This window comes from Cupressus sempervirens, chromosome 2 (genome assembly GCF_028749045.1).
Source record: "Cupressus sempervirens isolate cs-2001-9-10 chromosome 2, ASM2874904v1, whole genome shotgun sequence".
Lineage (NCBI taxonomy): Eukaryota > Viridiplantae > Streptophyta > Pinopsida > Cupressales > Cupressaceae > Cupressus > Cupressus sempervirens.
This window is the reverse complement of record NC_143119.1, coordinates 153,587,748-153,731,926: the sequence shown is the minus strand read 5'-3', so window position 1 is coordinate 153,731,926 and position 144,179 is coordinate 153,587,748. Positions and strand designations below refer to the sequence as shown.

The window sequence follows — 144,179 nt, the reverse complement described above, 5'->3', positions numbered from 1 at the left end:
AAAGAGAAATTGCTATAATCAAAAGTGAATGAAAATCATTACAAAGAGATCAATCCTTATAAAAGGAGATCAAAACCCTAAAAGGTAACTTGATAATAATTAATAAAATAATTAATTATTATATGCCCAAATTTTAGCTTAAGTAAACTAGAGATAATAAGTGACTTAATAATTAAATCAATATGATTTAATTAATAAGAAAATACTTTATTACTCTAACACTCCCACTTAAGATAAACTTAGGGAGTAGCTAAAAACTTAGAAACTACTACTAAAAGTAAATTTGGATCCCAACAACAAGGCCTAACGAGGTACGCAAGCACAACCAAATCTTTGAAAAGAGGAGAAATAGAGAAAATCACATGGAAAAAGCCCTACTCCAAAAAGAGATGGAAATAATGCTGAAAGAACTAGTGAAGGACTGAAGAAGCCTCCAAACTGTGGAATGTGCCAAAAGATAGGAACAAAAGATGATCATGAAGAATGCCATTGAAGCAAGAAGCTACAAACACTATCAAATTGTTGATCTAGAGAATCTCCTCCGTATAGAACATGACCAAGTAGAGAAGACTAAGTTTGAAGAGCTTATCAATCGAAGATGGAAGGTATCGTCATGGCCTCCAAAAAGAGGAATGAAAGAATTTCTATATGGTAAATGATCCATCTCACTGAAATGCATAGGTATCCAGCCACTACAATCATCTAATACATAAGATCAAATACTAAATACATAGCTCACTCTATGAAAACAACAAAGAAATAGGACCAACATAACCCCCTTAAAATGTTCAGAGGCAAGACATGAACACTGAAACTAAATGCAATATCTCCTACAAAAAGAAGACCTAGGAACATCAAGAGTACAAAAGAAGTACAAACACCTATAATGGCACATGTCATTGACACATCAGTAGGCTAATGTCATGGAAGAAATACTCACTTGAAAAATGAAGATGACAAATATGACCAACATGAAATCCCAAAATACAATTTATAATGTAGTGCAAGTACAAAAAAATAAAAAGATGTGTAGGATCTTGAAATGCAATTAAGTGACACTTTATCTCAGTGCATTTGCAAAAAAACTACAAAAGGATGTCAACAAAGATCAAAATAGACATAAGACTAATACAATAGATAGAACAAACCATGATGAATCATCTAAAGCAACAAAATTGATCCTCAAACCTGAAACAACCAAGATATCCACCATAATACCAAAAAAATAGAATGTCTCAAGATATGTCTCACAGAGTACAAAATAGAACCTTTGACTTTGACTACATAAAATGACAACTAAACATCATTAGAAGTCCAAATAAACTGCACCATCATGATGGGCTTAGAATAAGCTTTTTGACGATATCTTATTTGTGAAAAAATAGAGTCTAGATGAGCAAGTTATAACCAAACAATCACAGGTGGGTCAAAAAAGAGTCAAAAGGGAAAAAAAAAAAAAATTTGCCTCAGGACCCATGCAAAATACCTCAGGAAGCATTCCCATCCATACCAAAAATTACATCGAGAAGCATGACAGTTCATACTAGTAAGTGTATCGAGAAGCATATAGGTTTCATACCAAAATCAGTTCAAAAAGTTTAACAATTCTATATCAAAATTGCCTCAAGAAGCGTGTTAGTTATGTACCAAAAACTATCTCAATTTTTGTGCCAAAAAATCTTGTTTTTTGTATCTGAAAACCTTGATTTCCATGCCAAAAAATCTTGATTTTCTATGGAAAAAATCTCAATTTTCATGCTAGAAAAGCTCAATTTTTGTGTGAAAAACCTTAATTTTTGTATTAGAAGACCTTGATTTTCATGTCAAAAAAATCTTGGTTTTGAGCTAGAATGCACAGATTGGCACCTCAAGAAATGTGCCCAATTTGGGAGCAACTGTTTCCAAATTGGATAAATTTTCAATGAAAAAAGGGGTTTTTGGGTGCTTTGAGCTCAATGATGAGGTCCGTTTGGGCTCAAAATGCACTGAAAAAAGGTGACCCCCAGATCCAATAAAAAAAAAATCTAAAAAATGAAACCCTCTGAAAGAAAGAAAAAAAAACATTGATTTGAAAGCCAAGCTAAATCTCTTATAAATAGAATAGGGGCATGAAGATTTGAACCTCTGATACCATGTTCGAGTTGATGAAAGATCAACCCCCACAACTTCCAAGAATCACTTGCATACAAGCACCTACCATAGAAAGAGAGAAGCAAAAACTATGGAGGCTAGAATTCCTAGATCCATAGATGAGACATTCTTGATGAGCAAAAAAAGAAATTGCTATAATCAAAAGTGAATGAATATTATCACAAAGAGATCAACCCTTATAAAAGGAGATTAAAACCCTAATAGGTAACTAACCTAGGTTGCATGATAAAGATTAATAAAAGAATTAATTATTATATGCCCAAAGTTAGGTTAAGTAAACTAGAGATAATAAGTGACTTAATAATTAAATCAATATGATTTAATTAATAAAAAAATACTTTATTACTCTAACAATTATGTTGGTTCTATTGCTTTCTTGGTTTGATGGAGTGAGCTATGTATTCAGTATTTGATCCTATGTACTAGGTGATTGTAGTGGCTGGATATTTATGCATTTCGGTGAGATGGATCATTTACCATATAGACATTCTTTCATTCCTATTTTTGGAGGCCATGACTATACCTTTAATCTTCAATTGATTAGCTCTTCAGATTTAGTCTTCTCTAACTAGTCATGTTCATAGTGTTTGATAGTGTTTGCAACTTCATGCTTTAGTGGTGTTCTTCATGATCTTCTTTTGTTCCTATCTTTTGGTACATTCCCTAGTTTGGAGGCTTCTTCAGTCCTTCACTAGTTCTTTGAGCATTATTTTCATCTCTTTTTGGAGTAGGGTTTTTTCCATGTGGTTTTCTCTATTTATCCCCTTTTTAGAGATTTGGTTGTGCTTGGATACCTCATCAAGCCTTGTTGTTGGGACCCAAGTTTACTTTCACTATTAGTTTCTAGGTTTTTAGCTACTCCCTAAGTTTATCTTAAGGGGGGTGTTAGAGTAATAAAGTATTTTCTTATTAATGAAATCCTTATTATCTCTAGTTTACTTAAGCTAAACTTTGGGCATATAATAATTAATTATTTTACTCATTAAGAATGTCTCATCTGTGGATCTGGGAATTCCACCTCCATAACTTTTTGGTTCTCTCTTCCTGTGACATGTGTTTGCATGCAGGTGATTCTTGAGAGCTGTGAGGTTGATCTTTCATCAACTTCAACAGAAATTATGTCAAATATATATAATTAAAGTTTAAAAGATTGAAAAATAACTTTACATAGAAATTAAAATCAAAAATTCTATTTTTGGTTCAACTTTAATATAACTATAAACTATATATTCAACCTACTCTAACCCAAAACTAAGTTTAAACATAAGTCTAATTTACATATAATCTTTTTTGGAAATATTCAACACTATGCTAGGTTACTGAGAGGCGAGGGGTGAATCAATAACCCCTAAAACTTTATCAAATTCAGCACTTTATGGTAATATACCAATTATCATGTATTGATCTAATTGCATGCATGAGAAACTGAAAACATAAAAGCATCCACAACACTTGAACACAATAATTTGGTGACCTAGAAACCTTCCAAATAGCCAAAGTAAAATTGGGGTGGGGATGATACCCACAAAACTTCAATACTACAACATAAAGTTGGCTTGTTAAGGCTTACAATGATCACTTCTTATGATCTTTCCTATTAGGAGCAATTAGGACTGCTAGGTCCGCCTTGTTAGAGGTTTTTACAAACACACAATAAAGTATGCACTCTGTTAAGAGATTTAAGAAAGACTATTAAGTCTACCTTGTGAAAGGATTTAGACCGATTCACCTGTTAGAATGAAATAATAGATCTCTAACTTAGAACTGAATTACTGATAGAGATTCCTTGAAGCATTGATCACCTCTTGTGATCAATATGTCACTGCTACTCTTTTTCTAATATGGCCTTCAATATATATACTTTATTTGCTACTTGATCACATTTGCATTCTTACACACTTATGTTCAGGAACTACATATTCACACACATTGGTATGATACAATACATTACATATATACCAATCCAATTTACATAATAAGAAAGTTGACCATTATACAAGTTAACACCAATATTACAAAGTTGGCCCATATGAAGACACTTAGGTTTTGAAGACTGACTTGGTGAAGTTCTAATACTTAGTGCCCACTATCATTACTCGACATCGTCATGCACTAGGTAGAAGTAGAAGCTCGGTCCATACTAATCACCTCAAAGTAGTCTCAAACTTGGTCTGCACTAGTGACTCGGTAGATATTGTGTAACCTGACATAAAATGAATCACTAGTGTACCATGACTTCACTTGATAAACATTATCTTCGCATATGGCTCAGTTAACACTAGCTTTGCATCACATGAACTGCTAGCTCGATAGAAACTACAAAGCTCGATAACCACTAGAGTGCTCGAGTAGAACTACTAGACTTCACACTGCTCGATTTTTCTTGTCTTGAACTGTTGCACTTCACACTAACTGAATTCCCTTGGTAACCACTAGAATGCTCGGTGGCCACTGGAATTAGTCTAGAAGACTCAGTAGCAACTATAGAGTTCGATGGCTATTGACTTATATGGCAAACACTGTAGATTGTTCAATAAGCTTGATAGCCATACAAAATCTAAATAAGTGTTGTCACTAATAACAAACTTGACTGATATGTCAACAATCTCCCCCTTTGGCATTAGTGACAAAAACACTTATTAGCCAAAACTTATATACATCACTATGTGATACTGGCTCGGTAGCGTATACTGTTTTGAGATTTTTTTAAATTTTTCTTTGTAAGTATATACAATATACTGTACAACATATCTACAAAATTCTCCTCTGCTATATACATATTTCTTTTTTTTGCATGATTCTCCCCCATACAATATACATAATGTCTCACTATACATAGTCTCTCCCCCTTTTTGACAAGAATGCCAAAGATTTACTCAAAACTTATTTACATGGAGACACCAAAATGAGATAGAAACTTATAATGTACCTTAAGAATAAGTGCTAGAGTTTTATCCCAATTCTTTTGTAAAATATTGCATGGATGTAGAGCAATTTGCACTTTTGCAAAGAGTTTTATCATGTGATTTGCAATAGAGAAGTTATTGTCATGGATCAAGGTTTTTGAGTAAACAATGTGTTTCTGCATTGTATCCAAGATAGGAAGAATCATATTCTAAATATCTATCAATGTAGACCAGATCCTTACTTCTTCTCTTAACAACTCTGCCTGTATGTTTGATAGAAATCTGATCTTCATATGATGTGTAGAGCTTGAACTAGAGTCAAGTTGCAATTTTTGTGTGCTGGCTTTCAGATCCTCATCAATCTTTGTCAATTTTCTCTTTATCTCTTTTTTGAACTCAGTAACATCACATAACTTCACAAAAAGTGATGTCACATTGGTGCAAGAGGTTTCAAGATTGGTCAAAATTGAGGAGAGCTCAACTTGATGGATAGCAATTTGCTGAGCAATGTACTCAAGCACTTTATTGTCAAATTTATTTTCTACTTTTGGACTGCCTCTGCTAATTGTAACAAAATAGGTTGAGAAGAATCTATCTCAATACCTATTGCCTTAGAGAAAATGTTCTTGGCATCATCTATAATTTTATATTCCTTGTCTCTTTCCTCTCTTAATTTCTTCTACTTTGCCTTCTTTTGGAGGAGTTCACCAACTATATGCATTTGATCCATAGTAAGATTATAAAAGTCCCATTTCAGAATTTATATTTCCTCATCTAGTTCTATATCCTCTTCTATCTCCTTGCCTCTAGTCAAAAATGTTTTACTCGATTGAGCCTTAGGTTCAACTATCCTTGTGCTTAATGCCTTTGTATTTGGGATGGAGACAATTGTAGATATACTAGGACTTGTTGTGAAAATTGATATGGTACTAACTGATGGAATACTAATAGGAATGCTTACTGAATCCAAAACTAAAGAAGTCATAAATGAAGTATCCATTACTGAAGTAGAAAAAATTGTAGTATTCAAAACTGAAGTACTTACTGTTGAAGAGCTCAAAATTGTAGAAGCCACTATATTCATAACTAATTACTACAACTCGAGAGTTGAACAAGAGGGAGGCTGCAGCTCGATAAATGAAGTGGTAGTCACTTCTATCAATGATATGCTAAGTTGTGTGGGGGTGAGGAGTGATTGGACGTTTGAAGTACCTATAGTTGTCACAATCAAACTTGTTGAAGTTGTCTGTAAGCTTGATATGGTTGCCAGTTTGCTTGGAGAGTGAGGAAGTGAGGCAATGACTGTGGCTGCTATCTTCATAGGGTCAATCTCTGCATCATCTTTTTTATCTTTCTCGATAGCTTCCTCCTCTTTATCTTCTTCAACTTCCTCATTGTCAAAATGTGTGGGCTTAGTGTAAGTTTCTTCTTCCTCATCATCACTGTCATCATCCTTAACATCTACTGGGAAGTCACTTTGTTTATGAAAATGATAAACATTCTTCCACATGTGTGTGGTATTCTTAACCACATGCTCTATATCCTTGATCAAAATTAAACAAGTATTAAATCTAAGAGTCATCTTGTCTTCATTTTTCTTCAAAGACTCTTTTACCTTAGCATCTGTCATGCTAGGTAGCAACTACCTTAGGGTTTGTGCATAAATGTCTTGTGTTGTTGCATTGTAAAGTCCCATCTTGGCTTAATTCTCTCTAATAATTCATTAGAGATTTGGGAGGCTATTTGATTTGGTGAATACTTCCATTTTCCCATTTTGGGTAACACAAGTTCTTCAACCTATTTCCGCTCTGCCTCTAACCTAGTTTCATACTTCAAGGATTTGAAGTTGGTTATACCTACACCTTCTTCCATTTGTTTCAATTTTTCTTGGAAGGTGGGAGAAGGTTTGCTAAAGACAATATCACTGCCTTTCTTCCTATACCTCCTTGTGAAGACTGTAGTGGATGGTTTAGGTCTTGGTGATGATCACTTTGCCTTTCTTCTTCACAAGTTCTTCTTCTTTTTCTAATTCCTCTTCATCCTCTACCTCTTCATCTATATTTTCTCCTTTGCCCTCGGTTAACATTAGAGGCGTGCTTGATTTTAGTTTTGCTATCCTCCTCTTACCTTTGTTAACCACTTGTGGGAGCTTTATCTTTAGTTATATCCTTGCCTTTGCCTCATCATATGTTACAAAGTGTGGTGACTTTGGATCAATAGGTTCATTAATCAGAGGTTCAATAATGTCTTTTACCTCATCAATATTTACCTCATAGGGAAGATTTTTTACCCATACAATTATGGGCTTTACTACCTGAATGTAGACTCTGTCATTGTCTACCATGAAATAAACATCGTCTCTGTAATCTTCTACCAGCTTCTTAGGTATTCTAAATCTATTATTCATTTTCTATTTGAATACTTCAAAGTAGTTGCCCATAATGCTAATAAAAATTTCTCCCATTTTTGCAATGTATTCATTAATCTGGTATAGTATAGGCACATCTTTTCTCCATATTGTCGTGCCTTTAGATGGGAAGAACTTCTAAACATAAAAGAACAAACAAATCAAAAGAGAGTGAAATTTGTAGGGGTTGTACTTGGAAGTCCAAATACTTTCCATGTTCTTGTTGAATTGTTTCAACAATAGATTTGCCAAGTCATAAGACAAATTGGTCTTCACAACTTTGTAAGCTAAGTCCACAATTTCACATGATACACTATTGAGGCTGTTTGAACTATATATCTTGTGAGCTATCACATGTATCCTAAATTTCAGTTCTGCATCAGTTACATTGTTGATTTTCATGCCTTACTATCCCACTTGGCTAGGGTTTTATTTTCTAACTCGACCTAACCTAGGGTTATGGTGGTTTTGGCTTTAGTGAGCATGGGGAGGCCAGTAATGCGATGAATCATTTTTCTTTTTTATTACAACTGGTTGCTCAAGCCATATCCAATTGTTATGCACCTAGCTTAGAATGTATCTAATCCACTTGATTTGAAAACCTTGGGGCATGTGAGGAATGTGTGTCAAACCTTTGTCTTCCAAATGTTTATGCTCAGGTTTGAGAACTCCATTAACACACAATTCACCTAGGGCATCATCCATTTCTAGGGTTCTAATTTATTAAATAGAACACTTGAAAAGATTTCAAATATCGTTAATAAGGAGTACCTTTGGTGGCATTTGCGATTGAGCTCCACTTGGTTCGAGGATTTTTGCAATCATGGGCACAAGTTTGAAGTTTTGCACTTTCTACTCAACTCCTCGAACCAACATCTTAGACCCTTTCTTCACTTTGTTGCTATTGCTTGATGTCATGATAAATTGGTAAATTATCAAAACCTTGAAAACCTTGCTACAAACTTGCTTGAAGTCACTTGATCGCATTGGAATTCTCTTTCTTCATAATAGCACTTAGATTTCATGGTGAAAAATGAATTTGATTTCATGTTTTTTTGTCAAAACTTTGTCATTAATGCTCGGTACAAAGGTAGATGGGTTGACATTATGCTTGACATTATGCTTGACAGGCTATCATCCACTATTCAATTGATTACTCGGTAAAGGTTTTGTGACTTGGTAAACATGTGTGACTTGTTACTCCCTACCTTACTCGGTAAAGTCTATGACCCAACTTTAGTTGGTAGAGAAGGTAACTCAATGATAAATGATAATGTTCTTCCTTAGTGATCCCTTTATATCTTGAATACTAATTTGGATCTTTCTCACCTTTCAATTGGAATTGTTTGAATGTGATCTTGATAGCACAGTTCCAATTCTCCTTTGAAAACCTAGTTGAAAATGGTGGACTCACCCACTTCTTGAGTGACATGATCATCATTACTTGAACTAGCATCCTCGGTAGATTTAGGAATCCATTATTGCTTCATCTTCTTTCAAATATTATCTACTTTTGTTTTGTTTTCATCTTCAACTCTACCTGAATTCATGCAATTCTTGGCTAGATGACCAAGTTTGGTACAAGTAAAACATCTTATGGTGGTATCTCTTTTCCTTGTGTGATGTTTAACACAATTCATACCAATGTTTCCAAATTCAACAGTAATGACATCTACACCAAGTGTTGTAGTCCCAACCGAATATTGCTTTCACAATTTGCTCTACTGGATTGAATAATTTAGTTCTACATTATAATGCCTTGTGACTTTGTTTCTTGCATTTGTGACACTTGCCCTCAAATTTTGGTTTCTCTTTGCATTCATTAATCTTGTGACCATGTTGACTACAATTGTAGCATTTTCCATTAAATTTTTCTTTACCATTACTCCAACATTTGTTTGATGTACGACCTATCTTACCATAGTGATTGCAAGTAGGTCTTTGATTCCTTTGAGCACCTTGTTTGAAGGATTCACCTTCTTATTTGTATCCAATTCCTACTTTACCCTTTTGTCTATAGATATTCTGCTCATTTAGTTGATTTAATTGATTCATGTCTACTTGGGATTTCATCATTCTCTCATTGATTTGTTTTTTAGTGTTTAGGTCATTTTTCAATCTTTCACTGATTTGCTTTTCAGATCTCAACTCATTTCTCATTCTTTCATTGATTTGTCTTTCCAAATTTAGATTATTTCATAAGCTTTCATTGATCTATCTTTGGCTCGTGATTTCCTCATTTACATTGGATATTTGGTCCATAAGATCTACATGCGAATGGATTGGTTTTGGATCTCATTTTTTCTTCCATCCATTTCTTCTTTCATCTTGTTCCTTTGTTCCAGGATTTCACATAGCCTCACTGACTGAATTTCTTGTTCTCTTTTCAACTTTCTTACTTCTTCTTGCAAGGAACCATTCTTCTCTAGGATTTCTTTGATTGCATCATTTGCTTCATCTGAACTGCTTGAAGGGAAAAAGTCTTCAATTCTTTCTTCAATGTACTGATGATCATTCATTTGATTTGCAAGCTCCTTCCTTCTTTTCAAGGATTGGGAAAGTTTCTCCTTAGCTTTCTTGAGTTGTGCAATAGCCATTTCTAGATCCAACATTGCATTGTCAATTGCCTTATCAAGTCTGAATATCTCCATATCCTTGATCTTTGCTCAAGCTGTTAAACTTTCTCCTAAGAAACACAAAGCTCTGATACCAATTGTTGGAAATATTCAAGACTATGCTAGGTTACTGAGAGGGGAGGGGTGAATCAGTAACCTCTAAAACTTTATCAAATTCAATACTTTATGGCAATATACTGATTATCATTTATTGATCTAATAGCATGCATGGGAAATTGAAAACATAAAAGCATCCACAACACTTGAACACAATAATTTGGTGACCCAACAACCTTCCAAATAGAAAGTAAAAATGTGGTGGGGATGATACCCACAAAACTTCAATACTGCAACATAAAGTTTGCCTCTTAAGGTTTACAATGATCACTTCTGATGATCTACCTTGTTAGGAGCAATTAGAACTGCTAGCTCCACCTTGTGAGAGGCTTTTAGAAACACACAATAAAGTATGCACTCTGTTAAGAGATTTAAGAAAGATTGTTAAGTTTACCTTATGAAAGGATTTAGACTGGTTCACCTATTAAAATGAAACAGTAGATCTTTGACTTACAACTAAATTGTTGATAGAGATTCCTTGAAGCACTGATCACCTTTTGTGATGGATACGTCTCTACTACTCTTTTTCTAATATGGCCTTCAATATATATATTTTATCTGTTGCTTGATCACATTCACATTCTTACACACTTATGTTCATGAACTACATATTCACACACGTTGGATATGATACAATACATTACATCCAAATTACATAATAACAAAGTCATCCATTATACAAGTTAACACCAATATTACAAAGTTAGCCCATATGAAGAAACTCAGGTTCTGAAGATTGACTTGGTGAAGTTCTGATACTCGGCACCCACTGTCATTATTTGGCATCATCATGCATTGGGTAGAAGTAGAAGCTCGATCCATACTAATCACCTTAAAGTAGTCTTGAACTTGGTTTGCACTGGTGACTTGGTAGATACTGTGCAACCTGACATAAACTGAATCACTAATTTACCATGACTTCACTTGATAAACACTATCTTCACATATGGCTCGGTTAACACTAGCTTTGTGTCACATGAACTGCTAGCTCGGTAGAAACTACAAAACTCAGTAACTATTGGAGTGCTCGAGTAGAACTGGTAGACTTCACACTACTTGATTTTGCTTGGTTTGAACTGTTGCACTTCACACTAACTGAATTCCTTTGGTAACCACTGGAATGCTTGGTGGCCACTGGAATTAGTCCAGGAGACTTAGTAGCAATTGGAGAATTCAGTCACTACTAACTTACATGGCAAACATTGTAGATTGTCAATGAGCTCAATAGCCATACAAAATTTGAATAAGTGTTGTCACTAATAACAAACTTGACTGATATCTCAACAAATCTTATGGTAATTGAGTTTTACAAATAATTATAACAATATGCTAAATAAAATTTAAAAATTATTTACTCTAAATTAAAAAAATTATATATTATTTCAATTTTAAAAAAAACTAATTGCCTAAGGCAAGTATTTGGCCACTATGTGACACTTGTTTATATTTTGTTATAATTTTTGTACTTTCTATAATATAAATATGTTCATTTTTTAGTTTTTTTTTTTTTAAAATTATTATTGTTTGTTAGATTAATTTGAACTTCATGGGGAATTCTCAAAGCATACACCATTTTATTACTTCTCCATAAGATCTAATTACTCCAAAACTAATAATTATTAGTTCCTTCCAAAGTCATTCTATTATCTATATCTATATCTAATTTTGCATGATTACATAAATCTCATTTTTGTTTGATAATATTGGATAATCCTAATTTTTCTAAGGGATCAAAATTAATTTTCAACCCAAAGAAATAGATTTTTGAGAAGTTAATGAAAACATTATGATATTGATAAAACCAACAATTCAAAATGCCTTACCAAAACTAATATTATACAATATAATTAATATTAATATTATATAATTATATAATATAATTTTATGTATATATATTTTTATTTTATAATATAAATTTAATATATAAATATATAAAACTAATAATATAGTTAATAATATATGAATATATTTGTTTATTATATAATTTTATAGATAAATTTAAATACGAAGTTTTTTTTTTTTGATTTTTTTGTTTTAATTAATTATTATTATTATTTGATCAGTAAATGGTCGAAGTCTTGTATTTATATTATATGAAATAAGAAATTATAGATTTCTCCATTCAAACAGGTACTGGTAGGAAGAAAATCTCCAATCTAGCGCGGGACCATAGTCCTATAATATACATATTTAAAAGGGGCATTCCCTAGTGAATATAAAAACTTAAATCATCAAATTATACAAAGTGTTGAATTTTTTTTATAACAGAGAAAGATCCCCTAAGAACTTGCAAGGGCAGGTTCCACCCATATTTACTTAAAGCCCAGTCAAGGAAAATTACTCTTTTGAGAATCTGCATCAAAAGAAATCGCTAACTTCTAACAAGGGGTTAGTAATTAGGATCATGTGAAAGGGAAAAGATGGAAGGGTTTATACCGACCATTATCCATAAAACTGTTAATAACATGCCTTATAGTAAATGATTATTATTCAGACCTAGTTTAATTTAATAACTCTTATGTAGGTGGGATTCTTACAATCCTTTAATTCCATACTCATTATTAAGCATTAGTGTGTTGAACATTAATAAGAATATTTCCTAATTACGACTAAGAATTAGCAAGGGGGTAAAAGAGAAGAGGGGAAAGAAGGGTGGAAAGCCTACTCAGGAGCATCCTCCACTTGATCAATCTAGTCTACTAGTATACTTACTATTATAGATTAATATATTTTCACTATAAGCTCCCTTATTTACTAACTGGTTTGCTATTCTGTTACCTTCCCAAAAAAATATGTTGAATTTGAATTTCTTCGAAGAGGTCTAGAAGTTTTAGAACTTCTTCCAATTTAGAATTTAAAACCTAGTTTGGGGTCTCCCTTTTTCTAATGGCATTTAGGACAATCTGTGAATCTCCTTCAATAATAAGTTTTGTAATTCTTAGGTTTAGACAAATTTGGAGACCTTCTTGGAGGGCTTCTAATTTTGCTCAGTTGTTTGTGGTGGAGCCTATAGATTTGGCCATTTTAGAGATCCAATTGCTAGAATCATTATTAATGATGCATCCAATTCTTGCAATCCTAGGGTTGCCTTTTGAAGCTCTATCAAAATTTAATTTTATCCAACCACTTTGGGGGGAGGGGGAGGGGGGGTGGGGTGCGGTATCCATCTACACTTGTCCCTGGCATCTTGATTCTTTTTTATTTACAAAAGCAGGGGATTAATTAGAAATTTCCAAAACTTTTTCATTAGACCATCCCAATCTGAGAAGGATCCTTCTTCTTTTGGGGTTTTCCTAAGGTGAGAATTTAGGGTTTTAACAATACAAGCCTCAATTTTGTTAGTAAGCTCAAATACAGACAAGTCCCAATCATGAAAAATTCTTCTATTTTTTTCTTTCCATACTTCCCATACAAGGATAGATGGACATATATTCTAGAGTTTACCATAGATACAACTGCTACTATCAGATGATCGACCCTTAAGAAGATCATCTAGATATTTTGGCAAAGGAGTGGTCCTACCCAGCATTTGTCAGAGCCATTCCCAACAATATTTTGTATATGAACAATTATATAAAAGATGATCAATATCTTCACTATCATGCTTACATAACACACATCTTGATGGGCCCTCAATGCCTATCTTTTTTAGGCTGTCAGTTGTTAGAATCCTTTTTTGGGAGGCAGTGCACAGAAAGAAGCCCGCTTTTGGTAGGAAAGAAGAGTCCCAAAAAAGTTTAAGGGGAAGAATAACTTCTTCCAACCTTTGTGATTGACTAATTATTCTATATCCATTTTTAACATTATATCTACCATCTTTTGATGCTACCCATATAAGTTTGTCTTTTCTAACTAATTGCTTTATTTTTCTTTATGAATGATATTTTCATAAACCTCTTTTACTATTGGTTCAAGGTCAATATTATCCAAAGTTTTCCATTCCCAACTTATGTTGCCATTAATATCTTTCTTAATTTAATAATTGTTAACCTTAAGCCCCCAAAGTTTGACTGATTAATCTTTAAGGATTATTGGGATACCTAAGCTATCTACTAGGGGGTGGCCATCCTAGGAGAGAGGTTCATCACCTTTACCAATGTCCCAAGTGAGATATTTACTAATCAGGGATCTTCTTTTTGCTATAAAATTTTAGCTTTTAGATCCTTTAGGTAAGTTCCTCATTCTAAACAAGGAGTAAGGATCGGTTGTATTTAGTTATTTGTTATATAAAAATTTTGACCATTTTTTTATCTCTTTCTAGGATTAGTCGCCAAGTCAGTTTGGCCCCTAAGGCTTCATTTTGCTAGCTTAAGTTTTTGATACCTAGACCCCCTAATTCCGTTGGTTTACATATGTTTTCCCATTTTATAAGTGCCAATTTTTTTTGTTCATCTATGTCATTCCATAAGAAACTTCTAAGTTTTGCTTCTAGCTTCTTATTAATAGTTTTAGTTAGAGGTAAGAAAGAGAGAGGATAGGTTGGGAGGGCAAATAAGACTGCTTTGATCTTTGTGACTTTACCAGCTTTTGTGAGCCATTTATCTTTCCAACCTCCTATCTTTTTATCCATTCTTTCAAGGATGTTATGCCATCCCTTGTTTGTTTTACTACCTTTTTCTAGCTCTATTCCTAAGTATTTACATGGGAATGTGCCTCTTTTATATCCCATAATATTACATATCTATTTTTCTATTTTAGGTTTGGTATTAATGATTTTATTTTATTTTTTGATTTTTGATTTTTAAGCATTCATTCTTTGTCTTGGTGCTTCCATGTACTGTTGAATAATAGACTTGAGGGTTAGGGCCTCTTTTATTGTACTTTCTCTTGGTAGAATGGTATCATCTGCATATCGTTGGTGAGTAATATTAGAGACATTTTTAGTTATAGTAATTCCTTTGATTCTGCCTTTAGTCTGAGCTTTGGTTATAGCTCTACCAAAGGCTTCTGCCATGATAATGTATAGGAAAGGTGATAGAGGGTCTCCTTGTCTTATACCTCTTGATGTGTCAAAGAAGTCTTCAGGAGTACCATTAATAATAATTGATATTTTAGTTGTTGAGATGCATTGATAGATAAGATTAATCCATTGGTGCGAGAATCTGAAGGCTTCTAAGGTTTTGCATAGAAACCTCCAATCAACCATGTCATATGCTTTTTGAATATCCAGTTTCATGAACATGCTTGTCATTTTATTCTTATTGACTGAATGCAACATTCCTTGAACAATAATAATCCTGCCTATAATCAATCTTCCTGGTACAAGACCCGTTTGTTCTTCTGAGATGAGCTAAGGGAGAATTAGTTTCAGTCAATTAGCTAAAATTTTGGATATGATTTTATAAATGGTGTTGCAAAGAGCTATAGGTCTGAAATCCCCCAGATTTTCAGGGCCATCTTTTTTGGGTATTAAGGTAAGAAAGTTATTATTGATTTATGATAGTAATGATCCACCATTTCTTGATGCTTCAATGGCTTTCTAAAGATCAATTTTGATAATATCCCAACATTTTTAGTAGAAGAAATCCTAAAATCCATCTAGACTTGGAGATTTGTCTGGGTTCATATTGAATATCATAATTCTAACTTCTTCCAGAGATATTGGTGTATTTAATACTTTATTATCTTCTGTAGTATCTTCTTTAGTGATAGCTTCTAACATTTTTTATTGAGCTATCATATTCAAACTACCAAAATTATTTAATAAATTATTGAAATGACCTACAAAAATCTTTGTTATGCTGTCTGGATTTTCAGTGTCAGTACTTATTGAGTCTTTGATTTTTATAATTTTTCTTTTAACTCTGTTATACAAAGTGTTATAATTTTTTTTTGTATTTCTACCTCCTTTTTCTAGCCATTTTTCTCTTGATTTTTGTCTTTAGAAGACTTCTTCCTTTGCTAGAATGGTTTCCTATGATCTGATGGACGGATCTAGACTAATTGCAGTATTGAATGCTTAAATAAAAACACAATTCAGCAGAAGTCTTAATTCATTTATACATAACTGAAATTATGCATTAAAACTAAAGAACTTAAGGTGAGAATCAGAACATAAGAGAGGAGAGAAAAAAAATGCAAACAAGTTTGATTTTGGAGTTCGCCACAAAACATGACTATGTCTCCGGGTCGGCTCCAATAGAGTACGACCGATCTGATTAATCTCCAAAAATCAGTTACAAAAATGCACCAACCATTCCTTTGAGCACTTCGGTAGCATAACAAAACTCCGATGTACAAGAATGGCTCAAAAAAAAAAAAACTCCTTACAAGACCTCTTTTCTTATCACCTAAAGGAAAAAAAAAACCTAAATTTTTACATCAAAAGTCTCTTCCAAATTATGAGTCCAACACTCCTTGCATACCCCCCTTTTATACAATAAAAGAAGCCAAAATTAGGCTTAACCAATTATTAAATGTATAACAAATAAGCCTTAATTAAACAAGGCTTGGCGGCTTTTGCTAGGTCATTTAAAATATACACCTAATATATTCCAAGTGTTGTTCATAGCGCACTGGCCGTTTTATATTTTGGGTACCACGTGGTCAGTGGTTCAAACCCCGCTGGCACCTCTTTCATAACCGAATTGGTGGCTAGCTCAAATTTAAATAAAAGTTTTGACATTTGCATAATAGATATTATGCGTGGCCCAATGGCCAAACCTTATTTTAGCAAAGGGTTGGTTAGGGGTTCGAATCTCATTCAAAACCTTTGTTTTTTTTTCTCTTTTGGTTTTAAATTGCCGCCATGTCATCATGATGATGTCATCAGGATTCAAAATGACATTTTTTTTACCTCCAAAATTCAAACAAACATAACTTTTACATATGAAGTCTGTTTTTGATGAAACAAACGCCATTGGAAAACTTGTGACGAGATCTTCATTTTAAAACCCATTGTTGACCACTTTCAAGATGGTCTAATTTTGCCTCTTATCGAGCCCTCTGGTCTGCCTATTGACCAAAACTTTGATCGAGTGTAACTTCTACATCCGAACTCCATTTTTGTCCGTTCAAGTCGCATTGGAATCAGGACATGGAGATCTTTTTGATGGTGCAAATTTTGGAGAGAAATAAGACACTTCAATTTTCACTGAAAATATCCACCGGATCATCCTATTTGGCTAGTAGTTCTTTTTCCAGAGAAAATTTCACATTATTCATTCCTTCTTTAATTACTTCTATGTTTAATTTTTTAAGCTTTCTTCATTGCCTATTTTTTCTTTAAATATATTGTTGGATTGTTATTTATTCCACTTAAATATATTTTCTTTAATCATTTTCATCTTGGAGACAAATATGTACATTTTGGAACCTTTAAAATTGCCTTGAGTCCACCATACTTTAATAAGCTGCATAAAAAAATATTATAAGAACTACATTTTTTCACATTTAACAGGATTTCTAAAAGGTTTTGTAGGTTCAATAAATTCAACTCTAACAGGGTATTGGTTTGATCCTACTATAAGTAGAATTGAGGATTGTATATCTTAAGCTAATTCTCTTTAGTTCTCCTTTAAGAAAGAATCTGTCCAGTTTCTTAGTGATAAATGAAAAATCTTTCCTTCTATTGTTTCATGTGCACTTACCATTATTAATAGGAATATCAAATAGGTTGTTAAGGTCTATCCATTTTTTAAAGTCCATAGATGCTTGGGAGATTTGTTGGATGCCTCTAAATTTTTCATCTATGTTCATGATAGTATTAAAATCTCCACCTATTAGAATGTGTTCATTGCTATGATTTTTAATAAATAGACTTATCTCTTCCCATAAATTTTTTTATCTATGTTATGGGTAGGTCCATAAATGTTTATTAAAATTAACTATAAGTTAGTCTTTGTACTTTTAATTTTGTCGCTCATCCACGAATTATTTGATTTTAATACATTTAGAGTTACTTTCCTAGGATTCCAAACCATACCTAATCCTCCTAGAGCTCCTCTAGATTCTTATAGGTTAATGTTCCAACTACCTAATTTCTTTTCTAGCTTAATTCCTTCTTCCTTACTTAGTTTTGTTTCTTGTAACATAATAATTTCATATTTGGATTGTTTTAAATTTTGCTTTAGTAAGCGTTTCTTGCTAGGAGCATTTAAACCCCTAGCATTTCAAGTAATAATCTTCATGTTGCCTTGGGAAGGTTCTTCCCCTTCCTTGGTTTGAGTAACTAACTGATCTTTTGTTGTTATTTCGCCTTCCCGTCTACTTCTCTAAGTTCTATAAGAGACTTCCTTACTTTTTAATCTTTCAGTCTGTCATATTTAGGGTATTTATCCCTTCTTGATTCATCAAAAAACCCAATTGCTCTATGTTCTCCTATGCATTTATCGCACTATTAGATAGTTTTCCTTCTTTCTCAACTTTTTCTTCTTTTTCTAATTCTTTCATTATCCATTCTGCAAGGATTGTCTAAGCTTCTATTTGTATATTATTTGCTAAATATGATATTCTCCATACTTTGTCCATATCTATACAATCTTTTTATCTTGTTATTGTTCTTGATTTGATTGTCTATAGAGCTTTACTTATCTTATCTTCTTCCTCAATGATTAAGATATCTCTTCTTAAATCATCAAAGGTGTAGTTATCTTCGCTTAGCTTCAGAACTTGTTGCATTAATTCATCTTTTTGTAAGTCATTGCTTTTATCGATACTGGCAAAGTTAAATACTTGGATTAATTCATCAATTAATAGTTCCAAGTTCTCTTTCTCTACCTCATCTAAATTGAACATTTCCAAATCATCATTCTTTGTTGGGTTGTTATTCAGAAAATCATGAAAACTTTGTGTTAAATTTCCTTTCATCTTACTTTGATCCTTCTCACTTGCATTATACTCACTAAGATTATTAATAGGAGAGTTGTATTATGGTTGGTGTTTTCCAAAATTTGGTGAACATATTTATTGCATCTCTTTTAGATTCTGTGGTCTCCTTCATAGACTCTTCTTTCTTTTGCAGCGAAGTTTCCATTATTTCCTTTAAACAGTTAGCATTTCTTCACTTTGGAGATTTCATCAAAGAAAAGAAGTTTGTTTTCTATTTCTTCAAGAGTACTATTGTTATTTACCAAGAGCTTTTTGTCATGAGACATAAATTCCTTCTCTGACAATTTTTCTTTCCCACTTAGTTCTTTTATTTTCTTTTCTTTCTATGCTTTCTTTTGTTTCTTGTTTAGCTCTGCATCCTTATGCTAGGAATATTATGTTTTGTTTTCTCTTCTTCTCTTCTAGCGATTTCTTTGGAACTTTGATCTTCACCAGTAAGAACAATTTTCATTTGTGAACTAGTGCCTTTACATTCTTTCATTTCTAACAACTGAGTAATTTCTTTACTGTTATCTAATATTGGAAACTTTTCCTTTTCTTTGCTTGGGGTTTCTTTTTTCCTTGCAGCTTGTAGTATCTCTATTTCTTTCTTCTGATCTTTCTTAGAGATTGGTGTGGTAATGTTTTTAATCTCTATAGTTGAAGTTATAAATGTTGTTTTTTCTTTTCCTATTTCACCATCCTCCAATTCTGAATCCATTTTTCCTATTGTATCCTGAATAGGCTCCAAAAGGTCTTTCTCATTTAAGAACTTCTCTTGATATTCCTTTTTGTTTCTTATATTCATCATAGGGAAGGTATCTTTAATATCCGATGTTGGTTGATGAGTTTTAAATGTAATCTTTCTCTCATTATTTAATATGATTATTCAAAGATTTTACCTTCAAATCTGTAGTAGTTTAAGTTATATATTGATATGTTTTTAATTAACTTAATAGGTTTGAATTCTGAATTTTTTATTTCGAAGTTGATCAATAATTTAATATCATTGCAGTATTTATAAGAACCATCCATTCCTATCAAATTTCTAATTGAAAAACCTATTTTCTTGAGAATCTCTACATACATCAGTTCAGGACATAGAGATTGAATGGAAATCCAGGTTGGTATGGGGAAGCTTAATTGTTCTTCCTTACAATCTGGAGTCCATTCAAAGAATTTAATAGCATAACTTTTAAAATAACAATTAGAGACAAAGAGGAGTTTTTTTTTAACATATTCATCACTGCAATGTATATATGCTTATCTATCAGAATGGTGAGATATACTCACTTGTTTTTTACAAACTTCCTTTAGCCAATTAATGAGATTGATCATCTCTTATTTTGGCCCATTCCAATATGTGAAAATATCAACATTCTAATAGTCCTGCCAGTGATCTTCGTTGTCCTAGATGATTAGGATTTGTTCCTTAGTTTTTTAAAGTTTAATATTGGAGTGAGTAGCTATGGGGGGTTGAAGGGAGGAATGTATAGGAAGTTTGGGGATAATATTCCTACGGTGAGGGGGGATATATGTGTTAGGAAGGTTATGAGGTGGTTTGAGGTTTGAATTCTCCTTCTTCGCAAGATGTGCTTAACGGGTATCAAGGGAAATCACAAGGGGTTCATATAGGAATCCTATCTACTGAGAGTACAAGGGTAATCTATGTTGAGATAATGGGTGTTGCACACATTGCATAATATTGTTATTTTATTATATTTTATTTTGTTATGTAATGTTGTACCTAGATGGACGTGCAACATGTAAAGATTCCCATGGAATATTCTTGATGAGTTGTATTGTAACATTGTGATATTATTTTATGTAATTATTTAATATTGGAGAAAAGAATTAAATGCCCAATATTAAATGTGGGGTCAGTGGGTTAGGTAGCACATGGTTTTAGCACATGGTTTATGTAATACCACTTGGTAGTCTTGTGGGACTTGCTACTATATAAGCAGCCACAAGGGTAGTTGTTGTAGTGAGAGTGACAAGGAGAAGACAAAAGGTAAGAGTCGAGCGGGACAAGGCTTGACAGGTTAGCCAAGGGAGCATTTGTGAAGGTTGAAAGCATGGCATGGGATGTGTGGATTCATGCTTGTTCACATAGTTTGCTCGGTTGTGGCTATGGCCATGAAGGCTTCCATGGTTGTATGGCAATGGTATTTTTGCTGAATAATACATAGTGATGGATGCTTTTAGAGGCTGGGTTTTTCCCTCAATGAGGGTTTCCCAGGGTATATCTTGTGTCACATTTTATGGGTATGTTGTCTATTCTCTTGCATGTGGATTTTAATTCCGTATTTATTTTAGATCTATTATGGGTTATGTGGAAATGGTTATATTCTTTATTGCCAAGTTTCCTTACAATCTATCTCGGTCTACATATTTAGTATGGTTAAAAAAGAGATTTTTTTTGTCTAAACTTGAAGCGGACTAGATAATATTAGGTCAAAAGCCTTTCCAAGCATAAGTGTAGACTAATTTGGGGAAATTGTCTATTTTAATGGTTTGAGGAATTGACAGAAGCTTACTTGCCTTTTTATGAGCCGAGGAGACCTGGAGCGAAGTGACCTAATTCGTTTCCAATTTAGCTCTGGCTATGTTATTCGCATTGTATTTTACCTATAACTGAAACCCTAACCTGTCTTTTGATTTCTCTGACATCTACTGAATGGTAGCACCTAGTTTTTTATTAATGATTTGATGTTTGTAATTCGCCTACGATATATTAGGATGCTCTAGTTCATTATGCTCAATTAGGGCCCAAAAGGGGTTTGTTGTCTTCACTGCATACTGTAAATTTGTAGAATGTATGAGTTTGAGGGATGAAGGCTCGATGCATTGTCTCCCATACTTGTTTGCTTCCCTACTAGGGCTTTGTGATTTTAAGTCTGCTCCAATTACCATTTTCACAAACCTTTCCATCCGCTTTTCCATTGCAATCAGAGTGCAGATCTGATTTGCGCTCGAGCTATGCTTTTCTCTGCCAATGACCAACCCCGTCATCAGATCTTCAGACTTGACATACAAAATCATGGACTTCTTGTCTATGTCTCTTAAATGTTACTTTTGTAGCTGCAGATGATCAGTTTGAAATTCGTCAAGCTCATGGGTATAAAGAAAGAAAATCTTTGGAATTGTTCGCTTGGATTTCTCAAAACTTATGATTCAACTAAAGTAGAGGAATTTCGATCCAAGTATGCCGACATAGAAATTTATGAATTGAAGAAATATTCTTCTTACATTGGGTCGATTTGCATAATTTGAAAAAAATGAATTGATCGAAGAGGAAGTGTTATGTGAGGCACAATCTAACCTTAAATGATGATTTTTGTAGCTGCCGTTTTGATTAATTATTATTGTTTATCAATATGTATATAATACTTTTGTAAAATGAAAAATCATAATTTTAACTTTTTAACTTTTTTATATTTATATAAAATATTTAATAAATCAATTTAATTTTTTTAAAAAATATTTTATTTATTAAATATAATTATTTTTATATTTATCTTAATCATTACATAATTATCAAGCTATATTTTGTTAAGAGTTTAAAAAATAACTTTTACAAATCCTCTTTATAAATATTATAGTGGCTTGCCACTTTTGCCTTAAAATTTTTTTTATAAATCCTTAATTTAAATAAAAATACATAATGGCTGGATAATCATAACCTAATTTATTATTTTTTAAAATTTATAGTTTAAAAGTGAATTTATAAAGAATCAATTATTATAAAATATATAATTATGATTTTTTTAAATCCGAAGCACCATAGATTATAGAAATAAATTAGAACAAATTACAAATATATATAATTATAACTATAATTATAAATTCAATTTAATAATTTAGATGTGATATGTACAAATTCATTAGAATAAAAAAGTTATATTCTAATTTAGCCAATAGGCTATATGTGTAAAATTACTTTTTTGGCTGAAAATTTGTCAGCCTTTGACCGAAAAACTATTAACACTTGTCGTTAATTATTTTTTAACTAGTTTTTATCTCACTCCAACTTTAACTCTTCTTTTTTTCCCTATTTATTTAATTTAATTAGCTATTATCTACACTGTTAACTCTTATTTTTCTTATTAGTTCCTGTCATAGGCAGGAATACTATTGCATTCATGCAGGTGCTTTTAATTTTTCCAATCAAACCAATCAAATCATAATATTTTACAAGTTCTATAGTCTACTCAAATGTTTGTTTTTTTAAAACTATTTTTGAAATGGAGAAAATGTTGTTTATTTCATGTCTTATTGGCTATGCTGAATTTAGGCAAGAGATTAATTATTTTTCTCAAAAGATAAATAGGATGAAAATAAATAGCAAATTGATATTTATGAATGAAAGTTATTGATATTTATGAACGAGAGATAACTATTACCTGAATATCTATGACATGTAGATTGTTGGATACCTGGATCACGTAACATTTTCCACCTATATTGCGTCGGTGCAGGTGATTAGAATGTTATCAATGCATGTTTGAAAGGATAGCCAATCAGTCAATCCTTTTAGTCGGTGCCATTTGCATACTTTCCATTGCACCTTCCCATTCTTCACATTTTTATTTTGTATATTTCGACTTATGTATTTTCTATAGTATACTTGCATAACTTTCATTATGGCTTCCATTCTTTACAGTTAACTTTCATTATGGCTTCCATTCTTTACAGTTTCGCTCTGTATATTTCGATATATGTAATTTTACAAGTATATTTGCATCCGCAGCTTCTCATTCTTTACAGCTTTATCCTGTATATTTATATTTCCATTTCCATTGTAGCTTTCCAGTCTTTACATTTTTTTGGTTTTGTATACTTCGATTTAGGTAACTGACACAATATTTGTGTACCTTTCATTACAGCTTCCCAGTCTTCACCAGAGATAGGAAGGCTTTCTTGGAGACGATTTGAATAGCCAAAAACCCCTCTTTACTGTAAGAAGGGCATCAATTTTACCAATGAATGAAAGCATCCAAGTATTCATGAGCTGCAGCTGCTTTTGGAAACCCTGCGTGGATTATGAAATCGAAGGCTCCTCACAGCGCTGCTGCACTATTTTCGCAAACGCACTCCGTATGACTGCTGCAGAGGTCAGTTAATTTCTCCTCTTTTTTTCCTTCGTCTGTACTGTATTTGTGACAATGAATTTTATTAAAAAATTTTGCTGATGAGGTGAAACACAAGTGCGGCAGCGAGGGGATTTTGCTTGGCAGAGAAGTTTTCACTCTAAGTATTGAGCGAGGCTTCGATCAAGCTTTCATTATGGGGCTGACTATCGTCTTTGAGCAGGTAAGCTGAACTTTAAGAAAATTTGAAGACTTGTTGTAGCTTTTATTTTGCCGTTAATGTTCATTATTCCATTTGGGCTTTCTGGCAAGCTTGCTATGGATGTGAGTTTAGATCCTTTAGAATAAAACTCTCTCTGTTTCTAAGTGAATATGCTGTACATTTCTTGCTTCTCCTAGGTGAATATGCTGTACATTTCTTGCTTCTCTAGGTTGACTGATTATTACTTAATGCCAGCTCTTCCTTCCCTACTCTACAACTACCACACATATGGCAGGAACTATGACGCTTCACGTTGCTTGTTTATTTCCATTTTAAACTCTTGTATTTAATTTATAAAATAATTTATCTATACTTTCAACTCTCTTTTTTCCCTATTTATTTAGAAAATTAATTAGTTGTTATCTCAACTTTTACTTCATGTTTTTTTAAAAAAAAATTTAAAATTTGATTTATAAAATTGATTGATGTGTTTAGTTTTTAAATAATAATCATATTCGCTAAACTCATTGACTCATGTTTAATGAGTAGTGATTTACAAGAATCTTATGATAATAAATATAACACTTACTAGTCATTGGTTCTAGGTGATGCTCACAGAGGTGAAGCACCGAGACTTCCCCTTTTTTATGATAATATTTTTTAGATTATAGCTTATTAGTATATAATAAATTAAATAAGTAAATATTATTTATTTGATTTATTACAAAATTAAATTTTATTTTACTTAAAATAAACACCTATTGGCTCATCATTTCAAGCACAAAAGCTTGCGATTGCTAGTTACATTTATTTTTAACTTGACAAAAAGGGTTTAAATATAATAGATAGTGTTATTGTACTTGTCGTAGGCAATACAATTGCTCCATTTTTTCAATTAATTTGCACCAATCATGAATGCTAATTTTTATATAATTGACATGTTTCTAATTTTTTTTTAATTTATTGATGAATTTTATATATTCTAAAAACTAATTTTTACCACTGTGATTGGTTGTTTTGATTTGTCTTATAGGACCCATTTGTTCGAAGATAGCTCCATAACTCATTTTCATCGGCACGATTTTATACATGAATTAATAAACTATATTCTGTTGACTAAAAATAATTAAAGATGTTAAGTATTTATTTAAAAAAAAAAATTATTCATGTAGTTTTTACAAATGCAATCATAATCTTTTAAATTTATTTTCATTGTAAGACATATTTGATTTTTTTATTTAACATTTATCCACCTTGAGTTTTAGAAACTGAATTTTATATTGAAACCAACTGAATCATAATTAATAAAAGAAAAATTATAGAATCATATATATTAATAAAAAATATTTTAACTCAAATTATTTTATTAAATTTATATACTATAGTTTTACTTAAACTATTTTAATTATATTTACCATAAATATACTATTATATTCAGTTTACTCAATGAATTAGTTTCCACCAATCACAAGTTATTATTAGTTTCTAATTCACTTATTCTATAATTTTTAAATTTATTTGTGCAATTTATATTTTATAAAAATATTTATTGCAAAAATTATTGGTTGAATTGCTTTAGTGTTATAGGACTCCTTTTTGCAGAGTTTATTTCCAAAATTTTTTAAGCCAAAATTTTCAGAATGCATTAAAATAAATACTTTTTAACTTTTAAAACAAATATTAGTTAATTTTTTGAAAAAGGTTTCAAGGTTAGCAATATTGATAGAGATTAGAGAGTTGGACCTCCACTTCGAATCAAATGTGAAATAGTCATATATTTAATTTGTACATACTATTTTTTATTTAAAATATTTCAATTTTTAATTATCATTTTAAACTTTTGAATGTTTAAATTTCAAAATTAATTTTTACTTGTATGTGATAGATTTTAAGCATATTAATTACATTTAAAAATATTTCATTTTTACAGTCTCATTTCTCCTAATCTTAATTGGTTGATGATATATTTAATTTATAAATGATTATTAAAAATGTTAAAACTAACTAATTTATATTATAAATGATAATAATTTCATTAGTGGACAAATAGAAAGTATGAAATGAACATTGATATAGTTTTGATATGTATAGTCACTTTTTAACAATATCATTAAATAAAATATGATTTGTTTATCTCAATATTCACTAATTTGTTAAAATTGTTCACTATATTTTAACCTCTATCTAATAAGAATATTTGCAAGACATTAATATATCTATACTATTTCTAAAGGAATATATTTTAGTTAATTTGTTAATTATCAATAGTCATCCTCACATTTTATAATTCAATTGACACATCATTATTTTAAATCAATTCAAATATATAGAATAAGATTTAAAATTTAATTTAATTTAATTATTATTATTAACAACTATATGAATTAAATTAATTGTAACTAGTCTAATTTTTTAATAATAATAATTTTAACAATACTTTAATCATTTTTAATATCTTAAATTTTATTGGATCAAACAAAACTAAAATTATATTATAAATTATTTAGTCAATAGGCCATTTATGGAAACTTTGTTCCCAAAAATTGAAATTTTGATAGAAAAATTGTTAGTTGGTCGAAAAAGTTGTAAAATTTGTCAATTTGACTGGAAAATTGTAAATCATTCTCATTAATTATTTACCAGCCAGTTTTGATCTCACTCCACTTTTAACTCTTGTTTTGATATTTATTAGTTGTTATACTTTTAATTATTGTTTTTTTTTTTCTATTTATTTGAAAAATTAATTACTTGTTATCTCCAATTAGCCCATGTTGTGAACTCTATTTATTTTACTTTTGATTTTTAAAATTGATTTAGATTTTAGTTTTTAAATTGTTTTAATTTATTATTTATATTAGTTTAGTTCTTTAAATTTTAATTTTTAGTTTCTATAATTTATTTAGTCAATAGAATATTTGTTAGAGACGTTGCTATTTTTTAATATTTCTCTAATTAAATTTTCATAATAGATTTTTTGATGGGGTTTTTAAAATAATTTTCTTTTTTCATATTTGATAAATTGGATTTAAATAAATAATATTTATTAATCTATTTAAAATATTCTAGTAAATATTATTTAATTTAAATTAAAAATTATTAATAATCTAATTCACATAAGATTATATCTTTAAATTTTTTTATATTATCAGCACCTATCGGCTTATTGTTAAAATAGACATAAGTAAATAAAAATCTATAACATTTTATTTCACTGTCATTTCTAACATCTCCAACTAAATGTTAAAAAGAGGGCGATTAATAATTTTTATTGCATGTATCTACTCTTCAATCTGCTTAATCCAATATTAATTCACTACAATTATCTACTAACAATATTAATTCACTACAGTTATCCTACTAGTAAATATTTACTATTATATCTATATTTTAGTCTACTATATTACAAAATTAACAATCTATTAATTCAAATAATCTTATTACTATTCACGACGTGACACTTGTTTATTATAAAACTTAACTTCTTGATAGTTGCCATTTCTTTTTTAAATTTTTTTTCAAAACTCAAAAGTTTTAACAAGCCACAAATTTTTATACTTTGGTATATAATAAAAAACTTACCTATTAATATTTTAAATTATTGAATATAATTTATAAATATTAATTACAATTATATATTGAATCTATATAATTATAGTAGCCAATAGGTTATTTATGGGAACTTTGTTCTTAGAAATTGAATTTTTGACAGAAAAATTGTACCTGAAAATTGTAAATCCTTCCCGTTAGTTATTAACTTGTCAGTTTTTTTAAAAAATCTCACTCCACTTTTAACTATTGGTTTTTAATTTAACTTAAAAAAATAATTATTTGTGATCTCCACATTAGTTTACATGATCTCTATTTATTTAACTTTTCATTTTTAAAATTGATTTAGATTTTAATTTTTAAATTATTTTAATTTAATTTTTATATCAGTTTAATTTTTCTTTAAATATTAATTTTTAGTTTCTATAATTTATTTAGTCAATAGGGCAAGAGTCTACAACACACTGGTAAATTGCAAGCCTCTCATCAGAGAGGTCTTGGGTTTGAATCTACCCATGCTTCATAATAATAATTAATATTAATATTAATTATAAATAACTTAGGCTTCGGTCGTTTACTTATAAAAAAAAAAAATTATTTAGTCAATAAAATATTTGTTAGAGATGTTGCTATTTTTCATATTGATTTCTTTTATTTCTCTTATTAATTTTTTATAATAGATTTTTCGATGAGATTTTTTTAAATGATTATTTTCTTAATATATGATCAATTGATTTTAAATAAATAATATTTATTAATCTATTTAAAAGGTTTTAGTAAATCTTATGTTATTTAAATTGAAAATTATTAATAATCTAATTTGTTTACTAAGATTATATTTTAAATCTTCACTTTTAACTATTATTTTTCTTTTTCTATTTAAAAGAGTTTAGTAGATATTATGTTATTTTAAATTAAAAATATTAGCAATCTAATTTGTTCACACAGGATTATATTTTAAAAATAATTTTATTATCGAGCACCTATTCATTGTAAGCACAAAAGCATGCATCTTACTTAATATTATATTGTATATTATAAATATTAAGTATTTAAAATTAAAATGATACTTATTATTATTTATTGATAAATAGTTTTAAATATAATTTTGTTATCATATATTTTATAATATAAATATCTACTATTATTTAAATTAATATAAGACAAATTATTTATTTTATTTAAAAAATATAATTCAATATTATTTTTAAAATGGGCATTAAACAAAACCTAAGAATTATTTTGTAACATTATGTAGACATTCTTCATTTAAACATTAAAATATATTTATCATACTTTGTTTTCTTAAACATTAAAGTTAATTCTCGGCTTCATCCCCTCATTAGTTATTTCAATTTTCTTAGGGTGTGGTCCCACGAGAGGGGCTGGAGGATCTATTTTTGTGGAGTGGGTGGTCCTATGAAATCAAAAACAAGTTTGCTATGGGATTAGTTCGAATCTTTTCCTCAAATGTAGCAACCCCTACTTTTTAGGATGCAAATTTAAGTGGGTGCAAAAGATGAGGACTAGAAATTGCCCCATTAGCTTAGGATTTTCTTGTGCCACTTGTCAATCATATGTCAATTTTCAATTTTTATCAATAAATTTTTTGAACATATTTATTTATTTAGTAAGTAAATTGAATATGTTAAAATAAAATGAAAATCACGAGACCACCTGCTACCATAAATTATGGGGCTTAAATTTTTTAAGAATAATTCCAATACAAAATTCATAAGACCTCCCTCTTTAAATTAATCATAAAAAATCTCTAGAACCCCGTTGAATTTTTTTAGGAAGCCCCCTCCATAGGACTGCAACTTTATATGTATATGAATCTACGTTTTCTCCTTTAACTAACTATTGCCCTTGATTTTAATATGTAAACATTATATTTATATTTAGGATGTTATAAAAAATTGTGCTCAGTATTATTAGAAGTACCGCGGATCCAGGTTTAATTACTATCGCACCAGTGCAGATTTTAGCGGTAGATATTTTTGTTATGATGACGCTAAAGGGAAATCTAAATTTTCTGAAGATATAGAGAAACTTAGTGCTTGCTGTTTTATGTTACTTAAAAAGAAACCCTTCGCCTTCGTTAAATCATATCCGTCCGCTACCGAATAGCTTCTTGCATAAATCAATCTTCGCAAAGCCAGAGGCAGTCTTTGAAAAGCCCGCCAGAAGTTGAAATTCTTTATATATGTCGGTAGAATTGGTATAAACAGTAAAAACCCAATCAATTTTTGCCTCAATCAAAAAAATATCTGCATCTCCGTCAGTCTCTGGAGCACAAATGGTGTGTTTGGTTTTTTCTCAAAAGCTCTTTTGGGCAATGATAGTTTTTGATGAAATTTTAGAGGAGAGCACTGATATTTCCCAAATTTTAAGTTTTGTCGCACTAGGCATACTAAGCGTTTTTTCCTTGGAAGATTTGACTGTAGAGAAATTTAAATCTTTGTAAAACGTTCTGATTAACATGGAGCTGAAACATTGCAGGACGATGACGAGGATGGATATGAGCCCCTTTTTGACTATAAGCAGATTCAACAGACCATAAGTACAGATGATGGTAGGTATTAGATTATTTGTCATTAATAAGTTACGGGCCTCTTTCATTTTGTATAGGAAAGTTGATTTTTTTCTGTTTCAGATCACGATTCCTCGGAAAATTAGTATTACTTTTACATATGGGTATACATGCCTAGATATACATGATATATGATAAATATTGAGAAATTGGGTTAAAGTTTACCCTACAATACTTAGTGGTGAAATCGGATTTAATATGATGTAATAAATCAATAATCAGCAAAAAATAATTATCATATACACAAAATGAGGTCGACCACTAATTAATTTATTTGGCAATTTTTTTAATGTAAAATAATCCATCACCATAAGCAGTAATCTCAAATGCAACAATACATAATATACCCAACTTCCCTTTCTATAGATATATCCTCATCCCTCCAACATAACTTTGTTTTGAACTGTAACGTACGATAATATGATTACCGTCCATCCATTTGTGTTTATTTATAGGCACATCACTATAGGAAACCACGAAGTAGTTTTACAAAAATGGCATAAACCCATGTGCTGACTAATTTTGTTGAAGAAGGATCTGCAAAATTATGCACTAGTGTGCTGTCCACGAGGGACGTAAACTATGCCAAAGTGCAACACATTCATAAGACATGTCAAATGTCCCTTATAATCAATATTGTCAAGTGTTGGAAGGATATTCTGTTTAATATGTATCATTAGGCCTATTCCTTGATCTTTGAAGATACATATATGAAATATTATTTACAAACATCTAATCCTAGCTAACATTCCGAATAGAACAATGTTTACACATACATTCAACATAATTGGTACTCATAGCCTTTCTTTTTTGATCTGTATAAGTGATTACATATTGACTCTCAAAAATATATAGCTTTTGAAAAGGTGGCTTAAACCACTGATGTGCACATCATGAACCTTTCACTTTTAACTCCACTTGTACAAAGAAGACCTAACTATGACAAATATCACAAGCATCCTATTTACAACAAAATATAAAGTTTGTGCAATTTGAAGTTTAAACGAAAGAGCCACACTAGACTTAATTTGACTATAATTTTTTCATATGCTACTCTTCCCAGCAATTGCCCTTAGTAAACTGCCATTTCTTTTTCCTGTATCTGCTCATTGGTGGCCCTGGCTCTCCTTTTCTTCTCCCATTCCTGTTGGTAGTCTTTGATGAATTGCCAATCCAACTGGGCTTGTGACCTGTCTTTTTTATTCAAAGATGCTTTCCACAACAAGAATGGATATAGTGGCAGGATGAACTCAGTGACATGAAGCCAGTCACTACCTCTCTGGTTTTAAAGCTCTCCCTTGGAATAGAAATTGCGATGAATGCCCCTAAACTGCACAACATTCTTCTCTTACACATTAAACGCCAGAAATACCTTGGGAAGACCCTTCGAGAATGAAGGGAAAAACTCAGCCACACAACAAAAGATTATTTTATTGATAATAAACTTCAAGTGTACAATGCCTATCGCTTTATATGATATATATAACTTAAAGAGAGACTCTTCATATTCTAATCAAAGGTTCCTTCAATTTCCTAAACATAACTCTTTATTACAAATACAACTCTTTGTATTCCCATGCCTTAACGCATGTTGAAAGACACTTGTCTTTATTTGTTAGTACAATTAAATCATAAGAGTCCTTTTCGGTTGAAGGTGACCATAACTTTAATAACGTCCATATTTCTAGAGATAAAGATCTCTATCGCAGCTACAAACTCCAACACTCCCTCTTAGCCAGAGAGAGATCTTTGCTGAATTGTCACACAAAGCTGCAACCAAAATGTCAATGATAAAATCTAATAACATAGATCCTATAAAATTTCATGGAATCACTCAACATGAAAGTCTGTAACAATTACTCATAATCATGGAATCATCTAACATGAAGGATTTGTAATAATCCTTGTGAAGCCTTTTATCGCAGATTCTCTCCACTTGTACTGTCATGGAATCACTCAACATGACATTTGACTCCCATCACAGATTCTCTCCACGTGATGTTATCATGGATTCTCTCCACATAATATACACTCCCATAGTGAAAGAGTTATCATAGTTGATTATCAGAACCTTATTTATTCATGCAAGAATAGAAATAGGCATCACAAAAACAAGAGTTAGTTCCATTTAAGTCTCAAATTCTGCAAATACCACAAATATTATAAGCATATATGAGAATGTAGGTGTAATATTCCCACCCTTAATCTAGTTGAAGAAATTGAATTTATACTCGTGGAATGTTAACAAATAGTTGGTGTATGAACTGAACACTGAACGTGTTAATACTACAACAATATTCTTTCTAAGATTATTATTCTAACATTTTAAAACAAAGGTTATTCAACACATCAACTTACTATCTCTAGAAATTGCATTGTTATAAGTAATTCAAGCTCAACAATAACATACAGTATTAATCCAATGTGCAGTAGAAACAATGGAGTTAACCTTTCACTCACAACATAATTTATCGCCAACACTAGACAATACAGTATACTGACCCAGTTTCGCCACAATAGAATGCCGTTGTAGATGTTCAGTTACACGGGCTATCGTTACATGAGGTCTAATCCGTCACCTTGGAGTGGACTGTCACTGTCCAATGTTGTAATGCTAGTTCCAACCGAACTGCCACTGCTCTGGTTACTATCCCACAGTGGTCCCTGTGATATGATACGAAAGCACCACTATATGATGAGCAAGCGTCAGGGGAGTATGGAGACTCTGTCGTAAGCTCTGGGCCTGGGAATGTCCTCCGCTTGCTAACTCCTTCTCATGCCTTGTTAGATAAAATCGTGTATCCTTATTGGTGGTCATACGGGTGTATGTCAGTCCATCCTTGTTGCCAACTCCTACTTCCAACGAACACTTCTGCACTACCCAACTTCACCCGCAACTTCAACCACCACACTCAATGCCGAGCTCCTTCCTAACTACGTAGAGTAGATGATAGCCGACCAAACTGAAGCTTTCCATGCTATCATTCTACAACTGATATTATGTAGTCTAGTTGATAGTTCCTACTGTTGTAGTACTTGTCTATCGTTTGTAGGTTTGCTCTCCTTCCTTGATTACTCCAACGGCTTCCCACTTTGCAAACGAAGAGGTATCCAATGTCTAGGTAGACCTGATCCAAAATAACATATCGCTCTTCCAATATCTTTGCCAACCTGTAAGTAATCTCTAAGAGTAGCTGGGGTTGCATCCAACTTCTCTTACTATTTTAAGGGGTTTCGTCCTTAAAAACTACCAGTCACATTTAAGTAACCTTTTTTGTCATTTGAACAACATCAGAATTCATGATGTAAATCCCAATGCAGATACTTGCTTTTGTAACCTTGATGTGACGGAAGATGCGAACAACTAGGCAATGTGGGACAAAAGCCTATTTTGTCTTTTAGTCACTTAAGTCATTTTTGTCATAAAATGACTTTAGATGATAAAGCACTTTATAAATCAACTTAATAAAATAAAGTGACTTAAACTTAGGAGTTCCCACTTAACTATCTCTCCCAATGAAACCAAAAAGACTCCTGTGACTGGCTGTCCTCCTCAAAATAAATGCCGTTAGCCTATCCGGATGGAAAGATAGACCAACAAGGTGCCATTAGGTATAGTGCGGAGAAGGGGACATTATAGCAGGGGATTGCATAAGCACTCCCTCTTAATTATGAAGCCTTCCCTAAAGCTAAAATCTCCCTCTAAAGCTCAACATCTCCCTCTGGAGTTATAATCCTTGTCTTGTTGCATTTGCAACAAAGAGAGATTATTGATAATCAATTACTGATATAGCAACAACCAATAAAAATGAAAAATCTATTTGATGTTTATCTTTTCGGATTAAAAGTTTTACTTTACGTGTAAGAGGTTTGTAACCAAGAAACTCTGGGTCCCATTTCAAGTACAAGAGATAAGATTTCCATCGCTTGATTGGATGCCAACTCCATCTACATGTCTTGTTCCTCTCCTGAAGTTATAATCATATTGACAACATTCCACTTGTAAGCATTCACGAAGGTCATGTGACATAGACAACATAGCATGTTTTGCACGGACATCTATATTTTCAAATCACCACTTTTGGCAAGAACCTCCTGACAAGCAAGGATAACAACATTCTCGAACTCTGCAAGCGATCATCCTCAACCTTCTTTTAAAGATTATCCATGATCATTTAGATTCATATTTAGAGTGCGATGAGTGGAATGAGCCAAGATGAGCGTAACTAAATCAATGTGATGCTTGACAACGACACTTCTAGAATAGACAATGAAATCAATAAAATTGACAACACATCCATTTTCTCATGATGTGTAACACACATGGATTCCAAGAAGTAGCGAAATTGAAGATAAACTGTAAACATTTACTACTCGTGCAAATCCTAGATTTCCAATATTTGCTTCTTTGACATTCAATCATTATGAACATTGATCTCCAGCTCGATGATGCTTTCAAAAATTTCACCGTTCCTATGCCAAGATCACTCTAGATATTTCCTTTTTCGTTAAATTCCTCTCTAACACCCATTCTGCACATGCCCAATGCTCTCTCTTTTCTTCGTTGCCTTGTTCAACATCCTACTTATTTAACCTCCCAGACAATACATGATATGAGCGAATAATCATACAAGACATTGATGATGCCTCTTTCCTCGATGTTTGAAACAACGGGAGCTTCTATGGGTTTGAATGAGATCATAGTCAAGATTTTCAGCATGCTGACTCAACATCATGTACTGCATGAAGAGTTAAGAGCTCCTATGTGTAATTGATATTGCCAACATAACAACTCCTGATAGGTCAACAACATAAAGAGAGGGAGCCTCTTGAGTCGACGAAAGAAAAGAACTTCTCCACTATTGTTCATTGAATCCAGCAAAATGAAAGATATCAAGCATGCAATAGGTGAAATGAATTTGAGGGAGCCTCTTGAGGAGTTTCTTAAAAATCTTGACGCCTCTTAAATATGTGCACAAGCGACCTGGTGATAATTTGCACACTCTGCATATTTTTGGTTCTTGTAAGGATACGACAATATTTGAAAGCATATAAAAAATTTGGATCAGTCTCCAACAAAACTGTTTTTGTACTGATTATCTCCTCCCGATAATGTGAACATTCCAGTAGAAAGCAAAAATTGTCTTCCGAAACATAAGCCATGACCAAAATAAAACAAATGTACATACCTCCAATATCGAAGTGAATCATAGACAACAGCGATTGCAAACATAACAACAAATAACTACGAATTGACACAAAGAGGAAATGACACGGTATCAAATAACCCTGATGCTAAATAATGATGACGTTAAGGAGTACGATACCAAAAAGACGTGAAACCTCTGCTTAAGTTGGTGAATATCTCCAAGCCATTACAAGTTGCACAAGTGTGGTTGTCGGACAACACATCATACAATCGAACTCAAGAACCCATATGAACAGAGCGATTCATGTCTCTCGTCTAAACCTCCATATCCAAAATGCTCAGATACTCGATATTGTAACAAGAAAACATCCTTATAAATTGTTATGAAATGAGGCTCTGACACCATGTTGGAATTTGAGCCTAGAAAAATAAGATGATAAACAACAATAAGAAAGAGCCAAAACCGCAACAGTAAACACCAGAAATACCCTAGGAAAACCCTTCGAGAATGAAGGGAAAAACCTAGCCAGACAACAAAAGATTATTTTATTAATAAACTTCAAGTGTACAATGCCTATTGTTTGATGCGATATATATAACTTAAAGAGACACTATTCATATTCTAATCTAAGGTTCCTTGAATTTCCTAAACATAACTCTTTATTACAAATACAACTCTTCATATTCCCATGCCTTAAACGCATGTCGAAAGACACATGTCTTTATTTGTTATTACAATTAAATCATAAGTGTCCTTTTCAGCTGAAGGTGACCATAATGATAATGATGTCCATATTTCTAGAGATAAAGATCTCTATCGCAGCTATGAACTCCAACATGCCCAATTGCAGAGACCAAGCTAAAAACAAGGAGACAATGTCATCATTGGTTCTATATTGGCCACCATATACTCTATCTTGCCAACATCATCTTCACTAATTGGAGAACATGGAGTCATCAACAGTGAAGATTTTCTTTAGCTTTTTGTCTAAAATCTTGCCCCAAAAAGCAAGATTTTGCTTCTTCATTCTCAGGCTGAAGTTGGTCTCCATAATCCTTCTGCTTCTCATTGGACCAGCACAACTAGAACCACAATGCAATCACCTTTCTGCTGTTCTTCACACACCACCACATCCAAGTCAAAATGAATTAATGAAAGATTCACAATGTAATCACCTTTTTGCTGTTCTTTGAACACTTGCGGCAAGGACAAAGTGAAGTAGTGAAATCTTTTGACACCATTGTTCCATTGAATGATCCATGCACATTTTGGGAGTCTCAAGAAGCTCATTACCCACAAATCATCCCACTTGATGTCTTGGAAGTCCTCCAAAATACACAACCATTATTACTCAAGTTTAATGTCACAACCCATTTGGAGAGTGTATCCACCATTATATCGCCAGCTCTATAGGTGTGAGAGATTTTGAAATATGTAAAGGAGGTTAATTTTGCTCTTATCAATATAATAAATTTATTAATTTTGTAGACTCGTGCTTCTCCATTTATCAATGCATTGACAATTATTTGAGAATTGCTCTCCAAGTGGAGCTTAGTGATTGCCAATTTACTCACCAAGCTTATGGCAAGTAAAGCTGTCTTAGCCTCTACATAATAGTTTGTCCCATCCTCAAGCTTTTGAGCTCCCAAAGCTTGAATATACCTAATCCAATCATGAGCTACGAAACTTGATCATGAAGGGCCTAGATTACCTTTGGATGCTCCATCAAAATTGTTTTTGAGCCAACCTTTCTCTGGTTTAATCTAATTCACATTCTTCTCTTTGGTATAGAATGGATGAACTGGGTGATTGGTACACAGTCTTGACAATGTATGCACATGCATTTGTCTGTATACAACAATGTATTATTGAATTATATGTATGTGCATATCTACACATCTATATGCATATATAGAAAGGTAAATGTAGAGGTAATTTTCAGATCACCACCAAACAAGTGTTTAACGTTTATACGATTCTTTATGGAAGCATTTCATAAAGGGATCAGTTAACAAGTATCTACTTTGAAATCTGATGCGACTATCTTCAAAAGCTTGTTTTTATGGATGAGCTAGAACAAACACATGGATATGGACATACACACACATAGGTTAGTGAGGGTTCTATTGGGCCTCTCACCAATACATATCCATAGCAAAAATATACAAGTTTAAAAAGGAGCAATAACTTGTGCCCTTGAAACAAGAGAGATTTTATGTAGAAAGTAGAAAGCAATAAAGTCTCATTCAACACTACCCATCCAATTAGCCTACAAACCTTAAAGCGTAAAATTGAAAATATCCAAATTCTAATTGGTTGTGAAATATAGACTTGACAAAAGTTCAGTCAAGGAACACTATTGTCTTCCCCACTTTATGTCTAGAAGAGCTTTGAGAAGTATCAACCAAGTTGTCACCTCCAGTCCCCTAGATGTATCCATAGTAACATGACATACCAATAGAAACTTTGTTCTTGTAAGGATGATGCTGTGTGTTTTAAATTTACATTAAGTGATTTAAGTCACTTCAAATTACATTAAAAATATAATGTGTGACCAAATGATTAAAGATGACTTAGAGTCACTTTAAAATTGAGAGTTTGTTTTGGGTGCCATGACCTCAATGCAAAAAATTAATTTGATTTACCTCTTCAGGTTTGACAGTGGTCTTTTTTCTTTGAAGGTGTTGGCTTTCTTCTTGAAGACTTCTATTTGTCAAAAGATTTTGCTCATCTAGGTATATGTTTCAATCGCTCAAAATTTCTGAAAGGAAGACCTTGTTGAATGATGGGACGAATTTACACAATTAGGGTGGCAAAGAGTTCACAAAATCTTTCAAGAACATGGCAGTGATGCTCAAGAGTGAAGAAACTGTTAGTAACCGAAGTCCACACCTCACAATTGAGAGAGGGGGGGGGGTGTGTGAATCAGTTGTGGGTAATATCTATGAAATTCAAACTTCTAAACTGATCACCAATGGACAACAACAAGAAAGCTAACATCATAGCATAAGGAAAACCCTATTAAGGGAAAAATGCTGGTGGGGATGATACCCACAATAACATGCACTAATATGAAGATATCTCTTTTATAGGATTTGACCCTGTTAGGAGTTGATAGAATGCATTTTAGGACATTTGTCCTGTTAAAGGACTGAAACCCTGTTAAAAGTTTCACAACCCTGTTTGGAGTTGATGATAACAAAAGGCTTACTGCATGAGCACATTGCCCAATGAGAGAAGGTTAAACCCACCTTCAAGAGATCCACTGTCTGATAGAGTAAAGATCAAATCCACTTTTTGTTGAACTGACTGATCGACAATTCAATTATCTTTACAGTTCCATTAAAGTACACTAGGAATGCTTACAGGTTCCACTCATACCTCTTCGCAAAGCATCTGACAATCCTTGAACTCTACTTTGATAACCAACATCAAGGCTCACATGTACAATCTCATTCCCATACTTTACAAATGAGGAAATTACCTTTCTTTAAACAAGTTGCAACCAAGTAATTAGGTCGACCTGTTAGGATTTCCCCAATGCACAAACAAATGAATAAAACCATGCTAAGGCACACATGCCTTTTTAAGAAAAATACATTACAATTACAATTCATAATATACATGCCAAGATCCATAAATAACGCTTGCCACATTAATTAACAGTAACAGGCTACATCCTCCTGTCAGCTACCAGAGTAATATTCCAGATCCCGCACCCTAGCAATCAATCTAGCACAAACTAAATGATCAACAAACCTGAAGACATGTGCACATCCAAGTCTTGTACCATCCTAAGCTTACAAAACTTAAGTCTTGCTTGCAATAATGTTATACCCTAAATACTGCAATTGCCTCTGGCATAGTTCTCTCTGACTGGCCTGCAACCAGTCTTCACCAAATCAACTGTAACTCACTCAAATGAACACATAAAGAGTTGTGACTGTGGACATAAGGTCTACACTCATCTGGTAACACAAATCCATGCTCACATACTCAGGACTGCCATACACTGCCCATACTGTACTGATCAATAGCCTACAACACACAACATTTGAGTCTAACCACTACAGAAAATATGTTGACATCAATGACAAAACCTGTGATCATACCATCATGTCAACAACAATTCTAGCTGGACAATCTCCCATATTGCTAACAATCTTCCCTTATCTTAATAGAAACATTCCAATGTTACCTAAAGATTGACATATATTTGGTCTCATTGAAAGATGCAATTGGAGGAATCCATTATCTCTATGATCCTAGGATTTAAAGGAACCTTGATGCAAGAGACCATCTTTTGTTAGTTTTCATACAAAGTCTTAAGTTTGTATTTAAAAAGGATAGAAGTAATCCTTGATTAAGTTGAAGATTTCCATAGATATGCCTTTTGAATGTTGTTTCATATGCAGTCTACTTACTCATGTGTTCAATGGAGGCATTTCCACAACAATAGGAGCCTAAATAGTAAATACTCACCCCTGATGCGCATGCTTTGTTGTATTTGGCAGAGCTCCATTTTTTGGCTTTGAGATGAGCTACTTCTTCAAGCAACTTTTTGATGTGTGTATTGGCAAATTCCAGTGCCTTTTGAACCTTGCTTGAAATTTTGCACTGATCAACTTGTAGAAGAGCATAACATTCAACTTCAGCATCTTCAATTTATGGAAGCTTACTTTGCCCCTATGCACAGTTTTATGTTTTATCATTTGATCCATGGGGGTGTTGAATCTGGTTTATGCTTTGAGATTTACCTCAACTTCAGGTTGACTTTTGGGATTTGCCTTCTTTGCAGTGTTGGCTGTGGTGAATCTTGACATAGTTCTTCTGAACTTTGCTATTGACCAATAATTGTCTTTTATTTTGGCGTAAAAGACACACTTCAATAATTGCTATTGGAATCAACATTGCAATCCAAATAACTTGAGATTTGAAATTTAATGCTTGTGGAAGGTTTTGGTTGTGTTCATTGTGGGATTATAGTGCTTGTTGCACCCTAGCCCCTAATTAGGAGTCATGATTGTGCTTGGTAACTCAACAAAGACATCCCAAACACTTGGGAACTATGGCATCCAGATTGAGCAGTTCTTCTGATAAAGCTCTTGCATCAATGTGCCCAAAATTTGTATCACGAGCTCCTCAACATTAAGAATATGGGAAATTGTTGTCTACATCTTATACTTCTTAGTTGCTATCAGTTATGCTATGAGGTAGAAAGGATGATGCTATTTACAGAAACATTGTTTTAATTGTGTCTATGTAGTTGTGGTGATTAACTCCTAATGATTGGTTAGATGTCTGGTTATTAACTATTAATTCTTACCAGTAAGCACTAGCCTCTGCCAATCAAGCACTCACAACATCCTGACAACTAACTGACATCTAATCTATAACTCCTTATGGTTAGTAGCCTTGAGACATGTTTTTAGTGCGACCTTTACTTTTAAATCCTTTTATTTTTGTGGTTTGTGGGATTGAAACTCGTTTTGTACTACTGCCTTTTCATATTGAATCCTTCTTTTGTCTGTGCCCTATTAGAGTAATATTAGCATATTTCTTATTTAATGGTCACATAATGGACTTGAGTAAGTTTAGCTAGTTTCTATGTTCAGTTCTAGTTAGCAATTGTTTCGTTTTGGATATTTGTAATTGCTTTAAATGAAGCTTTACATCTTTATTGAATATCTATTAATTACCATTTCATGGTATCTGAGCCTAGCTAATTGTTTTTGTGGTGTTTTTTCAACACAAAAATTCAAGTTTTCTCAAAAGCTTTTTTTAATCGATTCTTTTAATAACAAAATTTGTTTCTCTGCAAATTGAAGAAATCTCAGGTTTTATCTAAATCATGTTTTTTTGTACAATTGCAAAATCGTGGGTTTTAATCGGAGTTTTTAACTCATCCCTTTTCTGCCAATTGAAGGGATTGAAATTGTGGATTTTAATAATCCTGAATTCTGCATATTCCCATTTTCTGCAGGTCAAGGGTTTGCAGCTGAGGATGCCTGTTCTTCAATCCTGGAGACCTGCTTCTGAGCATTTTTTCTTCCTGCACATTTTTGGATGTGTTTTTTTCTCTCACAGCAAGGGTTTGTCTGATCAGGCTGACCATTGTTTTTATCTGCTTGCAAAAGTGTTTTTATCTGCAACTTGTGATAGTGACGAAAGGGTTTTGAGCTGCATTTTCAAGCTCATACCTTCATTTTTTTGACTGCAACGTCTGCATTTTCTTTGTGCTGATGGGAGGCTTTGGTCACATTTTTCTCAGGCATGGGTCTGCTCGAGCTGAAACTTTTTGGTATTTCTGAAAAAATAAATGGCCTTTTTCCGGCAGTTAGGTTTTCTTCCCATTTTTTTTGCCAAAATTGCCTCTCTCTATTCAGCCAGGGTTTTCTGCACCCGTCCTGTCATTAGCTTTTTTTTACTGATTTTTTTCTTTAATAAAATCAGAGTTTTTTAGTTGCTGCCCTGCGCCTTGGAATCTGTGTTGGGGCAAATTTTCTCAATTTTTTGACTACCTCAGATTTGGTCAAAGTTCAGTATTTACGGTACATTTTCCCTTGTTTTTCATGCATTGAAAATGGGAGGGATGGTGTTATTGATTAACATCATGTTAGAAAGTAGTCAAGGTTTCAATGACAGTAGCAACACATGGAAATAGCTTGTGCTCAGGATGTTTGAGTATAGGTGTATGGATCAAATTGTACTTGGTAAAGCTTCCTGTCTCACAATGGTAGGCAAAGATTAGGACAATTACGACGAGCGCAATCACAAAGTGGTCATGCTCATCAGTTTGTCAGTCATGAATGACATGCTTCTAGAAGTGTCTAGCAAGACAACTATGGAGATTTGGTCTTACTTGAAGAATCTCCACAAACAGTCAGATAAGGGAATAGCGTTCATTATGAAGAACATGTTGTATGGGATGATAAGGTGTCTTTGCAGGAGCATCTAATGAAGATATAAAATATTTTTGATTAACTAGAGGCTATAGGTTGCATGATGGAAGGAGATGATTTGGCGGTTATCACGTTGAAAAGCCTACCACAATCCCAAGAGCATTTCATCATTATTTTGAGCATTTCATTGACTAATGTTTATATGGAGTTCGATGAATTGTACAACAAGCTTCTGCAGTAGGATAGGTGGAAACAACAATTTGGGAGCAAGCAAACACTTGCTATGGAACACACATTTACTACCAAAGCCATTGATAAAGGCAAAGGGAAGTCCGTTTAACAAAAAGGACAAAGCAAATTTGAAGAGTGTTTGAATAAGGTAATCAAATGTTTTTTTAGTGGTAAATTTGGTCATATGAAAAAATCGATACATGAAATGTTTGGCTGAAGACAAGACCAACCAAGGAAAGTCTCAGTAGAAGGCACATGTTACAAAGCATATTGTGTTGGATGTGTCAAAACATTTGCTTGGTACTTTGAATCAAAAGCTTCTCGATACTTTACACACATAAGGGATTGGTTCACGAAGTACACACCATGCTCTAATTTTGTGATCTTCGGCAAAGGTGAAAAGTATATAGTTGTTGACAAGGGAAACATTTATATTACCTCTTGTGAGAGAAATCTCATATCCCTTAAGGTATACCATGTTTTGATGATGAGGTTAAATTTGTTCTTAGCGAGTTAGATTACACATAATTGTTCAAAGTCAGATGTTGTTTCCAGTACAAGAAGTGTCATTATTGACAAAGAGTTCGAGAATACAATTATTGTTGGCCTCAAAGATTATGGATTAATTTGCCTTATTGATATTGGAGAGTCTCAAGAAGTTGTAATTGTTTACCATACAGGGTAAACGAATGTTTATTGCATTAAGATATTAGAATGTAACACAAAACAAAGACTTTATTCATATAAGTAGTATGCAATTCCAATTACAATGATTATAATCATAATGATGCTCCAATAGTCCATTTAGAAGATGTACATATACTTTCCCAAAGGGGTGACTCAACCATCACGTGCCCTTTCGGATACCAATTCTACCCGTCGGCTATAATATTTTTTACTGACAACATCATCCCCCAAAAAAGTAAAGTCATCTTCGGACGACAAAATAAAAAACTCAAAACATAACTCAACCACTAATTACATCAAGATTTAGACAACTAGGAAGAGGGATGCGTCCTTGGTGTGGTAGACGTCTGTGCTACAAACTCATTTAGCTCCGCTTGTAGCTCACACACTTGCCCAATCCGTACCTTCAAATCTGCTTGAGCCTCCATCTGAATCTCCCAGGCTGCTCTCTTTGATTCTTGGGCTGCCTTCTCTGCAGCTAGTTTCGCCTTCATTATTGCTACCCTGATAGCTGACTCCTCCCAAGCCCTCTTTGTCGCTACTTGGTTCTGCTTGCGTCCTCCTAAGGGCATAATAAGTATCTTGATATATTCAGACTATCTCTTGAGTTAGAGCCTCTATGCAGCTCTCCCCAACTGGCTCTCTCATATTGTCCCAATCCAGGCGCATCTCTGAAGTCTCAACCCTGGGCCACCCGCACTCCTCAAAGCAGACAGAAAAGGCAGCTGGGCACCCTACTCTCATGAGGGATATGACGTGCTCCAACTCCTTTACCACTGAATCCAAGGCCTATGTTTGTGCAGAGGGCACTGCTCAGCGAGACCGAGTCGTCATATCAGCGATAAATGCCTCCATACCCTCTCCCATCAATGCATCAGGCCCCCTTTGTAGGCTGCTCAGTACCCATGTCCGCCTTCATTGCTTCTACCATCTTCTCAGTAGTGCTCTAGATGGAGAAGTGTGCTATCCCATCTATCTGTGTCGAGTGATTCTCCTCTACCTGTGTTTGTGTGCTTAAACAATGCAGGTGTGAGAATGCTTGTCGCTTGTGGTGCTGGTGTGTAGTAAAACCTCGTACTCAAGTACATGCTCAACTTCTGAGATTTACTTTCTCTGTTTGGCTCCTCTACTGACGTTGCTAACAATGCTGCATCCACAACTATCGTGTTCGAACTTACTACATCCAAGTGAACACCATGTGTCCTCAAACCCTCACCCGTTTCCATCTCCATCACTCCCTCTTGAGTGTTTATCTCATCATCGGGTATAAGTATCTCAACCCCTACCTCTATTGTAGCTGGTAAAGTCTCTTGAACAACTCCTTCAGGTAACTCCATCACTACCTCCGGTACGGCTGTATCTGGTACTGATGTATTGATTGAAGGCTCGACACCCCTTGAAGGTGCCAATGTTGCTGGTCGGCCTGATGGTTGGGGTGCTGGCTGTGCTACTACAATGACCGGTCCGACTGCTCCGGTGATCAGAGTCATGACTACAAGCTGCCTAAATTGCCCAAAATTAGGAATGTGCATGCTTGCGGGACTAAGTGCGAGTGGGAGGTCGTTGTGACGGACCTCAGAAATAGTAGCGGCGGTGATGTGATAACTTTGACTTCCTCATCATCCTCCTCGTCCTCCACTTCCTCTTCTGAGTCATCAGTATCCTCAAAGGATGTGTCCTGTCTCCCATTGTCTGTGTTCCCGTGCTCAGAGATCTCCACTTCTTGTCGCATCCTCTTCTGCTCGATGGCCTTTGCCCTCCAAGAGTATCAAGATGTATCCATTGCATGATCAGAGGCTCCCCTAGTTTTGTTGGACTTGGCTTGATTTCCAACCTATCAATGGGTATCATCCGTGTAGTAGCGTCGAGGAATAGGCCGATAGCATAGTGCGGCGTATAAAACGTCTTATGCTACAACGTCATGAACTCCTGCATGCGCTCAGCCAGTAAGTGTTGATGCGAGTTTTGTGTCACTACATAACATATTAGTAATTGGATGCTTGATACAGAATATCAAATACACAATTCCTCTCTTGAAAAGTTATCTCTCATGGGACATGAGTATAACTCCAATGTTCCTTACACCGTTGGATACTCGCTCAGTTTTATCAATGTGATTTGCTGGTAATCACGTAGGCGGCCTTACGTTTTCTTGTTTGAGAAAAATTTGGATCTTGGTGAGAAAATGGAGATGGTGGTTCGGTGTGAATGCTAGATGATGTTGATGGCGCGATGATGGCAATGTAGGGTGAATGGCGATGGAAGGTGAGAATGCCGATGTTTTGGTTTACTTCTCTAACTAACCTCTTCTAAGCATGAAATTTGGCTGCTCAACTACTCCTACTCCTAAGAATGGAAGGTTAGCAGATGGACGGGGATCGAATCTAATGAAGGCTAACCAGTGGCCCTACCTCCATAGATGCAACGCTTCAAAGGAAAGTAAACTAGATCACCACACAAAGCCTCCCAACCAGCCGCTAGGATGCTAGTGGCCTAGTGTTGACCCCTATCAAACATCTACCAAAGCTACCATGCAACTATCCATTTTATTTTACTCTTACTCTAACAACTTGAAATGAAATTGCTTCAACTTGAAAAGAAAATTTAACTATGTGGAAGTAGAAAACATGCAATAACACCCAATCTTCTTAGTCAACATGCAATGAAAAAGAGAGCACTTTGGTATTATTTTCGCAACAATTTCTCCAACCCCCCCTCTTTACAAATGAGAGCCAATGGCCTTATATAGAGGTCCAAAATACAATGGACGGTAGAGATCAAAACAAGATCGACGATCCAGATTGGATCCAAAAACCCTAATTAGGGTTGCCACCCCATCGGCCAATGAGAAGATGCCACCTCATCAATGGACCAATGAAAAAAGTGCAAAAGTGGCAACCAATGAGAAGGCACCAAAATGGTGGCCAATCAGAAACAAACACTTGTCCTATTCTAGAAGAAAGAGAAAGTTGCCACTTGGGCTTACATAAGATGATCTTCTAATATAATTCTTCCTTTTTCTTTTGTTCTTTTAGCTAAGGCAATGAACTTAGCTAGCCTTTCGTTAACTTCTTCCATAGGAGGACAAGGTGTGTGCTTCGCTCGGAGTTTTGCTGACTTTGCCACGCTGTTTGCTGCTTGTAGTATCCTTTCGTGATCCTTCTCATATTCCTTTGCAAACCCAATAAAAGCATTGAGTGAGGAAAGGGTGTTCAGATGTTTCCTTTTGACGGCAGCCTTTCCTAACTCATCCAATCTCGATCCAAATCCTGTCTCATTGACATCCTCCAATCTAATACCCTCGAAATCAAGCGCCACCCTAACGTTGCTCATCATGGTCGAAATGGAAGTGTCGACGCTTGGGCCGTGTTGTGCAATCTCATCATGAATTTCTTCAAGTGTTCTGAATTTGGTAGTCAATGCGACATACCAAGATTCAACTATGCTCAATCCTCTCTCATCAACCAACCGGGCTCTTTCCAAAAATGCCTCCGATAGCCTAATGAACGCCTGCAGCCTAGGAATAACCAAATCCTTGATGGGAAGAAAATTCTTCCATTCCTCTTCAAATAATCTGAATTTGTTTCTAACAGTCACCAATGACTGGAATGTTGAGATGAAGGAGGGCAAGAAATTTCGCCCATCTTGGATTGTATCATAGATCCAACCCCTTACTTCATGTAACTGAGTTGATACCTCTTCTGAATTGCTCCCGCTGTCTTGAGGAAGGGCTGCCTGATGCAGCTGTTGGATTGGCTGGCAATCTCTCCAATATTTGTTTTCGGCCTCCAACTTTACTATCCTTTCGTTTGCCTTCCTCAATCTTTCTCTGATTGATGCTATGCCTTCCTGAACCTCCTCACATTCCATATCATCTGTATTTCTTCCCAAATTATGTTCTACTATTTCGTACTCCTGGGCTGCAATCTCATCCGCTGCCTTATTGACTGTTGGTATCGCAATCTGAACCCTTCGGTGACCATCACTGTCGCTTCTGATTACCCTTGCCACCGTATTTGCCATCTGTTTTTGGTTTTCGCTATCATCCTTTTCTATTAGTCCTTGGATATCATCAACTGCGTGAGCCATTACCACCTCGCCTCTCGGCATAAGCATTTGCCTTAACCATAGTGGTGCAGTGCATCTCCCCAAATCCGGATTCGGTTCGACCAACAAAGCATCACCAACGGCCTTAGATGCCTGACTTATCTCTTCAATAACAATCGGCCCATCTTCTTCTCTACTAGTTTCTGCCATATTTCCTTGCTGGTTCTTCGAGAGAGGGGAGTACTCCATACTTTCACTGTAGCCACTTGATTCCGAATCAGAGCTCACCTCCACTGCGGCCCCTTTATCACTCGAATTGAGCTCTTGGCTTCTAGCCTTAGTTATACTCTCCCTTGACGGCGCTGCCCGCTGTCTCTTGGTTGGAGGTTCCGAACGTTCTTGGCTTTTCTCTACCTCCAAAGCCCTCTTCTTGCTATTTCTAACTGTCTCCGATTGCCGGTCACTTCCTTCACCCTTCTGTCTGATTGATTCTACTAGACCTTCCTTCGGTTTCATCATCTCATAAGTAAGGAGAACCTTTTGTCTTTGTAGCTTTCTCAACTTGGCATTATACCACGACTCGATATGCAAATCTACTGTCCTTGTGATTGCCTCCAAGGAAGGATCCTGATGATCGTCCCAATCCACTGGATTCAACTCTGTTCCAACTACTGTCTCATAGTCTTCTCTCAACACACTACGATCATCCTCCAATTGATCGGGAATATCAAGGCCTCTCCATCTGATATCTCTCATCATGTTCACCGACAATCTCGAGAAAGCTAGCTTTCTCACGTGAAAATCATCTTTTGCATTGGCCCAAAAGTCCTCTATAGTGGGAACATGCTTAAATTTGCTTCCATGAGATGCCTTGATAAGACCAACAGGGTCGAATCCTTGCCTTGCTCTGTACCATCCTAGATGATACCACTCCAATTCCTTTTCCGCAGCCTCAAAGGCGGCCCGATTTGGGCAACTATCATTGCCAATTATAATTGAGAAGGAAACACCTGTTTTCCCCTCATTCCTCATTACTCTATCATAGTGCTCAAGCTGCCTAGCCAATTCCATCAAAACTACCTTGTCGGGCGGGTATCTTGGAAGCCTCTTGGGACAAATTGTACTTCCTGCCACTCTAATGTATGTGAATTGCGGGAATTGGATGAACCAACTCCCAAACTTCTTAATCCTTGCTTCTGCTTCCGATGAAAGTCTCTTAGCAGGCGCCCCTTGTAATACCCTTACTGTCTTCATGGCGAATGCATCGCAAAACATCTTGTAATCCTTGTTATTGTGCAAATGAAGCTGCGGATAGCATTCATGCACCAAATATTGCCCCGGCCCATTACCAATCTCTCCTAAGGCCCTAAGTCCCGGACTCTCATACAATCTAGCAATTAAGTAAAACAGATAGGATCCCATGTAGAATTGCCTTTGGTTTTGAACTGTTCTAAGTTGCAACTCTAAATTTTCACTTATGATCCTAGCCCAATCAAATTTTCCTTTTCCCTTTTCAATTTCATCAATGAAGAAGTACATCCAGTTTTCGAATTGCATAGCTTGAGCTAGGCCCATGATCCGGCTGAGAAGAACAATGAGATCGCCATATTCCGGCTTGAAATCTACCACTGTAAGCCTTGTTGATTTGTTAACTCCTTTCCTTCCTTAGTGTATCCAATTCCGCTTTAGATGTGAGAAGTAGGCCTCTTGGTTACCTTGAAATGATTTGGCCGCCTGATCCACCATTACAACTGTCATGCCCTTGCTCTGGGGAATATTAAATGTCTCTTCAATTGCTTGTTTGCCAATGTTGGCCAACACTCTCTTTCCTTCGCCAAAAATGATGGATTTACTGTCTAGATCAAATCTGGATGCACACTCCATGATCAATTCCGGACAAGGCAAAGTAGGAGGAAAAGCTGCTGCATGTACAATTCCGCTCTTGTATATCCTCTTTGCCAAGGGGGATTGTCCTTCCTTTAGTCTGTCCCTCATCCGTATCATGTCCACTGTAGCGATATTAGTATCGGTTATTTTCTTCATTTTCGAGAAGAAGGAAGTTTTGGGCGTCATATCCTCTTTGTCTTTCTTAGCGTTTGCCCGCTTGGGATTCTTACTTGCACTATCATCCTCCATGCTCGTCGCCCTATTACGGGATGGTAGAGTGGTGGACCAAAAGGCAAGAAGAACCAAGTAGTGCAATTCTTAGAAAAGAGCGAAAGAATGGATGTCAGCTTAAGCACTCCTTGCAACTCTAGATGATGACTTTCACCTTAACTAATAATCTTACAGCAACTTTTCGGAACTCGGGATATGACATCAAAGAATTACAAATCCCTTTGCAAATTAGAAAACAAAGCCTCTAAGCTTATCCAACACTTGCCTTCTATGCAAAAATCAAACTTTCATATGTATCTCTTCTCCCAACAAAATTGCCCAAATCTGATATAAAAATTGCAGCCCCTCTAGAAAATCAGAATTTTGTTTTCCACAAATTTCGGCCCCCACAAAATTCGGCTAAGCATGAAAAAAAAAAATCTGCCCTTCCACAAAATTCACCCAAGCAAAGAAGGAGCAAAATCTGTAAAATCTGCCACCTAGGGCACAAATCGCAGCCCACAAAGTGGAGCAAAAATTGCCCAAAAATCGCCAAAAAACTGCCTTCCACCAATTTCGCCCAAGTCTGGAAATCTGCCCTTGCTTCAAATTCGCCCAAGCATGAGGAGCAAATGAATCGATGAAAATGAAATGGGAGGGGACTCCCTTTATAGCAGCTTTCACCTTCCTCCCAGGCTGGCCGACTTGGTCCTATAGAGGAAAAAAAACCAAAATTAAAGCTAAGTTAGTGGCCTACTTTAAATACTTTGCCAAAATTTTAATTTTCTAAAATGAAAACTGCACTTTTAATTTACTAATTAACCACAAATTGCAAAACGAAATTGAATGGTGCCTTGGGGATGCTAAAAATTTCTATTTAATGAGGGTTTGCTAATTAATACATCCTTGAAATTGAATTTTGGCTAACCAAAAGCCATTTCTTAATATTAATTTACCAATTTCATTAAATACCAAAAGCTTTCAAGGCAAATTTAATCTATTAAAGCCAATTTTTGCAATTTTTCTCTAAATCGATTTTGCTAAATAATTAAAATTTTATGACAAAAAAATAAAATTGCCTCTAGAGTAAAAATCGATTTTGCAATTTAACCTCATCTTACAAAATTAAATTCTATTTCACCAAAAAAAAATAAGATTTTTCAAGAACCTAAGTCTAACGAAAAATTCCTTATTTGAAAATCATTCAAATTTACAAATGAAATCCAAATTTTCAAAAGAAATCGTCTAAGTACAAAATTCACAATCTTATCCTGCCAAGTTGAAATCAATTTTGAACTTATTCGGCCTAAGGATAGAACTGATAGCTCTGGAAAATCAAGTTGAAACCGGGTGAAAAATACATCTAACCTTCTCCACTGGCCCTAAAGGCGATTAAAAAGGGGGTCCCCAAGATTTTGGGGCGATGTGTGAAAACCTCACAACATCTGGCGACTCCACGGGTGAAATGTTCCTGAACATTTCGAGAAACAAGTAACTTAGAACAAAATCTCAGGATGGCCTATCCGCAAATCACTTAAGGACGAGCATTCAACAAGGGAAAGGACTCTCAAGTTGAACCTAAGCACTCTGACCATAAGTTACTCACGTGTGTGCAAATGATTTATTCCCCGCTCGACAAGAAGTTGATAGTCTCTCAGATCCATTAAACTTAGCTATTATAAATATCCTTACTTCAAAAGCATCCCGGATAGAGCTCCGCTGCCAGTCAGGCGTCTATAGCCCCGACAGAGTTATCGCTGTGGCACCACAATCACGGTTTTGCCTTTAGTGATTATCTTTATAGCACCGGTAGAGATGATTGCACACCCTTTAACCAAATTTTATCTTTATTTTCACTTTAATATTGCCTTTTCTCTTTTCTCCTGATATTTTCTCTTTTTCTTCTCTGTTTTCAATCTTTTGTTTGGTTTGCAGGCAATGAAGCTTGCGGAGGGTTTGGAAGACCACAGTGGCGCTGAAGCAGGTGTATGATTTTTACTAAGTCCAACTTCACTTTAAAACACCAAGAACTCAGAGCAATTAAGTGTGAGTAGAATGTTGTAACCATGTCCAAAGATAACTTAAGAACCTCTATAGAGTCTAACCCAAATTTAGTACAAGTCCTACCATAGACCAACGACTAAACACATCCTCTAATCTCTGAACCTTGTTAAATGCATTCGAGAAATGAACAAGACAGACTCCGTTTTGTCCCAATATAATATAAAATCTACACACCTCGCCCATGAGTGATAACATGGAACCCTCCTTTGCACTTGCAAAGGTCCAAAACCAAAACTACTCTCCGACTGAGGGAAACAAAAAGATCTCAAGTCAAATGACTTGATGCAAATCAAATTCAAGCTCCCTCAAAACACCTAAACTAAGCAACTAAAAGAAAACTACTCTAAACAATTGAAAGGGAAACTACTCTAACCCTTGGGCCAAATGGTCCAAGATAAACTCTATTCTAAAGAACTGAAAGCAAACCTAAACTAACAACTGAAAGCAAACCTAAACTAACTATGTACAAAGGGCTCCGGACAGAGTCCTAGGCTTGGAAATAATGCTTGAGGAATTGCCCATTGACGGGCAATGGGACATCTCCTCCAGTGAGTGTCTTGAGTCTAAATGCATTATCTCCGATGATCTCAGCAATCTGGAAAGGACCTTTCCAAAGTTTGTCGAATTTATTATGTTGTCCTTTCTTTTCATGGGCTTTGTCCCAATATAAGACCAAGTCAGAAATCCTGAAGGCCTTGTTTTGTGCTTTTCTGTCAAACCAACGTTTTACTACCCCTTGATGTTTTGCAAATTTTTCCAGGGCTTCGTCTCTTTTCTCATCTAACTGCATCAGTTGAGTCAACCTGACTTGGACTCTGTCTTCGTTCTCATCATAGTATTCCTGTATGAACCTTAAAGTTGGAATTTTCAATTGAATTGGGAATATAGGGTCTTGTCCATAAACCATATGAAAAGGAGTGATCCCGATGGACTCTTTAACTCTTGTTCTATCTGCCCACAAAGCGTATCTCAGTTGTGTGTGCCAATCTTTTGGGTTCCTGTCTAAAAGTTTTCCAATCACAGTCAAAAGGTTCTTGTTTGTGGATTCTGCTAGGCCATTTCCCTGGGGATAGTAACCTGATGAAAATTTTAAAATAATCCCGTGATCAAATGCCCATGTATGAAATTTCAAAGAAGTGAAAGCAGAACCATTATCACAAACAAAAGCAGAAGGACACCCAAACCTGGTAGTGATTCTTTCCTCTAAAAATTTGATAACAATTTCAGCAGTGCAATTCTTGAAAGCTTGGGCTTTTGACCACCGAGTACAGTAGTCAGTTGCGGTTAGAATATACCTGTGTTGTGCTGAGGAAGGTGGATTGATAGGACCGATGAAGTCAAGTCCCCACATCGCGAAAGGTCTCACCTCGATGATTGGCCGCAGAGGCATTGCCGGATTCCTTTGTCGTTTTGCCGAAGTTTGGCAAACATGACAAATCTTTACGTGCTCGTGAGTATCCTTGAACAAAGTTGGCCAATAATATCCTGTTCTTAGTATCCAATGTGCTGTGGCCAAGTCTGATCCGTGTCCTGTTCCCCATTTATCATGAAAATGTTCCAAAATATTTTTGGCTTCTTCCTTTCCGACACATCTCAAATATATCCCTTCATGATTTTGCTTGTATAATACTGCTCCTTGTAACATATATCTTCTGCTCTTGAATCTCAATGCTCGCTTCTGTACTGGATTCAAATGTGAAGGGCACCGATGATTTAACAAATAGTTGGTTATGTCCTGGTACCATTCATCGGGATGTACATCCTCCAATTCGTAAACTTGTTGCACAAGTCCAGGCCCCTCTGATGCCATGGTCTATGCCAATTGTTGTCCTCTAACCAATTTCATTGGTAGGATTTCTATGTCATATTCTTGGATAGTGTCGACCCACTTGCCTCTTCTTTCTCCAAGCTCACTCTGCATCAGTAGCGTCTTCACTGCTATATCAGGTACAATTGCACGTACTTTACTTCTCAAGATGTAGTGCCTGAATTTCTTCATTGCCTTCACCAAGGCATAAGCTTGCTTCTCCACATTTGGATAATTCAATTCAGCTTCTTTGAAAGGTGCACTCATGAAGGCTATCGGGTGCTCTTCATCTTCTTCATTCTTCTGTGTTAAAATAGCCGCGCATGCATGATCAAAGGCGAAAGAATATATATTGAATGGCCTCTCATAATCTGGACTCACTAGAACTGGTGCATTGATGATAGCATGTTTTATCTCTTCAAATGCCTTCTTAGCTACTGGAGTCCAATCCACTTTTGCATCCTTTTTCAACATGTCATTCATTGGCTTCACGATCTCAGCAAATGCAGATATGAACTTTCTCACAAAGTTGATCTTTCCAAAGAAAGATTTGAGCTCCTTCTTACTTCCTGGCATGCCAAGTTTGGAAATTGCTTCCACCCTCTCTGGATCTATCATGATACCTCTTTCTGAAATTATATGTCCTAGCAATTTACCCTCGGTGACTCCAAACATACATTTCTTCGGGTTCAGAGAAATTCCATACCTACTACATTTCCTGAAAACTTTCCTCAAATCCAGAATGTGATCTTCTCTGTTCTTTGAAAATACGGTTATGTCATCCATGTAGATTATAATGCACTTGTCTTTTAAGTCCTTGAAAGCATAATCCATGGCTCTTTGAAATGTTGCGCCTGCATTGATCAAGCCAAAAGGCATCCTTCTGTATGCAAATGTTCCCCACTTCGTGGTGAAAGCTGTTTTTAACCTATCTTCTTCTTCGACTATCACTTGATTGTATCCCGAGTATCCATGCATAAATGACATCATTTGGGCTCCATTTACAATTTGCAAAACCTCATCTAGTGATGGCAATGGATAATTGTCTTTTTCTGAGGCTCTGTTCAAATTTCTGAAATCTACACATAGTCTTATCTCTCCGTTCTTCTTCCTTACTGGGACAAGATTGGCGACCCACGTTGAATGTCTCACTGGGAAAATGATCCGCGCATCTAGCAACTTCTTTACTTCTTGATATATCAATGGTTCTAACAAAGGATTGACTGGCCTCTGCCGCTGCCTGAATGGCTTACTCCCTTCCTTCAGTGGAATTGTATGTGTGATGATAGAAGGATCATATGTTTTCAAATCTCCATATCCCCAAGCAATTACATCTGGGAATTCCTTCATCAAACTCAATATATCTGCCTTCTCCTTAGGTGTGCAAACTTTCCCAATGTGAACTATTTTGGGACAATCTTCTGTCCCCAAATTAACCTTTTCACACTCATCGCCCCCTGTGGGTTGATACTGCATTTTGTGGAATTGGTCCATGTCAAATATCCTTTCTAACTCAATAATCCCCTTTGGAATAGTATTTTCTTTTAAGCTCATAATTCCTTCTGCATCAATCTCTGCTTCTTCATCCACTTCACCATCTATGATTTGCGCTGTGAAAACATCTGAATTGGTCAAGAATTTGAGGATATGTCTATCATCTTCAAACACTTGGAAATTCTTGACATTGTCTGGTACTGATGGAACCGATGCCAACTCAACTCTGAATTTCTTCAAACCATCCAACTTAATTGGTGCCAGCGAGCTTGCAGTCTGTGCGAGGGCATTTGCCACCTGATTATTCGCTCTATAGCTAAACTTGATATTGAAGGCATCGAAGTCCTCTATCAAATCCCAAACCCTGTTTCTATATCTCTTCAATCTCTTGTCATAGCAGGCGAACTTCTGTTTTATCTGCTCAATTATCAAATATGAGTCCCCAAGAACATGTAGTATTTTGGCACCTTTCTTGATAGCGCAAAACAATCCTAAAATCAAAGCTTCATATTCTGCCACATTGTTAGTGCATGAGAATTGCAATCTGTGTGCCTCTAAATATGTTGTCCCTGTTGGGCTGACTAACTCAAATCCGGCTCCAGCTCCTTGTTTGGTTCTGGAACCATCGAATCTTAGAGTCCATACTCCATTTCTTTCTAGATGCTTCTCCTATTGGAGACTCTCCGACTCGTCTATTTCATCATCTTCTTTTATTTCCGCACTGGGTGGTGTAATTTGGTTCTTTGTTTCACCCATCATGTTGCTTTCTGCTTCGTCAACTTGTTGAATCTCAACCTTCTCAACTTGTTGAATCTCAACCTTCTGTTTACCATGTTGATTTTCTCGTTTTAGAGCCCCTGGTATTCTCTTTTCCACTTGTTCTAAGGCTACTGTACACAGAGAGCAAGATAACTCCGAGTGGAATGCATTGTGAATTCTGCACCAATTGGGTAATAATAAGTCTCTTACTGGTGTTCGGTTACCCAACTCCATTCCTTGTTGCACGGTCCTAGTCACGAAATTCTTGAAATTTTCAAACATGCCTTCACCCTCATCGGACGAAGCATCTGGATCTGACTCAATCAGGATCTCAGTGGAATCCCTTCCTTTGCTTATGATATTCATTGTCAATACTTCTACTTTCTTTGGTCTGTAGGTGCTCATATTTGTCTCCACAAACAATATTTCGTTTGACTCCCCATTTTCGGTCACTGTCAATCTCAACCTTGGGGTGCTATCAATTCTAATTTGATTCGCCAAACCTTTCCATGGGAGCCACATGTGGGAGAAGTCAGTAGCCATATATCCATTCAATTTTCTAGCCCAATCTCTCCCTAGGATCAATCCGTAGGTATCGGCTACATCCACTACTGAAATGTCTACCATGTGTTCCATCCTCGGATCAGATGCCAACTGCATATGTATATTGTGTAATTCTCCTACCACTGGCACTTCCGTTTTATCCAATTGAGTAACTCTTCTGTTGGAGTCCAAAGGCGTGATTCCTAACCTTCTGCAAATGTTCAAAGGCATGACGTTGCTTGATGCTCCTGAATCTATCAAACAATTGTGAAGCAACTTCCCGAACATCCTTACTGACAACAAGAATGGGGCTGGTTCCTCTTTCCCTTGATAATATACCACAGGTGTCTTATGTGCTTGCTTTGGCTTCACTCCGAAATCTATTGTTTGAGTAATCTCTTCCTTCTTCACCTTTTCTTTATTGTTCACCGGATTTTGACTCTTATGAGTTTGTTGTTCTATAGGCGTCGATCCTTGAGCCACATAAATTGGTTGAGGCCCTAACTGGCCATTGAAACTGCTAATGTCGCCATATGCAACCTCTTGTGTAGGGTTCTCCCCCTCACCATACGAAATTTCTTGAGATGAATTTGTCATATTCGCTCCTAGAGCGTCTTGGATTACATGCACCGAATTAGGAGGAGACCTCCCTTGAGTATGTGTTACTGTACTTTGAGTTTGAGATCCTTGTGGTTTGTTATCCTTCAAATTGTTAAGGAACGTATCCCTAACCTCTGCTATCTTCAGTAATTCGAACAAAGGGAGACTGATCTTGATCTTCCTCATCTCCTCTGTCACACTTTGTCCCAACTTCTTCAATTCTTTGTTGTTGACAGTGTTGTTTCCCGTTCTTCCTCTATTTGTTTCTTGTGTCGACTGGACATTCTGTGATCTTTGAACATCTTGATTGTTCTTTTGTGTACCCTGTTGAAAATTCTGTTGTCCATTCCCACTGCTATGGTTACTCTGTCTGTATTCAGGGGCATCCCTTGAAGCATTTGGTACATTGCTCACATTGGGGTGTGGAGGTGTATTGAAATTATTCGGGGGAATGGAGGACGTGAAGGGTCCGTCATTCCTCCTGTTGTTTCTCTGATAAAATCTTGTGTTGCTAGCCGGTTGTTGAAATGTTTGATTCCCACCTGTTCCTTGAACTAGAACAGTATCCTCCAAAGGTGGGAAAGAAAAATCCGACTCATTGTTATATTCATTTTGATTTATCACCTCGCTAACTGGCCCATTGGCTGATTCGGGTGGAAATCTTCCTTGGTGCTCTTTATATGCTTCAAATTCTGGCGGGAATGAAAACTCCTCAAAAGTCAAACACTGATCACATCCTGGGGATGGAACAATCTCATACCCTGTGACCTTCACATCTTCCTGACTATTTGACTCATCTATTATGTTTTGAAACAGGTTAGATGCCCTCTTGAACTCAGCACATCCTAACTCCGAATGTAAATCAGTCTCATGAAATCTGCAATATTTGGACATAGCGGACTCAGCTAGAAATATTCTATCTACCGGTCTACTGTCCGCTGAGGCCTGATTATCAAGTGACGACACCACATTTCCATTGTTTGGGCCTGTGTTCCAAGTCTTCCTTTGGTTAGACTGATTGCTATATCCTTGGTCTTGTGACTGATTGTTACCTTGATAGTTGTTGTTTTGATAGTTCCTTTGATAACCACCACCTTGATTGTTTCTTTGGTAGTCTCTATCCTGATAATTTCTTTGGTATCCCCCTTCTTGATGGTTTCTTTGATACCCTCCTTGATAACTTCCACCTTGATTCTGGTAATTATTCCCTTGGTTCTGATAATTGCTTCCTTGGTTGTTTCTATGGGAACTTTGGAGTTGATTGTTCTGATTTCTCAAATAGGTGACTTCCGTGGATAGCTTCTTGACTTGGTCAATCAACTCTTTCATCTCATCCTTCTCTTCTTGTGTCCTCGTGGAGGAACCTGCACCTTGTAGATAAATTGGTACTGAGGGTGGTGCTTGAGATAATGGAGGTCCCGGGTGTACCACCAATTGATTTGTAGGAGCTTGGTAAGCAAGTTGTGGAACTGGATTGTTCGAATACCTTACACCTTGAGGTTCTATTCCTTGTTGGCCTAATTGCCTCCCAATCTTAATTGCTTTAGTGTAAGCCTCAGTTAGCGTTGTAGGAGCAGGATTCGCCATCCTTGTGAACATAGCCGTCTGGCTGTCTAAGGCACTGTAGTATGCTTCCAATGCACCCGCCTCTGTTATTGTGTAAGGAGCTTGCAATCTCGTGTAAGCCTTATGGAAACGATCATTGAAGGAACTTATTGACTCTTTATCACGTCTCCTGATGTCCACAAACATTCTATGTAACTCCAGTGGTGTGGTGGGCATACCAAACTTTGCAATAAAGGCTTCCCTGAGTTGAACCCATCCCGTTATTGATGATGCTGGCAAATTGACAAACCAGTAATATGGTTCCTCACTCAATGAATAGGGGAAAAGCCTACATGCAACATCTTCTTCTTGAATTCTTCTGTTGCATAATGCCTCTTGAAACACTTTGATATGCTCTTCTACTGTGCGGTTAGGGTTATTGACAAAAAACTTGGAGCAAAAAACCTCAGGATTCTTAGGTAGATTATGGTACTGTTGGAATGAAATGGGTGAAGCATTGTTTTGAATCCATGGTGGTTAAGCCATTGTTGGTTGATTGGCTTGAACTTGAACTTGAACTTGAACTGGCGAATTAACCAAAGCTTGGATTGTTTGACCACTTGAGGAGCTAGCTAAGTTTGAGATATCAGCTACCTGACGATTCCTTGACCTTTTGGGAGATTCTAACACAAGTAAGTCTTCTTCTTGGTGTGGTGTATTTCTCAATATCCTCTGTCTCTTATCCGATATCAATCTCTCAAATCTTTCAGGGGAAAAAGATCCAATCTTTCTATCCAGCTTGAATATAGTTCAGACCCGACTCAAGTGATTCTCTAATTTGAGTTTTCTTTGATAATAGCTTGATCTTGTCTTTGCGCCTTTCTTTCTCTCTCAAGCTTCCTTTCCAATTCTCTTTGGCGTTCCAACTTCCTTTGAATTCTCCTTTCAATAGCTCTTGCTTTCCTTTCTTCTTGATTCAATACTTCAATGGTGTCCAAATACTTTCTGGTGTTTTCACTTTCCTCCCAAGCAATTGAGCCCAAACTGGCTACAAGGTGATCCTGAAGTGTTCTCCAACTTGCTCTAGGTTGATTTGATCTAGGAAGCACCATTCTTCTTCATACTTATCTTGAAAGTTTCTCAAAAGGGAAAATTTCTTGCCCTCCTTCTAGCGCCAGATAATGTTGATGCGAGTTTTGTGTCACTACATAACATATTAGTAATTGGATGCTTGATACAGAATATCAAATACACAATTCCTCTCTTGAAAAGTTATCTCTCATGGGACATGAGTATAACTCCAATGTTCCTTACACCGTTGGATACTCGCTCAGTTTTATCAATGTGATTTGCTGGTAATCACGTAGGCGGCCTTACGTTTTCTTGTTTGAGAAAAATTTGGATCTTGGTGAGAAAATGGAGATGGTGGTTCGGTGTGAATGCTAGATGATGTTGATGGCGCGATGATGGCAATGTAGGGTGAATGGCGATGGAAGGTGAGAATGCCGATGTTTTGGTTTACTTCTCTAACTAACCTCTTCTAAGCATGAAATTTGGCTGCTCAACTACTCCTACTCCTAAGAATGGAAGGTTAGCAGATGGACGGGGATCGAATCTAATGAAGGCTAACCAGCGGCCCTACCTCCATAGATGCAACGCTTCAAAGGAAAGTAAACTAGATCACCACACAAAGCCTCCCAACCAGCCGCTAGGATGCTAGTGGCCTAGTGTTGACCCCTATCAAACATCTACCAAAGCTACCATGCAACTATCCATTTTATTTTACTCTTACTCTAACAACTTGAAATGAAATTGCTTCAACTTGAAAAGAAAATTTAACTATGTGGAAGTAGAAAACATGCAATAACACCCAATGTTCTTAGTCAACATGCAATGAAAAAGAGAGCACTTTGGTATTATTTTCGCAACAATTTCTCCAACCCCCCCTCTTTACAAATGAGAGCCAATGGCCTTATATAGAGGTCCAAAATACAATGGACGGTAGAGATCAAAACAAGATCGACGATCCAGATTGGATCCAAAAACCCTAATTAGGGTTGCCACCCCATCGGCCAATGAGAAGATGCCACCTCATCAATGGACCAATGAAAAAAGTGCAAAAGTGGCAACCAATGAGAAGGCACCAAAATGGTGGCCAATCAGAAACAAACACTTGTCCTATTCTAGAAGAAAGAGAAAGTTGCCACTTGGGCTTACATAAGATGGTCTTCTAATATAATTCTTCCTTTTTCTTTTGTTCTTTTAGCTAAGGCAATGAACTTAGCTAGCCTTTCGTTAACTTCTTCCATAGGAGGACAAGGTGTGTGCTTCGCTCGGAGTTTTGCTGACTTTGCCACGCTGTTTGCTGCTTGTAGTATCCTTTCGTGATCCTTCTCATATTCCTTTGCAAACCCAATAAAAACATTGAGTGAGGAAAGGGTGTTCAGATGTTTCCTTTTGACGGCAGCCTTTCCTAACTCATCCAATCTCGATCCAAATCCTGTCTCACTGACATCCTCCTCTCTAATACCCTCGAAATCAAGCGCCACGCCAACGTCGCTCATCATGGTCGAAATGGAAGTGATGATGCTTGCGCCGTGTTGTGCAATCTCATCATGAATTTCTTCAAGTGTTCTGAATCTGGTAGTCAATGCGACATACCAAGATTCAACTATGCTCAATCCTCTCTCATCAACCAACCGGGCTCTTTCCAAAAATGCCTCCGGTAGCCTAATGAACGCCTGCAGCCTAGGAATAACCAAATCCTTGATGGGAAGAAAATTCTTCCATTCCTCTTCAAATAATCTGAATTTGTTTCTAACAGTCACCAATGACTGGAATGTTGAGATGAAGGAGGGCAAGAAATTTCGCCCATCTTGGATTGTATCATAGATCCAACCCCTTACTTCATGTAACTGAGCTGATACCTCTTCTGAATTGCTCCCGCTGTCTTGAGGAAGGGCTGCCTGATGCAGCTGTTGGATTGGCTGGCAATCTCTCCAATATTTGTTTTCGGCCTCCAACTTTACTATCCTTTCGTTTGCCTTCCTCAATCTTTCTCTGATTGATGCTATGCCTTCCTGAACCTCCTCACATTCCATATCATCTGTATTTCTTCCCAAATTATGTTCTACTATTTTGTACTCCTGGGCTGCAATCTCATCCGCTGCCTTATTGACTGTTGGTATAGCAATCTGAACCCTTCGGTGACCATCACTGTCACTTCTGATTACCCTTGCCACCGTATTTGCCATCTGTTTTTGGTTTTCGCTATCATCCTTTTCTATTAGTCCTTGGATATCATCAACTGCGTGAGCCATTACCACCTCGCCTCTCGGCATAAGCATTTGCCTTAACCATAGTGGTGCAGTGCATCTCCCCAAATCCGGATTCGATTCGACCAACAAAGCATCACCAACGGCCTTAGATGCCTGACTTATCTCTTCAATATCAATCGGCCCATCTTCTTCTCTACTAGTTTCTGCCATATTTCCTTGCTGGTTCTCCGAGAGAGGGGAGTACTCCGTACTTTCACTGTAGCCACTTGATTCCGAATCAGAGCTCACCTCCACTGTGGCCCCTTTATCACTCGAATTGACCTCTTGGCTTCTAGCCTTAGTTATACTCTCCCTTGACGGCGCTGCCCGCTGTCTCTTGGCTGGAGGTTCCGAACGTTCTTGGCTTTTCTCTACCTCCAAAGCCCTCTTTTTGCTATTTCTAACTGTCTCCGATTGCCGGCCACTTCCTTCACCCTTCTGTCTGATTGATTCTACTAGACCTTCCTTCGGTTTCATCATCTCATAAGTAAGGAGAACCTTTTGTCTTTGTAGCTTTCTCAACTTGGCATTATACCACGACTTGATATGCAAATCTACTGTCCTTGTGACTGCCTCCAAGGAAGGATCCTGATGATCGTCCCAATCCACTGGATTCAACTCTGTTCCAACTACTGTCTCATAGTCTTCTCTCAACACACTACGATCATCCTCCAATTGATCGGGAATATCAAGGCCTCTCCATCTGATATCTCTCATCATGTTCATCGACAATCTCGAGAAAGCTAGCTTTCTCACGTGAAAATCATCCTTTGCATTGGCCCAAAAGTCCTCTATAGTGGGAACATGCTTAAATTTGCTTCCATGAGATGCCTTGATAAGACCAACAGGGTCGAATCCTTGCCTTGCTCTGTACCATCCTAGATGATACCACTCCAATTTCTTTTCCGCAGCCTCAAAGGCGGTCCAATTTGGGCAACTATCATTGCCAATTATAATTGAGAGGGAAACGCCTGTTTTCCCCTCATTCCTCATTACTTTATCATAGTGCTCAAGCTGCCTAGCCAATTCCATCAAAACTACCTTGTCGGGCGGGTATCTTGGAAGCCTCTTGGGACAAATTGTACTTCCTGCCACTCTAATGTATGTGAATTGCGGGAATTGGATGAACCAACTCCCAAACTTCTTAATCCTTGCTTCTGCTTCCGATGAAAGTCTCTTAGCAGGCGCCCCTTGTAATACCCTTACTGTCTTCATGGCGAATGCATCGCAAAACATCTTGTAATCCTTGTTATTGTGCAAATGAAGCTGCGGATAGCATTCATGCACCAAATATTGCCCCGGCCCATTACCAATCTCTCCTAAGGCCCTAAGTCCCGGACTCTCATACAATCTAGCAATTAAGTAAAACAGATAGGATCCCATGTAGAATTGCCTTTGGTTTTGAACTGTTCTAAGTTGCAACTCTAAATTTTCACTTATGATCCTAGCCCAATCAAATTTTCCTTTTCCCTTTTCAATTTCATCAATGAAGAAGTACATCCAGTTTTCGAATTGCATAGCTTGAGCTAGGCCCATGATCCGGCTGAGAAGAACAATGAGATCGCCATATTCCGGCTTGAAATCTGCCACTGTAAGCCTTGTTGATTTGTTAACTCCTTTCCTTCCTTAATGTATCCAATTCCGCTTTAGATGTGAGAAGTAGGCCTCTTGGTTACCTTGAAATGATTTGGCCGCCTGATCCACCATTACAACTGTCATGCCCTTGCTCTGGGGAATATTAAATGTCTCTTCAATTGCTTGTTTGCCAATGTTGGCCAACACTCTCTTCCCTTCGCCAAAAATGATGGATTTATTGTCTAGATCAAATCTGGATGCACACTCCATAATCAATTCCGGACAAGGCAAAGTAGGAGGAAAAGCTGCTGCATGTACAATTCCGCTCTTGTATATCCTCTTTGCCAAGGGGGATTGTCCTTCCTTTAGTCTGTCCCTCATCCGTATCATGTCCACTGTAGCGATATTAGTATCGGTTATTTTCTTCATTTTCGAGAAGAAGGAAGTTTTGGGCGTCATATCCTCTTTGTCTTTCTTAGCGTTTGCCCGCTTGGGATTCTTACTTGCACTATCATCCTCCATGCTCATCGCCCTATTACGGGATGGTAGAGTGGTGGACCAAAAGGCAAGAAGAACCAAGTAGTGCAATTCTTAGAAAAGAGCGAAAGAATGGATGTCAGCTTAAGCACTCCTTGCAACTCTAGATGATGACTTTCACCTTAACTAATAATCATACAGCAACTTTTCGGAACCCGGGATATGACATCAAAGAATTACAAATCCCTTTGCAAATTAGAAAACAAAGCCTCTAAGTTTATCCAACACTTGCCTTCTATGCAAAAATCAAACTTTCATATGTATCTCTTCTCCCAACAAAATTGCCCAAATCTGATATAAAAATTGTAGCCCCTCTAGAAAATCAGAATTTTGTCTTCCACAAATTTCGGCCCCCACAAAATTCGGCTCCCACAAAATTCGGCTAAGCATGAAAAAAAAAATCTGCCCTTCCACAAAATTCGCCCAAGCAAAGGAGCAAAATCTGTAAAATCTGCCACCTAGGGCACAAATCGCAGCCCACAAAGTGGAGCAAAAATTGCCCAAAAATCGCCAAAAAACTGCCTTCCACCAATTTTGCCCAAGTCTGGAAATCTGCCCTTGCTTCAAATTCGCCCAAGCATGAGGAGCAAATGAATTGATGAAAATGAAATGGGAGGGGACTCCCTTTATAGCAGCTTTCACCTTCCTCCCAGGCTGGCCGACTTGGTCCTATAGAGGAAAAAAAACCAAAATTAAAGCTAAGTTAGTGGCCTACTTTAAATACTTTGCCAAAATTTTAATTTTCTAAAATGAAAACTGCACTTTTAATTTACTAATTAATCACAAATTGCAAAACGAAATTGAATGGTGCCTTGGGGATGCTAAAAATTTCTATTTAATGAGGGTTTGCTAATTAATACATCCTTGAAATTGAATTTTGGCTAACCAAAAGCCATTTCTTAATATTAATTTACCAATTTCATTAAATACCAAAAGCTTTCAAGGCAAATTTAATCTATTAAAGCCAATTTTTGCAATTTTCCTCTAAATCGATTTTGCTAAATAATTAAAATTTTATGACAAAAAAATAAAATTGCCTCTAGAGTAAAAATCGATTTTGCGATTTAACCTCATCTTACAAAATTAAATTCTATTTCACCAAAAAAAAATAAGATTTTCCAAGAACCTAAGTCTAACGAAAAATTTCCTTATTTGAAAATCATTCAAATTTACAATTAAATCCAAATTTTGAAAAGAAATCATCTAAGTACAAAATTCACAATCTAATCCTGCCAAGTTGAAATCAATTTTGAACTTATTCGGCCTAAGGATAGAACTGATAGCTCTGGAAAATCAAGTTGAAACCGGGTGAAAAATACATCTAACCTTCTCCACTGGCCCTAAAGGCGATTAAAAATGGGGTCCCCAAGATTTTGGTGCGATGTGTGAAAACCTCACAACAGTAAGGATGCCCAATCATATATATGCCATTCATGATACCGTTCATCATGGTCACTTGTAGAAATAAAATGTTTGATGCCCTACTCGAACCGGTTAGTCTACTCTTTACTAAGTTCATCAGACAACGCCAATGTCCTTTTTGCATATCGGATTTCTTCAATCCCCTTCCCTTTGAAGAATCCATTAAGGCTTCGCTCTTTGTCTCCGACTGTTTCCCACTTACCAATTCTACTAGCTGCTCCTTGACTCTCTGATTGAGTTTCTTTGGCTTGTTATTGATTTTCCTTCCTGCGCACGACCGCTAAATACCCTGGTGAAGTTTGTGGCTCTAAAAGATATTATCAAATTCTGTCCCAGATAAGGAAATGAGCATGTTCGCGAGAATCTATCATAGGTTTTGTTGCGAGGTTTTCACATCATCGCCCCAAAAATTTTTGGGACCCCCTTTTTTTCGGTTGCCTTAGCAAATTTTTTGGAGTTGTCTAAAGGTTTTCGATTTGACAATTTTACACCTTGGACGGCTTCAGGCTAGTAGGGATGTGATTTGATTTGTTTTCACTTGGTGCGAAATTTGATTTTCCGGAGCATGTAATTTTATCCTTAGGCTAAACAGGTTTCAAAAACAACATTTTTTTGATGGTTAGAACAATATTTGGTAGGATAAAGTGCAAAGTTTGGACTTAGATGGATTTTTGAAAATCTGAAATAATTGTATAAGTTTGAGCATTTTCAAAATAAATTTTTTAGATTTAGTCGTTTTGGAAAATCTCAAAATTTTTTGGTGGAAAGGAATTTTTTAATAGTGAAATTGAAATTTGGAGTTTGAATTTTGACTGCCAGGGAAGGGATTTATTTTGTCTAAAAAATTGTTAGTGTATTACAAAATTGAAATTGGATTAAATTGCAAAATTGCATTAAGTTGGTTGAAATTTTGCCTAGGGGATTTTAGAAATGTTAAAGGAAATTGGTAATTTGGAATTGAAAATCGATTTTGGCTTGCTAGAGTTGATTTTAATGATATTTTAATTGCCAAAACATTATTAAAGAAAAATTTTGACATCTCCTAGGGTTACCTTGTTTCTATTTTGCAATTTTTGATCAAAACTGACAATTAAATGGGCCAATTTCACTATGGGCTAAGTAATTTTAATATTGCATTTAAATCTGGTCCATTAATTAAGGAACTAACTTAATTTTTTTTTTCCTCTAGGCAGGTCAGGCCACTTGAGGAGGCAAAAAGTGTGGTATAAGAGGGGCTTCCCCTCTTATTTTCTCATTCCTTTTGCCTCCTCCTTGGATGTGCGATTTTCTTCTAGAGGCAAATTTCTGCCCTAGGGCGATGTTTTTGGAGCATATCTGATTTTTTTCAGCTTGGGCGATTTTTTTGAAGTCTAATTTCTCCATCTTTGGCAAGATTTCTCCTAGAATTTGGTGATTTTATTTGGTGAAGAGGCTATATGATTCAAGGTCTGATTTTTGGCAAGTGTGGGCAATTTCAAGGAAGTCAAAATTCTGATTTTTGCTAGGGCATCATTATTTGCAAGGAGGTTTAAAATTTCCGAAATTTGATCCGAATTTGAAGAGGGCCTGGTTATTGGTAAAGGCAGATTTGAGGTAAAATTCTATTCATTTTTAGAGGTGAAGATTGGTAAAGGCGGATTCTATTCTTTGTTCTTGCTTGGTACGTTTCCCTTATTTTCTTCTTGCACTCATCGTCCACCACTTCATCATTCCATTGATAGGCTGAAGTTGGGAGATATAAGTGTAGATTTCATGATAGGACATTTGGAGAGGCAGAAATAAGCTAGACCACCTTAGGATTGAAGTTGGGAGATATAAGTGTAGTCTAGCATAAGGTAACGAAGAGGCAGAAATAAGTGGTAGTCCCATCCCTAGGAAATAAGTTTGGAGATTGGTAAGTGTAGAGATAGGACTTGGAGAGGCAGAAATAAGTGTTTAGGATGGTAGATGTTAGTGCAAGCAAGAACCCAAAGGGAACGAATACCAAAAAAGACAAGGAAGACATAATGCCTAAGACCACCTTCTTCTTGAAAGTGAGGCAAATAAGTGATACCAATATTGGCACGGTGAACATGGTACAATTGAAGGATAGATTGAATGAAGGACAATCCCCCATGGCAAAGAAGCTCTACAAGAGCGGAATTGTATAAGTGACGGCTTTTCCTCTTACCTTGCCTTGTCCGGAATTGGTAATGGAATGTGCATCCCGGTTTGATATTGTGATCAAGTCCATCATTTTTGATGAAGGGAAGAGAGTGTTAGCCAACATCAGCAGACAAGTGGTCAAAGAAGTATTTAATATTCTTCAGTATAAAAGCATGACAGTGTTAATGATGGATTAGATGGCTAAGTTATTTCAGGATAATCAAGAAGCTTATTTCATTCATCTAAAGCAGAATTGGTTGCACAAAGGTAGGAAGGGAGTTACCAAGTCATCAAAGCTTACCAATTCAGATTTCAAATCAAAGTACGAGGATCTAATTGTGCTTCTCAACCGAATCATGGGCGTAGCTCAAGGTATGCAATTCGAGAACTGGATGTAGTATATTGATGAAATTGAAAATGGAAAGAGAAAATTTGATTGGGCTAGAATCATATGTGAAAATTTAGAGTTGCAACTTAGGACAGTGCAAAATCAAAAACAATTCTACATGGGATCCTATCTTTTCTATTTAATTGCGAGACTATATGAAAATCTTGGACTTAAGGCGTTAGGAGTGATTGGCAATGGGCCGGGGCAATGTTTGGTGCATGAGTTGCACAACAAACTATAAAATGTTTTATGATGCCTTTGCCATGAAATGGTAAGGATATTACAAGGGACACCTGCTAAGAGGCTCTCATCGGAAACAGAAGCAAAAGTTAAGAAGTATGGGAGTTGGTTCATCCAATTTCGTCAATTTACATATATCAGAATAGCAGAAAGTACAATTTGTCCCAAGAGACTTCCAAGGCACCCACCTGACAAGGTAGTTTTGATGGAGTTGGCTAGGCAACTTGAGCATTATGACAAGATGATAAAACTTAAAGGTGAAACAAGGATTACCTTCTCATTTGGAATAGACAATGATACTTGCCCCAATCCTGTCGCCTTTGCAGCTGCGGAGAAAGAGTTAGAATGGTATCATCTAGGATGGTATAGAGCAAGACAACGATTCGATCCTAATGGTTTTATCAAGGCATCTCATGAAAACACATTTAAACATATTCTTACTATAGAAGATTTCTGGGCCGATGCACAGGATGACTTTTACGTCAAGATTGTCAGTGGACATGATGAGGGCAATCAGATGGAGAGGCCTTGATATTCCCGATCAACTAGAAGATGATGAAAATATGCTAAGGGAAGATTATGATATAGTAGATGGAACATAATTGGGTCCAGTGGATTGGGATGATCATCAGTATCCTTCCTTAGAGGTAGTTACAAGGATAGTTGATCTACACACCGAGTCATGGTACAATGGGAAGTTAAGGCAATTACAAAGTCAAAAGATATGCCTTATGAGAAGATGAAACCAGAGGAAGAAGGTCTAGCAGAGTCAGTCAGACAGAAAGGTGAAGGCAGTAGCCAGCAATAAAGAACAATTAAGAGCAAGAAGAGAAATTTGGAGGTTGAGAAAAACAAAGAACATCAAGAGCCTTCAACAAAGAGACGGAATGCAGCACCGTCAAGGGAGAGCATAATTGAGGCTAGAGGCCAAGAGGTTAATACAAATGGACAAGGGGTCATGGTAGAGGTGAGTTCTGATTCGGAATCAAGTGGTTATAGTAACAGTACCGAGTACTCTCCTCTCTCGGAGAACCAACATGGAGATGATATGACAGTCACCAGTGAAGAAGATGATAGGCCAATCGATATTGAGGAAGTAAGCCAGGTGCTTGAGGCCGTTGGTGATGCTTTTCTAGTCGAACTGAATCTAAATTTGGGGAGATGCATTGCACCACTATGGTTAAGGAAAATGCTTATGCCAAGAGGCGAGGTGGTGACTGTCCGAACGGTTGAAGATATTCAAGGGTTAGTGGAAAAGGATGATAGTGAGAAACAAAAACAAATTGCAAAAACGGTGGCAAAGGTAATCCGAAGCGATGATGAGGGTCATCGAAAAGTTCAGATTGTTATACCAAAGGTTAGCAAGGTAGTAGATGAGATTATAGCCCAAGAGTATGAGGTAGTAGAGCATAACTTGGGAAGAATCATAGATGACATGGAATGTGAGGAGATCCAGGAAGGCATGGTTTCAATTAGAGAGAGATTGAGGAAGGCAAACGAAAAGATTGTAAAATTGGAGGCGGAGAACAAGTATTGGAGAGATTGTGAGCCTATCCAACAGTCGTACTAGGCAGCCCTTTCGCAAGACAACGGGAGTAACATAGAAGAGATATCGGCTTAGCTGCACGAAGTCAAAGATTAGATCCATGATACAATTCAAAATGGGCAAAATTTCTTGCCTTCATTTGTCTCGACATTCAGGTCATTGGTGGCTATTAGAGACAAATTCAAAGCATTTGAAGGGGAGTGGAAGGATTTCCTTCCAGTCAAGGACTTAGCTATTCTCAGGCTATATGCATTTATTGAGCTACCAGAGAGATAATTGGAGAGAGCCAAGTTGGTAGATGGAGGAACAAGTACGGTGGAGTCTTGGTTTGTTGTCTTGATCATCAGATTGAGGATACTTGAAGAGATACTTGGTTTCTTGTTGCACAACACGGCCCAGGCGTTGACACTTCCATTTCAACCATGATGAGCGATGTTGGGGTTGGACTTGATTTTGAAGATATCAAAGAGGAGGACATCAGTGAGACAAAATTTCGATCAAGATTGGATGAGTTGGGGAAGGTTGCCATCAAGAAGAAACATTTGGGCACCCTTGCCTCCCTCAATGCCTTTATTGGATATGTGAAGTAATATGAGAAGGATCATGAGAAAACATTGCAAGTAGCGAGCAACATGATGAATTCGGCTGAGCTCAAGATGAAGCACACACTTTGCCCTCCCATGAAGGAAGTCAATGACAGGCTAGCCAAGTTCATTGCCTTGGCTAAAAAGATGAAAGAAAAGGGTAGAATTATATTAGAAGATCATTTGATGTAAGATCAAGTGGCAATTTCTCGTTTCTTTTGGGTAGGATAGGCGTCTAATTCTGATTGGCTACCATTTTGGTGCCTTCTCATTGGTTGCCACTTTTCTTGTTTTTCATTGGTCCATTGATGAGGTGGCCCCTTCTCATTGGCCGATGGGGTGGCAATTCTGATTAGGGTTTTTGGGATTTGATATGGGTCGTTGATTTTGCCTCTTAATCTCTATCGTTGGTTGTAATTTTGGCCCCTATATAAGGCCATTTGTTCTCATTTGTAAAGGGTTGAAGAAAATTGTTGCTTAAGATAATACCAAAATTGCTTCTCTTTATCATTGTTGTGACTTGCATGGTTATTAAGAACACTTGGTGGGAAAAGGCCTCAGAAGTTGAGTATCATAGTCTTATGAAGAACAACACTTGGATTTTGTCAAATTTTGCAGCCAAGAAGAAACCTATTGATTGCAAATGAGTTTATAAAGTGATTTACAAAGTTGAAGAACTATTGGTAAGTTCAAAGCTTGGTTGGTGGCTAAGGGATTCTTGTAGAAAAAAGGCGTTGTTTATTAGGAAATCTTTGCTCCTACAAAAATGATGAGCACCATCCATTTGGTTTTGGCCATTGCAACATAGTGTGGCTGGGCAGTTCATTGCGTAGACGTTAAGAGTGCCTTCCCTTAATGATGATTTGGAGGAAGAAGTCTATATGTTGCAGCCTCCACGTTTCCAAGTTGTAAGCAAAGAGTACCAAGTATGTTGATTAGTCATGGGTCCTTATTGCCTAAAGTGAGCCCCAAGGGCCTGGTACATCAAATTTCATACCTATTTGGTTGCACAGGGTTTTCACAAGAGTTATTTGGATCCAAACTTGTATGTTGAAAGCATTGGTAATGACATCATTTTCCTTATCATCTATGTTGATGATACTATCATTAGTTGTAATTGGGCATGATTGCAAATTAAATTTGTGTCAGACATTTGTATGACTGATTTTGGACTTCTGCATTATTGTCCCAGTTTAGAGGTTTGGGAGACTGGTAGCAGCATTTTCATTCTCAGTTGAAGTAAGCCTAGAGTTTGCTAGACAAGTCCAGGATGCCTAATTACTAGCCTTCGTCTACACCTATGGAGAAAGTGGTAAGACTAGGAGCCGAATCAGATTCAACTGTGGTGAATCTTTTAGGCAACTAGAGGGCAGCCAAATCTATATTACAGCCACTAGATCTGATCTAAGTTATCTTCTGAGCTAGATATCTCGTTTCATGACAGCCCCCAAGGCAGAACATGGGGTTGCAGTGAAGCGTGTACTGCAATGTGTGCAAGGGACACCAGACTTTGGCATTCAGTACAACAGAAGCAAAGATCCTTGACTGATTGGCTTTACAGACTTGGGCTGGGCAGATTCTGTTGATAACAAGAAGTCTACTTCTGAATATGTCTTCAGTCTTGGTGTAGGTGCAATCACATGGTCTAGTAAGAAGTAGTATGGAGTAGGTCTTTCCTCGTTAGAAGTAGAATATTAGGGAACATTCAAAGCAACATGTGATGCAGTATGGCTATGGAGGATGCTTCTTAACATGAAAATGTCTCAAGAAAGGCCTTAACCCTTGTTTTCTTTACAATCAAGGAGTGCAAACTAGCCAAGAATCCAATCTTCCAAAAGTGAAGCGAACATGGAACTTCATTGTCATTTCATCATAAAGCTTCCTGAAGATGGAACTGTGATGTTGCAGTATGTTCCAACTAAGGACCAGATTGTATATATCCTCACCAAGTCTCCGAGCCCGGACAAGTTTGTAAATGGGGGCAACTTAGTTTAGTTGATAGAATAACCATTATGGAAGAGTATTAGAGTAATATTAGCATATGTCTTATTGAATGGTCACTCAATGTACTTTAGTAAGTTTAGCTGGTTTTTATTTTCAGTTTCAGAGTGATTGTTTCTTTCAGAAACATCTTCTTTGTAATTGCTCTAAATGGAGCTTTGCATCTCTACTGAATATCAATTAACTACCATTTCATGCCAACTACCAAATTAATTGTGGTCGCGAACCAAATGGCTTTTTGAGATTAGAGGATCATTGCAAGTGTAATTGAGCTGCCTAATCAGTATGTGATCTGATTATTGTACTGCAGTCCTAATCTGAAGAGATGTATTCGTTTATTGGTTTCGATGTTATGATCTCTTGAATCGATTCATAATTATATCCACATCAATAGTCGAGACATGGGCAGACATGTCTTCATCCATGAAAAGGCACGATGGTATAAATAACAAATCATTAAAGTACCCAATCCTTAATCGGTTGTAATTAGTTTATAGCACAGATTCCTTTATGGTTTCTGATCTGTACAAGGCACTAGATCATTTGCTTGATCTAATGCATGATCGACATTATATCAAGAACATAATGCTTGATCGAAGAGAACTATAATCTGGTTGTTCAGATTACAGTACTTGCTTTGATAATGATTAAATCAGTTTAATACCAGGATGGTCTTGGCAAGGTAAAATTAATGTCTATGCATATGTGTGTGTATGCATGTATATCAGTTTACATGGTGAACTGGTATACATACATGTACACACATGTGCATACAGTTGCCATGCTGGTAATTCTGACTGACGGTATCATATCTTAACATGGCTAAACTAGGTAGTAGAGAACCAAAACTGACACACTAATTGCTAGCTATCAGTTGGTTGAACTGAGGGAGCTCATGATTCAGCTATCAGTTTGTTGAACTAAGGGGGCTCATGATTCAAGTTTCATTGGAGAGGTCTAATGCTAGCAATACCTTTCCTTTTGAACTCATAACTCTTTTGGCCTGGCAAACATGGGACTAAAACTTCCAGTTTGTCACTGCCTGTGCCTTGGAAGCATTCTTCCATCACTGCTTGAGAATGCTTGTGCTTGATGACATCGTTTGGACCATGAATTTTGTTGCCATCATTTGCTGCATGTGAGCATTGAACCAACTATTCTTTGGGATGATCTTATTTCTGCCTTGGATTTCAACATGGTTGTTGATTTGGTGTTGGTAGTACACCTTTCTGTTTCAAATCACTGTTGCCTGCTGTTTGGCTGGTCCTCACTTCTAGTTTAGGCCCGTTGTTTGAAGGATTCTTTGGGCTTGCTCTCCATGTGTCACTTCATTTACAATGTTTATGAGTTTAGTACGTGTTTTCTTTGTTTATTTGTAAACTTGAAGCTTTGTCGGAGCAGAAAGATGAGCGAAGATATAGTTCTAACTCTTTTTTAATAGGTGACCAAGTTTGATGACCACGAATTTTAGAAATTGCACACACAAATGCAAGCACCTATTTTATTCACAAACCATTTGTGTTTGTAAAGGTATGATATAATGTGTTAAAAAAAATACCTAATAGATGAGGTGTACTGTCAAATATATTGACAATTTGGGCATTACCTAGTCCAATTACAACATTTTCTGTTAACATGTATGAAAGTCATTTGAGTTTCTGCTGCTTCTTCAGAAGACCCTATAGCCATCCCTAGATGATTTGGAAGAACCACATGTAAGACCTTTCTTTTGCTGATTTATTTGCAACCAAGTCACCAGTTTCTCCTGAAATCTTCAATAAAAGCTTATGACCAAAGCCCTGTATTCTCCAAAACATTTGGACTAAGATGAAACACAATGTCTCAGCATCTGGGCAGTAAAAATAGTTTTTAGCTTCTATTGAGAATGACACTATTGTGAAATCACAACCTTTAAACTGACACAAATAGTGCTTGGTCATTGCCCAACACCTCTCTTCGCAGACAAGAAATAGACAATGAATCATAATGAAATTCTTGATCACTAAAATCATGTGCCATACAGCACCATTGAAGAGAAGGGCATATTAAAAGCCAAGCCATCAGTACTGTGGGGTTTTAATATTTGATCAATTGTCCATGCTGAAATAGACTATTTGCTTTTGCCACCTTTAGCTAAAGTTGGCAAAATAATCTGACAAGTTATAAAATAAAAACAGTTAAAAAAGGCTCAAGGCAACAAGATGAAAATGATAAGGTTATGGAAATGCTCTGGGCTCTCAATCATTTAAGATATTTTTGATGTAAACATGTATCCATGGCTCTTTCGTTATTTCTGTATATTTGTTTTAGAAAACATTATGAATATGTTTTCTTTCTTTGTATTGAATATTTTTGGGGAATATCTTTCTGTTTTTAGAATTGAACTCTTCACTGGAGCATAATTTTTCCCAGATGTTTAAACTTTAAACTAGCTTGGTTGAGTAATTTTTTGAAATCAATGCAGATAATAGTGATGAAGATGTTCATGTTTTTCAGAAAAGTCAAGTTTTCAAGTTCTGTGGCAATAAACGGGTGAGTTTTGATCAGTCGCTGTAGATTATTTAAATTATTTCCCTTTATTTTGGTAAATCTGGGGTGAGGGTGTTCATATTATTGACTTCGTTTAACCCAGATTGCAGTGTGCTTGGGATGCATTCTAAAGTTTTGGAAGCACGTTTCTCACTTGAATTTATCAAATAATTGTTAATGGTGATTTATCTTGTTATGGTGAGATATTTGAACTTGGGTTGCATTGTTAGAAGTCCTTAAACTACCTTTAGTTTACAGCGAGTTGGGTTATTATATTCAACTTTAGAGTAAGTCCAAGTAAAAGAACTTTAAGCTGGTTACTCTTTGCCATTTTCCTTAATGATGTCGACATCTCAAAATTTGGAATGCATTAAATCTATTTAAATATAAAACAACTGAAATATCTTTGAAAATGTGTTTTGTGGATTTCCTGAATATCTAAATTGATGGCAAAGTATACTGTACTTGTTAAAAATAAGACGTTACCTGAAAACTACTTAAAATTGGCAGTGTCTCTTGTTCAGCAATGGACTCTGATTTAGTCAAGAGTCTTGTAATCTCCTCCTTTTTACTCGTTTTTCTAGAGATCTCTTTTGTCCCTATTCTTTTGCATCATATGGATTTGTCAAGGTTTAGCCCCCTTTTTAGGTTCTGCTTCTTACTTAGTCATTTCCCCTTTTCTAGTCTAAAATAAGGGGCAATTTAATGTATATTATAATTAAAAAATGATGTTCGTAAACATTTAATTGTAACAAACATTTTTTAAATACTTTTTATTGGAAGCATATTCTTAATTTGCTAGGGCCAAAAATGAAAAGTGATTTTTAAATAGTAGGGTATAGTTTTCGAAAAAGATGGTAACTTCAAAATTAGCACTTTACTTCTCATTTTCTTATCCACTTTCAAGTTTCAAGCAATCCTTTTGAACACCTTTTGCAGGATTGAGAATTTGTTCAATCTAGGGTATTGAAGGATGCAAACCCTTTGTTGATTTGAGTTTTAGAGGATAAAAAAACCTCCTGGGTCTCATTATTTTGGATTGAGGATGAAAACCCTTGTTTCCAACTGTGGTCGTTGCAGATTTCAGTGTACCAGTCATATGGTAGGAGTGACCTAGTGTGATTTGCAAGCAAATTCATCTTGGTTGTCAAGGTATTATTGTGAATTTTTAGCAAAACTTTCAGAAATTTTGGTGAATCTAATAAGCAGTATCAAGGGCAGATTCAAACTATTCCCATCAGCAAAGCAAGTCACTTATTGGGGAACAAAAATTCAGAATTTATTGCTTTTTTGAGATATTCCAGCACTGGTTTAGACATCATCATTCACTAATAAACTTCAAACTCAAAAGGAAGCATCAGCCAACAAATATTAAATTTTATCAATTAATTTTGAAGTGTTGTCGGTAAAAGTATAATGCCATCGGGATTAGTTAAGATGTCAGTTATTTGTACCCGAAGGGTGTTCCGTTATGATGCGATGGTTTGGTTGTGCACCTTCGGAATCTATATATGTAACTCTCCCTTGAGAGAAGTCATTTAGTATTATCAATTCATGTTCTATCTTGTACTTGTGTATGATGTACCGAAGCATGAAAACATTAATGAAGAATATGTCTAATTCCTTAAGTATTGCATTTATGTCTTATTTCTGTTACTGTGATATGCATTAATCTACTCTACCTTGTACAGTAAACATTTGGTGTCATTGCCGATTTGAATCCAGAAAGTGCAACGTAGTGGATGGCATAAATGGGAATACCCGCATCACAGAACATCAAAATTAATGAAGACAATGTGATCGAGTTGTACGAAGGTGAGCACGCTTTGGCAGAGAACTTTCATATACTTTTTTTGTGTAATGATTGAAACGTTCATTCGTAGAGAAGCCATACAAGAGGAAGTTCCATAGGACACAGTTTGGGACGTTCTGAACATCAACCCTGTCGCCAATAGACTGTTGCACTAGTTTCCTTGATTGTTTGCGCAAGCATTCCTTGTTTGCATAAGCATTCCTTGCACAAGCACGATGAAGAGAGGAAGCTGAGAGGGAGCAACATAGGTAGCAGACTCTCAGGAACTTTCTCGAATGTAACTGTCAGGAGTTTGAGGATTGGGATGAAACCCGACAGAGATCTAACCCATGAGCCTTCAGCCATGGGAATGTAAATGGAGTGTGTGTGAAAAGAACACTGAAACTTTTTAATGGTCCCATAGACGACCAATGATGATGTTCAAAGAATATATATAAATAAAAGTGTTCTTATTATCTATGATGTGTTTTGAAGAATTGATGCCAAATTAGTAGAATAAAGATAGAAATAAAAGAACAAAATGATGATGATGTCCATGTTGCACAATAGGCTTTGATGCTCGCACAACAAATCGAGCGAAGGCAACGACTCAGGCAACCTGCTGATGGGTACCATGGTGGGGTCAGAGAGGGTGACCATGGTGCCACAAGAGGTGCATTGAACGAAGAGCATGGTTCGCCTAACCGTTGGCGACCAAGAAGTATGAATGACTTATTAGTGGAGACACGACCAAGGTTGAATATGATTGAGGAGATGAGGGAAGAATTTCTAAATTTACTTACATTGTGTGTGGAGAATCCAGACAGAGGAGAAAAAGGAACCAATGTGGCTCAAGGTGCCAAAGGAGCATGTGCGCGGGATGACCACTTTGTCCCTCAGACACCATACGAAAGAGTACAGTTCGATAATTATTGAACCCTCTTGTTAGAACCTATCACACCACGATGTAATGCGGGTGCACTTGCAGAGGAGTAGAACTAGAACTTGCATAGAACACAACAAACACAACCAATGCAACCAAAACAACCAACTATACCAAGCCAACGGACATTAGTTATGGCAGGGCAGAAGCAAAAATTGCCTAAGTTCACAGGTGATGATATAGAAGACCCCATACGACACTGTAAGACATGTGAAACCATATGTACGACCAATGGAGTGATAGACCAGGATGATTAGGAGTGTCAATTTCCAACAACTCTAAGGGGAGTAGTGATTGATTAGTTCTTTGACATCGATCACTTCTTTGACATTTATCAGGTGAAGGTAGCTACATGGCCGGACCTGAAGGAGTTTGGGGTAGAATTTCGGTTATTGAGAGATGATAAAGAAATTGTAGCCGAAATTTACAACACGAAACAAGCGAAGGATGAAACCATTCGTGGGTATGCACGGAGACTGAAGGAGTTGGTCGGAAAGATGGAAAGCTCATCGACCGATGGCTTGAAAAAATGTTGGTTCATTGAAGACTTGAAACTTACACTTCGGAAATAGATGAAATTTGTATCCTCGACATCATACATTGATGCATATAATAGAGTAATGGACCTCAAAAGTGAAAGTAAAACGGGGAAGAAGAAGAAGTCTAGATTGTCTGATGAGGAAGATGATTCTTTAGGGGAGAGCAATGACAAAGAATCAAACAAGAAGATTTAGGCACTACAAAAAGATATGTTATGTATGATGAAAGAATTCAAGAATATGAAGAAAAACCCTAGCCAAAGTATTGATGGGGGTTTATGGTGTACGGATTGTAAAGAAAGCCAGACGAAGGGCTTATGCCCCTAAAAATCAGTTTTGCGACATATGCTAGATAGACGAGCATTCTACCAAAGAATGTCCATTCGGCATGAAAACAAAGACCACTAACAAGTTCTAGTGATGCAGGAGGTATCTACATCAAGTGCTGTAGGAACAGGGAATGCAAACACCAACGCGACATTGTCGGGAAGATATCTGATCAATCGATGAGGAAGAGGTGGAAATAATAACAGTAATAATGGTGGTTGTAGCTGTATACAGTACGACCTAAGTGGGCGATTGATGATACAATGCTGCGCTTGTAGTCAATGGGGCCACTTTGCAAGGGACTATCCTAAGAGGGAAACACTGTAGTTTCTGTAGATGGTGTGACGATTCAAAATGCCCAAAACTAGGGGTTAACCTGCTGAACATTGAAGGGAACGATGAAGAAGTGTTAGTTGTTGCTCGAGCGCAATGAAAGAAAGTTGAGTACCCTAATCTTGAAGAAGAGAAAAGAAGGGTGCGCGAAGTGAAAGCTGAAATAGAGAAGGAATTGATGGTCGGAAGAAGGGAAACAAACTATATCGCGAGTAACTCAACAAGGACGCAGCCGGAGCAAAACAACATAAGATAGGTGATGCAAGTTGAAATCACTATGAAACTAAATGACCTTCTCGTAATGCCATAATTGAGAACAATATTAAACATGACACCATCCCTGAAGGCATCGACTGGACCAATAAAGAGTAGTTAAGGTGAAAATGAAGCTCCCCATGGAGAGAAGAGTCCTCTCGGGATAGAAAAGGATCCGATGTTACTTGCGGTGAACGCGGGTAGACACCCTGTAGTAGCGGAGATGGGCATCTTGGGGGCCATCCTAATGGATACCATTGTTTGACGAAGGCTTTGGTGTGAATGTATTACTGGAGGAGACATGGAAGAAGTTAGGGCAACCAACATTGTGGCCGCCAACATTTCAATCGGTAGGCGCTTACCAACACATAATTTAACCTATTAGGACTCTAATGGCATAGAAATTGATGATCAAAACACAACCCTTCATTTTGGACTTCGTAGTAATTCCGTAGAAAGCAAAGGACGACATGATCTTGGGAAGGGGTTGGTTGGTGCAAGCGAGGGTGAATTACTATTGGAAACGAAATGCCCTTTCAATGAAAAGAGGAGGTCGCAAGTTTACAATTGACTTGTGAACGCAAATGGTGAGTGAAGATCTGACATCCTTGTCTGATTCCGAAGTGGAAGAAGTGATGAAAGGAAGAAAAGCATGGAAAATAATGAGGAAGGGGTTCTCAAATTGGAAGGATGCCCATATGATGACTTGGATTCATTAAATGGACTCTTCCATTGGCAAATGGAAGACTATGAGGTATTCCCAAGTTATAACATGTTAGGGGTAGATGGCAAATATGAGGATGAAAAGGATTCGTTCCCAATGAAGTACAAAGAATATAAGGAAGGGAAGGCACCGATGGATGAAATACCAACACATGCATTTGATAAAGAAAAACCCATTAAATATGAAGAACCTTTGGTAAAGGCAATGAATGTAGGAGATGAAGCCAATCCTACGGACATCTTTGTAGGCGATGATTGGAACCCTGTGTTAAAAACAACATTTAAGATATTTATGGAATACAAGGATGTATTTGCTTGGACGTATAAGGACCTCAAAGGAGTTCCGCTTGAATTGTGTGTCCATCGAATTCCACTCATATAAGGAATTGTAGCTATACGGAAGCGACTGTACTAAATGAACAAGAATTATGTTGCATAGGTCAATGAGGAGATTGCATATGCCCGTGTATAGACAAGCGAATGGGATATGTGTGGATTTCCATTGCTTGAATGCTGTAACCATTAAGGACCGATTCTCGATATTGCTCACGGACAATATTCTAGAGGAAGTTGCTGGATATGGGATATACTCTTTCATTGACAGATTCTCTAGTTACAATTGGATATTCATCATAGAAGATAAGTTAAAAACAACCTTCATGGTAGAAGATGGAGTCTACACGTAGAACTTGATGCCCTCTGGATTGTGTAAAGCTCCAGCCACATTCCAGGGAATCATTTTGCACATCTTCGACAACATGTCAGTCGGGAACTTTAAGGCTTTTTTGGATGATTGGTCCATATTCAGTGCAAAGGACACACACTTGGTAACCTTGAGGTAGTGCATAGAGAGATGCCGTCGGGCGAGGTTAGCACTAAACCCTAAAAAGTGCAGATTCATGGTGCCCCAGGGAAGACTATTGAGGCATATAGTATGCAAAACAGGATTGAAGACAGATCCGGATAAGGTCCGAGTAAGTTTAGAAATGGAACCTCCCATAGACGTAGCCGACATAAAGTCCTTTCTGGGCCACATCAGGTACTAAAGAAGATTCATAATTTTTTTGCTCAAGCATCCTACCCACTGGACATGCTGACTCGAAAGGGGGAGCCCTACACTTGGGGAACATAGCAAGACAAGGCAATCAGAGAACTGAAAACAAGACTGGTAGGAGCACCTATCCTTGCCTATCCAAATTGGGATAAAAAATTTCATGTGAACGTGGACGCATTGAACTTTGTACAGAAGTTTCAATACTGCTTGTTGGCGAAGCCGTTTGTATTCTGTGGATCACCAGGCTTTGATGTACTTGGTGAATAAACCGATCATTCAAGGGGAAGTGAGTCGATGGTTGCTTCTCCTACAAGAGTTCACATTTAGCATCGTGGTAGGTCTCGGAAAGAGTCACATGAGTGCGGACCATCTCGCAAGGATTAAGTTAGGAGAACCACCTAAGAGAGTAAATGGCGACTTTCTTGATGCACACTTGTTTCAAATTGTCTTACTCACATTGTGGTAAACAAGCATTGGGGGATACCTATCAATAGGATAGTTTTTGAGGAAAATGCAACTGGACGAAGGAAGGAAGCTTGTTCTGATAAGTCGAACGTTTCAATTGATTAACAGGTTACTGTATAAGATGGGACTTGACCAAGTCCTTCAAAGATGTGTTATGGAAGAAGTGTTGCGCATATTGAGAGAAGCGCATAAAGGTCCTGCAGGTGGACAGATGGGGCCAAACATAACAACATGAAAAATACTTTTGGCAGGGTTGTGGTGGCCTAGTTTGAATAACGATGCCAAGGAATGAGTCGTGGGCTATGACACTTGCTAGAGGGCAAGAAAGCCATTATAGGGGACTTTATGCCCCTTAACTCCTTGAATGCACAGGAACCCTTTGAAAGATGGGAGTTGGACTTTGTCGGACCCTTGAAGGCAAGTAAAGCTCAGAGGTGTTAGTACATTGTCATAGCAGTTGAACATCTCACGAAGTGGGTCGAGGCATGGGCCCTACCAAACAACTCGACAGTAAGTATCACAAAATTTATCTATGGACAAATAATCATGAGGTATGGCATTATGATACAAGCTAACAAGTGATCGGGGAGGGCATTTTGTGAATAATGTCATTCAATTGCTCACAACTGAGTTCAAAATCTGTCATTCTTTTTCAAGCACATACTACCTGGGATTAAATGGGTAGGCCGAATTAGCAAATAAGATATTGGTATCAGTGATCTATAAGTCTTGTGGTGTTGAAGGTGAGGATTGGGAGGAAAAGCTACCATTTGTGTTATGGGCCTACTGCACCACTTATAAGGTCATCACTGGACAAGCTCTGTTTCAATTGATGTACGACCAAGAAGCTATGGTACTATTTGAGTTCATGGTGCCAAGTCAGAGGATCACAATCAAGAACAAATTGAGTGATATGGAGAGCCTGAGCGAAAGGCTATACAATTTGAATAAGCTCGACAAACGATGATTAATGGCACAATGGGCTACTAAAGTATCTTGGCTCAGGCCAGGCCAACTTGTACTGAAGTATAATGGGCACAATGAGATTAAACCGGACAAGTTCAAGGTCAACTGGGTCGGACCCTACAAAGTGTGAAGTTGGCGATAATGAAGCAATCAAATTATGGGCCTTAGATGAGAAAGAAATCGCTGATTTAGTTAATGGTTCAAAACTCAAAATTTACCATCAAAGACATGAAGGATAGAGAGATGACGACTCACGAGGTAACTTAGATTTAGGAAACACTTAAAAAAAACACAAAAACAAAAATTTAAAAAAAATGAACAAAAAAACAAAAATAAAAAACAAAAACTATAGTATAAAATTTTACAAAATGAAGTAAATAAACAGGGGCCGTATGAGCACATTTAAGTCTATTCCATATGGCATTGATAAAGTATCCGAAGCATTGAAGTACTCGAAGCATTGTCAAAGTACTCGAAGCGTTGACTAAGTATTCGAAGCATTGCCAAAATACTCGAAGCATTGAAGTACTCGAAGCATTGACATAGTACCCGAAGCAATGACAAATTACTTGAAGCAATGACATAAGTACCTGAAGCATTGGCACAACAACCAAGCATTGACAAACTACTTGAAGTGTTGGGATAACTGAAGCAACACAAAGTACCTGAGGCACATATGTATAAAACTATAGTATAAAATTTTACAAAATGAAGTAAATAAACTGGGGCCGTATGAGCACATTTAAGTCTATTCCATATGGCATTGATAAAGTATCTGAAGCATTGAAGTACTCGAAGCATTGTCAAAGTACTCGAAGCATTGACAAAGTATTCGAAGCATTGCCAAAATACTCGAAGCATTGAAGTACCCGAAGCATCGACATAGTACCCGAAGCAATGACAAATTACCCGAAGCAATGACATAAGTACTTGAAGCATTGGCACAACAACCAAGCATTGACAAACTACCTGAAGCGTTGGGATAACTGAAGCAACACAAAGTACTTGAGGCACATATGTATGACATCGTACGGTAATATGGAGTGTGCAAAACTGTTGAAGATACATTGTTATTGAAATAGGGAGTCATGCTAGAGACCATACGGATATGTGAAGTCCATTAAGAGAAGCCAATCTAGCATACCATACAAGCCAAATGGAAAGTTGGGTAGTATCGTATGGTGTAGGGACGAAAGATCATGCAATGGGGGATAGTACCGTACTGTATGCCTAAGACATTGCAAGGGTATCGTACGACATGCCTGCAAGTAGATAGTTCGAGCAAGAACAAGCATTTTGAAGCCGTATGACAGCTTTGGGATTGCATACAGTTATCATTGGGGCTCAGTTAGCATATGGTATCCATCAAATGGCATTGCTAAGGCACATAAACACTGTTGATTCTACACGAAGATAAAATGGAGATGAAATCATTTGCCACTGTATGATAGTGGAACCACAATGCAAGTAAAATAGACAATCCGTATGGCTTACGCTAGAAGGGCACATCAACGAATTTATGGTATTGTTCACCATGCTAGGCAAGCAACATCAACAGCATACAACGAGTTAGCTGTATGACATTCTTAGGGAGAAAAGAATAAGTGGAGTCGGAGTGGGCAGTACTCATTGCTCAGTTAGAGGTAGTAAAACTGGAGAAGGAATAAGAGAGAACGACATTTCTCACTCAGCTCGAGATAGTAAAGAATGAGAAGAGTTTGCTAGAGAAAGAGTGTGTAGCCAAAGAGACAAAACTTGGGAGTATTGCTGATATGATGCAGGCAGCACTTGAGATTCAGATGCATGCTGAGGACAACTTGAAGATGAGGACAAAGTAGGTGCGAGAGTTACTGGCGCAGCTGCGGATTTGAGCATCCACACCTCCAGGGACGCACCTTCCTTCCTCCTAGTTTCTGTTTTAATGTATTGTATATAGTAGTCTTGTCTCCATTTTTGTATGTCGTCCGGAGATAATTTTTCTTTTGGGGGGGGGGGGATGATGTTGTCGGTAAAAGTGTTATGCCATCGATATTAGTTAAGATGTTAGTTAGTATCCAAAGGGTGTTCCTTTATGACACGACGGTTCGGTCGCGCCCCTTCGGATTCTATATATGTAACTCTCCCTTGAGAGAAAAGTCATTCAGTATTATCGATTCATGTTCTATCTTGTACTTGCATATGATATACCGAAGCATGGAAACATTAATGAAGAATATGTCTGATTCCTGAAGCATTGCATTTATTTCTTATTTCTGTTACCGTAATATGCATTATTCTAATTTACCCTGTACGGTAAACATGAAGTAGATCTAATGCTACTCTACAGTTTCTAGGGGCTGCACCATTTCGAGGCAGTGCTGTGCATCTTCAACAGGACCTAGGAAATCAGAAACAGCAGTCTGGAAGGATTTCAAACAAGAAGAAATAATTTTGGGAAGTTTTCTTGGGTGGTCATGCAATATTAGGTGCATTTACAGCTGCCATACAATAGCAAAAACCCTAGCCACAAAGCTGTATGGTTTATATCATTAGCGCAATAAACTTTTCAAGTTTCTGGAAACTACTTATTGGCATTGTAGACAGCTGTTCTGATTTTTCTTTAAATAGATAAATTATGCCAAGGGGTTTAAGCAATTTTCTGCCCACTGACTTTGCAGCAGTTAGGGTTTATTTAAATATTTTCAAAATCAGAAATTTACAATTTCATAATTGAAAAGTGGCTGTTGAGTTTCATTGAAAAACAGAAATTAAATCAGGGTTTTCCCATTACACTATGTGGGACATTACGTGGTTGTTTCCTGTTTACTTTGATTGCGGTAGTTGAAATTTATTTTAGTATCTCTTGACTTGCAGTTGTAGCTTGACTCTCTCTCACGTACATTGACAAGTTAGGCTACTCATCCACAATAACGTGATTCTTTCCTTCATTCTTGACTTTGTGGTGCTCCATTAACAATTTGACTTATCCTATGTTTATTTAGATGGTAAAATGCATTCTAATAGTAATGTAAGTGGTGTGGAGCATTACAAGCCTTAAAATCCCTCCCTCAATGGCAGAAAAAATGTTGAAAACCTTACTGCCATAGAAAGTGCATTTTATTATTATCAATAAATGTTGAAAACCTTACTGCCATAGAAAGCCTTGATAATTTCCTTACATAAGGAAATTTACATGTTTATTTCAGATCAGAACCACCATTGTAGAGGAAACTGAATCTGTCCATAATGACTGAAAAAATAAAGCGTTCTGGACTCACACCAGATAAAATACATAATCTTATAGAAAGTGCATTTTAGTTTCAAATGGAGTAATCTATATATAATTGTTGTTTGGTCGTCTGTTATTCTGAATGGCAGGAATTTTTTTATTTTGACTAATTATTTATTCTTAACTTTTAAAGAGAAACAAATATACTTTCCACGATGAATAATTTCCAAAAAATTGTGTACAGGGCAGAGAAGAAGTCATTATAAAATCCACGCCAAATGCAAATGCCAATAATGCCACTGAAACAGAAGAAGATTGGTTACCCCCTCCACCTAAAAGCACTAAAGTTGTGCCTATTTCTGCGGTTGACGAGTCAACGTTGGGTGAGTTGAGGTATGCAGAGTTTTTGGCTAAAGTCAAATATGAACTACATGTAAGTGTTGGTACTAAGCATTTTTCCTATTGACTGATATTCATCTTGTATAGTCTTTCCTAGTTATGATACATGTTAGTCTGGTTGCTGTATACAGCAGATACAAACAATGATTAAGCTTGAATCAGAACAAACGTAATGAAAACATATTACTATCAATTCTGATTTTCTCTTTTGTGTGTCCTCTACTTGCTTATTTGAAGAACACAACTGTTCTGCAAATTGTTATTTGTTAGAATTATGATTTACTCTTTTCTCAAATATATTTAAATAAAGGTGCAGATTGAAGCGGTATCTTTTTAGAGGATTTCATTATGGTATTTCTATTGTGCTTTGATAATTCCTATATATATATATATTAAATTAATGGCTAATAAACTTTTTAATGTGACCGGTGATGTTGGCATGACCATATTTTCCATTCCATCCAAGATGGCAAAACAGAGTGTAGAATCTTTTCAAGGATTAGACTGATCTATCAAATCGGATCAATCAAGGATCCATGGATATTAAAATATTATTTTTCATCTAAGCTAAATGTCCAATTGCTAGAATGGCAAGCTCTTCGGCTCCACATGAGATGCTTTTGACCTAAAGCTATGAATCAATGAGGTGACAAATGTGGGACCTGATCCCTATACTTTCACTTGTTCAAACCTGTGGTGTCAGTGGCCCAAGGAAGGCACAAGGCATATGAGTGTAGTGACCCAGCAAGGGTTTGAACCTTGATGGCCACTTCCAATAATGTGTTTAAACTGCAACACTACACATCTTAATACATTTTTTCAATATTTATCATTAATATTTAACATGTTGAAATATGAATCTAATTGGGTATAGATTTTTGAGCTACAAATATGTATAAATTCATGATTATATATCTTTTGTATGGACATCGCAGTAATGTACCTTTACCTGATTCCAATTCAGTAACATAGATTATTAATATTGTATATATATTATATAATAAAAATTATATATGTTGTCGATAGTCTAATGGCTTATTATTACTACTTTATATAATAAATAATATATATTAATATTGTGTATATAATTAGCTATGATTCTTATATGTTTTTTGTATAGACATACCCAAACATATTTAGCTCCTCCCAAAAAAAATTCCTGCGCTGGCGTATCCTACCCTTGTACATGTACCTGATTTGCCAACTTAGCTGTTGACAATATGCTGAAGGATGTTGTGTTTAATTTGATGCCTCAACTAAGTTTGCGAATCGAGATTTCAATTTCCATTTCTCAAACATGCTTGTTTGTTCTGGGAAGGTTAAAAGTATTTGTTGCTGGAATGAAATGTATTGTTGTCACAATTCTGATAACTAAGGAGGGCAGTTTTTAAAATTTTTCTTTAGTCTGGAAAATAATGTGCAAGCTTAAATTTTGCAACTTTCAGAGACCTTCTCAGAGACTGCTATGAGGATTAAATAGTGCGGAGATGAGCAATACTCTTGCATAAGCTCTCACAAACTCATTGAGAACCAAATGGAGAATCATCAATGCTGAGGAAATATTTTGGGGTAGGTTACAAACTTGTTACATGTCCACAGCAATCAATCAAAATGTTGAATTTCTCTAGTTTTTTGTGTAAAGTAATGAAACTCTTGCTCTCATAGGAAATGCTTTATAGATATTCCGTTTTGTTTAGGTTGATGAAGACATTGGATAAAGATAGCATAAAGAAAATTCTGTTCAGATTTTGCTCTCTCTTTATATATCAACCTCCCTAACTGGATATTAGGGATGGTAAAAGAAGCCTAAAGTCAGTTCTGGTACCAGTCTATACAAATTGCATAATGAAGTGGGTTAAAATGCAATCAAGTGTTGGTGTCTCTTTGTTATTAAGAGATGGGAGGGATGATGTGTTAAATCATTTGAGGATGCTCTCGTGATCTTACAACTCTTATAATCCAGCAATCATGTCATTTTTAATGAGGTTGATTGTATTGAAATAAAATGAAGAACATATTCATCTGGCCCCAAGGTTTCATCCATTTTTACAAGGAATGGAACTTTTGCCAATACCTCCTTGTGAGTTTGGGAGTTGAGACCATTGAGGTCTTGTTTTAAGAACATTAAAAAAGCCTCCATTTAATTTCAGCAAGCTTTTTAGGAATCATTTTAAAATTTTTATCTCACAAGGTTGGAAACGTAAATGATTGTTACCATTCTTGCATCCCTATAGGACTCAATGATAGTCCTGCTTCCATTTAGGGTTTTCTTATCAAATTTTATTTGATATGCTTTTCTGTGTGCAACAGTGTATTGATGAAAGAATTTGTTACTGCACTTTCCTATTGGAAGTCATTTGACTTGACTTTTCTTTTTTAGATTTACATTTTCCTTGTAGGTCCAAAGTAGCTTTCTTCTTTAGGAAATTGTCATAATTGGTTACTTCTAACTGAAAAGAATATTAAACATCTTGAATTCATTTATCTACTGATTTGTTTTGCTCAAAGGTGTTGTCTTAGGTTTCCTTGTTCCATTGCCTTAAGTTCATCTTGGCGGATCCAACTTTCTACCAAATTTGAACATCTTTTATTTGTCCTTGAGATCTCTGCTTTCCACTGTTCTTAAACTTGCAATACAGATGGAGGAGCTACTCTACCTAAATTTTGTAAGGCTACTTTTCTCGGATAAAGAGCACTCCTTGATTAAGGGTATGGTAATGGGCTGAACCCCTACTCTAGAAACAGAAAATTCTAAATCCAAAATTTCTAGAAAAAGTGAGTAGCTAAGAACTCTATCTGGCCCCTTACCAATTAAGTTCTTAGTCATTCTTTTATTGTGCCATGTAAATTTTTTATTTCTAGAATTTCTCTCACTGGACACTCCTTGGCTGCTCTCTTTAAAGGAGACCATCACTATTATGCCCCTTTTCAAATGCTTAAAAAATTAACACAATTGTTTAACTTTTTTCATATTTAACAGGCAGCTTGATAATATTATATAATTGATTTAAAAACTGTGTTTGAATTTTGAACCAAATTTCCTAGACTCGGAACCGGCCCTAACTTGGCACGGGTAACTTGACTTGTGAATCGACTCAGAGTGGGCAAAGTGATAAAACCCTAGAAATTTTTATGAAGATTTACCCTTGCCTTCACCCTTTTGCTATTATATATTGAAATTGGCAAGGATGACCTGGCTCGTTGTACCGGACCCAATAGGGCTGACCCAATTCGCTGACCCCAGGATACTCGCTGGACTTGTGGAGAGTCTCAGAACTATGGTTTGAACACTTCATTATAAACAGCTTATTCATAAACACTGTGCAGGGAAATTTTAATCCCAAGGCTCATTTTGGAAAGGTTTAATTGCAAAAAGGTGATCCGTGGTTTCATTTGGCATTCTTCCATCCTGATTGATGGTATAAAAAGAGGCACCATTGATCCAAGGAATGCACCCATGAAGGATTGAGAAAGGGAATGATCAATGAAAATAAGGAGAAATAAAATTGAATTGAAAACTGATCTAATATTAGCAGCAGTGCTAATTAAGGGATAAAGCTGGCGAGGAGAAATATAGATCCATACATGTGTGAGCATTATTTGTAACACATGCAAAAATTGTTGACCTTCACAAGTAACCTAAGTGGTCTTTTCATTATAGAACATGTAATGGAAGGTTCTAATGATAGCGCATTTTGAATTTACAGTTGTAAAGCAAGATGGTCGATCAACCTTTCGAGTTAACAAGACTCTAAGTACAATCCCCAAGATGAATGTTACGCTGTTGGGCCAAGGGGCTTTGTGTGCCTTTGGGCTTGAGATACCATCAACTATGCTACCTAGAGGTAAAATTCTATGCTTGTGGACCAAGGGGCTTTGTGTACCCTTGGGATTGAGGTGCCATCAAGCATGCCACCCATTATGGGTTACACTGTTAGAGTGGGGGTTGTGCACTAAAAGATCGACCTTTCAATGCCCGATACAACCACTCAACTAATAGTACACAAGAGGCGGTTAAGTCCTTGTCACGAATCCTGAGGGGAGCGCTGAACAAATTTTCAACAATCTCCCTCTTAGCATTACTTGAGGGTTTGAGGGTTTGAACCTGTGAGCAAGCTTTGATACCGCTTGTTAGAGTGGGTCTGCCATTGCACCAAAAGACTGATCTTTCAATGCCCGATACAACCACTCAACTTATAGTACAAAGGAGATAGTTAAGCCCTTGTCACGAATCCTGAGGGGAGCGCTAAACAAATTTCCAACATACACCTCTTCGGCTAGGAGGCTTATTAGTGCTCGTGGGCCTAACCAAGGAGGATAGAGCATCTTCAAGGTGAACTGAGGGATGGAAGGGCAGCCCACCTTCCATGCTCTTGCAGTACAAGGGTGATCGACCTTGAGACTATGGTTTGTAAATATTTCAAGGAATTTCTAATGAGACTATTATACAGACCTACTTTGAAAAGAAAATGACATATTGAATTTCAATATGAGTGATGTTTGTGAATGCAATGTTGTTTGCTAATGATTAATAGGATAGGTGATAATATGGCCTATGGTATAATGTCAATTTTCAGTGACGCAGGACCTAGGCCAGGTTTTCTCTTATAGGAGGCACGTCAATCAGTAAATTTGTATTCTTAAATTTTCTTTATTTCGTATTCTAATCGAGTTTGTGGTTTTAAGGAAAAATATAGTAATATTCCCAAAGGTAACATTATAATTGTAATTAGAGCCTTGTTCTTGCACGCCTGTAGGTTGAAGAGATCATTCTAATCTATAACGGACATGTTTAGCATCTACTCTAGATAACATAAATGTTTATCTTCAGACGCAAGTAATTAAGGAACAATAGTCATTTACCTATAATGTGTCCTCTTAAGCAAAACAAAGCTCTTTAATCAATCGACAACTTATTAACATATTTCATTTGATAAAGAATATCTACGAGAAGACATTTGATGATGATGACATACCTTATTCATTCATTCAGAAAATCGAAAGTACTTGTTTCTTTGGAAAATTTATCACAATAGACCATCCTTTATTTAATAAAAAGTATATCAGAATTTAGATATATGTTACCTTATACCCCAGATAGAGTGGTTGAGCCTTGACACACCTCATCAAAGTATCCCCAAGCACGAGTCCAATTGATGGGAAGATGACTCGAAATCCTGGAACTCTTAGCTTTGCAATGTATTTAAAATGTTCATAAAATAGAACAAGTCTAGGAAGAATAGTGAAAAGTAGGAGCCAAGCAAAATAAGAAAAGTAATCCTAGCCAACCAATTACCTATTGTGATCTTTCAACACCATTGCCCCATTTCAAATGGGCACTCCCTCTTTTCTCTTTTGCTGTCAGTAGGTGCTAGAATTGGAGTACATTGGCAGCATTTTGAAGTCCAAGTCTCGGGTTAGCCTAGGGCTTGAGGTAGTTGGGAGCATTCAAGTTTTATAATCAAATTAAAACCTTAGGCCTGTTGTGATGTTCAAAACTAATAAGGGAAAATAGGAAGTTGAGATTAACCACAAAGAAAATAGTGTATGGGCAATTCATGAAACATATGAAACAAGGTAAATTGGGTTGAGCTTGAGAGGGCTTAACAAATTCCAATTCAAACTCAATACTGATCCAAGAATTATCAAGAGCAATAAATTTTCATCAAGTTGGTGTGAACAATCAAGGGATTTGTGAAGTTTGAGTTCAAGATGATAAAGTGAGATAAGATAAGATAAGATAATAATGCTAATGTCCAACAAAAGACCACAAAAGGTCTATGGGACTGAGAGTTTACAATAAGACAGCTGACAATGACAAGAGCACCAAACGATGTCCGAGAAAGAGAAAACAACAATAAACATGAAACATGGTATTTATAGCGATAAGTGGGAAGTGGAGATCAACCTTCAAGAGGTCAAATTCCATGACAAAGAGATCAACCTTCAAGAGGTCAAATTCCATGACAAAGAAATCAACCTTCATGAGGTCAAATTCCATGGCAAAATTCGCTCAACAACATGCCCAATTTCAAGTGGCGAAAATCATGTTTGAGCCAAAGGAACAGGGCAAGAACCAAGTAAGGCAATGAGATTGCCAAATAACATGGTGAATTCTAACTTGATTTCATGGCATTTGCCCATCCTCTTGTCATTCTGAAAATTCTCAAGGTTCTTTGCCCCATCACAGGATAATTTCCGGAAATTGTCGAGGTGATCTTGCACCATAACAAGGAAATTTCCAAAAATTCTCAAGGTACTTTACCCTATCACAAGGTAATTTCTGAAAGTTCTCAAGGTGATTCTGCCCCATAGCAAGGAAATTTTAGGAAATCCTAAAGGTACTTTTCCTCATCACAAGGTAATTTCTGCAAATCACATAATGCATTTTGCCCAGTCCTTATGGGATTTTTGAAAGAACATTTCATGCTTTTCCCAATGAAGGGGAGATTTCTGCTCGTAGACCACAATCTTGCCCCATCCTTATGCCAATTCCGATTTGCATCCAAGTAGTGCTATTGTGCTTACTTGGGTGCTGCTGCCTTTACCTCCAGTAATGGGTTTCAATCTCTACCCTTATGACAATTGCAAAATCCCCATCATTATTTTTCCCAATACACACCGAAAATCCGCACCTAGAAAATACCTTTGCCCAATCAGTTTGCAATTTCCCAAAAATCACCTATGCACTTGTCCAATACACTCTTGATTTCTGACTAGCCTTCATTTCTTTGGCGAATAAGCATGTCATCTCCAAAAAAATAAGTGACTTTGCTCGACTAGGGCCTGATTTTTGAAAATGGGCATGTACTTAACCTAACGAGTAGGTGCTTTCATGTACTTAACCCAACGAGTAGGTGCTTTCCAAAACTCACTATGCATTCGCCCAATTAGCGTATAATTTGAATGAAATTAATATTTGACCAAATGCAAGTTAAGAAAGTTGGCTTGAGGGCAATGGAGACATGCCTCTTCACCGAAGAACTTAAATAAGGAAAACTTCATTTCAACATCACTGCAATTCAAAAATAGAAGTAGATTGATTCAAAAAGAGGATTGGTTTTACTTATCAAGAAACTTGCAGACCCAAGATTGTTAAATTCAGAAAATTTGAGCTCCATGTCAGCAAGGTATGGGATATTGGTAGTGATGGGGGAGGGGGGGTTGGGGTGCGTAGGTATGTTAGGGACATTTTCATCAAGGTTTGTAGGCTGAAGTTCACATTTTGTTTGGTAGATATAATCAGTTGATAAGTAGGAGATATAATCAGTAGATATAATCAGATTTTTAAAAGCAAGACCATTAATTGAAATAAAAAAGAAAGATTTCATTAGGATCTTGGTTTCTTAGTACTAACATCTAGATGATATATATGTGACAAGTGTTGTTGCCTTGTAGAGTGGAGATGTTAGGAGCCAATGATGGATTGAGTTCAAGGCAACAGAGGCAGGTTGAAATGAAGCATGCCTCCAAGTATCGACAAGTTACAAGTCATTCATCATGTCATTATCAAGCCCAAAAGATGAAGGTTTACAAGATCAAGATACAAGTCAAGGTGCAAGTTTTAGTTGCCAAGTTTAAATTCCAAAGCTAAGTCATGGAAAGAATATGAACAAGTTAACAAGTGAAGGAGGACCATTGCAAAATTGAATTTCTTTATCCAAGTTCAATTGAAAGATCAAACTACATGGAGCACTTGCATCACTTATACAACTGCAAGGCCAAGGGTGGGACATCAAGATGACATTGAGATTTTAAGTACAAGTGCAAGTTTAGGGTCAAAAGAATGAGAAGATTTCCAAGAGATGGAGAATTCATAAAGATGAAACAATTTGGTAACATGAGCCATCATAATTGAGGGCTTCACAATGTTAAGCATCAAGCAATATTTTCCCATCATCTAGAATTAATCAAGTTTATGAGATAAGCATGCTAAGGTGGTGCCCACTTATCTCCAAACAATCATGTCACACCGAGTGTTTTGAGTGGGAGAGCTTAATAATATTATGTCCAAATTCTTTGAACATACATAAGGATAAAAAATCAAAGGAAACTATCTTATAAGGGAAGATTTGTTGTAAGTTTACATGGCATTTTCTCATTGGATTAATTGTGCCTTTTTTATAAGTTCTACCTTACCCATTTTCTTATTGGCCTACAAGGTGGTGCTTTGATTTAATTGGGTTAACATTTAATTTTTGTTAGTGGTAGTTATGCGAATCTTAATTAGGTCTTTGTTGGACAAATCATTGTACTTGAATCCTCTACAAAGGCCAAGTCAAATCATTTGGAAGGGGGAGACTTGGAGAGATTGTTGTAATGGTATTGCCAAATTTTTCTTAATTCATTGTTGGTCTCCATGGTGGATTACTTGTATCATTTTGGAGTATTGCATGGTTTCTACGTTTCCTCAAGTGTAATATTAATCCACATAGCCTTACTTAGGGTTTCTATAACCATAGCTACAAATATCAAGTGGCTAATCCAATTAGAAACTTACATTGCCTTCACAGGTCAATAAGAAAATATATTAGGCGTAGCCAGTTGGTAAGATGTACCAACAAATGGGCTAATTTACAATATTTTGCGGGATGATGAGAAGAGAGGTAAGTACAAGCCTGTAGAAGAGGAAAACTTTTAGAAGAAACCAGCATTTAATGGACCAATAAGATGGTGCTACTTGTATTTACACTTAGCCATCTCCAGGAATATTCTTTTGTTTATCCCTTTTCTCTCTTGGCACATTCAATGGATCTAGAGTCTAGACACAATATATGGAGTTCTTCCATTAGGACACTTGGCATGTTCTCATTTGGTTGAGGAAATGGCTGCCACCTCAGCATGTGCACCCTATAAACTTGATAAATACACCCTCTCCACTTTTGATGATGGGAGACATTGTTGAGTCCTCAATTGTTATGGCTTATATTTTCCAATTGCTTTATCTTCTTGCATTTTCTTCATCTTCTTTACTTTTTTGAAATCTTTTCTTTGGTTCTTGTCTTGATTCATGCCCTCTTGTGGTGTCTTCAAAACTTGATGATGTCTTGTACTTGTAGAAATGATATAACTGTGGCACTTGGATGGAAATTCAAGTTTGATAAGCTTCTTGATTTTCTTATAACCTGAAGTATTATGTTGCATTTTCCCTAGAAATTGGTCTGGGATTTGTATTTGCATCTTTACTTGATCTTCAATTTTCAAGCCTTACCTTTCAATGCTCATCCTCCTTTTAGCCTTGCAAAACAACATTATATTGTCAAATTTTTGCATTTCACTTCTCAAAGTACAATCTACATTCAAAGTTTTTCAATTCAGATCTTTCTGAGATTATGCCTTGGATTCATTAGGATCCCTTCACTGCTTCAAGTCTGATTTCAATTGTTTGCAATATCTCCCACAAACTTGATTTGGTAGCCTAAAGTCCATTCCTTTGATTGAATTTGATTTGTAATTAACATAGGGAAAATTGTCCATTTTTCGGACTCCTATGATTTCGACCTTCCACAATTATTGGGTTCCTACTATTTCAGGTTCCTACAAATTCAACTTTCTACAATCTCGGATTTGGGCAAGTACTTGGGCTATTTTGGCTTGGTTTTGTATGGCCTACAAATGTTAAGGAATAAGGATCAGATCATTGATAGAGTTTTATTTTTATTTACTTTGATATGAATACTGGAATCTCTTTCTGAATATCCTTACTGACGTGGGCTGTCAAACTGTAAGTATATATATGCATGCTTTGAATATAAAATGCAAATGTATAAGTTGGAGACTACTGCAATTTGTAGCAACACTGATTATTTCTGTGTGTTCCAAGTGAAGAGCACACGATTATACTTGGGGTGGGGGGGGCGTGAATCAGTATAATAACAATTTTGCCAATTTAAAACTTTGATCCAAACAATAACTTCAAATGCTGAAATAAACAATTATCCACATGAACACAATGACACGATGATTTACATGGAAACCCAATGCGGGAGAAAACCACAGCAAGTAAATTCTTTCTTATATAAATAGTTCTTTTACAAATTGGTTTGTAGGCTCCAACCTACTAGAGGCTACGACCTATATGTTTATGAGCACCGATTTATTGGAAGCTCCAACTCCTACACTTGCAGGCTCTGACCCATTGGAAGCACCAAGCCCCACTTTGTCTTCGTGAGCACTGACCCACTACGCACAAACTTATTTTCCACCTTGACAATGTTGCTTACTTAACTGATGATGGAAAGTCAAATCTCTACTTCAAATCTGCACATCCTTTTTATAATTTGCATCTGTTTCTTCTAAATCTGCATATATGATTCATAAATATATCTTTTATATCTGTCCCCAATCTGGATTATATTGTACTTCTTTTTATCTCATCTATTCAACATATATTATATGTCAGATATTTCATTCTATATTGTATTTTTACTTTTCTTTTCACTATTCATTTTCTCTTATTCTTTAACCGCAGACTTACATCTCTTACTTTTTGTATATATTTTCTTAATATATATCCTTCAATCGATATATAATTTTGAACTCCTCACTCTTCTTTACTAACTCCGATTAAATATATATCAGATTAGAAGTATCTGAATATATTTATTTCTGCTCCTCTCTGCCAAGCTTCTCAAGCTGCTCTCTTCCTCATAAAAATAATCGTCATTTATATCTTCACTTGTCTGAAGCTGTGACTTTTCAAAATGAGAAGTCATGTCTCTTTGTTAAACTAAGCCAAAATAAATTGCACCTTTTCGTGATCATAGTCTCACCAAATTTTTTTAACAAAACATTATTATTCATGACTAGTGGCTTTAACAAGGCTTGGATTAGATTTCGCACACTATGCTCCTTACACAAATCAATCTTCGAATCTCCAGATGTCACCGCCTGTTCTGCTGTTGTCATTTTATTTCATGTCGGGATTATCTGAATAATTCACGACAGCAGTGATCTTTGTATATAAATCCATTTTATTTTTCTGTGGTCAAACGTTATCCCTGAAGACTTTATCGCTGCCTGGGCAATATTATCATTTTAAAATGATTTTTGAATAACGATCATTCTTTATTATATAATTGCTAGCTTTACAACAAAAACATGATTGCTGTCATCACCATAATTTCGTCTCCATTTCAAAAATCTATTTTCTGAAGATTACTTGGCAATTTGAATGAGGTGCTGATAAGTTCTGACGTGTCAGTTGAATATGACAAAAATCGTCTTATACAATTTTTCTCTTCTGTATGAAACTGAGCCTACTCCTTTTTCGATTTGTCTTGTCCCATTTTTTTCGTCCTTCTGCTATTTGTCTTCCTTTGTCTTTTGACTTATCTTTGAATAAGACAAAACAGATTTTGCTTTTTATGGAATATAAAATAAATTGCTTCTGTAATGTTTCATGTTTTAACAATGCATATTTTAACTTACCGCTGTTTGTCTATGTTTCCCTTAATTGCTATTGTGGACGTGTATGATTTGGCACCGTCTTCAAGGTTTCTTCATTATAAATTTTCTCCTTATACTCCAACGGACCTCTACTTACTTCAGTTTACTTGTTACCTGTTTACTTCACGCTGACTGGGAAATAGATTTTATTTTGTCTATTGCTTTTATTTCATAATGATATCCTCTTTAGAAACTTCCGTCAGTATGGAATACTTGGCAACGTTCTTATTTGTTTCTATATCATTGTTGTTATATGATGTGTGACTAAGACTCACACTACATACGTCTGACTTGAAATTTATATCTCTTTTAATAATTATCTCTTAATATCAAATATCTATGCTGCTATATCTAAACTGTATAAACTTCGCTACAAAGTTCTGATGCTTTGTCATTCCTTACTTAATTCTGACTGCGCTATCATCCATGACTATTGTGTTGGTCTCCTTCATTTTTACTAAATCTTTTCATTCAATACCTTTGTTTGTATATGCCATTTCTTCATACTACTTTCATCCATATATATTTCTGAATATTAGCACTGTAGTATATATTTCTGAATATTTTTTATGATTAACAATGTTGTAAATACTGCTGCATGTTAATTTATAATGCTCTGCCTTCTTATATACCACTGATTCTGTTTGGACTGTTGTACGCTCATTAAACTGTAAGTCACCTTCATATTCTTCAACCTGTTCCTTTGACATTGATGATGCTAAGTTTTGTTCATCTTTGACATCAATGACAATATTTTCATCACCAAGTGCTTGGGCAGATCTCAATATGTGTGTGTGTGTGTGTGTGTGTGTGTGTGCCAGAGATGTGCCAATGAGGCATATCTCATGTAGAGACATGTCTCTACGTGACCTTAGTCCATGTAGAGACATGTCTCTATATGAGACATTCCCATGACTGCCTTACAAATCGATTTATAACAAATATCATAACTAGAAGATGCTGTTTCACGGCAGTGATAATTGCTGTTGGTAAGGAGTCACTTAAACAAGGAATGCGATCCTTTGTTACTGCCAACGTAATCATCGAATGTTATGAAATCATTTCACACAGTCATAAACATATGGATACCATTAAATCGATAACAATATTGATCAATTTGTATGATATCGATACCATTAAAGCGATATACAAATAAGATAACAGCATGGATCAATTATCATTGATTAAAGTTAATTAAATATTGTTCATCCATATATATATATATTATAAGTGTAGAGTCTCTTTAATTTTGTCTCTCTCTTCCGTAGATTTACTTCATTTCTAAGTCACTCTTCTTCTATGTTTCCATAGTCTCTCTTTATTCAATATGGAAACTCTCTTTCTTTCTTCAGAATGTTTCTATTTCTCTCTTTGTTCATTGTAGAAACATTCTTGTGTATACTTAGTATATATAGATCATTCATGACCTCTGTTTAATAACACATTTATTATTTTACCATAATATGGTATTAGAGCTATTTTTTTCGAAAAATAATAATTTTATTACTAAATTTTTCTGAGTTATTTTTTGAAATAGGTTTTGAAAATCTTTAAGTTCTTCATGAAAATTTAGACTCAAGATTTTCAACATCCTTTTCTTTTGGATGTTCAAAAATCTATTTGTAGGGATATATTCTAAAATCCGTCTAGGGTTTCTATGTATTTTTTTCTTTGGGTGGCTTTCCTCCTACAATTCATACATCATCTGCTTTTCCCGTACCCGTATGACCAGCTTCCTTTAAAAGACAGTTGGCTTTTTGGGCCTGCATTTGGCCTTTTTTTTGTGAGTTTGTTTTTTCAGCAAATGTGTGAGCTTTCATGATTGTCTTTGGTTCCTACACTTTTTGCTAGGGTTTATATCCTTTAGATCAAGCTGAAATTATATCTTAATTCTAGATCTCAATTGGGTTGGTCTTCGTTTTTTCTGGGTGCATTGTTTTCTGTGCCTCAATTTTTGAGCCAATGGATTCAAAATCTAATTCCAGATTATTTTTGGGTTTTTCATGCTTTCGTTTGGGTGTCCTTTCATTTTTATGGATCTCTCATCAATTTGCCTCAAAGTTTGTGCCTTTTCAGATATTCACGTCATGGCATCTCTCACCAATCTTCTCTTGGAAGGCAGTCAATGATTTAACAGAAAGAACTACAACACCTCGAAGCAAGGAATGATGACAATCTTCAAGTACTGTCCCTTGAGGCGATTGTTCTGAGTATTGAGACTCGTCCTACCACAGTCAATGCTACCAAAGACCAATATCACAGAACATGCAGAGCTCACTGATCACCTTGAGTCTGCCATTTACGCCTTATGAAGATTCTCCTACAATTTTTTTTTGAAGTTGATTTACCATTAAGGGAGGGTATTAGAGTAAAATCTGTCTAATTTTGTTTCTCTCTTGTGTAGATTAATTTCCATTTCTAATGGTCACTCTTCTTCTATGTTTACATATGCTTTCTCTGTTTAATATGAAAACTTTCTCCTTGTCTCTTCAGGATGTTTCTATTTCTCTCTCTTTGTTCATTATAGAAACATTCTTGTGTATACTTGTATATATAGAATTCACTATCTCTGTGTAATAACAGATTCATGATTTTACCATTATATATATATATATATAATTACTTCTTCAAGTATATATATGTATGCAAGCATGCATGTATGTATATATAGATATATATTCTAATAAACATTAATCAACGATAATAATGTTCTTCAAGATCAATATACTGGTAAATTTTTTTATTTCATTGATCAAACTTATTTGACTGAAGCTACAACATTAACAACAAAACCCCAAGCAGCATATGACCATTAACCTAGGTAGACTTGATTAAAAATGAAAAGAAATAAAAATCAATTTATTAATTAAAATCACCTCCTTTTTATTAATAAAATCACTACTCCATCATACAAAACTTGCACCCTATCATTCCCTAACAAGGCAAACACCATCATTGGTAAATAATTGTGAAATTCTAAATGGTAATTTTTGTATAGGAACTTAGACTTAAAAAATCATGACAAACTTGCTATCATGAAAAGAAATAAAAATCAATTTATCAATCTTTTATCAATCCTTTTTCAACTATCCGGTTACTAGGAAACATACTCGAAATGGAAGAAACCATGAATTGAGCTACGAACCTAAATGCCCAACTACTCACTTGTGTGCAAATGTGGTCATTCCTCCCTTGGTAAGAATGTGGAAATTTTTTTAAATGCATTATAATTTGTTTTATTATAAGCATACTCCAAAAGTACCTTGGATAGAGCCTCCTTGCTCGTTAGGCGCACATAGCCCCAACGAGGTTATCGCTTTGGTTCTATCACGAACATTGCTCTACTTTGGTGAATTTATGACTAGCACTAGTGGAAATATTCACACACACAAAGCCAAATTACCTTAGACTTATATTTCCTTTTCTCATTTGATTCAAGTTGGAGAGCCAAAACCATGGATCAATGGGTAGCATACCCATTGCCTAGACCAACTCTCTTCCCCTGTCATGAATTATATTCTTTTGATATTGCTTTTCTTATCTTTTCAAATTTTGTTTTGGTTGACAAGAAGTGAAGCTCGTAATGGGTTTGGAAAAAATCACAGTGGCATTGGAGTAGGTGTATAATTTTCACTAATTCCAACTTCACTTGTGTGGGTAAAATGTTGCAACTAAAAGACTTAGGTATCCCAGACACAACAAATAACTCCATTCAAAATTTAGCACACATTCTTTTTGTATGATGAGGTTATTAGGAATGATCTCTAGTTCAAGAGAATCTTACATAGAGATATTCAATAAATAAACCAAACGTATCTACTCGGAGAACACCATAGTGTGTTGTATGACACATTGCCTTTCTCACAAAGTGGGATCCTTGTAAACTAAACTAACCAAAGAAAACACCTAAGCTAAGAATCTAAGCAACTAACATTAAACTACTTGGGTCAAATGACTCAAAGCAGACTAACCACCTGAATCCTAAAATAATTAAAACAACTAAAATGAAACCTATGCTAACCCTCTTGAGTCAAATGGCTCAACGCAAATCTACTCTAACTGTGTACAGTAGGCCTAAGCGGACAATATTAAAAAGAGCTATATACTGACCTTATCAAATATGGTTTCTTAGGATGTTCAAGAGAAACAAGGCCTAGGTGATGGTTCTCAATCTTGTGTATCTATCCTTGTACTCCAAATTTTTTATTGCCCCATTTTCAAATTTAGGAAAATTATCGTGTACAATCAATAGATGGGGTAATTCATATGGGCCATCATCAATCCAAATGCAATTTGTCTTTCCTAGATCAGCTTAATCAAAACAATAATATTCATGATTTTCAACATTAAAAGCATGGAAAAAAATAACCTAGCATGCATTGTATTAAAATGGAACTTGCAAATTCTCTACAACTTTAGGAGGCCAAATTTGGTGATGGATCACCTGCTGGCATCAACAACAAATTCATGAGTGATCAAGGCAGGATCATTCTTGAAATGCAAAGTATGATTGTAGTACCCCCTGGAATGTTCTTCATTTTGTTCCATGGGAACATGTTGTCCTTCACTTAACATGCCTTGCACATTCTCACTGAATAACTTGAAGCTTCATCATTTGTTACAGGACTGCATATGATTATTCTTTAGGATCATCTTACAATTCTTCATGTGTATACTCATTAAACATGGTATCCTCAAAATTGATAGGAGCATCATTAAACATCTCTATGAGTTGTCCATCAAATACAATCTGAAGTGGTAATGTGTCTGGAGGTTTGAATTGATGGTGAATAATGTTACTTGCAACAATTAGTCTGTCTTGAAATGTTATTGGTAATGATTCCTTTTGTACTTCTTGCTTGAGATCTTTCAACACCACAACCCCCCCAAAGAATATGGTGGTATTGACATCTTGGGTTGCCTTGTCAAATGGCACTACATATTTGGATTCATTTGTGATATCTTGTAATTCCTTGTTTAGCACCTCTTCTTGACAATCCTCCCCTCCAAGGATATTTGGAATTCCTCGCAATTCATCCCCAAGAATCTCATTTTTGTAGCGTGAACAAATTTTTACCAAGGATCTCTTCCTCTTCAAACTTGTGGTGATCTTCTTGTAGTTCCTCATATTTCTAATTGTTTCTCTTTGCTTGTTGTCATTTCTCTTTCTCGTGTAAAACTAATTGCCTTGATTTTCTTTTCAGCACCTTCCTCTTGTGATGTAAGGCATGAAAGTTCATCTTCCACTTGATTGTCTTGGTCACTAAGCTCAATGATGCTACCTTGTAACTTATTTTCCTTGGATGGTGAAGCAACATTTCTCTTTTTTGATGTCCAACTTGGTAGCTCACTGTCATCCTCGTTTTCTTCCTTTGATGATTCCTCATACCACCCCATTTGAAACTTGACAAAGCCGATGATATCTTGGTATAAAGGACAAGTAGGTTCTGAATACAATAGTTTTTGTATACTACACCAGTGATGGTGCCCAATATTTCTATTATATTTGTTTCTTGGCTTCCTCGAAGTCCTTATTTTAAATTCATGGAGCTAACTCTTATCTCACAAATGGCACCGGTTGATGGACTGCTGAAAAATAGTTTTCTTGTTGTAATGCTAATTCCACCCTCAAAAGAAAAACCAAACAATGCATCTTCTCATGTTCACTGGTGCCATGTATTCTACGTTGTCTTGGTGCCACATGTTGAGATAATACAAGATCAAACCAAATTAGGAGAACATCAACTTTGTTGTTTGTGGTATTGTACCCATCCATTGAAAAATGTTTTTCTTTTGGATTTTTGGATTTTTATGGGATTTTCAAGTTTTATCTGTTTTTTGGATTTTTCAAATTTTCTCCTTTTTTTTGGGATTTGTTGACTTTTAAAAGAGATCCTCTATCTCAAATGTAACTTGAAAGCTCATTCTTGTTGACATCTTTATGGATGAACTTTGTTCAACACTCCTAGTACCTATTTCCATTGGCATGATGATGGAGGGTTTGGCTTACCAATAATGCTATGAATTTTAAAGTTGTTCTAAGAATGAATTCCATTTGACCTTCCTAGTGCTAATTCTTGTGGATGTTAGTTTTTTTCAACTACAACATAATCAAATAGTTAGTATCTCAAGATGAAATACCAGATCTCCTTCTTTCCCTTGAATAAGGATGGTCATATGCTAAAAAATGTAGATTATTTGTGTGATAAAATGAGAGAACCTCGAGGTTCTTTCTTAATTGTCAACTTTCACTCAATTTTAATGATGTGATGCTGGTCATTGGATACTAACTTGACTTTAACTTGTTCTATTACATCCAACCAAATATACTGCAACAAAGATAGGGTTCAGAAACTCTATCTAACTCTAAGAATGTAAAATAATGTTGATGATGGGGTGTGTCTTTGATCAATCCTCACTTTGCCATGTCAACTAGGCATAGGAGGGTGCTAGCTTCTAAGGACGAGGGACCGATTCTCACATTGTCAATAGTCATTCAAATACCCTATGAAGGTGCAGTCTAAATGAACATCTCCAATAGAAGAAACACTTGTAATTTAGGCCCAAACCCACCTTGTAATGTTACTTACAATCAACAAGTACCAAAAGGTATGGGCACTAGATTCACCACTAATCACCATTCAACAATATCTTCCATCCATCTACTTCTACTTCTATTCAACATGAAATTAAATCTAAGTGAGAGATGTAAAAAGCCATGCAATACTCCAAATGATCATGTATATCCATCATGCAAGCGCACTAATGAATAAAAAACAATTTTGGTAATACTTTGGCAATAATTCTCCAACATAACTCTCTTACACATGATTTGAGAAAACCTTTATATAGAGGCTCCTTTACAAAGAATGTGTAAGATTTAATCAGAATCAATGGACTACTTGATCCACATAAGCCCCAATTAGGGTTTCCATAGCTACAAATTTTAAATGCCAACCCAATTACAACTAGGCACCACCATGTGGGCAAATTAGAAAATTATATTGCCTTATGTGCCAATATGTAAATAGATAAGATGTACCAACAAATGGGTTAGTGAAATGATTACAATATTTTGTGGGCCAATTAGAAGAGAGGTTAGGTAGAGGCTTGTAAAGAAGCCACTTGTTAATGTTGTTGCTTCAGTCGGCTTGAATTGACCTAGAGATAATCCTTCTATGGTTATTGGTTAACCATCTATTAGACAAACCCTCATATATATATATGTGTGTGTGTGTGTTATATTAATGTTAATATTGTCTAATTGATGATTAATTTATAAATTACCATAGAGACATGTCTCTTCTATATATATTTGTATAACATTCAATTCGCATTTGGAACACACAAAAATTAGGGCAGTGTAATTACATTTGTAGAAAATAATCCTTCAAAATTAACATGGTATCAAAGCCAGGTTCTTTACAAGGCTGAGATTTTGCTTCTTAATGTGTAGTATTGATTGAAAATTGGTTTGGTTGGCTATATTTGGAGTCATTGGTCGAAGATTCCAATTGGACATGTCATTTTGTGCAAATTGTGTATGTAGGAATTGTCATTTGGGCACCCTTCTATAGCTCATAAATGTTGGGTCAGTCTGCTCCTGTATGGAAAATCCCTACTCCTGGAGACTTCAGAAACTGTGCTTAAACATTTGATTTGGAGTATATTAATCTCATTTGCCTGGTTGTGTGCATATTGTTTTCCTGCTCTACATTGGACATTATAGACAGAGATTTGTGTCCACGCATTGAAATTGGAGAACAGATGGTATGTTAAATCAGATTATCATGTTCCTCTTTAAGCAAAAAGTTATTTGGGGAAAGTGGATGAAGACAAGCTTGAATCCTCAGCTTGTCATTTTTTGTGCATTATCAGAGAGTAATACCTGTTTGGTAGGCTAAATCTAGCAAAGATGCAGATAGTCTATCTATCGTGGGTCCTTCCTATACAATTCCTGATTCAATGGAATCGATTTTAATCTATAGATGCAGCATCTCCTTGTATTTTTCCCTGCAAACGATTTTACTATTGCCATGACTGGGTGAGTTATACAAGGTTGATTATATTTTTTGAAAAAATGTGATTGGCATCAAGGACGTTATTCTGTTGTGAAGAGATACCTTACAAGTGAATATTATTTTTGGTGTTCCATATGTGACTGGGCGAGCTATTATTTTCGAATGATTAGTGTAGGAGGTAAAGATCACTTGACTATTCTGTTATTGCTGAAAGAAAGGGGTTATAGACTATTGCTTTCGAGTTGGTGCTCAATTTGAGAATGATCACCAAACTGGACAACAAAATGCTATCGAGGAAAGAAGTGTTAATTGTGTGAGCCATAGCAATTACAGCATGGAACATGGAGTTGGTCTGAAGGACGCTGGTACTGTGACGGTTTCTTGCCAATTCGACATATGGAATTGGTATCCCAATGCATTAAAAGATTTGATATTGAAGATTACCAGCAGAACCACCCCACCCACTTATCACATTATGACTCAAGCTATTTGAAGTAACTAGATTTGGCAAACATTGGTATTTGAGAGGAATTGTTGATCTAATGTTCTCTCCAATATAAAAGACTGAAAAAGTTTAATTATCCTGCAATTCCATGGAAACCTAAGGTACCAGCACATATACTTTGAGATAATAATGATTTATATAAAAGGATATGCAGTGTTCGTTTGTTAATATAGAGCAAAAGTGCCCAATAGAAAATTAAGGCAATTGATACCGAGCAGTGACTCAAAGGCTAATACACAACCAGTGGCAAATAGAAAGGAGAAATATTAGTGCATGCAGGACATTCCTCATACCAAAGATAACTAAATTGTTCCAGAAATTATATATGTCGGAGCTCAAAATCTTATATTTTCTAATCAATCGGGGAGGAACTTAAGAAGGGAAAGTGAGATCCAAATAAATATATTTTCTCCAACAAGCAAGAGAAGGATAAACTTTTATTGGGCCTCCACATTGAGGAGAATAAGTGCCAAATTAGAAAATATATTATCTACACACAAATAGAATACATGAGAATAATTTTTAAAAGGCATTCAATCTAGTATTCCTAGAATAAATAAGACTTCAATAGGCATATTGGATAGACATCCAAGTTAACATAGAAAGAAACAAAAACAGCCATTGATGCAAAATTGAAGTTTGACCTCCATTTTACATCAGCATTTAATATAGCAGAGGGAGGAAGGTTTGTGGACCATGGGCTTGCCACATTCTAATAGTTGAGAGGATCTGATATCACTTCTTAGTCAACTTAAGCCTAAACCGGTCTCCATTATGGAGTTATTTATCGAACACATAAGGTGTGTTTTTCCATGGCTTCCCCCTTGATTAAATGAAACCATGATACCTAAGGATGCTGCAGTTTGCACAGATAGTTGGAATTCAGACAAGGGTTCGCAGAAGTGGTTATGGTGTAGTGCGCTACGCATGCTATGATTATCATCCCCCTCATATTTGATGACAATAAGACGATTTATATATGCAGAATTCTTTGAAGACTATTGAAGTTTGCAGACATAATAGATTGTACTAAAGCAAGAACTCGATAATTGCTATAAAATAGAGTAAGTGTGACCTTTACATTGTAGGGGGGAAAAATAACCAATGTACCATTCCTATTGTTTAATAAATATTTATATGAAGGTGCTTTCTGATTGGGGAAACTTTTATCAAGGACGTTGATGTGCAGATAAGTATTTATTATTCTTGAGTGTTCCATTTATTTTCTAAATGTAGTCTGTTTTTAATTTGTATTTTTATACATGCTATAAGAGTTATTTACCTTGATCTTTTCCTTTGTCTCTGGGGATGTTCTTGCAGGAAAAGAAGATTGGTACATTGGGCATGCTACCAAATAATGTGTAGGACTCAATCTTATGATAGTAGCTCCAAAGAAGTTTTGATCTAGGATTCATTAGTCATTTGATGTTCATGCTAGATCAAGTGAAGCTCTTGAAGTGAATATCCTTGATGATTTAGATTATGAGTATCCTTCTATATTAAGAGGGAGCTTGCCATTTCGTTAGAGGTAACACTGGAAAGAAAACAAGCTAGACAATCTGATTCAGTCGACTTTCAAAAATCTTGGTCATATTTGTTTATGAGTAGACTATGTTGAGATAGTTTCTCTACTGATCAAAAAACTATAGTAGTTAACGGTCTATGATTCATAGGATGAAGTTCCATGTGTGTAGGTTGGAAGGCCTTACATGGATAGCTAGACTATAACATTCCTAGATAGATGGATACTTGTTGAACCAATGAGCATGACACGACTTGCTGTCAGGATGTCAAAAAGATGATACCAAATTCAGAGGGCATCTAATACTTCATTAGAGGCAATCTTGTATGACGAGGTCAGAAGGTTGATATCAGAGTCAAAGGGAGTTTGACATTCCATCAGAAGCAACCTTGAATGCAAAAAGTCAACAAATTGAGAGGGAGAAGTTCAAGGTGAAATTCCTTGTAATACTTTCTTCTCTATGAGAGAGAAGTTTGAGGTGAAAGCCCTTGTTCCACCCTCTAGGAGCAGCTATGGTGTATCCACCCTCTGACTTGGTTCATGGTGGATATCACGAGAGTTACTATTTTGCATATGTGGATTATGTCATGAAAGGTGATGATATTTCATTGATGTATTTGTGAGGTCGCTATTGTAAGGCAACGATCTTAACAATGACTTGACATGTTACCATGATGGACTACATTAAGTTGCTGTCCCAAAATGTGCCAGAGGTCAGATAATGAGCCTATCATGATAAACTATATTGAGTTGCTGTCCTAGAATTTGCTAGAGATCATGATACTTGTCATGATGGATTACATTAAGTTGTTGTCGTTGATATCATGATAGTTGTTTGATAGACTGCATTTAGTTGCTGTCCTGGAGTGTGTCGGAGATCAGATAACCCATATCCTTCTAGGATATAACATATTCTTTTGGTAGGCATCATGAACATGATGCAAGTGCACATACCAAGAGAATATAAGTATGATGAATATCATTTGTTTGATAATTTTTTGTTGAATCATACTTCAGATGATATCAAAAGATAACATCTAAGTTGATGGATACATGTTGATGTCCTTAAATATGCCATTCCAAGAATACCATATTGAGATGATATTTGTCTATATGCTTGAGAGCATAATGTTTTCTATAACAATCCTCCCTAGCTAAGAGGGAGTGTTAATGTTGTAGCTTCAATCGTATTGAATTGACCTAGAGATAATCCTTATATGGTTATTGGTTAATCATCAATTAGACAACTCCTCATATATATATATATAAATGTTAAAACTGCCTAGTTGATGATTAATTTATAAATTATCATAGAGACATGTCTCTTCTATTCATATTTATATAACATTCAATCTGCATTTAGAACACAAAAATTAAGGCAGTATTATTACATTTGCAAAAAACGATCCTTCAATATTAACACCACCATTTAATAAGATGATGCAACTTGTATTTACACCAAGTCAACTGTAGGAATTTTCTTTTCATAATCCCATTTCTCTCTCGGCAAATTCAATGAATTTAGACACAATTTGGTGGATTTCCTCCACTAGGACACTTGCACATTTTCATTAGTTGAGGAAATGGCTACCACCTCATCATGCTTACCCAATAGACTTGATAAGTACTCCCTCTTTGATGATGAGAGATCATTGTTGGGTCCTCAATTGTGATGGCTCATATTCTCCAATAGCTTCATCTTCTTGAATTTTCTTCATCTGTGCTTTTAAGAAATCTTTTCATTGAATGGTTCTTGTCTTGAATCTTGCCCTCTTGTGGTGACTTGCAATCTTGACGATGTCTTGTACTTGTAGAAATGATGCAAGTGTGGCATGCAGTTGGACCATCCATTAAATTTTGATTTCTGAAGGAAATTTAAGTTTCACAAACTTCTTGATTTGCTTATAGCCTTAATCATTATGTTGCATTTGCCCATTGAATTCTAATTTGATACCTTGAACTTGGACTTGGACTTGGATTTGCATTTTCATCTTGACTTGATCTTCAATTTGAGCCTTGCCTTTCAATGCCCATCCTCCTTTTAACCTTCTAAGACAACATTATATTGTCAAATATTTGCATTCACTTCTCAAAGAAAATGGATTAACGCTTAAGGAATCAGATCTTTGAGAAATGATATTCAATGAGCACAAATTCAAAATGCAAAACTTTTACCTTTAAGATTCACCTAAATGAATGAAGACTTCAAACTTATATAATTCAGTCATAATCACAGTGCACATTCAAAGATTTTTAATTCAGATTTTTCTTTGATGATTCCTAGTGTTGTGCCTTGGATTTTGCCCAAATTCCTTTTGATGCTTCAAGTTTGCTTTCAAAAGTGTGCAATATCTCCAAATTTATTTTCTATTATGAAGTCCATTTCTTGGTTGAATTTGACTTGTAATTAGCATGGCGAAAATTTTATATCTATTGGACTCCTACAACAATTTTGGCCTCCCATAATATTTGGGTTCCTACTATTTCACCACCGTACAATTTTGAATTTGGACAAGTACTTGGGAAAATTTTAATTGCATTTATATGGCCAACAAAACCCCAAGAGGCATGACCATCAATCTAGTTTGACTTGGTTAGAGATGAAAATAAATAAATATTAATCTATTTATAAATTAAAATTGGCTCCTTTTATTAATAAAATCACAATTCCATCGAATTAAAGTCACACCCAATGATTCCTTAACTTGGTAAGGAAACCACCACTTATAAATAATTGTGAAATTTTAAATGAGAAATCATCTAAGAGCAAAATAGAAACCATAACTTGGTGGAGTAGGTAACTGTCCTCAACATGAGAGTGCTACCAACGAAACTTGTTGAGCATGTCAATGTAGATACCAAATGAAGTAAGGGAAAGGGGGCAACCTTGCTCAACCCTAGTAGTGCTCTTGATGAAATTAGAGGATCCCACAAGGGTCTTAAGATGGCCCAAAACTTTCATGTAATGTCTCCTGATAACAGTAAGGAGCATCTCAAAGAAACCAATTTCATGAAGTATCTAAAATAGGGTTGTCCTTGGAAACGAAATCAAGAGCTTTGTAGTAATCCACAAAACAAGTAAACCTTCGAGGAGTGATGCTGAGCCTCAATAATAGTTGAGAGAGTCAGAATATAGTATGTGGTCCGATACTTGGGTTTACAACTTGCGTGCCCTCTAGCACGAAAACCATGTTGATGCAACACCCCAGAAGGAATGTTGTGAAGGCTTGTGGCATATGGCTTACAGAAAGTGTGTTCAATTATGATTGGTCCATTAATTGATGGGGCCAAAAGCCAAGACTAATATGTGAATCAAATGAATAATATGGTTTCACCAAGAGGAAGGAAAGCCTGTGTGGACCACATGGTTGAAGAGGTCAGATAAACATCACCCTGTGCGGAGTGGAAGGAATGAACAATTGGCTAGAAAGAACATAGTCGACCAGACTTGCACCCTTGCAATAGGGTGTAAGGTGAGAAAATAGGTATCTAGGAAGCAAGATAAACCCTTCTGAATCATCAGAAAATTTAGAAGTATTGCATGGTTTCGTCAGTTCCTCATTTAGGATTTTATTTCATAGTAGATGGATGAAAGATATTGTTGAATGGTGATTAATGGTGGAGCTAGTGTCCCTACCTTTTGTTACATATTGATTGTGAGTAGCAGTGCAAGGTTAAGTCTAGGCCTAAATTGAAAGTATTTAACTTCTATTGGAGATGTTCATTTAGATTGTGGCTTCATAGGTTATTTGGATGAATATTGACAATATGAAATTCATTCCTACATCCGTAGAAGATAACTCCCTCCTATGCTTAGTTGATATGACAAAGCAAGGATTGATTAGAGGCTCACCCCATCATCAACATTATCTTGCATTCTTAGAGTTAGATTCCTTTTATTTTGTTGCAAGTTTTTTGCTTTGTGTTAATGATTGTTGCTTTGATTGGATGATTCCAATTGATGAAATCAAATGTTGAATGGCATATCGGCCATAAACATTTGATATCTATCCTTCACTATTATTATCATGGAGTATTATTATTGATAATAATTATTAAGTAGATATATATATATATATATATATATATATATATATATATATATATATATATATATATATTATAATCATGATAATACGTTGATCAAATATCATGTGTGATATCAGCTGATTTGTCGATTAGTAAAATAAACTGTTATCAAGAATTATAACACAACAAGGATAACAAATAGTTATTACATCAGATATCATATCGACTGTGTTCTCATGTATTGAGTACATAATGTTATTGATGTTGATTTGTGATGAGCCGATCATGGTTATCAGCTAGTTTCATCATAGTCAATGATATATGTTAAAGCAATAACTAATGTGAGTTAATATATTAACAATGGACATGTCTCACATAGAGATATGTCCCTACGTTAACTCTTGTTCATGTGGAGACATGCCTCTTTATATCATATACATATTCATTGAAAGAGTAACTCAAAAAACACTGAAATCATTAAGTGTTATTACAAGTTATAGCAGAAATATATCATACAATCTCAAGTGCAAAGCATTACATCATACATCTAGGAAACGTAAATTAAAATTACAAATTCCTAAATCTAAATCAGATCAAATTTTAACATGTTATCAGAAAAGCTCGGTTTTAGGGATCTTTCTGAGTGTGTATGTTCAGAATGGCGGGCTAATGATTCTAATCTGGTACAGATAAAGAAGGAACTCATAAAGGAAATGATAAGTCAATTTAATAAAAACTTGTCATTTATGACAATATAACTGTGGTATAAAGCAGAATGACTGCTGCTATAAATTAAAGTTTTGGACAGCTTTATTTGACAATGCTTTAGAAAGTGCAATTCCAGTACAAAATGTTCGCAGTTACTTTTGGTACTAATCTTAATTGTAAAATATTACTAGTGCTCAGAAATTAAGTTGAAAAACAGACACCAACTATTTCATTCATGACCTGATTTATACATTAGCCTTTGCAACTTGAATATAGTTATAGCTCTGCCTTATTTCCACGTCATGTGAAGCAAGAGCAACTCTCAGTTACAATTAAAAGATAGTTCTGTAAAAAGGTCCTAGATGATGAAGAGTAATTAAAACTACAGACTAAAGAAATGTAAACAAATAGATGGGAAGATCCTTTAACGAGGCATAGAGCTGATGACGATGATAGAAAGAGATTAAGGCTAGTGATGTTGGACAGCTGTAGGAAGTGGGGCTTGAGTAATCAATATTACTGTCATTTGTTTTACTCAATGGGCCATTGCAGTATCTTATAATGGCTGTGGGACCATGGTTGATGAACCTCCGGTGGAAGAGATAAATCAGTAATGTATATAATACCTCAGCAACCTAGGCTTCAGATAGGGAAAAGGCCACAATGGTGAATACATAATATTTATGTTAAACATTTCATCCAACAAAATATTTGTTGGACAATTTTTAATTTTTCCCATAGAAATTTGATTAGTGGCTTTTTGGGAGAGTTTCTAGTTTAGGATTTTTTACATTCATATGTTTATAGTCTATTATTTCCTAGAATAGTCTGAACTTGAGCTCAAGAATGAAATAAGTATTGTATCATGTTTCTACAGATTCAGATTTGATCCCACATTTGATGAACTTTCAGAAAATTGTATAGAGAATTATATTTGAGACTACAGTTCCTTAATTTTTGATGACATCAGAGTGCATTTTTTATGCTTCATCAATGCTAAACAAATTTGAAGATATACATTAAGCATTTGCTCATTTTACTTGAAAAGTTACAGAGTTGCAAAAGGGGTTGTTTCACTTTCAATTCCATTTTTTATTGAAACTGACTAATAAAATATCATACACTGCAGATTACAAAAAGAGCTATTGATCTCTTTGACAACTGGGTCAACAGACGACATGCTGAGGGAAATTGAAGAGTCTACTAAAAAGGAGCTTCAGAAAGCTACAAATCCTGATTTACATAGTGTTGGAAGTGAGACATTGAAATCCTCAACTACAAGAAGGAAAATTGTTGTTTCCATTCAAGATAAAAAAGGAAGCAAGCAATTTCGTATATATGTGGTATGACTTTGCTTCCAAAGATCTCATCTTTCTGTGCACTGTAAACATATATAACTTAGAATATGCTCACTTTCTTTCTATATTAAGAAAACTGTCAGAGAAATATGATATCTTGTTTTTAGAAATTGCGTACATTTGCTATGTGTGACTTTAGTTCACAAGTGATCAATCCTGCAGAAATAGCCAAGCACTTGCGCAGATATTTACAAGCTTTAGCAAGTTCTTGCTTGTTTTTTTCCTTTTATCTTACAGGTTATTCTTGCTGCCTAACATACTTGTATAATGGATTTTTTTCTTAGCACAGATTTACAAATTCAAAATAGGTGGAAATAAAGTTATCTGACATGTTTGAAATCCTTAATCGTCTGGTTTAATAGATTAAATGAAAATTTGAGAAACACAGATCATATATATCATCAATATGGGAAATAGCATGATACCAGGGGTTTATTTATCTTGCTAATTTTCCTCTCAGACGTAGAGGAACTATGTAATACCGCCAAATAGGGATATTATTAGATCAATAATTCCCGCTCACAATAATTCAGTGATTCACGCTTTACAATACTCAACTCTGATTACTCTTATGATGCATACCATTGCGATGCATATAAAGATGAATAGACGAACAGTGACTCACTGGAGATCTCATGTTTCATTGCAGCAACTGCGATACTCAGAAATCTTTATGACAACAAATATAATTGATATAAGATAGCATTAGTTTTTAGTGATGCTGAATGCACTAACATTAATAATAGAGTGCTCAACAGAAATGAAAATTACTCACAAAGTAAGACCAAATGCCATGATCAGCTGTTGATTCCAGTTCTACAATGTAGGAGAGATATACACACTGTTAATAGGGAGTGACCTCCTGCATGGAAGTTTGAAACCAATAAATCCATGAGTGCTGTTGCTCCAAGCTACGAGAATAAGCTTCCAATGAAAACTCCCAGTGCTGCACAAGGGAATGGAACTCGCACTAGGAATTACGAACATTGCTCATGTTTTTTATGCAGCTCATGACAGGGAAGATACAACCACGGGTGTGTCTGTTGGTCTAACCACTCTAGATTCAGCATTTTGAAAATACAACCATCTTCACAATGTGAGAGAAGCAACAGGCCTATTTCACCAATGAACAATGAACAATCAACTGTATTAAGATGATATGAAATGTACAAACACCCTGTATAAATAGCAGATGTGCGAGGATGTGGAGACAAACCAGCGTCTAATTTCTAACTAAAAATATTAAATGCAGTATGAACAATATTAAATGTTATGCAAGTGATATTTAATAATGCACTATGTTAGCTACCTAATTAAAAGCCTATGTAAATGAGAGAAAACTACATTTACTTTAACACCCTTTAAGTGTGACTTAAAGAGAAGATTATTATGCAATATGAGATGCAGTATGGGTCTTGACAAGTAGGCCATGTTAGGTACCTATATACAAATGCAATGCAATGAAATGAAATATCTCACAAATAGAAAAAAGGAACAACCCAATGGGACAAAAACTCCTCTCCAAAAGAGAAAAGAAACAAACAAGATGATGCGTGGAGGACTCAATGATCCCCCTGTTTTGACATTTTCACACCATCACCCCATTTCAATCAGGGACCCCCTCTTTTTTTGTTGTCTCAAGTAGCCTTAGTTTGGTGGCAATTTCAAAGTTTTCAAGTCCTTAGTTTAGGTTGGAGCAGGCAGTTAGATGCAAGTCTCCTGTCCATTTAGTAGTTAAGGCTATGTGGTAGAGTTGAACCAAGGTAGCCAGCACTTAGGTCCTCGTTGGTGAACCTTAGTCAAAGATTGACATATAGCTTGATGGGGTTTAAGTATTTACCTTTGAGAAGAGGATAAATGTGATACAAAAAAGTATGAAAGTTGATGAGAATCTTAGTCCGATCAATGGAAATATGAATAAAAGAGACAAATTTGAGTTGAAAGTAATGAGATGCTAAATGTATACAATCAGCTTTATGAAGATATAAATCTATGGTAAAGATATGAAAGGAAATAAAATATAAAAGACTCACCTTGAAATATGCAGTAGAAGATGTATTTTAGCTCCAAAAGTCGTGGATCCGAGCATGTTTCTGAATATCCAATTGTGGATTCTTGAATGAAATGATGAAAGGAAGAAAACCCATAAATCATTCGTCCAAAAAAGTAGAAAGGACTAGGTCGACTTGGAAGGATTGATTCTTGCGGAATTGACATAATCTGAAGTCACTGTAGCAAATTCGAACCAACTTCTCTAGGAAGCTCCTTGGGAGTTATTTCTAGATATGTATGCAAAATTCTACTATCCAGCTCCCACACACAGAAAGTGAAGGGTTTTTCTTGTTGGATGAGGGATTGCCTTGGTCAAGCCCTAGGTTAAGGAATTTATAGTAAATTGATATATAAATCAAAGTAATGTGACTTGAACCCGGCTCGGACTCGGCAAGGGTAACTTGACTCGTGACCCGGCTTGGACTCGCCAATGACTCAACAAAGTGAAAGAACCTCAAAATTATGAGATTTTTTAGGATTTAAAAAACATTCCATGCACCCATTATTGAATAAAGCTTAAATAAACAATAACATCATGAAATAGAAGGTTATTTGATCACAATGCACATACTTAAAAGTTAAACATACATTGATTACATAAGTACAAAGGTGAATTGCTAAATACTAAAATCTAAATAGTAGTTGAAGGAAATAGAAAAGTAAAACATAGAATCATAGATATATAAAATCATAAATTCATGAAACCCATCCAAATGTATATCAAATCCATGAAATCCAACACATCAATACTCATCATCAAATGTTCCAAATTCCAATCATATGTTAAGTTAAACAAAAAGTTAAAATAAGACTATAGCTATGGTTCGTAATCCTCATCCTCATCCTCATCCTCATTGTCATCCTCATCCCCAACCTCAACCTCAAGCTCAGTGTATCTATAAAATGCCTCCTAATAAGGCATCTGAGGTAGGTCATGGATGATTGATTTGCCATAGCATCAGCCTATGAGGTACCTCTAGATCAATTGTAGTCTCTACCAGTGCTTGTGAGGTGCCACTAGGAACAACTGTAGCTCTCTAGTCCTTTGCTCCCATAGCCACGGCCTCAGCCTCTTTGTCTGCCTCATCAACCCACTTTAGGTCCTCATCATCAAAGATAGGATCAGTAGCCTCACTGATCCACTTAGACTTTGGATCAACCTCCTCTAGAGTAATTAGAGAGCTATCTGTGGTCACTATCCAAAATCTACCTGGTCTTAATGCGCATGTTGTAATGCACAAATACTAGCTTATTCATTTTCTCCACAAACAACCTGTTACGCCTCTTCGAGTGGATTTGCTTGAACACGCTTCAGTTCTCCAATTGCGCTCACATCCAAAAGCGCTACTTGGCTGGCTCATTATGCGAATGGCAATTTGTTGAAGGTTTTTGGTTGAAGGCCCAAACATTTGCCACAATCTATCTGAATTTTGAAAAAAGGAAAAGAAAAAAATATTAGTCTCATTTCAAAATTTGAACTTTAAAGCTAGAAATTTAGAAACTAGATTGTATAAGGCTTAAGCTACAATTTTTACCTGGCTGCAATTGTGTACGCCCTTCTTTGCAAATTTGATTTGAAAAAATGGGCCCTGTTGCATTATTATAGGCATCCATCTCAAGCAATATATCTGTGGCATTAGTGGGCATTTTCGATATCACAGTGTATAGGCTACTAAAAACCTCCTCATCTACCTTGAAATCTTCACAGAATGGTATGCCGGATTGAGGTAATAGGTTGTTGCATAGATGGGTTTATGAAGCTGATTTAGCCATCTTCTAGCAATTATGTCCCAAATAGGGCCATACTTGTCCTCAACTCCTACATATTTGGCCTCAATAGCCTTCTTGGTCCTATCCATGCCCTCATATATGTAGCCCATAGAGGGCTTCTCCCCATCAACAACTCGTAGGAGGGCTACAAGGGGCTCAGTGATCTACAAAACAATTAAACAAAAAAACAATTTAGTGAATGATGAAACTTTGCAAAGTTGCACAATGAAAATAAAACAAAAATATGTATGAGATAAATTAATTTATAAAATTTTAAGACACAATCTCCTTACATGGCTTCCAAAAACCAACTTCATGATAAATGCATTTTGTTGCATCTATCCTTGTAGGGGTGGTGACAAAGGAGGAGGAACTCCATTGTGGATCAACAAACATGCACCTTAAAGCTAACCTTGAACTGAGCAAGGATTTTAGTGTGATAAAATTAGAGTCAAATCTTGTGATACTGGGACTAGCCAACTCCTTTCTTTTTGTGTATTCCCTCATAATGCTGAGGACCAAGATATGATTATAGATGAATTTGCAAAGATTTTTGGCCTTAGCAACACTTGATTTCACCCATTCAAGCTTTGCCAATATCTTCTAACATGAGGTCGAGGCAATGGGCCACACATGGAGTTCAAAAGATTTTTGAGTGTCTCTCCATCAAAAGTTTTCTTGCAGCAATTTTAAATTAGTTAGTAAACAATTAAAAATTTAGATGTGTTAGAAAACTTTTAATTTTCAAAATTTAATGAAAAACTAAAATAATTTTTTTAAAACTTAGAAGTCAAAATTTTACCTGCAGCAACATAATTAGTTGCATTATCGGTCATCTCTTGGACAACATTCTCTTCCCCCACCTCCCTTATGACCTCCTCAATAGACTCACATAAGAATTTTGCATTTTTGACATGTGAGGAAGCATCTATAGACTTCAGAAACATGGTAGATCTTGAAAGTGAAAATTAAACAAAATAATATTCTTTAAATAGTCAATAATACAAAATTTTAGTTATTCAATCATACATTAAATTTTAGATTTCGAGAAGTAGAGGATGATGAATTACCTTTGCTAGAAACAAGAAAATTGAGGAGAGCCCTATTTGTCCATCCATCCGTCATAATGGTACACCCCCTTTGGCTCCAAATCTTTCTATGGTCCTCCAACTCAAGTTTCATCTCCTCAACCATTTCTAGTAAGAGGGAGCCACTCAACTCATCTTCAATGGTGTATTTAAACCCCCAATCATAGATGACAACCACATCAATCATCCTTTGCCAATAAGAAGTCTTGTTACATTTATAAAAACATTTTAATTAGCATATTTCAACATCAAGTTAAAATTATAAAATTGACGTAAAACAATCAAATATAAATGAAGTTGAAGTACTTGGCTGCTATAAATGGAATGCTGCAAAAATACCAAAACTTGCAAATTGCTCTTCTTCCAGCTTCATGGATCTCTCTATTCCAGAGCAAGCTCTCAGGTGAGGGTTGTGCACCAGGAGTGGAATGTGGTACAAAAAAATTGTCTAACCTAGATTTTTTGACTCTAGGACCAAAGGTAATGTTAGTACTACTAGTAGGGGCAGCACCACTAGCAGTGCAAGGAATAGATGTAGAAGAAGTACAACTAGCATAAGCACTAGGATGATAGGGGGGGAGGGAAGCACCTTCTCCAACACAACCTATTGAACCTAGGGGTGTAAAACTAGATACAAAAGCAATTCTAGATGAGCATGGAAGGGAATTGGAACCAATCTGAGCTAACTTTGCTAATTGTTTTTGTTTTAATTCCTTTTCTTGTTCATATTTTTCTAAGACAACATAACAAAAGCGTTTAGCCTCAGGAGTTGCAACTTTACAAGGCTCAGCATCATGACCACATATGCCAACAATATGGTATTTCAATCTATTTATCTCCACACTATTAATGACCTTATAAAATAGGCATTTTGTTTGAGTTCTGCCTCTACCCGAAAAGTCTATGGTTTACTTCCAACACTCATCTTTTTTATTGCTTTTTAGCTGAAGGAGCCATTATGAGCAAGGAAAAATGTCAAGGTTGCTGCAATAAGACATTTTAGACCAAAAATTTACCATTTAAGCATTGTATTTTATGAAGATCTAAAGTAAAACAAAACCCATAAATATACAAAAAAAATTCATCCAAAAAACTCATAAGCATAGAAAAAAAAATCATCAAAATCCAAAAAAATCAACTCTTACCTCTTTGAAATGAGTTGAGAAGTGTTGAGAAGAGCTCTTATAAACTCCTTGATGATCTAAATGCAAGCATATAGTTGCTCCAATGTCACAAATGCAAGCTTTTCTCTTCTTGCTTTCAGCTGGTTGCAAAACAGTGGCACTCTATTTCTCTTCTCTCTCTCTCTCTCTCTCTCTCTCTCTCTCTCTCTCTCTCTCACAATAGAGTATTATGAAAACCCTTCTAGGGTCTTAGGGATTAAAAAGAACAAAAAAGAAAAAGAAAAAAAGAAGCAATTTTTTATGTTTTGAGTCACCCAGAGTTTGATTGCTGCGGCCCGGTCATGATTGTTGTGATCCGCGAGTCACCCTCCCTGACTCGCCAAGCCCGAGCCACGAGTCATTTTAACCTGGCAAGCCCTCCTTGACTCGCTAACTCAGGAGACTCGCCCGACTCGCGGTGAGTTTCGCTATTCTGATAAAAATGATAAAGGAAATGCTTGCATGTAGTAGATCTAAATAATATCAAATGATAGATATGATTACCTTCGAAGATGCAATTGACTTTGATATGTGATCATTAAGTAAGTGTATGTAATAGCCTTAACTCAAAGAAACCAAAGAGGAAATCAAAGAAACCAAAGACGAAATCAAAGAAGCCGAAACCTCATGTATAGGAATGTATGTGACATGCCATTATGAATAATAGAAGAACTTGAATGGATTAGAATGATAGATCTTCTTCTTATAGCCAAACTCCACGACTAACTTGAAGGAAGAAGTTTTATGCAAGACAGAGATGCGTAGACTTGAATGATTGAAGATGCTTGCTTGAAGAAGAATGCCTCGATTGCTTTCTTATGGAGTGATAGCTTGTGAAGATGAGATATGAAAATGAAGCCCCCAAGCCTCCTTTTATACTAGTTTTTGGGCGGGAAAACAACTCAAGCTAACTGGGGAGTAAATTAAATTAGTTGACAAACTCGAGGTCTTTAGGGCCTTGAACCTTGCGACCATCAGGGACGAGATCAACCTAGTCCCAAGGGAAGGGACAAGCAGGCCTCAGAAAGGCCTAGAAGGAGTTGCGGTTGAAACTTAGAGATAGTTGATCAGGACATGTGGTCAAAAGAGTAGCAAAGAGACACCTAGAAGACCATGTCAGAAGGTGAGAGATGATGATGAAGCATGAGATGGAAGGGGAGGGGAGAAAAAGAGACCAAAACTACGTTATGGAGGGCTAAAAGGTCTCAATGAAGTGTGTCCATTTTAAGATGATACATTTAGCCCCCACTTTAGCGAGAGTATAAGGCAAGTCATACTCTTGCTAAAGGCGGAGGAGAAAGACAAATGTCACAATGAGGTAGAAAATCACTAAGCTTAAGAACATAAGTTCCCAAACCTAGGATCCTAACTCCATTCCCATGCATGAGAGCACGAAAACAAAGCAAAAAAGGAAATGGAAAGAAAAACAAAGATAAAATCAAAAGACACAAATTAAAACCTAAATCAACTAGTGAAAGAGATCTCAATTGAAGAAATGCCTCACCCACTAATATCATATTCATAAGGCTATTACAATGCATAAGAGATCACATAGAAAAGGCTCGAGTATCACAAAGTACTTCATCCCTCATGATTCTATCCCACAAAAGAGAGAGAGAGAGAGAGAGAGAGAGAGAGAGAGAGAGAGAGAGAGAGAGAGAGATTATCTATCCCAGTAAGGTTTGTGTCCCTTACCGTGAATCATGAGGAAGGATTAAAATGGTCTGGCAGTTTTGTGTGCCTAATAGTCAATCCCGAAAACAAAAAAGAAGGATCAAATGGTCTAGCAGGTTTGTGTGATCGGTAGTCAATCTCGTGTGCTCGTCGGTGGCCTACGCATGCATGTGTGTGTGTGTGTGCCCACTGTGGATAAATTTCCTCGTATCACTGCAAAGTGTAAATGTGTGCGCATTACCCTAGAAGGGATTTAGCAAAAAAAGTGAAAAGGTGTGTTTCCTTAGAATGGAGAAGTGTCACTGATACCCATTGTGGATTTAGCAAACTTGTATGTGTTACCCGTATATAGGTTTAGCATGTGTGCTTGTGTGTGCAAAGGAAAGATGAAGCAACAATGCATAGATTTGAGGATGACCTAGTTATTATACCAAGCAAACAAGGCTAAAGTACTCCAAGCCATACTTAGAATCCGTATTTGCTACCTCATGGTTGTCAACATAAACTATGTACAAAGAGGGCTTATGTATGCCCCTCTCCGTAGGATGACTATCTAGCCATAGACATCATAAAGAAGAGAATCAAGGATAACTACTTCTATCAACTTCATATCCTTCACTAGTTTGGCCCAACTCTCACTCATACCCCTAACTGACTTGACTACATGTAGTGAGTTTTTCACACCATTGCTCCATTGCAAATGGGGATCCCCTCTTTTGCTAGTAGGCTCAAGTGGTAGAGAATGCAACATTAAGTTGGGCTATGAGAGGTCATGTCTAGCTTGAGAGTTGATAAATTGCCTAAGTATTGAAGTGGGAGCGATTTGGCTAAATTTCACAAAGTCTAGGAGAGGGTAAAAAGTGGAAGTGATTTGGCTATATTTTGCTAAGTCTTCGTTCCCTTTGTTGAGCTGAGACTTGTCTTCATTCCCTTGATTTTGGAGCCGAGACTTGTTTTCATTCCCTTTCTTGAGCCAAGACTTGGCCTTTGTTCCCTTGATTTTGGAGCTGAGACTTGTCTTCGTTCCCTTGATTTTGGTGCTGAGACTTCTCTTTGTTCCCTTTGACAAGCTGCGACTTCTCTTTGTTCCGCTCATTCTTGAGCTGAGCCTCTCCTTCATTCCCATTCAACCTCACCTTATTTCAAGTCAAGTAGAGGAAGCACCATCCAATCTCAAGGATAAGAGGGTAAATAGGGAGATGAGACATAGACTTGGTTTTTGAATGGATGATCCAAGGAATTATATCCCAAATTTAAAACAATATGCCTTGAAACTTTGAAATATGTGAGTTGAGCCTAGAAACCCGTTGCAAGAGTGGAGAGTGCAGCCCTAAACATAACATGTGGGCCTGGTCTTTATGGACCAGGCCTTAGTTCGAGGCAAATGAAGCCTTAATTATGCCGTCAAAGCCATCGTTCAAGCCATGATAGTGCCCAGATTTGGAGGGGCAGCAATGAATACATGCAACAACACCTTGATATCCGCCAATTAGATCACAAAACTTGGAACGCTCAACTCTCGAGGAATTGTTTGGGCTTAGAAAGATGAATCAGACCCTATAGTTCATGAAAGAATGGGTTAAAATGACCCCAAATCTGTCTTCACAAGTGTCAATGTGCCCTCAATTTAAAGGCCAGACCTAACAAACATAAAGATGGGCCAAAATTGGATGGATCTAGATATTCTAGACCCTATATATGGTGTGTAGGGTTGGAGGTTAAAAAAAGAGGGTCCAATAATGTGGCTTGTAGCCTTATTTAGGGCCATGAGTTCAAATTTGAAAGAGTAGCCCTATAGGAAACGTGTGGGCCTGGAGGGGCTAAGATAGGTTAACATCCAACCTTGAGGCCTCTAAAATGGTCCTAAAAGTAAATTCAAATCGGGCCTGGCCCTATATCTAGTGACATTAAAAGTTATTTAAATTTCAAAATGGGCCTTGCCCTATAAGCTTGGTGTGTGATTGATTTGACTCCAATTGGGCTTTAGATTTGGACACAAGACTCAAGAAAACTAAGGCCCAAATAGCCTGTGACCTTGAGATTGTTAAGACAAGCTTAATTTGGATTAGACTAGGCCCTAAATCTATAGCATGTGTACCAATATAGTACAATATTAGATAGTTTTTATTTACTTTCTCTTTCATCTTTTTCTAATGGTCACTCTTTTTGTAATGTTTCCATAAATTTCTTCTGTTCGTTATGGAAACTTTCTTTTTCACTCTACAAGAATGTTTCTATTTTCTCACTCTTGTTCGTTATAGAAACATTCTCATTTATCTTGTATATATAGATCATTCATGATTTTTGTTTAATAACACATTCATTATTTGACCATAATATGGTATCTGAGAAAATTCTTGGCCTCTTCGAAAATTTTTAATTTCTTTTTTGAAAGTATTAGTTCAAATTTTCTGAAATATTTGCCATATTGTGTTCAAAATTTGCATCTTTTTTTCCCTCCAAACCCGACTAGGGATTTGACGTCCAATTTTTTTCTGCAATTTTGTGGCCTTCTTTTTGGGCATTTCCGAGCTAACTTTTGCTGCACATCTTTTGCAAAGGGCAACATCTAGGTTATTTAACCCTTTGTCTCAGATTTCAGCAGTTTCGTTTTCCACCATTTATTTAACAGCCAAATTTTGTCATTAAAAGAAAAACAAATGGTTAGGGATTCTTTCAAAATTCTCTTGTCCTGTGCTGGTTTTAAAAACCTTTTGCAGATTCTTGGTGGGTCTTTGCAGGTCTTAATTGGGTCGGTCTATATTTTTCTTGGGTGCATCATTTTTTGCCTCGAATTTTGAGCCAACGGATTCAAAATCTAATTTCAGATTCTTTGTGGGTTTCTCGAGCTCTTATCCAAGTCTCTTTAAATTTTTTGGGTCTTTTGTCAATCTGTCTCAAAGTTCACGCCATCTCCGATTTTTCACACTTTTTCTTTGAAAAATGTGCAATGGCATCTCTCACCAGTCTCATGTTGGAAGGCAGCCAACGTTTCAACGGAAAGAACTAGAACACCTGAAAGTAGAGAATGATGACAATCTTCAAGTACCGTTGCCTTGAGGCGCTTGTTTTGGGTATCGAGACTCATCCTACTATAGTCAATGTTGCCACAAATCAACATTGCAGAACATGCAGACCTCTCTGGTCAACTCGAGGTTGCCTTCTACGCTTTTTGAGGACATGCAAATTTTTGTTTTTTGAAGATAGATTGACCATTAAGGGAGGGTATTACGATATTAGATAGTTTCTATTTACTCTCTCTTTCATCTTTTGTTTTTTGAAGATAGATTGACCATTAAGGGAGGGTATTACGATATTAGATAGTTTCTATTTATTCTCTCTTCCATCTTTTTCTAATGGTCACTCTTTTTGTAATGTTTACATAAACTCCTTTTGTTCGTTATGTAAACTTTCCTTTTCACTCTACAAGACTGTTTCTATTTGCTCTCTCCTATTTGTTATAGAAACATTCTCTTCTATCTTGTACATATAGATCATTCATGATTTTTGTTTAATAACAGTCATTATTTTACCATAATACAAAATACAGATTTGACCCAAATCAGATTAAATGGCCCCCTTAAATTTGTGGCATGTGGCCTAATTGTAACACACGGGTCTTAATTCTAACGGAATCCCCAAAACATTCGCTCAAACTCAACATAAGGGTGCTGAATTAAACTCAAATGCTGGTAGGTGCACAAATTTCAATGCCATCAAGAGGATAGAGGGATTTATTTAATGCAGATCTAGGCAGAAAGGTCGATGTAGGCCTTGTCATTGAAGTTTTACCTCAAACTTTTCAAATTAAAACATTAACATCCAAGTAACTAATTAAATTCCTGCTATGGTTGGGACATTTAGATGCAATATGACCAACTTAATTACATTTGAAACATATCTGGGGTAATTTAGCTTTGAACATCCCTTTGCCTCTTAGTAGCCTCCTAGCCAACAGTGCTTCAATCTCATCTTGCTCATTGTCATCTAAATCTGAATCACTTTGATCTCTGTTACACTTATCCTTCCTTGAACTTCCAATAGTTAGTGATGTCTTGAAAGCATTTTCAACTTTAGGTAAACTGTTATCGAAGTTAGTCAATTCATAGTCAATCTACAGACGAAAGCATCAAGAGTAAGTACATTACCAGGAATAGCTTTAAATTCTTGAATAGTTGATACTCTAATAGCATAAATAGGCAACAAGGTTCTCAACACTTCACTTACAACATCTGTAACATACGGATTTTCCTAAACTAGTTTTATTCTTGAATTAAACTGATTTCCTATTTCATTTCACACGACTGTGATTTCCATCAACGGTATAAACTGAAAATAAAACTCTTTCCAATATAAAATACATATACATTACATATTCTACCAAGTTTCCGAGAGTACAAAATGAGATGTTAACATTACACTTCATAATTAGCTAAAAGTAAATATCAGATGTCCTTGAAAAGAAATATCAAACTGAAAAATTCATTTATCTACTTCTAATTATTCAACTGAAATTAAGTAACAAATGTTCTTGAAAAGAAATATCTAATTAATGTAAAAGCTATTTGTAAAAACTATTTGTGAGTAAATAACTTCCACCTTGAAAAGAAATAACCAACATTCAGAGGTATAAAGAACATACATTGTAATTTGTGGAACTTCTTTTACTTGTTGTCCAAGCTCTGGCATTGGTGAGAGGAGAAGCATTGACAAAGGCTTAACCTCCCAACTGCGGACCATTACTTATCTCCACTTATTCTAATTTAATAGAATGACCTTGCCTACCTTGAAGTTGTGCTTGGGATGTTCATAAGTCCAGCCATCAGAGTAATCAGGTGGGTTGAAGTCCCAACAGTTATATGAGAAAATAATTGAAGCGTCTGGACAATCAACAAAGATCACTTGTTCGACAAATCAGCCTAATTCACCTTGGCCACGGATTTAAAAAATGTGGGTTGACAAGCCCGATCTCCACCACTCGGCTTGACAACATTCTTCACGAGTGGAACATGCATGAGCTTTTTGTAGTTTTTAATTTATTAATCATATTTGATGCCTTTCTTTTTCTATGTAGACTCTCTCTACACCTTACCTTCTCAGGCTGTCATGTCGGTGATTCCTGGGTGCTCATGAGTCATAACCATTTTACACCTCTTCACTTGTAATGGCATTTTGCCAGTGAATTCCTTGGTGTATATATATTTACCAGACAAAGTGTAATGACGCCATCTTTTAGCCTTCAGATTCTCCAAAATCTAAGTGGAGCATAAGAGGAAATTAAATTAATTTCTTATAAAGTCATTAAATAAATTAAAATTAAAAATTAAAAGGTGACTTTATAATTAATTAATTATTGTATTTCAAGGGAGAAGCTTCTAGAGTGTATTAATTATTGGAAAGGTGGAAGCCTCTAGTAATTTAATTTTCTAGAAGCACAATTAATTATTGTATTGCAAGGGAGGAGTTTCTAGAGAGTGCATTAATTATTGGAAGGGGGAAGCTTCTAGCACTTGCAACTAATTAATGTTTTAGTTCCTTCTAGAAGGGTGAAAGAAAAGGATAAATAGGGGTGAAAGTCTCATTGTTGAGCATTGGATTTTTGTGAATGACATTTGATAAGAGCTTGGATGTGTGAATCACATATCTTTCTTGGCAATAGAGGACATTCATCCTCTCTTGTAACATTGTAGACGTCATTCCCTTGGGGTTTGGCCTTTGGAATACATTGCTTTGTACTTGATTTCATCATTTTGAGAATTAATATAATTTTAGCATCGATTCCATCTTCAGTTTGCATTGAAAAATCTATTTTGGCAATTGGTTCAGTTTTTGGGCATTCTAGGGTGCACATTACAGTGGTATCAGAGCTATAAGTTCGGCCATCCTGTGGAGATCTTCAACATCTATGTTTGAGCATGCGACAAGGGTTTTATAATTTTCGCAATACCAGAGCAAGACAAAGTAGGAGTTCAGACTTGCAGAACGAACAGGGTAGTTCATTCGAGCAAAGGGACATTCAATCCAGTCATACAGACACAGAGGAGATATTCTTTCAACAAGATAGCAATATGGGTGATCGAGATGATAGGAATATTGGTCTAGATCAGGAAAATGTTATGTTCAGGTTATTGGATACATTAGAGGAGGGGCAGCGGATGCAACAGGAGCAAAATAGGCGAATGGATATGATGCAATAGGAGTAGAATAGGCGAATGGATATGATGTTGCAGCTAATGGCTAGACAGATGGGCATCAATATTAATTCAGGTGATGCCAACAATGGAAACAACAATAATAGGGCCAATGATAATGGAGGTCGAGACAACATTAATGGTAATAATGGACATGAAAACAATGGAAATGAGGCTGATAACTTTAGATATATTGCACGCTCAGCTCGAATAGCGAGCTCGAGATCTCTTGTACTCACCTTCCCACCCAGAGATCTAGATCAGCCGATTAATGAACCGCAAATTGTAGAGTTACAGGATCAGTTTAGGAGGGATTGGGAGGCTAGTGGACCGGAGTTTCAGGCGGACATTTCTCTCAAAGATTATTTGGACTTGAGGATGAGACACATGCCCAGATTAGGAGGATTGAGTCAAAACCTTGAGCTGAGAAAGAAAGTTGGGAAACTTTCTTTACCTTATTATGATGCTTTAGGGAAGATGACCGCACGAGCTTGGGCGTAGAAGATGGATACATACTTGCAGCTAAATCTTATGCCTAAAGAGGAGGCTATAAAGTATGTGGCTATTCACTTGGATGGACCGGCACATGAGTTGTGGCACCATGGCATGGTAACCTTAGGACATAATCAAATCACATCTTATGAGGAGTTCGCTGAGAAGCTCATAGAGAGATTTGATACAGGGATCCCGAATTATAGTTTAAGGAGTTGGCACAACTCAAGCAGTGGGGATCAGTTGAGATGTATATTGGTGAGTCTCGGAGGTTAGCTATGTTGGTCATAGATATTTCAGAGAGGAGGTTAGTACTGTTGTTTATGGATGGACTCTCAGAACCCTTGTGAGGTTGGGTCAAGGGGCATGACCTAGTTATGTTATAGGAGGCCACTAAAAAGGCTCGTGACTTAGCACCTTTTTCATTTAGGAGCAGATTTCAGCACAAGGATTCTTATATGAAAAAAGATAAGGAGAAGGACAAAAAAACCTTTTCACAAGGATGCTTAGCCCAAAAGAGATAAGTTGGATAATGACATCTTGAATGATTTAAGCAAGAAGTTATGTTTTCATTGCAGAGAGCCTTGGGATATATCTCATAAGTGTCCTCTCAAGGCTAAGGCGATTCAAATGGAATATTTCTCAGCGGAAGAGTCACAGTCAGAGAGGGAGGATCAACACTCTGATTCAGATGAGGATATCACTATAGAGGAGAGCAACATTCCTGAGGATGAGAAGTCATTAGCACAATTAACGGGGCTCAGAAGGCAATCACATTTAAGGTTAGAGGTACTATCCAAGGGCAGAAAGTGATCTCACTCATTAACATTGGGGCTACACATAATTTTGTAGATGCACAATTGGTAGCCAAGAGAGGTCTACAGACTAATGAGCACCCTGGATTTAGAGTTATGGTAGCTAATGGTGACAAACTATTATGCACTCGGAAGATATCTAATCTTCACATCAAGTTTGAAGATGGCTATGAGTTGGAAGATGAGTTCTATGTAGTAGACATGGGAGACTATGATGTCATCCTCGTCATGGTATAGATGGCCTCGCTAGTAGAGTTCACACTTAACCTAGCAAAATTGGAGATGAAGTTTCAGCATGAGGGAAGAACTGTTGTACTTAGAGGACTTTCAGATGGGAGTTGCAGAGTAGTTTCCCTTAGGAGAATGCAGAGACTTTTTCGGCATAATAACATAGAGTGGGCAGTAGAATGTTTCGTTATGCCAACTTCACAAGAGCCACAGGTGAAGAGTCATCCACCAAATATCCAGGAGATATTTGACAGACACACTAAGGTATTTGGCGAGATTCTGCATGGGGTTCCTCTTGACGGGGGGATAGGGCATGCTATTGAGCTCGAGGAGGGAGCTAAACCAGTCATGATTACTCCCTATCGTCATCCTAAGAAACATAAGGATGAGATAGAGAAGGCAATTAAGGAGTTGTTGGAAATAGGGCATATCAAGCCTAATAAGAGCCCCTTTACTTCAACAGTAGTGTTGGTAAAGAAGAAAGATGGGATGATGCGCATGTACATCGATTACAGGGCATTAAATAGGAAGACCATTAAGAATAGATATCCCATCCCACGAATAGATGAGCTGATTGATGAGTTACATGGTGCATTCTTTTTTACAAAGATTGATCCACAGTCAGGGTATCATCAGATCAGGATGAGGGAGGAGGACATTGAGAAGACAACTTTTCGGTCTCACTATGGTCACGTCGAGTTTTTGGTTATGCCATTTGGGCTAACCAATGACCCTGCTACATTCTAGAGTTGCATGAATCAGGTATCCAGGGAGCAGCTTCGGAGATTTGTCTTGATTTTCTTTGATGACATTTTAGTCTTTAGTAAGACTTGGAAGGAGCATTTACAACATCTTGAGATGGTGTTGTCCACTTTGGAGAAAGAGACTGTATGCCAAGGAATCTAAGTGCGAGTGTGGGATGATTGAGCTACTATACCTTGGGCATATCATTAGTGTAGATGGAGTTTGGGTAGATCTTGAAAAGATTAGGGCTATTGTTGATTTGCCTACTCCTACGAATCTTACACAGCTTAAGGGATTCCTTGGTCTCTGCGGATTTTACAAGAGATTTGTTAAAAGATTTTCACAGATCGTTGCACCCTTGACAAAGCTTACCAGAAAAGGGGCCTTCACATGGACAGAGGCAGCTCAGAGAAGCTTTGATCATTTGAAGAAGGTGATGTCATCATGTCTAGTACTAGCTCTACTAGATTTTACAAAGCCATTTGAGTTTCATTGTGATGTGTCGGGAGATGGGATTGGGGCGATCTTGATGCAGTAGAAGCATCCCATTGTTTTTGAGAGCAAGAAGCTCCGTGGAGTGGAGAGGAGCTATTCCATCTATGATTGGGAGATGTTGGCTATAATGGATGCATTGGCTAAGTTTCGGTCCTACCTAGTTGGGGGAAAGTTTGTTATCAAAACCGATCACAACAACATCAAATACTTCATGAGCCAACGTGATTTGAATGATAGACAACAGAGGTGGATTACGAAGTTATAGGCCTATGATTTTGACATTGAATTTGTCAAAGGTAAGAAGAATGTGGTGGTAGATGCTTTATCTAGGAGACCTCATATTTGTGCTCTAGCTGAGATTATAGGAGATTGGAGAAATAAGATCATAGAAGAGTATGCGAGGGACATTTGGGCTTCTAGAGTAATTGCAGGCACCATACATCATGATTGTTACGTGGTTATGGATGAATTGATAAGGTTTCAGGGTAGGATATATTTGATTCTTTCGTCACAATTTAGGGAGGTAATACTGAAGGCATTTCACGATGCACCTATAGTTGGACATCCAGGGGTCTTTAAGACCTACAGGCAGATCCGTGAGTGTTTTACATGGAAAGGGCTTAAGGATGATGTTCAGAAGCATGTCAGGGAGTGTGCAATTTGCCAGCAGAATAACGGAGAGCACACATATCCTGTAGGGTTGTTATAGCCTTTGCCCATTGCGGATAGGAAATGGGAAAGTATTTCTATGGACTTCATCACCGGGTTACCATGAGTACAAGGGAAAGATTGCATCTATGTGATAGTGATGCAGGGGCATCTTGCATCCGAAATAAAGGGGGCATGTTGAAACTAAATTTTAAATTAAAAAAAAAAAAATTGTGTAGGAGAGAGAAAGTGACGAAAATAGAAGAAAAAATAATAAAATATAATAAAAAAGGGGAAAAAGGAGAAAAGAAAGAAAAAAAAAGGAATTTCTATTTTCAAGGTGCATAGGTGGCGTAAATAGGAAAAATAAAAAAATAGTCGTCATTCCATTTATCGAAGTGTGTAGTTGGCATCTTAGAAGTTTGTGGAAAGTTCCTTAAATCATGCATTTAACATTTGTTGTGATCCATAAAGGAAATGTAATTTTCTAATTGGGCCACATGGCGGTGCTTAGTTGTATTTGGGTGGGAATTCTAGAAGGTTGTGGTTATTGTGTAGGTGGAATTCTAGAAGGTTGTGGATAAATCATGCATTGGCTATTTAAGCAAGGCATATGAGCATTTCTAATCAAGCTGGAAGGTGTGAAAGCTTTGGAAGGTCAAGCTTCAACGTGTGAAAGCTCTCAAGGTGTAGCTCTTCAAGTAGAAGTTCTTGGGTGGAAGCTTTGGAGGTGAAGGTTTTTAGTTGGGAAGTTCTTCTTGGTGAAGCTCCTGGTGTGAAGACTCTTATTTGGGATTTCTCTTATGTTGAAGAATTGTAAACTTCTTTTTGAAGAAGTCATATCTATGATATCATCTTATGGATGTTGCAAGGATTTTCAAGTATAATAGAATTTCTTGGGAAGTATTTTTATCTCTTTGTCTCCATATTGTTGCATTCTTGGTTATGTGTTGGTAGGGTGGTGTGGCCCTTCATCAGATAGTTGACCCGTTGACGAAGTTTGCTCACTTCTTTGCTATTCCATCCACTTACAAAATAGCACAGGTGGCCGATCTTTTCTTCAGAGAGATATTTAGGTTACATGGGCTACCTAGTTTCATTGTCGGTGATCGGGACGATAAATTCATGAGTACTTTTTGGCAGGAATTGTTTAGGTTGTGGTACAAATCTTACACCTAGCACTAGTTATCATCCACAGACAGATGGGCAAACAAAGATTGTGAATAAATGGGTGGAAGGATATCTAAGGAACTATGTGACTGCCCAATAGAGGGCTTGGGTCAAATGGCTACATATGGGAGAGTATTGTTATAACACCACTTATCATATGTCCATCAAGATGACTCCATTCATGGCATTGTATGGTTATAAAGCACCTAGTTTCATGGATTTGGTTTTGGGGGATAGTAGAGTGCCCAAAGCAAAACACTTCTTGCAGGATAGTCAGGATATTTTGAGGGTGCTCAAGGAGAATATACAGGAAGCCCAAAATCAGCAGAAATTGTATGCAAACTAACACCGGATAGAGCGCAGTTTTGAGGTTGGGGATATGGTTTACCTGAGGCTACAACCATACAGACAGTCATCACTCAAGAAAAGCGGAGCAGAGAAGTTGAAGCCTAGGTTTTATGGTCCCTACAAAGTGATTTGCAAGGTGGGCGAGGTTGCTTATGAGATTGAGCTTCCAGAGGTAGTCGGGTACATAATGTGTTTCATGTGTCAAGGCTTAAGAAAGCCATCGGTCAGAGAGTTGTGCCTTCAGCAGAATTACCACCATTAGATGAGGAGGGAAAGCTCGTATTAATTCCTGAGGCTATTTTGGATACTAGGGAAAGGACTTTGCGAAGCAGGTTGATTAAAGAATATTTAGTCAAATGGAGATATTTGCAAAAGGAAGATGCTACTTGTGAGAGTGAGCAGGTGCTACAACAAACAAGACTGAGATTGCTTGAGGACATGCAATTTCAAGGAGGGCGGATTGTAATGAGCCCATCTTTTAGCCTTCACGTTCTCCAAAGTCTAAGTAGAGCATAAGAGGAAATCAAATTAATTTCTTATAAAGTCATTAAATAAATTAAAATTAAAAATTAAAAGGTGACTATATTTAATTAATTTAATTAATTATTGTATTACAAGGGAGAAGCTTCTAGAGTGTATTAATTATTGGAAAGGTGGAAGCCTCTAGTAATTAATTTTCTAAAAGCACAATTAATTATTGTATTGCAAGGGAGGAGTTTCTAGAGAGTGCATTAATTATTGGAAGGGGGAAGCTTCCAGCACTTGCAATTAATTAATGTTTTAGTTCCTTCTAGAAGGGTGAAGGAAAAGGATAAATAGGGGTGAGAGTCTCATTGTTTAGCATCAGATTTTTGTGAATGACATTTGATAAGAGCTTGGATGTGTGAATCACATATCTTTCTTGGCAATAGAGGACATTCATCCTCTCTTGTAACATTGTAGACGTCATTCCCTTGGGGTTTGGCCTTTGGAATACATTGCTTTGTACTTGATTTCATCATTTTGAGAATTATTATCATTTCAGCATCGGTTCCATCTTCAGTTTGTATTAAAAAATCTATTTCGGCAATTGGTTCGGTGTTTGGGCATTCCAAGGTGCCCATTACACAAAGATGCTTGTATTAAATACTGATCATGTTATTATTCAAGGTTCTGTGGCATATTCAAAGGTTGATATTTTAAACTAAAACAAAGATTGTTAATGAGATGTTGGACAAAATAGTTGAACCAAAGGAAATATTTGATTTTACAGACTCAAAGAAATAGACGGCTTCATAACATATACTGATTTGGATTAATTATAAACTACTCAAGTTCAGTCGGATTTCAATTTAGATAGTTCAACTCACAGCCAGCTCAATATTATGAAAGAGAACCTACATATATCGAAGGTTTTATTCAGATAAGACGTGTGAAAAATATATTAAGAAAACGTTTGGAAAATCCTTACGTGATTGTAAAAGGATTGGCCTTGAACTCTCCTTGGGCAGGTAGAAAAGACTCGATCCTTGCTTGGCCACGGACAGGGAGATGTGAGAGCAGTAAGAAAAGAATGAGATAATAATTTGGAACTAAGTTTGTAGTTTCCTTCTTATGTTGGAAGCCGTGAGCCTTGAAATTGTGTGAAAAATGATGAATGAATCCGAGCACTCGGGAAGCTCTAATATAAAGAGTTTACAGTTACAAGATCATATTCAAAAGTCATTCAAATCGACTTAAAAGAAAAGAAAGGAGGAGGGAAAGAAAGAAAGAGGAGTTTTTAAAAAAAAGTTATAATTATTTTATTATTATTATATTTTCTCATTTATGCTTGTGTACGTAATGATAGGGTGGCATCTTTGGATTATTATTTATAATGTAATGGTGTCATTTTATTATTATTTACATATGATCATATTTGAGGAAGTAAAATAATAATTAAATAATAGTAATATTTGATAATTCTTTAAAGGTAAGAATTTATGTTTATTTTACATTATTTATTATAATGTTCCTCTTATAGCTCATGCAGTTCCACCATGACATATTTTGCCAAGTCCTAGTAACCTTGCCAAGATAGTTTTAGGTCAAACCTGTCAATTTTGATCATTGAACTATTCGACCATCCCCTTCCGATGACCCCGTTTAGCAATGCTTCCCCTCTCTCTTGAGTCTTCTTCCTGTAATCATTTCAAAACAACATTCTCGCCAAGACATTAATTCAAGATTTATAAATTGCTAATTCAAAATCACCAAGTGACTGTTAGGGATTTCATCAATGTCAGAGTAACTAACTTTACATGCTCATCATGTATGTACAATGACTATGATTAACTAACTCAATTTCACATGATCATGAATAGATTTATACGACGGCTATAATTAATTAACTCACTTTCATATGAGAATTAATTCGATACAACGGCTATAATTAACTAACTCATTTTCATATGTTACAAACAATTGCTACAATTAACTAACTCAATTTCACACGATCATGAAGAAATAATTTGATTCAATGGCTATAATTAGTTTAAAATTTTAAGTCAGAATTTGGGATGTAACATCTTTATCACTTATGATTCCTCCAACAACTTTGTTGACACTAACCACTTCCTTGATTCAGTTACTGTATTGTGCAATGTTTTCTCCATCTTTCATCCTCATATCATCAAACTTCCCTCGTAGGCTCTCAACTAATCTCCATGAAAAATACTAGCTAATCCCACATCTATTTAGCAGGAACATAGTCTTTGATATCATCAAATTCAACATCATTTAGAGAAGAAACAATCTCTGTCACCAGTTTATTGTGTTCTTGCTTTGCCATCATCCGCTCAACTGCCATAGGAGGGGTTGGAGTTGTGTATTGGTTGTCTAGATAGTATTATGCATAGTCTCCAATTCTTGACAGGTACAATCTCATCCTGCTTTGCCATGATGAAAAGTTGTCTTTGATCAGTTCCAAAACCCCTCTTTTATACATCTTCGAACCTTTAAGTCCCTTACCAATTGTTAGATAATTGGGGGTGAGGGGGGTGGGGGGGGGGGGTGGTGAATCAGTCATAATTAGTTATCCTACAAGTTCTTAAAACACTTTAAACTTTCAAAATAATAGCTCGATAAATTGATCAAGCTTCGCAATGTCATTCGACTTAATCTTTCTAGTAAACTGTTAACTTCATATATCGAGTATCAGAGTAAACTTCATGTATATACTAAGTTGAAACAATAAATAATAAACATGAAATAAACATGCAACACAATCGACATTCACACATTTTGACACAAGTACTTTAACATGGAAATGTTGTAAAGCTAAAAGTCACTTAGGACCAACAACCCAAAATTTTCACTTTTTTGAAGTGAGCTCTCTTAGGAGCCAACCTTGTTAAAGGTTACATACACATTGTTAATGGGACTTTATTAGAGGATTTACACCAAAGATCATCCAGACCTTATCACTCACTGAATATGAGTGAACTGCTCTAAAGGACTTACAAACATTCAAAGGAATGTCACCATGCAAATGGATTTACAAACAAGGTAAACTTTAAGAAGATCCCCTCCAGAAAAATGTATAAACATATTGGCGAATCTTACATTATTTAAATATTTTTAGAACTAAATTTTATAAAAATGCAGTGATTTTAAATATTTTTAAGGACTAAATTATTAGCCAAAATTTTCTAAAATTAGCCCATTGGCCAATATTAGGCACTAAAAAATACCTTGTTTACAAAATAAGACTGTTAAGTCCACTCATTTAAGAGATTTTTTGCTACAATGGCTATAGAGTCATCATGAAATGATCTGTTTGAAATAGGAACTACCTTTGCTTGATCAGATCTCCATTTCACTCATTCTTTGTCCTCTATTCATCCTATTTCTTCCTTTTGACTGATCTTTTCACATACACATCAACTTAGCACTTCACTTGCTAGATCTCACAATGTTGCTCTGCTCGGTTTCACCTTCTATATTCTTCTTCACATATATCTTGATCAACAACAATGAACATCTCATTCACCCCTTAAATAGACAGCTTATTGCTGCTTCACCATATTCTTCCTTGTTTCACTGCTTAATCACAATCATCTGATCTTCATCCAACTTAGATTCATTGAATCTTGACACTCGTGTCTCACGCCTTCAATTTGAACTTTGTGCTTCATTTCAAATCACTAAATCTCTTTAATCAAATCGTCTTTGAATTTCTCCATCTGTAGATCTCATAACTAATTTCATCCTTATCTTCAAAACTTCTCAAACAATCTTTATTTTCATCAAATGTCGGTCTCAAATCAGTTCTCTTCCAAACTGTTCATCTTTCCCTTGCTTGGTCAACACTACACTTCTGTCAGTCAATACTATGCTCTGTTAATACTGCACATCCTTCATTAACTTTACATGCACTCGGTGACAACTGTAATAGCTTGGTAACTGGTGACTTCTTCATTCTCCGACCAAACTGACTAGCTCACTGCAACTTGCTATTACTTTGTCTTCTCACTTCAGGACTACATAACTTGCTTATACATGATCTCAACCCTTAATCAAATCATGTAAAACAATCAAATCAACATTATACTGTCAATGTCTAACTCATCAAGTGTCCATTGAAACTCACACTTATTAATACTTTCTTCATCATTATACTTTCTTCAAATCCTCTTCATCAATCAAATGATATGACACTACTGAATTAGCATAATGCCTTACCAGTCAGATTTGACATCAATGACAACATAACAACTGATATGACTTTTCTACAAATATTATCAGCATTATCAGTTGGTGCTGTCACTTAATTTGCAACTTTGATGTATGAATGTGGTTGCTTATAAAATCAGCAACATGATTGAAGAATTGAGATGATGAGAGATCAGATTGGTAACATACAGCTAGATATAAAATGCAATAGCATAACAGTTGGACAAGAGAAGTTTTAATAGAAAATTAGACAGCACAAGGATATGATAATGGAAGATTAGATAGAAAATGGAGTAACAACAGTAGGATGGGAGAAGATTTGTAGAAAATTCAGTAGCAAAGAGCTAAGATGATATAAGATGATCAAATGAGATGATATACCTCTCATTTATAGAATTTCCAAACGAGAAATCAAAGGCCTAGATGGATTGGTTGATGAATGGATGGGGCAGATTGAGGAATAGGGCTTGAATAAAAAATTGCATTCATGTGACAAATATCCAATATTATATAAGAGACAGGTTTAGGATGGGCAAGATCCTTATATAAATGGTTGAGATTTGGAGATGTACCATGAAATGGATGGATGAGTGCAAAGCGTGTTTGACTTTTGCATCCTTTCACATGTGAGAGAATAATGGTGGGAGGGATACTTGTCACACGATGACAAGTTTAGATTGTAATCTACATGAATGAGTTGAATAGTGAGAGTATTAGATGGAATAAGGATTGAGGGATAAAACATAATAAAATATTGGAAGAAAAAGGTGTTGCAGACTAATTTGACTAAATCAATTAACTAATTGTTGGAGGATTTTGGGGATAAGTGGGAATAAATAATAAATATTTGCTTAATCAACGTATTAAAACTCAATGGGATAAAGGCGATGGCTAAATTAATTAATCATTTATTACTTATATAAAGTTAAATGGGAGGATGTGTGAACAGATAGAGGTCTGTACACTGGGAAAATGCATTTAGCTGCTGCATTGCCTGGTAGAAAAGGGGCGATTCTCAAGCTGCCATGTATGTTTCAGAAAGGGGAGTTGCTTACTGGTTTAGAATGGAAAACTACAGTCGTAGCAGGTTAACCTTTACATCTTTTCTCATTTACCCATGGTTGAGAGGAAACTTGGGTTTGGGGATAGGTAGTCTTATTTAAATGTAATCAATAAATTCTAATATTTGTGTACCTTATTTTGGAGTGACCCACCCAATCTCTGTGCATATTTCCAACATCTCTAGGCATTTTACTTTTGAATATGTGGAACGGTAGGCAGGTATCCATTCTTATAAACTTTTGAACGTAAAAATTTGAAAACAATATCAGATTTTGGCCTGTTTTGAAATGTCCTTGAAATTTAAACTTAATTTTTATTCATGTCTTGAATTGCCTTTTTTGAGTAACATTTTATCAAGTAGATTGGCAGTTGCCAGGATCAAATCCATTGATGTTAATGCTAGAATGATTACTGTAAATGTTGCATAATATGGGGGATGGGTGATAAACATTTGAAAACATTAATGGAATCCAAGAGTGACCTTTACTACTAACAGGCTTGATTTGATTTTTTTTGTCAAAACAATATCTCATGAATTACATCTCTGTATCAGCAATTGGTTTTGACTGAGCTCTTGCATTGTGGCAGGAAGACAAACTTGAAAAGCTTTTCAAGGCATATGCTGAATATGTAAAAGGAAAAAGCGATGATTTAGTTTTCTTCTTTGATGGGGAGAAAATATCCCCTACTCAAACAGCTCAAGGCCTTGATTTGGAAGATGAAGATATTATTGAGGTTTACACTTAGAGCTAGAAGTAATTCCAGAAACATTGGAAGAATAATTTTGTTGATATTTATCTGACATTCCAAGTGTGAGTGGCATAGTCGTATATGTTTATAGATGATCATTGATCTGGTGATACTTTGGTTAGTGTTCTTGGTGTTTAGGTATTATGTTTTTTCACGTATTGGATTTAATTATTTTTGATTGCTCGTGAACTAAATCCCCTTGAATATTAGTTTTGAGAATGTACAGAGGCTCCTTGAATATGGGAAGGGCAAAGAAATCCAATCTGAGGTTATGTAACATATGTTACTTGAATTTATAAATGTCTGATTTCAGGAGAACAACAAAAAACAACTCATGGATTGCTAATAAAAGGTTCTTATTAATAGTTGGATTATCTGAATTCCTGAAGCCTAGTCTAACGCAATGTCAATGTAGGCGCCATTTGTTTTTTCTTATTAATGGTCATAATAGTTATTTCAGTCACAAGGCACATTAGATTTTATCAGGGTGATTCAAAATTCAGCAAACTTAATAAAAGTGTACAGAAATGTTCATGTTCGCACAAAAAAATGCCCTAATATTTTGAACATGCGTTGTCCTCTCTTGGCACCTCCTACGAGTTTCTCATTCCCAAATTGAACTAGGTAGTGATTTGGTGGAGATTTTCCTTCTGAATGGAGGATGGCACAACTGAAAGACTTGTAATAACTATATGGCTACATCTTGAGCTCAAAAGATATATTATGTAAGCATATGGTAACAGCAGCAGTAGCACGATACCTCTCTTGGATAGGTGATGACTGCCAGTAAATCTGGCAACGTCTATACAGCCACGAAAATGCACTTCCTTACGAAGGAGAGGACTTAAACTTTTTTTTTAAAAAGTTTAAAAAAGCAATGTAAAGGAAGTGCATTTCGTGGCTGTATAGCCACGGGCAGTAAATCTGCCCTAAACTGACAACAATCAGGGTGCCTCTCAAAAGAGTGGGATATGGCTTTCTGGTTGATTCAGATTTCAGGTGGAGGAGTTGGCGCGTACACACATATGTTGATTCTTGAATAAAATTCATATCTTAATAATATGCTTTAAACATTCACTATTTGTTTTTTAACAATATATTAGAATTAGATTTTTAATTATAACATATTAAAATTTATATATTAATAGTATCTGAATCAAATTTTTAAATATTTTAGGCAAGAGCCTACAACACAACAGTAAATTGTGAGCCTTTTATCTGAGAGGTCTTGGGTTCTGAGTGTATTCAATCTTAATAATATAATAATAACTAATATTGGCTTTAGCCTCTTACTGATTAAAAAACAATTAAATTTTTTTATTATAATAATTTTAATTTTATAATAGTATATTCAAATTTAATATAATGTTATGTTTTATTTTTATGGATTTATTCTTATTTTGTAAAAAATCAATTTCATACTAGGCAAATATAGTAGTAATTTTTTAAAAACCCTTGTTGAACTCGATCAAGTTTCGTTGTTGCCAAACACAATCTCAACCTCCAAACTTGTGACATAGGTTTTCATCCATTTTATCTAAGTTCTGGGCAAGAATCTGGCTTGAATTCATTGATTTGATTTAAAGAGGCTTGCTATTAACCCATAGAATTTGGTCCGTAACTTATGGAGACGGAGTTGAGCATCGCAGTTTAATGCTTCATAAACTTTCTGGTTGTCTATTTTGAGTTAATTCTTTCAGATAATACAAGAATGTCTTCAAGATAGCCAACGAAAGAACAAAACCACTATAGTCGGAGAACTTGTTTTTAATATGACCCTGCTATTTGATCCATAATCTGGACTGATATCCTTGCACAGGTTCATAAAAAATGGATCCTCTTATGGAAATCATGAAACGACATTCAAACATAGACTATCGTGCATAGCAATGTTTGTGGTTCATTCATACCTTGATGATATACAGAAATGACAGAAAGCAATAACAGAGACGAAGAATATAAAAAGAAGCATCGCACAACTGAAACAAGAAGCTATTGATGGAGAAATCTGTCCGTAGAGAAAACACGTAAGAGTGAGTAAAGTCCGTTTTTGTACTAATAAACACCCCACAATCATAATAGTGCGTGCTTAATTAATGGCAAATATTTCTCTCTATATATATCAGATTTAAAATTTGTAATATTATTTTGTAAATATAAATTGTATTTGTGAATCTTAATTAATTTAAGAAATTAAAAGTATTTCTTTGAATTTTTGACCTCTAAGGGGTTTTGTACTGGAGATGAATTTGCAGTACAGGAATGAAACATAAATAATTAGATATGTTTGAAGTGCCCTTGTTCATGATTTGTCTTCTTATATTCTTATATAACTATTAACCCTTTTTAGTCTAAGTCATAACCCCGTAATTTCATCTTAGTAGTTTGTGGCTTTGATTTATGTATGTTTTCTTATCATAAGTTTTCAGTTACATCTCCTGCACTCTTTCACACTAAAATGTTTATAAAAAAATTACACAATCAAAACTAGGAGCTACTAAACTGAATTCAAACGAGTTGTGAAAAACTTATAATCTTAGCTGCTATTTAATCTTTTTATTTTATATTTTAAGAGAGTTGTTATACTAGAAATCAATCTCATGATGTTTGTTGTCATCCTTCATATTTAAAGATTATCTGGATTTTCAATTTTACTCTTCATCTTTAGTTTATGATCAATAATGGAAATGTATGGCACAAAATAAAATTATTAGGAGGGGACATCATAGTGCGAGTGAAACTCTTGAGTGCCACTTATTTTCAGTCATTCACAATATATAGAAAGCTCCAATTTAGTCTACACAAGCCCTTTTACCACTTCCAGTTGGCCTCAACTCTAAAGTCCTAATATTATAACTAAAAAAATATTTAATATTGCTATTTTCAGATTTACACTTTTTTTCTAATTAACGTAATTGGTGGACTGTTTTTTCTTAGAGTTTTCTGTTTTTGAATGAGCTAAAATTATTGTTTTTTCACATTGCTGGACAAGAGGCTAGAGTAATATGTTCTTTCAGTGTGTTGCCAAGTTTTAGTCTTGCCCCTTTAAAGCTTGAAGTCTTTTGGTATGAAAGTGAGTGTGATGTCTAAGTGTCCATGGGTCACTTCTCATCTTTCTCGAAGTACTCTACTTTCTTTGTTTTCTTGGTTTTCCCCTTTCATTACCTTTACCCACCATCTAAGCGGGTTTCCTGTTTTTCTGGTGCGCGCGGGGTCTAGGTGATCTAGGCATGGTTGGGATGTGTTTTGGCATCCTCTTGATGAGAAGTTTTTCACTCTTCATTCTCTACTATCTTGCCCTAACATTTCATATCCCACGAATTTTGAGCTTTCGAGCCGTTTTCCCTTGGAGCAAACTCTGTCAAATGCGTATTTGAAGGATGAAGCCGTGACAGTGATTAACAAGCTAAGAATATGATTATGTTATGTTAGAGTTTGCAAAACAGCAAAGTGGTCTTCAAAATGGCCATTGCACCCTCGCAAATGTTAATGCTAATTGTCAAGTTAGAGTTGTGAAGGAGCGATTTACTAAAAATCGCATGATCGTGGCTTGTTTCTGGCTTGAAGAATTCTAAGTTGTGATGGTGCGAAAGAGCATGAAACGAAAGTCAAAGTTTGAACGATCACAAGCAATCAACAAAGCTCTAAAGTCCAAGTTGTGAAGGTGCGACAGGTAACAATGGTAGTTAAGTGGTTATTGCATCTTCGCAAATGGTTAGGACTAACCCAGGGTTATGGTTGCGAAGCAGCAAAAGCCTGTAATTGCGGCTTCGTAGGGTTAAGTGTTGAGTTAGAATTTCAAGTCGCGATGTTGCAATGAAAGGAAACAATTAACCTCAAATGGTCATTGCAAAGTCGCAAGAGTCTGAATTATAGTGAAAGCTTAAGTTGCGAAGGTGTGAAAAGGGTAATCAAGACAATAATCACAACATTGCACTGTTAGAGCAAGCCTTGTGTTTGGCGGTTGTGAAGGGGCGACAAGGTAAAGATAAAAGTAGTTGCACCATCGTAAGGAGTTAAGGTTGACTTATGGTTGAAGTGGCAAAGTAGCGCAATACTCATAACTGCATCCTCACTAGGTTAAAGTTGTGGATCAAAGCCAAAACGAATCTCATTCAAATTTGTGGAGAAAGGATGAAGTGTTAATGTGCTCCAGTTTGGGAAATGTTGCTGAGATGGGGTTTTCCGTCCCAAGGCAATGAGAAATGCCACTTCTCCGGAGGCTTTGAAAATAGAAAGTCAAGTTACTCTGAAGTGCAAATATTCCTTGGAGATGCTCAAAAGACACTTTAAGAAAAGTTAGTGATTGGAATGTGACCCCAATACAAAGGAAATGCAGTGTTAAAAGCTTTAGGCAGAAAGTGAAGAAATGAAGTGCGCAAGCTAGCAAAAGGATTACTCTCTGTGCTGTGATCCCAGATAGAAGGAAAATGAGTTTGCGAAAAAGTTAAGTTTCTCTCTCTCTCTCTCTCCCTCGCATATGTTAAACGTTATCAAGTATATCTGCATTTTGGATTTTGAAGCAAAGTAAGGCACTTCCCGAAAAGCTAAAGCATTTGTGTTGTTAACTGATTCTTGGTCATATTACTTTACCTTAAGTAAGATAGCTTTCGGGAATTTAGTATTTTATATGCGAATGAACAGAAAGTTTAAATAACTGTTACTCATGGAATTAGATGCAAATCTTGCCATTGTAATCATTGGCCGAACTAAATTTTGTTCATGTGGCGCCAACGTTCTAATTTCTAAAACAATTTCATCGGAATTGCATGCAATTGGTTGCTTCAAGTATATTTAAACAACTATTTATTGAGAACTACATCCTGTGCAATCATAGTGAATGGCAACCAGAGCTGCTGGTTATGATAAGTTAATTGGCCGAAAGGGTGAGTTAAAAGAGCTTACAAACACATCTTTCAAATTCTATGACTTGGGTGATCTTCATAGGAGACTCAACTCTCAACCCATTCACCCAATTATTTAGAAACTTAAAGAGAGCAGACTGGTAAAAGCAACTAGTTTTCCTATGGAAATGCATTCACCTAAGCTCGTAAGGGAATGCATCCAAAGATACAACCTAGAAACAAAGCAAATTTTGTTTCCTGACCAGTTTATTCTCATATCAATCAACAAGGCATTGATGCAATCCACATTTGGCATTCCCGTGAAGGAGCAGTAATGTGATGTTGATTTCGGTTCTTCTGTGTCCATATTCAACGAGAAGAATACCCTTAGATAGGAAGACATGTAGAGGACATGGTCTCGGACTACTCGCTCAAAGAAGAGCAAAATGCCATACACCCTTTTTGACACAAATCTGAAAAGAGAGATTGTGGATATCCTTGCACTCCTTAGATTGAAAGGAAATGAAGAGATTTTGGAGTTCATCGAGCACCATTTCTTCCTAGTACAAACAATATGTGTTGAGGATATGTATATCGACTGGGCACACATCATCTGTGATGAGCTCACCTCGTGGTTGAATTTGGCTACATGTCCTCTTATTTGATCTATGCATTGGCAACTCACCACTTTTCGCCCGGCCTCCCTAGCA

At 36.0% G+C, this 144,179-nt stretch overlaps 1 protein-coding gene across 1 annotated transcript; it reads left to right on the top strand.

Annotated features, from left to right (window-relative positions):
- Positions 1 to 29,699: 29,699 nt before the first annotated feature.
- Positions 29,700 to 139,005, top strand: LOC149571509 (Ubiquitin-like superfamily protein). The gene is made up of 6 exons (XM_089813017.1): positions 29,700 to 30,147; positions 30,348 to 30,420; positions 74,584 to 74,651; positions 85,498 to 85,646; positions 113,015 to 113,228; positions 138,464 to 139,005. Exons 1-6 carry the CDS (start codon positions 30,145 to 30,147, stop codon positions 138,620 to 138,622), a joined length of 666 nt encoding a protein of 221 aa, XP_089669143.1. The 5' UTR covers positions 29,700 to 30,144; the 3' UTR covers positions 138,623 to 139,005.
- Positions 139,006 to 144,179: the final 5,174 nt, after the last annotated feature.

Bases quoted from the DNA above. Each gene is read 5' to 3' on its own strand.
- LOC149571509 (XM_089813017.1), top strand. The intron at 85,647-113,014 runs GTATGCAGAGTT...CATACACTGCAG, and splicing joins TCAACGTTGGGTGAGTTGAG to ATTACAAAAAGAGCTATTGA. The intron at 113,229-138,463 runs GTATGACTTTGC...GCATTGTGGCAG, and splicing joins AGCAATTTCGTATATATGTG to GAAGACAAACTTGAAAAGCT.